The sequence below is a fragment of the Equus asinus genome, chromosome 15 (assembly GCF_041296235.1).
Source record: "Equus asinus isolate D_3611 breed Donkey chromosome 15, EquAss-T2T_v2, whole genome shotgun sequence".
Taxonomy (NCBI): domain Eukaryota; kingdom Metazoa; phylum Chordata; class Mammalia; order Perissodactyla; family Equidae; genus Equus; species Equus asinus.
The window spans coordinates 20,549,851-20,674,541 of NC_091804.1; the positions used below are offsets into that span (position 1 = coordinate 20,549,851).

General features: G+C 46.4%; 2 protein-coding genes across 9 annotated transcripts; one reads left to right on the forward strand and one right to left on the reverse strand.

Moving 5' to 3' along the window:
- The first annotated feature begins 1,446 nt into the window (after positions 1 to 1,446).
- SNRPB (small nuclear ribonucleoprotein polypeptides B and B1) lies at positions 1,447 to 36,650 on the forward strand. Of its 6 annotated transcripts, none has more exons than XM_070485671.1 (9): positions 1,447 to 1,523; positions 10,050 to 10,314; positions 15,644 to 15,769; positions 30,567 to 30,718; positions 32,511 to 32,622; positions 34,332 to 34,484; positions 35,015 to 35,153; positions 35,472 to 35,597; positions 36,344 to 36,650. In XM_070485671.1, exons 4-9 carry the CDS (start codon positions 30,588 to 30,590, stop codon positions 36,352 to 36,354), a joined length of 672 nt encoding a protein of 223 aa, XP_070341772.1. In that variant the 5' UTR covers positions 1,447 to 1,523; positions 10,050 to 10,314; positions 15,644 to 15,769; positions 30,567 to 30,587; the 3' UTR covers positions 36,355 to 36,650. The 6 variants fall into 6 exon arrangements, with proteins under 6 accessions (XP_070341772.1, XP_070341771.1, XP_070341770.1 ...); XM_070485670.1 differs by lacking the exon at positions 1,447 to 1,523 and adding an exon at positions 1,761 to 1,958; XM_070485669.1 differs by lacking the exon at positions 1,447 to 1,523 and adding an exon at positions 1,952 to 2,251.
- A 6,805-nt stretch (positions 36,651 to 43,455) lies between these two features.
- Positions 43,456 to 90,516, reverse strand: TGM6 (transglutaminase 6). Of its 3 annotated transcripts, XR_011494597.1 has the most exons (14): positions 89,671 to 90,515; positions 74,470 to 74,643; positions 73,660 to 73,908; positions 72,752 to 72,870; positions 71,343 to 71,471; positions 69,745 to 69,922; positions 69,459 to 69,597; positions 66,976 to 67,079; positions 66,657 to 66,899; positions 59,843 to 60,184; positions 52,743 to 52,897; positions 52,325 to 52,458; positions 47,021 to 51,163; positions 43,456 to 46,899 (listed from the first exon to the last, which is right to left on the reverse strand). XR_011494597.1 is itself a non-coding variant. In XM_070485672.1 (13 exons), exons 1-13 carry the CDS (start codon positions 89,675 to 89,677, stop codon positions 51,010 to 51,012), a joined length of 2,127 nt encoding a protein of 708 aa, XP_070341773.1. In that variant the 5' UTR covers positions 89,678 to 90,515; the 3' UTR covers positions 43,457 to 51,009. The 3 variants fall into 3 exon arrangements, 2 of the variants coding, with proteins under 2 accessions (XP_070341774.1, XP_070341773.1); XM_070485672.1 differs by having other exon boundaries at positions 43,457 to 51,163; XM_070485673.1 differs by lacking the exon at positions 71,343 to 71,471 and having other exon boundaries at positions 43,456 to 51,163; positions 89,671 to 90,516.
- Positions 90,517 to 124,691: the final 34,175 nt, after the last annotated feature.

Here is a 124,691-nt window from a genome sequence, read left to right on the forward strand (position 1 = left end):
TAAACCAGACTGTGAAACACGTCACAGGCAATCTGCTAATGAGATTGCAAAGACAGAAAGAAATTCCACTTTTATATAGTCAAGCAGATACAACCCATTAGAAACAAGTTCTCAAGATTAAAGGTAATTTGTCCTCTTATAAGAGGATTTGACAACATGGTTTGCTGTAGATTTTTTTCACAGTTCATCCTAAATTTACCTGGTAATTGAGGTAGCCACCTCTTCTAGTTAATTGCCTTTATTTGAAAGAAAAAGAAAACATCTCCTATCTCTGAGGGAAGCAGGTGGTTATGGTTTGGAAGTAGGCACCTAAGCTAAACTCTCACAGTGACAGGGCACTATCTCCCTTAACGTTTACATTTAAAAGAGATGGCTCCCAAGCCTTTAAGAAAAATATTCCTAGGTTATAAAGCAGGCAGATACTTTTCAGCCTTTAAAAAGATTTACATACATATCAAAGGGGTACATTTACAAATGGGTTTCTCAAGGAAATACTGCGAGAAAAGGGAGGGAGGAAACGGTCTATTTCCGTTTTGGAAACAGTGAAAACTAAATTTAATTTTCATTTACCATTACAATGTAAATGCTCTTCCTATGAACTGAAATAGGTCTGCTTTGCAAATCCCCAATTGGCGTGTTTCCAACCGAAGGTGAAAACCAGTAGAGGGAACCTCAACTAAAATTGAAGTCAGGATGGCCTGTAGAGGGAGCTCTCACACCCGACCACTCCTTGTCAATTACCCCAACAGGAAAGACTCCCTCGCATCTCCAACTAGAAGGGTTCTCTGCTTTACAGGAGGAAGGAACATTTTCTACTCGTTGCGCAACAAGCTCAGCCACTGGAAACTGCAGCAGCTCCGCCAATGAGGAGCCACTGCCGCCCTGAACTCTCACTCTCCTCCGATGATCTTTCACTTAGGACAACCCCTCTGAACTTCCCTTTTTCTCTACAAAGGCAAGCTGGGGCCCCACTTTTGTTCCCTGGATTTGCCTATGGTCCGTCATAACTTGCATTTCCTGAGTTGCAATTCCTCTGGCTATGCCCGAATAAACTGAGGGAGTTGGTGTTAAGATGGCAGCATAGGCGGACTCTGAACTCACCTCCTCCCGCGGACACAACCAATTTACAACTTCTCTTGGAACAATTACCCCCGAGAGAGAACCCAATAAACTAATTTTGCTGTTAAGATAACTGGCAATTTTTTAAAAAGTTGACAGTACCGGTGTAACCGTTAACCCGGGTCCTAGATAAAAGGCCCGAGAGCCAGGCTCCAGCCTGAGTGAGCCTTCCATCCTCTAGGAACTGGATGAGAGTTTGTCACTAACTTCGGCCACTTGGACGAGAGGAAGATGACTACACGGCATCCAAAGGAGAGCGCTGGAGTTGAGGATAACTGGCTTAACTGAGACTTCGGGAGACCGCTTTGCCTTCCTAGACTGTTTCTCCCGCAAGTAAAATGGCGATGACCACAGGGGTGCGCGGGCAGCAGGAAGCCAAACTTAGATGGCGCTCACGGATGGTGGTGTGTATGTTGCTGAGCCTAAGCCCAGGAAATTTAGCTCCGTCGGGGAAGGAAATAGAAAAGCTAAAAGGCAAGCCTGGCACGCCAACCGGAAAGGCCTTCGCCGCTTGGACCCGGCGCGCAGAGGGGCGGGACCTGGAAGCCACCCGCGGAAGCAGTTGCAGGGGCTTCTGGGGAATGTAGTTCTTCCGGCGAATGGGCAGGGGAGACAGAGACTTCGCTCCGGAACCACATCTTGTTTTATGCATAGGTGTTTTATGAAAAGAGAGGGTAGCCGTCATTGAAATAGCCATTGCGTTGGTAAATTAACCGCGCGGCCAGGAAGTGGCTCTCAGGGCGACCACTGGAAGGCGGGGGTCTGCGGGGATTGTGGGAACTGTAGTTCTGGCGTCGTTGAGCGGCGGAGGGCTGGACTGCCCTGTACCGCTGCTGCTGGTGAGCGAGGCCTGCACCGCTGCTTCCCCCAGCGGGAAGGAGGGTCTGGAAAGGCGTGGTCTAGGGCTGGGGCCCGGGGTGCGGTGCAGCTGGTGGGGGAGTGCGGCGGCTCAGGCCGGGGGTTCGGAAGGCTTCATTTCTGGAGGAGGGGGCGCGGCTGGAGGCGTGCACTCGGGGCGGGTACATGGGGTGAGACTCAGCCAGCATGGATGCCTGAGGTGATGGGCGCTGCGCGGACCTTCCTTTCTCGGCTGGGGCGAGTGACCTGGAACTCTAATTTCTTTTTTGAGGAGGTGGGTATATTCTGGGCCAAACAGTTTCCAAATAGGGGGGCCGCTCCAGCGTGCATCCCTGGGGTTTCTTTGGGCTGTGGGGCTGGGTTCAGCCAGGGCCAGATAGACAAACGTCCCCTGTGGTGGGGGTGGGGGCGCGGCTCGGGCCATATATCCCCGGGTGTTTTTAGCAAGTGAGCACTTGCTTGGGTCCTGCATCTCCGAATGGTGGTGGGAACGCAGGGCTGATCGTAAATGTCATTTTGTTTTGGTGGGGCTGGACCGGGGCGGTCTGGCGGGGAGAGCATCTCGGGTCCTGCCGTGCCTTGGTTTGTTGGGGGTGGGTGGAGGTGAGCTAGACGTGGGCAAAATATCTCCAGGGGGTCGTGAGGAGTATCTTGGGTCTGGAGTCCCAGGAGTTTTTAGGGGGTGGGGGAGATTTTGGCCTGGGACTGACATGCTCCAGTGGCGTGGACTGCACCGTCAGAGCCTGAGTCTAGGCAGTTTTTTGAGTGGGGGCGGGTCTGCTTCTCTGGGACATTTTTCTCAGGGTTTGTCGTGGTGCAGGGGTGCACTCTGTGGCAAAGATCCCAGATTTGGTTGAAATGGGCGTGACTAGATTGGCTGATTCCCCCTTTTCTTGTCTGCTTTTCCCTTATGTGTTGGGCTCAAACCTCTGGTTTGGGACTTAGAGGGGTTAGGTAGGGGGGTGTCTCTGAGAACACTAGGGCGACTATTCAAATTACTTCTGGCATCTGATGGGGCCCAAATATCAGGACTTTAATTTAATTATTATTATTTTTATGTTTTGCTGAGGAAGATTAGCCTTGAGCCAATATCTGTTGCCAATCTTCCTCTTTTTTTGTTCGAGGAAGATTAGTCCTGAGCTAACATCTGTGCCAGTCTTCCTCTATTTTATATGTGGGTTGCCTCCAGAGCATGGCCAGCAAGTGGTGTAGGTCCGTGGCTGGGATCTGAACCCTCATACCTGGGCTGCCAAAGCAGAGCACACCGAACTTAACCAGCAGGCCCCAGGGCTGGACCCCTGGAAATGTTTGTTAAATGTAATTTTCCAATTGTTTCTGACTAGTATTTAAAAATAGAATTGTTTGTATATTAACCCCTCATATCCTGCCACCTTGCTAAATTTAAATTTACTTATTAGTTCTAGTTCTTATTTTGATTTTTTGGATTGTAGAACACAATTATGTCCATGCAAATAAAGACAAATTTATTTCTCATAGATAATCAGTTTTGTTAATTTCCTATGTATCTTCCCAGTATTTTTTTTTATGAAAAGACAGTCAAAGATTAAACACACACATATTTATGCCCCCCCCCCCCCCCGCTTTCTTAAAATTGTCTTTGGTTTAAAGTTTTTAATTAATACATAGTAAAATTTATCTCCCTCTTCCTTAATGGCTTCTGGATTTTATGTTTTTTCTTTTTAAAGTAGGTCTGCCCTTCCCTAGCTTCCTATGTATATTCTCCTGTGTGTTTCTAAATGTTGATATTTTAGATTCTAATGTTTAGCTCTTTCTCTGCTTGGAATTTATTTTTATGTAAGGTGTGAGCTAGGAATCTGACTTCCAATTGGATAGCAGCTTGCCGCAACCCTTTGTGATGAGGCCATGCTTTCCTGACTGTTGAAATGCTGTATTTACCATTGTCTGTACCTACACTCTCTCTTCTGTTCCATTTACTGTCTACTGCTGCACTAACACCACAGTTTTATTTTCTTTGCTGTTATGTATTTTCTTTTTTATTATAAAATAAAACTCAGGAAATAAACCACACAAAAGAGATGTATAATGTAGAATTAGTGTAAGGTGAACACTTAGGTCGAGAAATAGAACTGTGCTGGTTTCCCCCAGATGTCCCTCCATTTGTTCCATCCCAATCACCACTTTTTTTTCTTCTTTTCCAAAAGTAACCTTTCCCTTGAGTTTCTTTAAGGTCAATCAGCCAAGTATGCATCCCCAAACACTATAGTTTAGCTTTAAAAAAAAAAAAGCCTAATGATTTTTTAAAAAGTCTCTTTTAATCTACAGGTTTTTCCTTCCTCCTTTTCCTTACGGTTTGTCTGTTGAAGAACCCAGGCCATTTGACATGTAGAGCTTCCTGCAGGCTGGGTTTTGCTGATTACATCCTCTTAGTGAAGATTAAAGCCTTCTTTTGTATTTCCCCTAAATTGGCAGTTTGGCGTAGAGCTTCATCAGACTCAGGTTCCATCGCTTTGAAAGGATTCTAAGTGATGTTGTGTTCTTTTATCAGGATGCAAAGAATGTCTGATTTTTGCTCTTTTTTGATGTTAGCTCTTCTTAATACTTAATGCCTAGATCTGTTAATTCTCTGGGGAGTGTAAAATGGTGATATGCTAATTCTGTCGTTTTGCTGTATTAGCTGGAATAATATTATAAAGAGACACTTCACCTCATCTGCTGTTTGATTACCCAGTGGCACAGTCATATAGGGAAGGAGCTTAAATGCTTGAAGCTTTTATTTATCTAGATTTCAAAATACTAATGGATTGGTTACTTGTCATTAGAAGTTGACCTTTAAAAAGAATTTATTACGAACTCATGAATTTAAACACGTCTGATGGGTTTCAATCTATTGCAAATCTTGTTCTTATTAAAACTAACATTGTCCAATCTGTGGCCCCTGGGAGCCTTATCTAGCTAGCTCCTAAGTCATTTTGATAGGAATCTAAGGCATCTTTGTAAACATCTTGGCCTTCTGCTATGTCAAGATATTCTAGGCTCATCTTGTACATTTCCTGCACCAGATTTGGCATCAGCCATTTTTCCTGCAAGTGTGTGTTTCTTAAATGGTCATTCAGGACCACAATCTGGGCAATACAGACAGTCCCTGCAACTGAATTGATCATTGTTCCTAGACTTTTGCAGTGGACATGGCTAAGAAATCCCTCGTGACTTCATACTGATATTTCCAATCCAATTTTAGGATTACTGGGTTTTTACCTCACCTTTTCAGTATCACGTCAATATCTGCTTTCTTCTACTTCAAAACCCCTGTTTCTCTAGTTCACAGGGGTTGATAGAATGGGAATGTCCCGTAAGTACTCATTTGTTTTAGAAGGAGACTTGCTTCAGGTAGCTTTGCTAATCTCTGTTGTTTCTGCGTGTTTTATTCCTGTGGCTGCCTCTGTACTGGGTCACCGCAGCTCATTGTGTACCTCTGCTGAAAGCCAGAACTTCTGTCAAGCAACCCTCCCTCCACGATTCTAGCTCCTGAGTCTGGTAACTGCTCCCCCCACCTTTAGACCTGGGGTTGGTAAAGACCCTCTGGTCTTGTGAGTGTCCATGCTGCCACAGCATCCTTTTGTTTTCCCTGACGCGCCCCACACCTTTTCAAAGAGTACTTTACTAAACTCTCCTCAGTTACCGAGTTTGAATTGCCATCTTTAACCTACCAATACAGGGACGATGCACTTTAAAATGCCTTTGTTACTGGCAGTGGGACAAATAAGTAATGTAAGAGCTGGAGAGGTCTGGAGAGAAAATTCTGACCAAGAATTTAGAGGTAGTTGGAATGTTCTTGTGTTATATCACGTGGTTAGCTGGAAATGAGATCCCTTTAGCCTGACTTTTCTGTAATGCCATAGAAGCCTAAAGAAGATTATGTATTTCAAATACTTGTATTTTTGTGAGGGAATAGATTTGTCACAATGGACTTGGCAAACGAAAAGAGAAAGTGAAATTCATCTGGATGTACTGTATAAATTATATCATTTGCCATCTCTGGGACACCTCTTACAATCAGATGGCACTAATGGAAAATCCTATCCCTGAGGTGTTGTTGAGACATAGAATTTTATGATGCAGGTTGGACTTACAATATTTATTTTCTACAGATTTCATATTATACTATTTTTATGGCCATAGATAGCTTTTCATCTCTGAAGTCGCTTATAATGTAGTGAGAGAGATAATTATTTACCTTTGGAATGAAAATGAGACAGTTAAATTCATTTCTCTGGGAAATAGCAATAAGCAGTTGATTTTTTACACTTATTGTATATTTTGTAAATATTTAAGTCTTTTTGGATCCAGTTTTTCCCCAACATTTTCGTGTGACGTTTTTCATGCAAACGGAAAAGCTTAAAGGTTTGCTGCGCTAAATGTCTGCATACCCACCTAAATGAATGCATAGATGTGATGAAGCAAATAGGGCAAAATGTTAACACCTGGCTCATATTTCAACAAGAAGGTTTTCTCAGGTAAAAGTATTCTGATTTATCAGTTTACTAAAAGAAGACTAAAGATCCCCCCCGCCCATTGTAGGGTTTCTGGTGGTAAACTGTCCTTTCATTCTTTTTTTTTTCTCCCTCCTTTGAGGAAGATTAGCCCTGAGCTAACATCCACCGCCAATCCTCCTGTTTTTGCTGAGAAAGATTGGCCCTGAGCTAACATCTGTGCCCATCGTCCTCCATTTTGTATGTGGGATGCAACCTGGCATCTGAACCGGGGAACCCCAGGCCACCAAAGTGGAGTGCGAACTTAACTGCTGCGCCACCGGGTGGGCCCCTGTCTTTTCATTCTTGGGGTAAAGTCTGCTTGGTCGTGATATATTATTACTTCTTTAAGGTACAGCTGGATTCTGTTTGCACGTGTTTTATTTAGGATTTTTGTATCTGTTTTTTATAAGTGGAATTGACCTCTAGTTTTCTGTTTCTGTTGTGTTCTTGCTTGCTTTTGGTGTCCTTGATGAATGAGTTAGGAAGCTTTTTTTTTTTTAATGTGTTTGGGCACTTAATATTTATTACAGGAATGACCTATTCCTCAAAGTTTTACAAAAAGTGACCAATAAAATTGCCTGAGGCTGCTGCCTTTGGAAGAGATCTTTGACTGTCTTTTCATTTTCTTTTTTGGTTAATAATTTGTTCAGCTTTTTCCTTTAGCTTCATTTTGGGCAGTTTATATTCACCCAGGAAATTACCCATTTCTCTTGGTACCCCTCCCCCCCGCCCCCCGCCATTTGATCTTTGATCAGACTGACCCCTCTGCCTGGAGTGTGCTTCTTGGCCGGATGGGCAGACTTCATCTCATGCTCTAAAGAGCAGCATCCTTTTCATTTCTGTGGATCTTCCCTGATAGAGTCCTCTTCCTTCTGTGCTGAGTTAGGATTTTCCTGGTCAGTATCCTTGCTTGTTCTCTGATAGTATGGTAAGTGTAGAGACGGTGTCTTTTATTTTTGTGTCCTGGGCACAGCCACAGATCCTAGCACACTTATGTCCTAATCCATAATGAGGACTGGGCCTGGGTGAGAATTGGTTTATGGGCTTGGGACTTTGTAGTAGAGTGTCATTGTTTATCAGACATCCTCCACTCCCCCCGCCCTGCCTGTATGGCCTCTCCTATTGAACTCAAGAGTGACCATGTGACATGGTTTGCTTATGTGCTATGGTCAGAAGTGTCACTTTGTTTTTTGTTTTGTTTTTGAGGAAGATTAGCCCTGAGCTAACATCTGCTGCCAATCCTCCTCTTTTTGCTGAGGAAGACTGGCCCTGAGCTAACATCTGTGCCCATCTTCCTCTACTTTATATGTGGGATGCCTGCCACAGCACGGCTTGCCAGGTGGTGCCATGTCCACACCCAGAATCCGAACCAGTGAACCCCGGGCCACTGAAGCGGAACGTGCGAACTTAACTGCTGCACCACTGGGCTGGCCCCAGAAGTGTCACTTTGGGTAGAGTTTTTAAGAGGCTGAGTATGGCGCTCCGTCTTTCATTTCCCTCTGCCGCTCCTGCTAGCCATGTTCTGAACAGAGGCTGCACTGTTAGCCTTGGTCCTGAGTGAAGATGACTTTGAGCACAATTACAGTTCACACATGATGGACGTGGAGCTGGAGTGAGAAATAAACTTTCATTACTTTTAAGTCGCTGAGATTTTGTGGGGGAGTACTTGTCACTACAGAATAACTGGGCCCGTCCTGATTGATACAGACCCCTTTCTCCACTTCACTCTGAGGCTCCTGTCTTCTTCAGGGTGAACTTTGAACCCTGTGGACATTTGCTTACTCTTTGCCTTTTCATTTAGGCATTTGTTCACTGGGCACTATTTTAGGCAATGGGGAATAAAAAGGGCTTTGGAGTGAGAATTTTGGGTTCTAGACTTGGCTCTGTCACTTGGTAGCTGTGTGATCTTTTTTTTTTAAGATTTTATTTTTTTCCTTTTTCTCCCCAAAGCCCCCCGGTACATAGTTGTATATTCTTCATTGTGGGTTCTTCTAGTTGTGGTATGTGGGATGCTGCCTCAGCGTGGTTTAATGAGCAGTGCCATGTCCGCGCCCAGGATTCGAACCAACGAAACACTGGGCCGCCTGCAGCGGAGCGCGCGAACTTAACCACTCGGCCACGGGGCCAGCCACGGTAGCTGTGTGATCTTAAGGACAGATAAACCGAGCTCTTAGTCCTTGGTTTCCTCTTCTGTGAGATGGAAAGAATAGCAGTGTCTTCCTCTTGGCTGTGTTGTGAAGATTTCGTGGAACTCTGCACTTAGTACAGTGCCTGTTTTATGAATGTTGGCTACACATACTAGTATTAGTGGGAGGGAGAGGGCTGTATTTTCCAGCTTAGGTTAAGTTGCACGGCAGTAGCACGGCCCCCAATCTCAGTGGCTCACACGGGAATCTAACCTTCAGCCCAGTCTTAGTCCTCCTCCATGTGGGTCAGCTTTAACTCTGCACCGTGACATTTTACAGTAGAACCAAGACCCCTTTTGGGAACATGCTGCTTTGAGAACATGGCAGATGGTGGAATCAGGCAAGGCTTAGAAGTGACTTTCACTCACATTTCATTGTCCAAGGCAAGTCTCAAGGTCAAACCTGATGTCAGGGACAGGGAAGTACAATCTTATTACAGAGAAACCAGTAATTGGGAAAAGTAATAAAATCTACCACAAAGGCTTATTTTAGTCTAGTCACTAGGATTAGCAAAACGACTGAGGAGTATTTCTTCTTACAAGAAGCTTACATTCTGGTAGAGATAGTCATATGAATAGAAAAATTGTGATGTGTTGTGATTACGGTGAGATGCCCAGGTTGCACAGGAGAGAGGGTGGCCATGTCTGCCTTTGGTGTTGGGATGAATCACAAGCGCATCTTAAGGGAGCCCTAGCCAGCCTCAGAAGGGAACTTATGAAATAGTAGGTCTGCAGCCATTTGGGCTGAGATGCTGGACAGGGTGTCTGAGTTGCTTCTGCTTTGTGATCACGTGAGTGGAGGACTTCAGCCAGGGCCCATCGGGAGACACAGTGCGTATCTCTGATAAAGCATGTGGTGCACACACAACAGGAAGGTGAGGGGTTGTTTCACAGAGTCATTGTGAGACCTGGAGCTCTACCTAACCTGAGAAGGATTCAGGTTAGGCCTCCCAAACTCCTCAGAGCACAGGGACATAGGGGGGCGAACACAGCTGGAACCTTTGGCCGGGCAGTCAGAGCTGAGGTCTGCATGCCCCAATCGGTCTGGAATGAGACCTTCTGAGGCTCTGTCTCCAAAGACATTTTGCTGTGTCTTCTCTCTGACTCAGGCTTCAAGTAGCAGAGACTGATACAGGACATGGAGTTTGAATCTGAGGAGGGAATAGTAAATTTTGACAGATAAGGGAGAGTGGCGGGGGACAGACTTGAGGGAAAGGAGTGAGGTAAAAAAATCCAAGGAACCCGCATAGACTGAGACTCCACATTCGTTGGATGAGGACGGTGGGAGAGGACAGGATCCCTGCTGAGCAGGCAGAGGCTGAGGGCCTGCCATAACGGTCCTAGCTACGTCAAATTGTTTCTCCATTCCACAGGTCCTGACTTCTTGGAAACAGGATGGGCGTTTACAAGTCAGGTTCGGAAAAGTCACCCCAGGCAGCAGAAATCCATCTTGAGATGAAATACCTTCTACCTGGCCCTCTGGCAGAATTTCAAGGCAAACGCTGGGCTGGCTCTGGGGCCATGACATTGCCTGATCTTCTGCCTGGGGAGAGCAGGACCGGGAGGAGATTTTGCCTTTGGAGAACAGGGAAGATATGGAAAGCATGAAGAAATTGACTCAGAATCCTAAGGCCAAAGGTGAGAGTTGCTGAGGATCTGGAGGGGTGGAGAGGGGAGCAGGGCTCCAGGTTCCGCTGAGAGTGCTTTAGGACCACAGCTTGGTAAAGGGGCTGCCTCCTCCACGGCAAGGCTTAGGGGAGCTCCTCTGGGCGCAGAATGGGGGGTCTGGGTCTCCCAGCTGTGTTTTCTTCAACTGCGTTTGCCTCCTAACGATACTGACTGGCTGCAAGAAAAGGAGGGAAAGCCCCCAATACTGGTGAGTTGGGGTTATGCTTTTTTTCCTGAGATGCTGGGTTGTTTCCCCAAGAACAGGCATGTATTCTCTTTCTTGGGAAGGGAAAGGCAATCAGCATTTCGGCAGGTCATGCTTGGGCCAGGTACTGTGTCAATCACTTTATAATCGTTCCTGCATTTGTGCGTTTTATTTTCTTTGTTGAAAAATATACCCAAGATTAATATTAAGAGTCCAGGAAACTTTTAAACATAAGGAATATTTTTGAAAAACTGAGACAATTAAAATTTTTAAATGTACTATTAAATTTCACTTCCCATCCACACTATCTAATGATATTGCTCACTGGGCTTTTTTTACTTTTTCATTGAAATTTTTGAACATATATCGAAATAGAGAGCATAGCAATAATGGGTCTCAGGTAGCATCATCTAGCTTCAGTAGTCATGTATAACGGCCAATGTTATTTTATTTATACCCCTCACACTTCCCTCATTGTATTTAAACAGATCTCAGACGTCATAAATTTCTCCACAAATTTTTCTTTTTTTATGAAGAAGATTCGCCCTGAGCTAACATCCGTTGCCAATCTTCCCTTTTTTTCGCTTGAGGAAGATTGTCCCTGAGCTAACATCTGTGCCAGTCTCCCTTTATTTGGTATGTGGGATGCCTCCACAGAATGGCTGATGAGTGGAGTAGGTCCGTGCCTGGGATCCACACCCACCAACCTGGGCTGCTGAAGTGGAGCGCACGGAATTGTAACCACTCGGCCATGGGGCCAGCCCCTCTCCATACTTCTTAACAATAGCTATGAGAAGGTAGTGGTGGTGGTAATAGTACTTATTTCAGAAGGAGAAAGTCTGGCTCAAGGGGGTGCGTGATTTGTGTCTGGCCACACTCATCTAGTACATGGAGGAGCCAGGATTTAAGCTCAGTTTTCTCTGACTTGTAAGCTCCTGCATCTTCTAAAGTATTGTATAACCTTCTTGCTGCCACGTAAATCCCCTTCGAAAAATGTGGGAGCATATTTTCCAACCCTCAGGAAGGGGCCTATATTATTTGATGACTGACTCAGAGAGAATGCTCTCTCTAGATACAGTGCTTCACCCCCAATCCAATCCCCCCTCAATCTTCTCTCCTCTACCAGAAATTTGATGTATTCTTTCATTTGAATGGGTTGTGTGAGATTCTGTAAGCCAAACCAATAGATTTATAAATACACTATCCTTATCCTCAAGCCTACAGGTTCTTTGGAAAAATAATGTATAAAAACAAAAGATGATGACAGTAATAGTGATTTTTATTATAATGGTTGAAATGGTTACATAATGGTGCAGTGAAAGTCACTGCAAAGTCCTAGCCTAAAGCTTTGAAACCAAAGTCCAGCCACTCACAGTGGACTGACAGTCAAACTCAGAGGACCCGGGAGAAGCACTTCTGGAATGGTGGTGTGAGGAGCTCCACAGACTCTGGCCAGTGAAATAACCCAAATGATAAAAACAAACCTCTGCCCAGGGACCTGCTCTTAGAGCAGAAGGGTCTCTCTTGAGAAGTGGCTTCTGGTCCTGCCGCCAGCTCCTGAGCAGCGGTGCAGAGGTCCTGCCCAGGGGGAGAGGCAGGCTGTAAGAACAGAGACCAGTACAGTGCTGCCTAAGGGGACTGGCTTTATTTGGAACAGAGCATAGGGAAGTCGAAGCCTAAGGGTGCTGTTAAAAACAACAGAGATTTGGTGGCGAGCAGTAAAGAGGAAGCTGGCCAGGTGCATGATGACAACAAGCAAAATGGCAGATCAGCTAGAAGTTTAACAGAGAGAACCAGGGAGAGAGAGAGCTGAGAAGAGCCTTGCTGGGGTCAGAGCAAGTCTCACATACTGGCCTCAAAACTTCCCCTGCAAAAGGGCCTGACTTTAATTGGATCAGCCCTTTATAGCGAGGGACATGGTTGAAACTAATAGAGCAACCAGCCAGCGATTCGTGGAGGCTAACAGCTGGGTGTGATACCAATAGAGGCAGACCAGCCAGAAGCTTAACAGGGGCATCAAGGAGAGACACAAAGAGAGCGCAACTAAAAGGACTGTCATTTCTGGAGGGGGAGGGTCAGAGTGACTGTGCATGTCCAAGGCTGCACCGTCTGAGCAGTCACATCTTCAGAGGAAATAGCCTTTATTGAACCAGTCCAGACAAGTCACAAAACAAATGAACAAGCGACCACAGCAACAGCCTGGGGAGGAGGCAGGGTTGGTATCCAGAGTTACTACAATATTTTACCTAAAATGTCCAATATTCAACAAAGAATTATATAGGTAGATAGACGGAGAGAGAGAGGGAGAGAGAGAAAGAGAAAGAATATATGAATATGAGAATGAGAGAAAGCCTAAATAAATTTTCCTGGTAAGTAAAATGAAAACAACTTTTCAATTCTATGTGTTAGATTACAACCTCATTGGATTAAAAATTCATCCTCCCCGTATTGGTTATGGGTTGTTCATCAGGTTATACACTGTGGACACAAAGTTATAGTCCCAGAGAATGTCAGATGGGCTTCGGAGGAGGAAGCCAAGCAAGCTGCATGCCCTGCTTTCCTTCCAGGAAGCTGATTGAAGTATGCTCTAGTAACCTGTAATATTTTTTCCAGATTTTAGAAAAAATGTTTTCTCCAAAGTCTATAAAATATAAATGTCCTAAGTATTTATAAGATGAAGACACTTTTGTAGGCTAGAGTAAGCCGCGAGGTCGTCTTCTTTTTTTGTGTGGGTGGGGAAAGATTGCCCTGAGCTAACATCTGTTGCCAGTCTTCCTCTTTTTTGTTCCCTCCCCAAAGCCCCAGTGCATGGTAGTATATCCTGGTTGTAAGTTGCTCTAGTCCTTCTATCTGAGCTGCTGCCGCAGCATGGCAACTGACAGATGGGTGGTGTGGTTCTGTGACCAGGAAGTGAACCTGGGCCGCTGAAGCAGTGAACGCCAAACTTTAACCATTAGGCCCTCGGGGATGGCTTTGGGAGATCTTGAAAGTAGTGAGATTTGAGTTGATCCTGAAGGATAAGTGGATTTTTACATAGTAGGAAGAAATAGGAATGATGTATTCAGATAGAAAGCCATCATGCCTAAAACTAAGAGGTGGAGCAAACAGGACATCTGCAGGGAACTGTGAGGACCCAGACCTGGCTGGAGCAGGGAGACCTGATTACAGGAAAGAGAGAGGTAGGTTTTGCTAATTGGGAGAAGCCGAGTGCAGGCAGGCGTTGAATGTCAATCTGAAGCATATGGAGGCCATCTACAGTGTTTGGGCAAAGTGGATCAATGAATGGAAAAAGCTAGGGTGTGGATGAGAGAGAAGAGTCAAGGTCACTTCAAGGTGTCTTTGGCACGGGAACCCGGCAAAATAAGAGCAATGCAGATCATTGAGTCTTTGGGCTGTTGGAGAACAAGGCTCATGTTGTCTAAATGGTCTTTCAAATATGGAATTATTTTCAAGATGAGTTACACTGAACTTACCCTAAAGATTTTGGTTATAATTTTCTCTTTCTTAGGAAAGTAAAATACCCAAGATAAAGGCAGTTGCCCTACCACTGACAGTTAAAATGCACTTGAAGTTGAGGAAGCCCATGCAAATGTGTGATTACACAGGTTCCACTCCTTACGTCATAAGAAGTAACTGTATAGGAATCAGAGAATGAAAATTATAGTCTTTGTACTATTATTAGTTTCAGGAAGGATACTCAGGGCAAAACCTTTTATTCCTCTTGTGTTTAGTTCCATCTGTAATACTGAGTTCTAAGTACTGACATGCTGTGTGTAGCCCTCAGATGTTACCATCATGATCAGGTCCTCAGTCATGAGCATTCAGTGTGGAAACTACTAGTCACCGTGTCTCCAATATTTTCAAGTTAAATACCTACTGAATGTCCTTTTAGAGAAACCAAATCCTGGACACTTAGCTCACAGGGAATTGAAGTATGTGGATCGCATCCTTTCTGCCCCCCATGCACTTTAATCGGTTACCACTGCACTCAAGATTGGGCACGTAAAGCTGAAAAGTGCCCTCATCTCATACCATTGCCTATGGGCAAACATTGTACATCGTAAGCAATCTTCTGGGAAAGAAGCACTTTTAAGTATTAGGAAAGAATGATCTCCCACCCAACCAGGTTTTGCTTGTTTTTAAATTTTGTTGAGGTGTAATATACATATAACAAAGTGCATAGTTAAAAAAAAGTACTCAGTAAACTTTCAGAAAGTGACCACCACCACGTAACAGCCCCTTGGTCAAGATATGGAACACTGCCACTGTGAACCTTCCACGCTTGTAAACCTTCTAGTCATTTCTGCCCCAAGGATAGCTCTGTGCTGACTTCTGACATCATAATTTTTCTAATTTTTTTAAAATTAATGTAACACATAATTTGCACTCGTTTGTGTTTGGCTTCTTTTGTTCAACATTATGAGTTATCTGTAAATGCCCCTTTTCTTGAAGATTACTGCCATTCCCCTGACAGCTGTTTCGCATAAATGGCATACTGCTCTACGTGATGAGAGAAGCATTAGGAGCTTTATTTTTAAAAGGTTATTAAAATACTAGGCAAAGACAGAGATTTTTACAGATCTCACTTAATAGGCCTGAACTCTTCAAAAATGCTTGTTTCAGATCCCAGCTGTTGGCTCCCACTTTTCTGTGTGGTTGGAGTGTTCTTCTGTTTTCTCCTCTAAACCTTCTCCATCCCCTAAGGCCCAGCACGAGACCCATGTCCATGAAGCTCTTTTTCTTCTGCAGCCCATACTCTGTCTTCCATCACAGAATTCCTCCATAACGGATCCTCAAGGTCACTTTCCTGAGCACTGCTTGTGGTTTTTCCAGATTGATCCACAAATCACTTCTCCAATGAAATCCTAAGTGTCCGACGGCCAGGAATGTGCTTTCTGCATCAGTTATGCTCCTCTTGGATTATAACACAAAGCCATAGTAATGCCCAGAAGAACTTAATATGGTGAACTGTGTGCTCTGAAAAAAATGAGACTGACTTCTTGTGTATCCAGACTCCAGGGCCACTAGATAGATTCCTTGCGCTAGGAAAATTGGTGGTGACTTGCTGTCCATTAATTTATTGCTTGTTTATAGATACCAGTTACATTAAGGAATGTGGCAGTAGTCTTCATGGAGGCAAATGGAAGAGACTGAGCTCTGAGCAGAGGAACCTATACAAAGAAGTGATGCTGGAGAATTACCGGAATTTGCTCTTGTCGGGTGAGTCTGTGTACCTTCCTTCATTAATTCAGTAGAGATTTATTGACCACCTACTATGTGCCAGAAAATGTTCTAGACACTTAGAACACATTAGTAAATGAAATTGTAATCCCTGCCCATGGGGCTTACTTTTGAGTGTATGGAGACAGACAACAAACAAAAAGCTTCATATCCAGGGATATTATAATATGGTATGTTAGAAGGTGATAAGTGCTCCATAGTTTAAAGTAATTATAAAATAGAGCAGGTTAAAAGAGAATCGAATGTGAGAGGGTGGCTAGCTGAATTTTAAAATTGGGGATTTGAAGTCAATGAGGAGGTAACGTTTGACCAAAGACATAATGTGGTGAGGGAGTTAGAACTCTGGCTATGTAGGGTAAGAGCATTTCGGGTGGAGGGAACCATTGGTGCTAAGACTTTAAGGAAAGGATGTGCCTGCCTAGCATAAAGAACTGCAAGAAAGCCAGTGAGACTGGAGGCACAGTTTGCGAGGAGGAGAATGGTAAGAGAAGCCTTCTGTGACAGAAGTTAAAATTAAATGTCCAATTTTGTATGGCTTTTGGGTTTCATAAACCATATTCTTTTATTTTTCCTTTGTTTAGAAGCTTACACTGATTCCTTAAATCTAGGTTGATAAATATTTTCGATTGAGACATTACTCTGGATCCGAGGTTGGCCAACTTTTTCTGTAAAGGACTAGATAGTAACTATTTTAGGTTTTTGGGCAATATCATCTCTGTAAACACTCTCAACTCTGCCCTTGTAGTGCTAAATAGCCATCGACACTACGTAAAAAAATGAGCGAGGCTGTGTTCCAATAAAACTTTATTTGTGTATACTGAATTTTGAATTTCACATAATTTTTATGTATCGTGAAACTTTATTATTCCTTTGACTTTTTTCCAACCATTGAAAAATTTAAAAACCATTCTTAGTTTGTAGGCTATACCGAAACAGGCAGAGGCCTGGATTTAGCTTGTGGGCTGTAGTTTCCCCACCCCTTGTTCCAGATCACTGCTGTTCAATAGAAATAAAATGGGAGACATGTGGGTAAATTTAAATTTCCTAGTAACCACATTAAAAAAGTAGACGTAATGGGTGAAATTAGTTTTAATAATGTACTTTATTTAACCTAACATCAAAATATCGTTTAACATGTAATCAATATAAAAGTTAATTTGATATTTTACTCTTTTTTTTGTATTGTCTTCAAAATTTATGTGTTTTACAGCTAGAGCACATTTCAGTTCAGACTGGCCACGTTGCGAGTGCTCAGTCAGCGTGGCTAGTGGCTCCCATGTCAGATAGTGCAGTTCTAGCCATTCCTGTATTTCTAGAGAAAGCCTGTAGAAAAGAACCACAGTTTTAGAGACACAAACCAGCTTCAGGCAGGAGTCTCCTTAAACGGCATGGCTGTTTCCCTGATGGGAATCAGTCAGGGAAACTTTGTTCTATTTTCGTCGTCTTTGATGTGTTTTGATTTGGTTCCATCCGGTTTGAGCTCCGTGTAATTAAGTGTGGCTTCATCCATTTCAGTCTGGTTATGTGTGTTTTGGTTTTTGGCCTTAGCTAGCCATTCTAACTCGATTTTGTGTTCATTTTTCTCTGGTCATATTAGTCCCTTTTTCTATGTTAATACATTTAATGGTTTCAGAGGAAAATGTTAAAATGCCCTGGTTTGGATTAGTCTTGATGTTGAAAGCCTGGATCCCAATTGCACTTCTTGACATTGTTTCCTCTGTCTTTCTCAACACCACAATATTCTGCAGTCCTCCAGCCTCTTATGTCTCTCTTTTGGGCTTTTCTCTTCTTTCTCTTTTCTTTGGACTAGGGATCCACAGGACTGGTGTCACATATGCTTTTTTTCTGTGTCTATATTTACACCCTTAAACAATTTTGTGAACTTTAACAATTTTCCCTGTCCCATATTACAATGAACTTATTTTCTCTGTCACTGTCTCACCTGTGCTTTGTCCTCTTATTTCTATTTGGTTACAAGACAGCACAAGTTTATTCTCAAACTTATCAAAAATTGAGACCTTACCATTTTTCCTCCTAAACCAATCTCTTTCTCTAATTCTTCACATATTCCTACTGTGATGTCTCTTCTTCAAGGATACTGTTGGAAATAAATGGGCCAATTTCTCCTGAAATAATCTTTAAAGCTTTCACAGGGGAGATATTTCAGTGAGCCTAGGCTAGGTAACACTGTGATAACAAACAACCCCAAACTTTGGTGGCTTATAATAGCAAATGTTCATCTCTTACTTATATTACCTATTGCCTACAGTTCAGGCGTGGTTCAGCTCTATTGGTTCTGGAATCCAGGCAAAAAGAACAGCAAAAGACCTCTATCTGGGTCATGGGGTTCTTAAGGAAAGAGGGCAAAAGAGCAATGATAGAACCACATTGTGCCTCTTAAAGCTTGTTTGAAAGAGGCACTAACTTTTCACTAACCTTCGTTGGCCAAAGCAAACCCCACAGCCAAGTCTCATGTCGTTGTGATGGATTGGTTTGGGCACAAGGTGCTAGAATCCTGAAATCATGGACCATGTCTTTCTTGTCCACTGCTGAATCCACACTACTTGGTAGAGAACCTCACACTTAGAAAATTCTAATAAGTATTTGTTTGCAGATGGGCAACGTGAAATTCAGGTTTCTTTCATATATAGTCTGTTCAACCACTGTTTCTTATACTGACTCCTATGTTTGGAAGCCCTTCAGATTGAGTGACTTTTTATGTGTATCACTCCCTTTTTTGTAATAAGAAAAGTGATGAAGAAGATTTCCACATAGGTCACAGAGACTGTTACCTCCAGTTGTGGACAGTATATGTCAGTGTGAGTGTTGATGGCTTAGACGCTTTAGTAGGAAGAAAAGGCTAAGGATAATTGAAGCTGCTTACAGAGCAGATTGCTTCCTTGAAAGGTTGCTAGTCTGGCTGACCTGTAGAAGATGTTTTTGGCATGGATTTTCTGGATCACTATAGAAAATGGAATGTGTAGAAATGGAATGTAAAGGAATTATTGGCAAGAAACAAATCAGGTTGTACACATATTATCAGTTACACGTGTGGCAGGAAGACACCCTCTGTCCTAAGACAAGGCGGAGCAGCCCAGGAGACCCCTTAGCACTTCTCTAACTGGAAACTCTCTCTCCAGCAGAACCAAAGCCAGAAATCTACCCCTGTTCCTGCTGGCATTCTCTTGTCAGCAATTCCTCAGCCAGCATGTGCTTCAGATCTTCCCTGGCTCATGTGTGGAAAATCACTTCCATCCAGAGGATTCTGGCCCGGAGCCTCAGGAGCAGCATTATTCTGCTCAGAGTTGCTGGAGTGAATACACGGAAGGGCAAGAGAGGGAAGGTGGCTCCAAAGCCTTGTGTGCGGGGACAGAGGAGAGAAAGACCTCAAGCTCATTCTCTGGCCCCCCCCAAGGACCGTCCGCAAGTCCTAGAGAAGTCACCACAGTGGTAGAAATAGAGTCCAGTTCAGCCCAAAGAGTAAACCCTGTGCAACCAGACAAAGAATTGAAGGAATCAGAAATCTTGAGATCTGGAGCAGCCAACTGTAGAGAGCATGAACGAGACTGTAGCCCGAAATCAAACTTCGTTACCGACCAGATGACCCCCTTCAAGGAGAAACCCTGTTTGCAGGGAGCGTGGGTGAGGCTGTAAAGATAAGGCAGCCCTCATCAGATACCACTGGACACAGTTGGTGGAGAAGCCCTATGTGTGCAGTGACTGTGGCCAAGGCTTCAGCCTGATGTCAGTCCTTATTAACCCCCAGGGGACACACTCAGGGGAGAAGCCATATGTGTGCAAGGAGTGTGAGCAAAGCCTTAGTCAGAAGTCCAACCTCAACACATGAGAAAAACAGATTCAGAAAAGTCTTATTTGTGCAAGGAGTGTGGGCGAGGCTTTAGCCAGAAGTCAGACCTTATCAAACACGAGAGGATACACTCAGACTAGAAGCCCTATATTTGCAGGGAGTGTGGGAGAGGCTCTTGTGATCTTGAGATTCTTGTGAGAAGGCGAGTCAGCCTTCTTCACATGCCACAGGGAGAATCCTTCTGTGGGATACTGTGGAACTCTGCCCAGTTAACCTTATCAGGGCCAGCGCCCACGCCGCTCCAGATAACTGCTGCTGATGGCTGCAGAGCTGACTTCCTCACTAGGACTCGTTCTCAGCCACGGGGAACTGCACCTTCCCAAGGGCTGGCTGGCTCCTTGCCAATGAATGAGTGATACGGTTAGACAAAACTCCCCTTGACTCAGTTGGGACAACTCCCAAGGTTCATCCCAGATCCAGAGGTGCCTGTTGGACTGAAGGATCTCTCATTTGCAAATACATTGCAGGTCAGCTTCTTCCTCTGCCCAGCCCTGCCCTCATTCCCCAATAAACCACTCAATTCTTCATCTCACTGTCTCTCCAGGGAATCCAACCTAAGACATCTTAAGTTGACAGGGAGTGTGGACAAGGCTTTGGCTATAAGTCACCCCTCAACAAACCCCAGAGTACACAGCATAGAAGCTCTGTGTGTGTGTGTGTGGAGAACGGGCAAGGCCTTAGGAAAAGCACACCTCAGTATACATCAGAGAACAGGTTTTTTGGGAGGAAGGGTGGGAGACTGTGAGATGCGTTAGTCATGCCTCATCTTGCACCAGAGGACATACTCAGGTGAGTAGACCCGTGGGGCAAGGTGTGTGGGTGGAGCTTTATCCTGATGGCCCCCTCAACAGATGAAGAGGACAGAGTCTTGCCACCACAAACCACTACCTCATGCACCTCTGAGGGGGTTTCAGAAGTCTTGACCACCCCCATACTCTGTATGAGTGTGAAAATGGCACTAATGACTAAATAGACATGCTTTTCACTTTTTGTAATCAGATGGAATAAAAAAGTAGAAAGCTTTATTTAAGTAATCTAAGAGTGATCAACTTGTTTTATTTTCATACACCAGTTCTTTCCCATGTTTTCTTGTCCTTTGTTCTAGTAAAATCTTTACTGAGCTAAGGCTTTGTATCTTAGTCTCTCATTTGTCTGGAAAGGAATTCACATTCACAACCCAGATTTCCTCCATTAATTCAACTTTTAAGAAAAAATAAGTCTCAAATCAATCTAACAGGTTTGCTGGGCATCGGAGCCTTTGCATGAGGAGGATGATTTAAGTTCTGGAGACAGGCCAGCTGAAGGGAGGGAACTTCCCAGGTCTCCAGGGGCTGGGTTGCCTCTTCTCCTACCTGATCCCTCCCTTTGACTTCTGTGCAAGCTCCCTTCCCTGGGTTTTCTCCTTCATTCTTATCTCTTTCAGATCTCTGCTGAATCCTCGACCCCATCAAGCATTGCTGTTCCTCAGTGGTCTGTTCACGTCCTCCAGCTCCAGGGACCCTTTAAGCATGCTCCCTCTGCAGCCTTCCAGATTCCAGGGTCAGGTCCTTTAGCCAGGCCCAAACTGTTATCCATCATGAATCATGGCTCTGGGCCCCTTAGCTACTCCCCACGTCAGGTCATAGGTCTAAAGATCCCTGAACACAGCTCCAATGCTGTGCCCCCTCAGCCCGCCAACCCGAGGGTCCAGTCCTGCTAATGACACCTCCCATCATCCCTCTACTAACTGGTCCGAGACAGCCCAGCCGTACTGCGGCCATTGTTTCTGAGCCCAAGGACCTGGCCCTTTAGCCACACCCATACCTAGTCCTGCTCCCTCAGAGCCCAATTTGCCCAGATTTTAGACAGCTCCGCAGGCCCAGGCTCTGACTTCTACGTCCTGGGCCAGTAACTGTTTACTGGAGAGGGTCTGCCTAGGCTCTAGCAAATTGGTTTGCCAATTGGCCAGATTCATGAAATGGACATCAGGCTTTGAAAATCAGAAAAAGTGCGAAGTGGTTTTGACACCCCAGCAGAGGAGGGGGCAGTAGAAGAGGGTCTGAAGGCGTCACTGACTCCAAGGTCTCTACTCACTCCCTCAGCCGTGAAGTCAGCTTTCCAGTGGGTCCTGAGTCAGCTCTGGCGAGGGCAGGTGTGAGCCCCAAGTGTGGGCCCCGCCCTTGCTCCCGTCTCCCCTCGTGCTCCTTCGCCAGAGCTACCCCTGTGACACCAACGCTTTGCTTCTGGTCTGAACTGGAAGCCAGAGAGGGACAGGTGTATGTGGGTAGGCCCTCTACATTCCGGATGACCCCAAGGCCTTGCCCATGCCTGCCATTGGGAGAGAAAATGCAAACAAGAAAACCAGCACCTTCCTTTGGAAAAACGGGTATACCCTATTCATCAGTTTTAGTCTAGAAGTCCTTTTGGAGAATAGCCAAACACTCAGCTGCCCTTTAATTAAAGAGAAATTTGGGCCAGCTTGAAACATGATGTTCTAGAATCCTAAAATGAGAAAAGGTTCTTAGAGTTCCATCCACCGGTGTTGTAAACAGGATGAAAGCATTCCATGTCTGTCTGAGTTGGGGGGCAACAGCTGAGGATTGGAAAATCTCACCAAGCCAGGGACACACAGGCTCAGGTATCGCCCTCAGCTGCTGCTGAGGTGGCCCCCTAGGGCGGGTCCCAGCCTACCTGGCTTACCAGGCTCCACAGAACACTCGCTGCTGCTGGTCATCCGTTCCCCTTTTCCTGCTCCCCACTTCCTCTGGGAACTAGAAAGCTATTTTTTGGCTGGGAGGAAGAGAGCCTAATTTTATGAATGTTAATACTGCTTACAGTAGTTTTTGTCTGAGCTGCCTCTCTTCTAATTCCCTTGGGTAAAAGCAGCAGGTCCCGCACCTTCCGCTTAGTCTGTAAACACTGCCACCAAAAGAGGTTTACTTGTCTTTTGAGAGGGGGGCCCAACCCGTCAAAATTGTAGCATAAATAAATTGTGCAATATTGGAGGTGTGTCTGACTAATAGAATTGTGAAAACCTTTCCGATCAGATTTTCTGCTGAATATATTGGCACGGAAATTATCTGGCGGTTGAAGATCTGGAAGAGACAGTGCAGGGAATCTGAGAAAACGTAAGAGAAAGAGATGGTGTGATGGCCAGCACTGAGACTGGGATAAATTTGGGAAGCAGGAAGTGTTGCAATTGCCCGGGCAAAATTTACAGCACAACTATGGCAAGAGTGTGGACTGAAAGAGAAGATGGACTCTGTAGGGTTTGTCTTCAAAGCACTTGGTGGTTGCCTGGATGCAGAAGATAAGGGAGAATTTAAAAGGACTCCCACAAACACAGCTTTCTAACAGTAGAAACATTTGCAAAGGAGAAAAAGTTCTCATCACTCCAAGAATCCAAGTGGAAAGCCAACATCATCCTATCTGTGTTTACCATAAGAATATTTCCTTCTCTAGAGGTAGGTTGAGCTGGCTATCCTCTTTCCGCATCTGAGTCTTGCATGTGCTGACCCGTGTGGTAGAATATATTTGTGTGTATGTGGGATGGTGCCACTTATCAGCATATTGTCTCAGCTCCAAATTCACCTTTTGTTGCCTATTTGTGAAAATGGACCTGGGCCCTTTAAATATTTGCCCGGTGGTGTGAGATTCATCAGTAGCGAGCTCTGGAGCCACGTGACAGGAGGAAGGGGTCCTCTTTCCTGGTTCAGGTGGCTCTTTCACTAGGCTCCTCAGCCAGCGCAGTTTTCTCCCATGCTAAATGCCTGCAGGACACAGCTTTCTCCACTGATTGGCACCCTATATTTTCTCCAGCTGTCCACCCGGGCACTGGTGGCTTAGTCGGGAGCGCAAACAGTACAAGCCTGTGCCCCAGCCCAGCTCACTGCTCCTGCACCCTCTCTTCAGCCCCACGGGCATACACCCTGGGGCCCCACTGGACTGGCTCTCTGGCAAGCAGATCACCTGGCCTTCATCCCCGGCAGAGGCTCAGAGCCTCCCAGCCTGGTTGCTTTCTCCTTGGCTCTCTGTGCATGCACACCAGGGCCCCAGCAGCCACTCTGAGCTGCCCCAGTCCAGGCCGTGCACAGAAGTACACTAGGTTCTTGCAGCTTCTCAGCCTCCTTTCCAGCAGCGCCTCCAGCAGTGCCTTGACCTCCTCTGCTCACTTGCCCTTCAGTCTCAGCTCGCTTGTCCCCCCAGAGGTTTATTTGCTGCGGCCCTCCAGACACAGGCACTGTGTGGTCCAGGCTTTGTGTCAGCATCAACACCCTGGCCCTCTGTGCCCATCCAGCTCCCTCTGTGCACCTGGCTACCAGCTTTGGTTGCCTGCACTCCAGAGGGTTATTCCTGCTTGCTGGTGATGGTAGACCTGCTCTGGCCCGTGCAAATCCCCCTTACCCTGACTTTTCCACCATCCAGTGGGCTGTAGCAACTTCTCCAGTGAGGGCTGAACCCCAGCCTTGGGGAGGGAACCTTCCAGCTTTATACTTCCTTAGCACTCTCCCTCAGCTGAGGGTTTCATTCGATATTTACAGTTGCTCCCCTATCATTGCATAATAATTCTTTATGTTAAATTTCCCATTTAAATTACTGTCTGGTTTCTGTCTCCTCATTGGACCCAGATTGACAGAGATGTGAATGTGCATGTGTGCAGTTTTTATTTGAAGGCAAAGAGGTGAATTTTTGACTGCATCTATTCAGTGAACACAGCAATAAGCCAAAAGAAACAATGCAAGTCAAAGTTATTATCAGCACCAGCTGGGGCTATGGCCCTGAACCCAGACCCAGAAATATGATGGTCTACATCTGGGAATGGCAAACTACAGATCTGTCCTGCCACCTCTTTTTGTATGGCCTGTGAACTAAGTATAGTTTTTACATTTTAAATGGTTGAAAAGAATGAAAAGAATAATATTTTGTGATACATTTGTGTTCATAAATAAAGTTATATTTGTAACACAGCCACACATTTGTTAGTATTGCCTATAGTTGCTTTCATCCTACTTACAGGGATTGAGTTAAGTAATTGTGATGGAGACCATATGGCTCACAAACCCAAAATACTATCTGACCTTGAGCAGAAAAAGTTTGCCAATCCCCAATCTAGACTGAACCTTGAGAACACTTTAGCAAACAAAAGGCCAAATGAACAGCCGATTTAACTCCCAGCTCTGGCATTCATGACCCCCCCTTTTTTTGTTTTTAGAAATTGACAAGCTGATTCTGAAATTTATGCGGAATTGCAAGGGATTCAGAGCAGCCAAAACAATCTTGAAAAAGAAAAACAAAGTTGGAGGACTCATTTTTTTGTTATTTCAAAACTTAGTACAAAGCAATGGTACTGACTTAAAGATAGACATAGAGATCAATGGAATAGAATTGAGAGGTCAGAAATAAAACCATGTGTCTACGGTCAACTGATTTTCCATTGAAGACCATTCAATCGGGGGAAGAATAGTCTTTTCAACAAATGGTGCTGGGACTATTGTATATCTACCTACAAAAGAATAAAGCTTGACCCCTACCTTATGCCATGTACAAAAATTAGCTAAAAATGTATTAAAGATCTAAATGTAAGTACTAAAACTATTAGAAGAAAACATAGGGCCAAATCTTCATGATCTTGGATTTGCCAAAGGATTTTTAGATATGGCAACAAAAGCATGAGCAACAAAAGAAAAAAAAAAGATAAATTAGACTTCATCAAAATTAAAAACTCTTGTGCAGGACACTATCAAGAAAGTGAAAAGACAACCCACAGAATGAGAGGAAATGTTTATAAATCTTATATCTGATAAGGGGCTTGTATCTAGAATACATAAAGAGCTCTTATAACTTAGTAATAAAAGACAAATAACCCAAGGATGATATACAAATGGCCAGTAAGTAAATGAAAAGATGCTCAACATCGTTAGTCACCAGGGAAATGCAAATCAAAACAACAATGCGATAGATACCACTTTACACACAGTAGGATGGCTGAATCCAAAAGTCACATAATAACAAGTGTTGGGGAAGATGTGGAGAAATCAGAACACTCCTTACACTGCTGGTAGGAATGTAAAATGGTGCAGCCACTTTGGAAAACAGTCTGGCAGTTCCTCAAACAGTTAAACAGAGTTACCATATGACCCAGCAATTTCACTTCTAGGTATATACCCAAGAGAAATGAAAGCATGTGTCCACATGAAAACTTGCACACAAATGTTTACAGTAGCATTAATCATGATAGCCAAGAGGTGGAAACAACCCAAATATCCATCAACTGATGACAGGATAAACAAAAATGGTCTAACCATACAATGAAATATGATTCAGCCATAAAAAGAAATGAAGTACTGATACATGCCACAATATGGGTGAACCTTGAAAACATTATGCTAGTGAAAGAAGGCAGTCTCAAAAGACCACGTAAGATATGATTCCCTTTGTAAGACATGTCCAGAATTGAGCCAGCCCTGATGGTCTAGTGGTTAAAGTTCGGTGCGTTGTGTTTTGGCAGCCTGGGTTTGGTTCCCGGGTGCAGAATCAGACCACTCATCTGTCAGCTGTGCTGTGGTGGCGGCTCACGTAGAAGAACTGGAAGGACACACAGCTAGAATATACAGCTATGCACTGGGGCTTTGGGGAGGAAAAAAAAAAGAAAGAGAGGAAGATTGGCAACAGATATTAGGGCGAATCTCTCCCAGGAAAAAAAAAAAAAGAAATGTCCAGAATGTCTTTCACTTCATTGAGGTCTTTGCTCACATGCCGCTCCTCAAAGAGGCTTTCTCTGATCATTCTAGCCAAAATTGCAACCCATCACTTTCAGTCCTTCTAGTCTACTTTGTTTTTTTTTCATATCCCTTCCACGGTACTTTGTATACTTATTCTTTTGGTTTATTGTCTTTCTTTCTCACTAGAACATAAGCTCCTTCAGGGAAGGGACATTGTATCCCAGTAACAGTATTAGTAGGTGCTAAATAAATATTTTTAAAATGAATGCATGAATGATATGTTATGAGGTGGCTTGGTGGCAAAGGGACAGCTGAGGAGCCAGATGGAACTATATTCCTGTTCTGCCTCTACCACCTTGGGCAAGATAATTCATCTCTGAGCCTCCATCTCTTCATCTGACAGCACATACATCTTAGGGATGGTGTGAGGATTACAAAGCCCTGAGGTGGAAGCTTTTCTTGCTGGGTCTGAGGAATAGCAAAGAGATTAGTGTGACTGCAGGATGGTGAATGAGGGGAACAGTGAAGGAGATGAGGTTAGAGAGGGATGCAGGGCTGGATTTTATTCCACATGTGCTGGGAAGTTATTGGGAAGTGGAGAGCAGGGCAATGACATCATCTGGTATAATTCTAGTACATTATAGAAGGAGCCGTCTGGCTGCTGTGAGAGCAAGAGACCAGGTAGGGGCTCGTTAAATGATCCAAGATAGAAATGATGGTGGCTAGGACTAGCGTGGTAGCAGTGGAGCAGGGGACAACACTCAGATTCAAGACATTTTGAAGGTAAGGTCTGTAGGATTCGCTGACAGATTGATTATGGGATGGGAGAGAAAGAAATCAAGCATGTTTCCAAGTTTGTCCTTTTCCTTTTTGTTTTTTAACTTGAGAAACTTCTGAGATGGGGAACACTGGTAAGAAGTGGTTTTGGGAAGACGAGTGAATAGAATCAAGGATTCAGTTTTCAACATGTTAAATTTAGTATACCTATTAGACATCCATGCCAAGCACGTGGCTGGATATAAAAGGCCAAGAGTTAAATGAAGAGACCAGGTTTAGAGGAATAAATATGAAATTCCTGAGCATTTCAGTATTATTCAAAAGTCATAGGACTGGACAGGATGGATTGACTCATTCATTCATTCAAATATTAATTGAGCCTTTGGTTTGTGCTAAGCAGTGTTCTAGACACTATAGCAATGAAGGATACACAAACGAAAATCCATAGTCTGGGAACTTCCATTCTAATGGGGAGGGATTATAAACTAATGAGCAAAAATCTGTAGTACGTTAGGGATCGATGTTAAGGAGAAAAAGCAGAGATTGGTGGGAAGGTTGCAGTTTTAAACAGGATGGCCAGGGAAGTCCTCAGGGTGAAAATGTTATTTGCGCTCCGGTCTTGAAGGTGAGGGCATGAGCCGTGCACATACCTGGACGACTAGCATTCCAGGCAGAGGCAAGCAAATGCAAAGGCACTGAGGCAGGAGCACGCGAGCAAGTTCACGGAAAGGCAGGGGAGTGGCTGTAGAGGAGAGAGCCCGGGGAGAGTGGGAGATGAGAGGACCGAGAGTAGTGGGCCGGGGCGCGGGGGACGAGGGTGAGGAAGAGCAGCTCGTGTAAGGACTGAAACTAGGAAGGCGTCCGAGCCTCTCGGAGTTCAGTTAGACGTTAGCGTCGTCCCAAGCCCCGCCCCGCTTTGGGCTCCAGCTCCGCGTTTTGGCCGGAACTCAAGAGCGGGGAGCCGGGACCGGAAGCAGCTTTCCACCCGACCAGGTTTTACCGGCAGCCGCGTTTCCGGTAGCGGCGGCGGGAAGCTGCTACTGGCAGGCAGTTAGGCCTCTGTGGAGGCGAATCCGGCGGGAATCGGAGCCATCAGAACCGCCACCATGGTAAGGAGGCGCAGGCGCGCGGGAGCTTCCGAGTCTTTTGTGGAGTGGGGACCGCGACTGGTCGGGGAGCAGGCCGTGGGTTGGCCGCTCATGGCGGTGAAGGCCCGGGCCGCGGCCGCTCGGTCCCGGTTGGGAAGAGCCGGACCTTGGCCGTTCGGCGGGGTGGGGGAGGGGAAGGCAGGAACTGAGGGGCCGCGGCCGGGGTCGCTAGGTGGGGGCGAGGGTGGAAGCGCGGCTCCTCGCCGCTGGAGCCGCAGTGCTTGCAGTCCTGGAGGCACTGAGAAAACTTTTGCAGAGTCGATGTGTGTCCGCGGTTTGGGAGCAGGCGCTGGAGCGCGGGAGACTGGGGAGGACCCGGCGAGAGGCTGAGACTGGTGCAGGGGGAGGGCCGAGGAGGAGGTGCGGAAGGAGTTGGAAGGGCTTGTGGCCCCGACTCAGCGTCTTCTTGGGTTTAGTAGATGGGGAGGAGGAACGGGGGGTGAATGAGAAAGTTTGGAGGAAGAGTTCGGCTCGTTTGTTCACAGCGATGTGTGTTGGAGTGTGTCTGACTTTAGGCCCTAGAGCTACGCAGTGAAATGTTCCTGCCTTCACTGAGTTCACTTTCGAGTTGGGGACACGGATGATGTAATTCGGAGTAGTAGTTCAGCATTAAGTCGAAGTAACGGCGGGGCGGGGTGAGAATGCCTTCTAGAGTAGAGGATTCCTGAGCAGTCACAAAAGATCGTCCGGCGTTTTCCCGGTGGGAGTGGGAGGGAATAGTAGAGATCCGCAGGAGTGCAGGGGCGAAGCAGGAAGGGGAGCGCTGTTGGAAGCTCCCGGAGCGGGCAGGGGAGGAAGAGGTGGAAGAGGAGATGGGAGGAATTGGCAGGAGCCTGGTTCCTAAAGGCTTTAAATGCTATTTGAGACTGTTGGTGATGGGGCATGCCGTCGAAGGATGTTAACCAGCAACGTGACATGAACTAAGTTGTGTTTGGGAAGATCACCCTGTTCTGGGTCTGTTAGGTACTGGGTCAGCTGTAGGCAGGGAAACCTGGTAGGATATTGTTGGGGAATCAGTGGAAGAAGAGTAGGCTCTGGATTCAGGCTGGCTAGATTACAACGCAGCTTCCTGGCTGTGAGGCAGGGCAAACTGCTCAACTCCCAGCCTCAGTGGCCTGTCTGTAAAATAGGAATAATAATGGATCTGATTTTGAGGAATAAATGAGATGTATAACGCTTATCACAGTGCCTGACACAGTGAGCACCTAGTGAGAGTTAGCTGTCACAAGGGAGATGGACCAATAAATGTTGCCATAAAGGTTTAGATCTGTGTGGTTAGAAGCTGTGATTACAAGCCGGTTAAAGTGGTCATCTAAGGGAGGCTGAGCCACATAACCTGGGTCTCCAGGATGGCAGCAGTCAAGGTTCTGATCCTCACATTTGTGGGTCCAGAAAACCTGTTCTTGTCCAAGCTCACAGAGATGAACAGCAGGCACAGTGCCTGGTACATGGAAGGCACTTGGATGAGTTATGACTGGCCCACAGCAGTCAGACTGGTGGGAGGCTGATACACAGGTCAAATGCTGGGTCATTTATTTCTAGAGAGGACTATAACTGTCCAGGGCTCTTGACAGCTCGCGTTGTGATGTCTGTATCGTCTCTCTACTTCAGCAAAGCAAAGCTACACTGGAAGCCAGGCTGTAAAGCAGAAAAGGTTGGGTTAATTAAGAAGTATGAGAAGTTTTATGTTCTTAAAGACCATTATGTGTTCAAACTGATTAGCACCCTGACCACCAGAAAGTTTTCCTCTCCCAAAGGTAGTCTTGAAGGCGTACTAACAGATTCTTGGTTTGGGGATTCCATTCTCACTTCCAAGCTGGCTGGCTCCTTTCTGCTAACAGCTTCTCACTGATTGGATTTTTAGTGCCGGTCCTGTTCCAGCTCTTTTACTCGGTCTTTTTAATAGGTTGTGGGTGTTCCACAGCACCGGAGTCACACCCAGCATCTGCACAACGGCAGGTGGCTAATCTCTGATACGAGTGGGTTTGACTAGTTTGGAGACACCCTGCCTTCTCACCCCTGAAACTGTCACAACACAGACAAAGGCAATTGTAATATGAGAAAGATGACTTTAAGGGAAGGGGGAATAACAGAGGTCAGGACCGAAAACAGGGTGACATGGGAGAATTGCCCAGGAAAGGGCTGTGGCTGGAAGACAGAGATGAGAATCTATTGGGAAAGACAGATGTAGAAAAGAAGTTCACAGCAGACGTTATTAGGAAGGACCAGGGGTGTGTGGGCCGAAAGAGCTGAGTCTCATTCCTTCTGATTTCTCCTTGCAGACTGTGGGCAAGAGCAGCAAGATGCTGCAGCACATCGACTACAGGATGAGGTGCATCCTGCAAGACGGCCGCATCTTCATTGGCACCTTCAAGGCTTTTGACAAACATATGAATTTGATCCTCTGTGACTGTGATGAATTCAGGAAGATCAAGTGAGGAGTGGGCTGTGGGGGGTGGACATAGGTTGCGGGAGTGGATTGGGTGGGTGGATTGAGTGACAGGTGGTGATGTAGCTAGCTGGGTCCTCTCGGCTTGCTCTCCTGTTTTAGAGGGCAGATTTAAATGGGGACATTGGCCACTGTGAAGTCTTGCTTAGCTCAGGCAGCGTTGCTCTCTAGCCCTGTTGGAGTACAGGTTGTCCGGAGGGCTGCTAGGCTTTTTGTTTCTCTGACTTTGTGCCCCTGGGTACTGGGGTAAAGGGCTCTCCTGTTCTCCCCACAGGTGTGTAAGGGGGGAGAGCTTGATTTTCTGGCCTCATTGCCTATTTGTAAAGCTGTAGCCTAAAGGGCTCTCCCAATGCAGCCTGGTCTGAAACTGCTTTAAGAAGCCTCTGACCCTCTTCAGGGTAAGTGCTCAGCTCCCCTTGTGGGTTTGGGGCCATTGATTTTTGTTGGCATTTATACAAATAATTGGAGATATTTTCTACTTTCTTACAATCCCATAAGTTATTGGATAACTCCCTTAGGACTCACAGATCTTAAGCTTCTAACCCATTAAAAGATGTGGTCTAGCTTTTCATCCTATTTTACATTCAAGGCATCTTGAGGCCTAAAGAGGATATGTGACTTCCATGATCATCCAACTCTCTTGCCACATGCAGTTTCTTTATTATGTAGTCAGTGGCTGTGAATCCCTTTGAGGCTATTGTTTTCTTTGTTGCACGAGGTGAGGAAGTACAGGACAGAAAATGTGGGTAGGGATGGCTGAGTGCCAGGTACACATTGGAGAGGGTCCAACGGATCAGTGGAGAACTATTCCAAGTGGTTCTCTTCTGTTCTTTTAAATGAAACTAACTATTCTAATTAAAGAATGTTTATTAGAAAAATTTAAAAAAATAGATAACAGTATATGAGAAAAAATTAAAATACCCAGAAGGTTTTTTTTTAATCATGAAAGGGCAGTACATGCTTTTATTAAAAAGTAGGAAAATATAGATAAGCGAAAAAAAGGAAAAATGTCCACCCATAGAAAACTACTGTTGATTTAACATAAAATATCATTAAAATGAAACCTGTAAGTTATTTTTTTAAATCAGGGTACTTTGTTTCTCCTTTATTTTTAGGGTATTGGCTTTGGCTTTCTCTTCCTTTCCCCTGTTTTGTTGCAGTTATTTTTTCCAGTTTATGTTTGTATTTTGTTCATCCCTTTCTGGTTGTTGCTGTTTGGAGGTTTCTGTTTTTGTGCTTTGAGGACAGAGGTGTAATTTCAGTGGAGTTAACTCTTTTTTCTTTATGGCTTCTATTTTTGATGTGAGGTAGGGATGGGATCCTAGGCCTGTGGGGTGAATTGGTACTAGATGGCTACCACCTGTCAGTGGGGTGAGTGGAGTTCATTTCACTCGAGGAATTGTTTAGCTGCCTCCTAACACTGGCGAGGCCTTAAGCTGAAGGGAGGGAACAGGGTAATGGCAAAGAAGAGTTGACTGAGGAAAGGCCTTCATGATGGCTACAGAATAACGTGTGAGCCAGGGCTGGGCTTTCTTGACTCTTGTCCTGTCTCTTGGTCGGTGCATTGTCGTCCTCTTGGCATGGGAGACCACCACCTAAAGGATTACGAATTCAGCCTGTGAAGACTGTGCAGAGGAGCTGTCTTAGGGAAAGTTGATGTACCATTTGTCAGGACATACAGTGTGAAACAAATCTTGGAGGGCCCCTAGGCAGGTGAACATGAACTTTACCCATTTTCTAATGCTTGCTTTTTTGTTTCTTCTAAACCTATCTTTAGGCCAAAGAACTCAAAACAAGCAGAAAGAGAAGAGAAGCGAGTCCTTGGTCTGGTGCTACTTCGAGGGGAGAACCTGGTTTCAATGACAGTAGAGGGACCTCCTCCCAAAGACGTAAGTCAGAGCAGAGTGCCACTGCTAGGCCAGAAAACCTTGTGGAAGGGGGGCCCTGCCATGAGCCAGGCTCTGTGTTAGGTTCTCTGCATTCCATTGCAGTACTCACAGCGACCCTCTGATTTTTGTCCCCCTTTTGCAGATAATAAACAGAATCTTAAAGAGGTTACCCTGCAAGTAAGAAGTGGAGATAGAGAACTAGAATTTGGAGGTTCCGAACTTTAAAGCCCTCCCCTTTCCTTAGTTGATGTGCATAGTAAGTCGGGAGAAGAGGTAGCTAAGGCCATTTGGATCAGTTCCTACTATGATGACAATCAAGCTGGACCATAAAAAGTTGTAACTCCAAACAAAAATCTCTATTTTATACAGTTATAGAATAATAGTTAACATTTATTGAGCATCTTCTGTGTGCCAAGCATTTCAGTATTTTTTAAAGGTATGCTTTTCGGTGAGGAAGATTGGTTCTCAGCTAACATCTGTTGCCAATCTTCCTCTTTTTTTTTTCTGCCCAAAGCCCCAGTGCGTACTTGTATATCCTAGTTATAAGACATCCTAGTTCTTCTATGTGGGATGCTGCCACAGCATGGCTTGATGAGCAATGTGTAGGTCTGTGCCCAGGATCTGAACTGGTGAACCCCAGGCTGCTGAAGTGGAGTGTGTGAACTTAACCAGTTGGCCACAGGGCTGGCCCCTGTAACAATCTTTTGCAATAAATTATTGCCACTTTATAGATAAAACAAACTGGTGTCTAGTAACTTGGCCAAGGTATCATACTAGGAAGTGATGAAACTGGCAGTTGATCCCAGATGTTCCTTCCATAAACACCAACCTACATTTAGAAATCAAAGAGACTCTAGAGAACCTAACCAAATTTTTCTCTTTTTCATTTTAAGACATGGTTCATCAAAGGACTAATCCTCTTACCTTGTTTTTATTTTTATCCACATATATGTCTGTTATTTGGTACTTAACACATATTTTGTTCTGCCTTTTCACTTAACGTTGTAAACATTTTTCCAGTTGCTGTATACTTTTTAAGGCATGTTAATGACTTAAAGATATTCTCCAGTGAGTACAGAATGGTTTATCCTAGTCATTTCCCTTTTGTGGACTCTTACGTTGAAGTTTTTTCCATTTATAAAATGTCTGCACGGGATCTTACCATATTTTTGGGGTCAAAGCATGTGTACATATTCATAACTCTTAGTATCTATTTCCAGTAGAATTTGCTACTCTGATGTAGCCCATTGTAAACCTTCATGACCACAGTCAGTTTTGTCATAACTCCATCATCTGCAGGTGAGGAAACAGTCCTAGTCATGGGATTACTTGCCCATTGTCACCCACCAGGTGAGAATCAGCTAGGACTGGACCTCGTGTCTCTAATGCCAGGTCAAGGGCTCTTGTTTACTGCCCCTTTCTGAATGGAGCCCTAGCCCTTTGTTGGCTTAATTTTCACAGGAGTGCATACAGGTTGAGTTGTGGTGTGATTCTCTTGACTTACTCTTTTTCTATCCTGCTGTAGAGGTGACAGCTAGGCACATAATCTTGGATGATGGAGGATTGGTGTTAACACATATGGGTGGGTAGTGTTTATAAGCTATTTTCATGCATTGTAAATCTGAAGGGCACTCTTGGCAATGGTATTCCAAAGTGTACTTTTGATCCTATAGGCCACAAACATTTGAGCATGTTTCTTTATTTTTCAGACTGGCATTGCCCGAGTGCCACTTGCTGGAGCTGCTGGGGGCCCAGGGATCGGCAGAGCTGCTGGCAGAGGAATCCCAGCTGGTGTTCCCATGCCCCAGGCTCCTGCAGGACTTGCTGGGCCAGTCCGTGGGGTTGGTGGGCCATCCCAACAGGTGAGGAGTTGGAGAAAGGCACCACCTTCTGGTGGTTAAAATAAAGGATAGCATGAGGGTCCTCAGTTTGGGAAGAGCCCAGAATGACCAACCTATGACTGTCAGGCTATCAGTTTTCACTGTGCTTTGTATGTGGTCTCAGAATCAAGCGAAAAGGAAAACTTCCCATTGTAAATTATGTTGATGCTGTTAACGAGATGCATAAAAGGTATTTTAGCCAACTGTATTGGAGCAAAATATTTCCATGACAACATTTGAAATGTACTCTCTCCCAGCCTGTTATCAGTCATGTTTGAAAATGCAGGTACCTTCTCTAACTTGAATTGGGCATCCTTAACTCAGGCCTAGAAGGTGGGAATTGGGCATTCGAGCTTGATGTTCTCTGACAGATGGTTTTAGACAGGAAATCTGATGCCTTGAGTTGTAGCTTAGGGGATTTGGTATCTACTATTTCTTAAGCAAGTTGGGCAGGAGAGTGGGATACTGCATTGTACTGTATTCTGTCTAACTCCTTTCCTGTGTACTCTTAGGTGATGACCCCACAAGGAAGAGGCACTGTTGCAGCCGCTGCAGCTGCTGCCACAGCCAGTATTGCAGGGGCCCCAACCCAGTATCCACCCGGCCGTGGGGGTCCTCCCCCACCTATGGGCCGAGGGGCACCCCCTCCAGGTGAGGAGCCCCTGAGGAGACCATTGCTAATTGATAGAAGATGCCTGAGCTGGATTTGTGATGAGACATAACCTTGACTGAAACTGATGATGAGTTTGTGTAATTAAGCAGGATTACTCTGAGATCCGGCCTGGCTGACTGACCAGGGAACTAGCTGGACAAGAGCCATTGGGAGCTCCACCTCTTTGGCTCAAGTCCCAGTTTTCCAGGAAAGACTGGGAGGGTGGCATGGTCCATCTGTCTCAGAACTTGATATGTTTCCTGCTTCCTTTTCAAGATAGATGCTTGAGCTCTATTCTTGGGACTTTTCTCTTGCAGGCATGATGGGCCCACCTCCTGGTATGAGGCCCCCTATGGGTCCCCCAATGGGGATCCCCCCTGGGCGAGGAACTCCAATGGGCATGCCCCCTCCGGGGATGCGGCCCCCTCCCCCTGGGATGCGAGGTAAGTGGCTGCAGCAGTGGTTTTGACTTCGTTAGAGCCATCTTGGGATGGGAGATGGAGGGAAAATTGGATTTTGACCATAGTCTCTGGGCTTTCAGGCCTTAAGCCTATGGAAATAAACTATTAGAGGACAGCTTTGTCCAGACAGGAAAGAGGGAACAAGCATTTCTTAAATTGACCTTACTTCCCTCTTAGAGCAGTTAGAACAGCCCCGTACCGAGGGTATTCTCAGCGTCCAAGGCATTGTTCTCAGGGCACTGCGAAGTGATGCATTCTGAGGGTCCCCAGCAGAGGTCATGGATTGTCTGTGGCCCTTTGGTTTGATAGTATCTAGTGATTAAGAGGGGCATCTGGTCTTTGCTATGCTATTTATTATGAATATCTATTTAACTCCAGTTTGAGGAATGCTGACATAGATTAGCCCTTTTATTTTATAGTTAAGGAAACAGGCCCAGAGAGAGCTCAGTGTCCTGACTTCCACACCAGTGTTCTTCCCACCAAGCCCTAGCGGCTTCTAAGATAACCCACAGCCACACTGGGTGACCCCTGTGTCTCTAGTTCAGGTTTTCTGTTATGGGTTTAAAAGCATAGGAACCCACTTGGCCCCCAGAGAAGTCCCCACTTAGCACATATGCCCTGTATATCCCTCTGATCGTTTGGTGACTGCGGGGTGTGGGAGGCTGGGGCGGGGCTGGGGATTTGAGTTGCAGATCAGGCACTGACTAAACTTCTTACTCTTACTTCAGGCCTTCTTTGACCCTTGGCCACAGAGTTATGGAAGTAGCTCCACAGAGGCGTGGGCCCGATACCCCAGGGCCACGTTACCACAGACCTGTTTGTTTGTTATGCCGTTGTTCGCCGAGTCTCACGGGATTATCTGGTTTCCCTTACAGGCCCCCCTCCCCCGGGAATGCGCCCACCAAGGCCCTAGACTCATCTTGGCCCTCCTCAGCTCCCTGCCTGTTTCCCGTAAGGCTGTACATAGTCCTTTTATTTCCTTGTGGCCTGTGAAACTAGTTTATAATAAACTCTTAAGAGAATATTATAAATGTACCTGGTGTGTCTGTTTATTTTTGGAAGTCTTTGATAAATTGGATGCTTAACAGAATTGAAAAAGGTTGCCTTGAAAAAATTAGCCCTGATCTTAGCTGCTTCCCTTACAAAATATTTTAGCACACATTTGCAGAGATGCATAACCTTATATACCAAGAGAATTACAAAACTGAACTATAATGGGACATTTTCACCTATCAAACTGGCAAACATCGGTTTGTGAAATAAACACACTTTTGGGTGGGGGTTGTGAATTGGTGTATCCTCTTTGGAAAGCACACGTCTAGATAGCTTCTTAAATGAACTTTAGATTATCATGTTCATTTTTGTACAATACAGTATGAAACAAATACTAAAAATGAGAACCAATCCCACTGGGAGAGGGACAATTTTGGTGTGACTTTCTCCCAGTGTCACACACATACATATAAGCTAATTGAACTTTTGAGCTGTGGGATTGTCATGACTGTCCACCCAGAGTCTGTGCTGTCACTGAGCAGTGCTCTAGTACTTAGCACATCAAGTTTCAAGGGTGCAGAAATAAGAGGCGGACGCTGTTCTTAAGTTACTACCTGAGGGGAAGACAATTTTAAATGCAAAGGAAGCTTTAATGAAATTAGACTAGTAGTGTGCTATGAGGGTGTTCTCCAGGACTGTAAAGCTGGCTCAGCGTAAGAGCAATGGAATATACCACGTTAATAGAACAGAAGAAAAAAGCCACATGATCATCTCAATAGATAGAGGAAAAGCATTTGACAAAATGCCAACACCCTTTCATGATAAAAATATTCAGCAAATTAGGAGTAGAAGGGAACTTTCTGAACATGATAAAGGGATTTATGAAAAATCCACAGCTAACATTCTCAATAGTGAAAGGCTAAAAACTGTCCTTAAGATGGGGAACAAGACAAGGGTACCACTTTGACCACTACTGTGCAACATTGTACTGGAAATTCTACCCAGAGCAATTAGGCGAGAAAAGGTAAAAGGCATCTAAATCGGGAAGAAGTCAAACTTCACAAATATGGTCCTATGTATAGCAAATCCTGAATAATCCATAGGAGCTACTAGAGCTGAGAAATGAATTCAGCAAAGTTGCAGGGTAGAAGATCACACACTAATCAGTTGTATTTCTATACACCAGCAACAAACGAGGAAATTTTAAAACCTCCATAGCATCCAAAAGAATAAAATACCCAGGAATCAGTTTAACCAAGTAGGTGAAAGATTTAAACACTGAAAACTACAAACATCCTAGATAAATGGAAAGACGTCTCATGTTGATAGATTGGGAGATCTACTATTAAGATGATAATGTTCCCCAAAGTGATCTGTAGATTGAATGCAATCTCTATCAAAATGCCAATTGTTTTTGTTTTTGTTTTTTTGGCAGAAATGGAGAAACTGATCTTCAAGTTCACATGAAGGGGCTCCGAATAGCAAAAACAATCTTGACAAAACAAAGTTGGCTGCGTCACACTTTCTGATTTCAGAACTTAGTGCAAAGCTTCAGTAACCAAAAGTGGCATAAAGGTAGACAAGTAGAATAGAATTGAGAATCCGGAAATAAGCCCTTGCATATATGGCCAATTGAGTTTTGACAAGAGTGTGAAGACCATTTACTGGGAAAAAAATAGTCTCTTCAACAAATGGTGTTGGGACAACTGGATAACAACATGCAGAAGAATGAAGTTGGACCCCCTGCATCACTCCATGCATCCCTCATTAAGTCAAAATAGATCGACACTCTAAACGTAAGAGCTAAAACTGTAAAACTGCTAGAAGATAACAGGTAAATCTTCATGACATTGGATTTGGTGACAGATTCCTAGATTTGACACCAAAAGCACAAGCAACAAAAGAAAAAATAAATTGGAGCTCACCAAAATAAAAAACGTGCATCGGGGCTGGCCCAGTGGTGCAGCGGTTAAGTGCGCATGTTCCCCTTTGGCGGCCCAGGGTCCGCATGGCATGCCATGGTGTGGTAGGTGTCTCACATAGAAAGTAGAGGAAGATGGGTAGGGATGTTAGCTCAGGGCCAGTCTTCCTCAGCGAAAAGAGGATTGGCAGCAGTTAGCTTAGGGCTAATCTTCCTAAAAAAAAAAACCCAAAAGCGTGTGCATCAAAGGATATTGTCAAAAATGTGAAAAGGCAGCCTACAGAATGGGAGAAAATATTTGCAAATCATATATCTGATTTGGGTTTAACTTCCACATTATGTAAAGAACTTTCACAACTCAACAGTAAGAAGATAAGCAGCCCAATTAAAAGGAAAGGAACAGACGTTTCTTCAAAGAAGATACGTAAATGGACAACAAGCACATGAAAAGCTGTTCAATATCATTGGTTATTTAAAAAATGCAAATTAAAGTCACAATGAGATACCATTTCATACCCCCTAGGATGACTAATGGGGCAACAAAAAAGAAACTAACAACCGTTGGTTAGGATGTGGAGAAGTAACCCCCACGCATTGCTGGTGAGAATGTAAAATGGTGCAGCCGCTATGGTAAACAGTTTAGCAGTTCCTCAAACGTTAAACATAGAATTACCATGTGATCCAGCAATTCCACTCCTGGATAACATACCTAAGAGAAGTGAAAATACTTGTCTATACCGACACTTGCACACGAATGTTTGTAGCAGCATTATTCATCATAGCCAAAAGGTGGAAACAACCCAGTCTCCATCAGTGGATGAATGGATAAACAAACTGTGGGATGTACAGCCAATGGAATATGATTTAGCCATAAAAGGAAAGAAGTATTGATACATGCTACCACTTGGATGAACCTCAAAAATACTGTGCTAAGTGAAAGAAGCCAGAAACAAATGGTCACATATTATATGAAATATCCAGAGTAGGTAAACCCATAGAGACAAGATGCAGATTAGAGGTTACCAGGAGCTGGGGATGGGGATGCGGGAGATGGAGAGTGATTCCTTAATGGGACAGGGAGCTTTTATGTGGTGATGAAAACGTTTTGACACTGGAGACAGCTAGTAGTTGCACAACATTGTGAATACACTAAATGCTAATGAGTTCTAACAGTCAAGTTAAATTGTATGGTTTGTGAATTTGACCTCAATTTAAAAAGAAAGTTTCTTCACTGAAAGAGTTTACCAAGGCTTTTCTTTGTGAGCAGCATAGTCCCAGCGGAGGAAAAGGCTGAGGAGTTAGGACATCAGCAGGGAGATGAGCTTGGCAGCAGCTTTCGGCAGAAGAGCCAATGGTTGACTCAGACAGTGTCACAGGAACCTATGCTCTGAGTAGCACCAACTGCAAAGCAGGGCTGAGGCAACCCTCTGGCTAGCCTCCCATCTACCTGCCGAGTGTGACCGCAAAGGGTTTTGTACTCCTAGCCTGAGCTGAAAGGCAGGGACTCTTATCACAGACAACAAGCATACTGAGTGAAGGAAAAACTGGTCACGCCTTACCTAGTGGTTAGCAAAGTAAAAATCCTGGATGCTCAAAAGTATTCTTAAAAAAATTTTTTTTTGTTTTATTGAGGTCATAATGGTTTATAACACTGAAATTTCAGGTGTACATTATTATGTATCACCTTCTGTATAGACTGCATTGTACTCACCACCAATAGTCTAAATTTTATCGGTCACCGTATATATGTGCCCTTTTACCCCTTTTGCCCACCTCCCAACTCCATTCCCCTCTGGTACCCACAAATCTGTTCTCTTTGTCCATGTGTTTGTTTATTTTCCACATATGAGTGAAATCATGGGGTGTTTGTCTTTCTCTGCATCTTATTGAGATGATCATGAGATTTTTATTCTTCGTTTTGTTATGTGGTGTATCACATTGATCGATTTGCGGATGTTGGACCATTCCTGTGTCCCTGGTATAAATCCCACTTGATCATGGTGTATAATCTTTTTAATGTATTGCTGTATTTGGTTTGCCAAAATTTTGTTGACAATTTTTGCATCTACGTTCATCAGCGATATTGGCTTGTAATTTTTCTTCTTTGTGCTGTTCTTGTCTGGTTTTGGTATCAGGGTGATGTTGTCTTTATAGAATGAGTTAGGAGAGCATTCTGTTGTCTCCAGTTTTTTGGAATAGTGTGAGAAGGAGACGTATTAAATATTTTTTGAATGTTTGCTAGAATTCTTCAGAGAAGCCATCTGGTCTTGGACTTTTAGTTTTTGGAGGTTTTTGATTACTGTTTCAGTTTCTTTACTTGTGATTTGTCTATTCAGATTCTCTATTTTTTCCTGATTCAGTTTTGGGAGGTTGTATAGTCTAAGCATTTATCCATTTCTTCTAGATTGTCTAATTTTTTGGCGTATAGTTTTTCATCATTTTCTCTTAGAATCCTTTGTATTTCTGTGGTATTCATTGTAATTTCTCCTCATTTCTAACTTTATTTATTTGAGTCTCCTCTCTTTTTTTCTTAGTGAGTCTGGCTAGGGGTTTGTCAATTTTCTTTATCTTCTCAAAGAACCAGCTCTTTGTTTCATTGATCCTTTCTACTGGTTTTTGTTGTTGTTGTTGTTGTTGTTTCTATTTCATTTATTTCTGCTATAATTTTTATTATTTTCCTCCTTCTGCTGCCTTTGGGCTTTGTTTGTTCTTCTTTTTCTAGTTCTATTAGGTGTAGTTTAAGATTACTTATTTGGGATTTTTCTTGGTTGTTGAGGTGGGCCTGTATTGCTATGAATTTCCCTCTTAGGACCCCTGTTGCTGTATCCCACAAGAGTTGGTATGATGTGCTTTCATTTTTATTTGTCTCCAGATTTTTTTAATTTTTCCTTTGATTTCTTCACTATCTGTTTGTTGTTCAGTAGCATTTTGTTTAGTCTCCACGTATTTGTGACTTTCCCAGCTTTTTTCTTGTAGTTGATTTCTAGTCATAGCATTATGGTCAGAAAAGGTGCTTGATATAATTTCAAACTTATTAAATTTATTGAGGCTTGCCTTGTTTCCCAATATGTGGTCTATCTTTGAGACTGTTCTATGTGCACTTGAGAAGAATGTGTATTCTCCTGTTTTTAGATGGAGTGTTCTGTATATATCTATTAAGTCCATCTGGTCTAGTTTTTTCATTTAATTCCACTATTTCCTTCTTGGCTTTCTGTCTGGATGATCTATCCATTGATGTAAGTGGGGTGTTGAGGTCCCCTACTATTATTGTGTTGCTGTTAATTTCTCCCTTTAGATCTGTTAATAGTTCCTTTATGTACTTTGGTGCTCCTGTGTTAGGAGCATATATATTCATAAGTGTCATGTCCTCTTGGTGCAGTGTCCCTTTTATCATTGTATACTGCTCCTCTTTGTCTCTTATTGCCTTTTTAATCTTGAAATCTGCTTTGTCTGATATACGTGTGGCAACGCTTGCTTTCTTTTGTTTGCCATTGGCTTGGAGTATCGTCTTCCATCCCCTCACTCTGAACCTGGGTGTGTCTTTAGAGCTGAGATGTGTTTCCTGGAGGCAGCATATTGTTGGGTCTTGTTTTTTAATCCATCCAGCTACTCTGTATCTTTTGATTGGAAAATTCAGTCCATTTATATTTAGAGAGATTATTGAGATATGAGAGCTTAATACTGCCATTTTACCTCTTGTCTTCCAGTTGTTCTATATTTCCCTAGTTTCTTGTCCCATGTATTTCTGACTGCCATTCCAGTTTGGTGATTTTCTATAATGGTTTTCTTTTTATTTATCATTGTGTCTGACGTTTTGTTTAGTGGTTACCATGAGGTTTGTATAAAAGACCTTGTAGATGTGACAGTCCATTTTCTGATAGCGTCTTATCTCCTTAGCCTAAACAGGTTCCATCCCTTTCCTCTTCCCCCTCTAAGCTATTGTTGTCACAACTTATTCCATTTTGTTTTGTGAATTTGTGTTAAAAATGAAGTGTTTATAGTTATTTTTGATGCTTTTCTTCCCTTTACCTTTAATGTTGTAATTGTTTCCTAAACTGTTTTAATAGAGAGTTGCAATTTTCTGAATTTGCCTGTCTATTTATCTCCTTGCTCAAGTCTTTGTAAACCTTTTCTTTTTTTTTTTTTTTTCAAGTATGAGGGCCTTCTTGCTCATTTCTTCTGGGGGGAGGGGGTCTTGTAGTGATGAACTCTCTCAGCTTTTGTTTATCTGGGAAAGTTATTATTTCTCCACTGTATCTGAAGGATAATTTTGCTGAGTAGAGTATTCTTGGCTGAAGTTTTTTCTTTCAGTATTTTGAATATATCATTCCACTCTCTCCTAGCTTTGAGGTTTCTGCTGAGAACTCCACTGAAAACCTGATAGGGGTTCCTTTGTAGGTTATTTTCTTCTGCTTGCTGCCCTTAATATGTTTTCTATGTCATTGACTTTTGCCAGTTTTACTAATATTTGCCTTGAAGGTCTTTTTGCATTGATGTAACTAGGAGTTCTATTGGCTTCATTTACTTGTAGTTCCAGCTCCTTCCCCAGGTTTGGGGAGGTCTCAACTGGTATTTCTTTGAGCAAGCTCTCTGCTCCTTTCTCCCCATCCTCTCCCACTGCAATACCTATAATTCTCTGTAGTGGGTCATTTAGATTAGTTTTTTCACTAATAAATAGTGTGATGATCATATTTTTGGATAAATATTATTCTATGTTTAGATAATTTAAAAAGAATTTCTGAGTCAGAGTCACCCCCTGTCTGTCAGTTGCCATGCTGTGGTGGCGACTCACATGGAAGAACTAGAACAACACAACTAGCATATACTACTATGTCCTGGGGCTTTGGAGAGGGGAAAAAAGAGGAAGAACTGGCAATAGATGTTAGCTCAGGGTGAATCTTTCCCTGCAAAAAACAAAACAAAACAAAACAAAACAAAAACAAAAACCCCAAACTTTTGTTATAGACATTTTACCAGGTTATTATGCAAGTCTTCATAATGATGACTGGATGTATATATAGTGAGTGGTCATTCTTACCATTTGGGGAATTCCTGTTATCTCTGATTTTTCATGAGTACCAATCGGGCAGCAATGAATATTTTGTGTAGAAATATTTTATTTTGGATTTTCTAAGTTTTTAGGAGCAATATTGATGATTCAAAGGCAGGGGCTAGAAGGAAGGAAACTCCCATTTACCGAATTCAGGCGTCTGCATAAAATATCCCTGGAAGGCTGCACACGAGGAATTGGCCAGTTTGGTTGCTTGTGGGGAGAGGAACCGAGTTCAAGGGGAACAGGAATGGAAGGCAGAGTGTCCACTGTGTGCCGTTTAGAACTTGTAAAATATCGAACCACGTGAGTGCATTACCTAGTTAAAATAATTAGGTACATTAAAAAACTTAAAAATAGTGAAATAATAAATATGCTTAAAAAAAGACAAATCCACTAGGAGGCAGCATTGCTCTTTCAGGAGGACGGTGGCAGTGAGTGTGGGCTCGGTCTGGTGCACGAAGGCTGGGACTGTGGGGCAGAGTTTTTCTTCCTCATTTTCTGTATTGTTCTAATAATCTACAAAGACCTATACAGAAATAAAATATACTTAATTTAAAGAAAGAAGGAAGTGTCAAGCCCTGTCCCTCTTTAGCTGTGGGGCCATAACTCTGTGTATGTGTATAAATTCCTAAAAGTAGGGTTACTGAGGAGGAGGAGGTTATGCTGAAAATATTGCTAGATATTCCAAATAGCCCTCTGGTTGTGTTATCCTGCACCATTAACAAGGGTACATGCAGGTTCTGTTTCTAACATCCTTGACAACACGGCGTAGCGTTACATTGTTAGATCTTGTTCAATCTGATGAATTAAAATATCTCCTTAATTAGTATATATTTAGCTATGAGGGACGCTCGTTGTGTTTTCATATATTTAAAAGAAATTTCTATTTATTTTTCTGTGAACTACTTCCCCCACGCTAACGAGGCCAGGGGATTCCTCCATGTTATTTCTCACTGCTCTGTGCACTTGACACCTGTTGTTAAATGAATGAATGATAAAGAACTTTTCTGAGTTCTAGTTTCCTCATTTCTAAATGGGGATGTGTCTTGTTGCTGCCTCATGGAGGGGCGGGATGGAGCCCTCCTCCAAATTTGGTTTGGACATCTGAGACTGATGGTGTATACACGCAACAAGAGGGTAGGAAAGTATTTATTATTGACATAATGAGGCTTTCCGGGGAGAGCAGGGCAGGCTCCCAGGCAGGTCTGAAAATGGCTTGAGAGAGCAGGGAGGGGCAACTGGCCCATTTCACTGGGGGTAGGGCCGTGGTGAGGGTCCCACGAGAGGGTTAGGGCTTGTGTGGTTTGAACTTCCCGCAGGTGCCCAGGGAGGGAGCCCTGGGGCTTTCTTATGGGCTCGCCCAGATGTGGGCCAGTGGGGAACAGGGAGGAGAGGGCCTGACAGCTGTCAGCAGTCAAAGAAGTCAGCCTTCGTATTACAGGGTGACCGACCCTCATCTCACTGAAGATTAAGTGAGGCAGTATACATAGCAAGGTCAGCACAGAGCCAGTGGCCAACAAGTGATTGGCGTTAGGGTTGTTATTCTTGAGGCTTTCAATTCTAACTTTGTAAAGACAGAGTTGTTTCTTCTGCACATGACCTTAGAATATTTTCTTCGGGAGTGGGATCCATCGTTACGGGGTGTGGCCACTCTTACCTGTGCTGTGGCTGATTTGTCTCTGTTTCTTGCCACTGGACCAGGTCCAGCGTTTCCCAAGGAGTCAAAGAAAGAACATGTCCACCTCCAGAAGGCACAATGCTGGGTGCTTCATGTCAGCGGATGCTAACTGACATGAATGAAGGAGAATATCCCTGGGGTGTGGAGTGGGGAGGTTGGCTGGTGAAGTTGAACATACGCATATCATCCAGCGATTCCACTGCTAGATATACAGCCAAGAGGCATGCTGACACATGTTCACAAGAAGGCATGTACAAGAATGTGTATAGCAACTCTATTCCTGATGGGCCCAAACTGGAAACTACCCAAATATCCATCAACAGTAAAGTGGATAGATTGGAGTATATCCACACACTGGAATGTTGCACATCAAAGAGTATGAAAGATCCACAATAACACTCAGCAATATGGATGAACCTTCTACATAGAATGTCAAGTGACAGAATCCAGAGACCAAACACAAAATACATACAGTGTAATTCCATTCAAATAAAGCACAAAAACTAACCTTTGCTTCTACAACCGAAGAGAATGGTTACCCTGGGAGGGGGCACAAAAGATGCTTCTAGAGTCCTGGTAATGTTCTATTTCTTGATCTGGGTGCTGGTTACCTGGGTGGGTTCATTTTGTGAAAATTCAGCAAGGTGCACAATTTTGATATGAATATATTTCTCTCTGTGTGTTAAGGCCCTATTTAAAAAAAAACAACCAACAACGTCACTGGGGAAAAATCTAAAAGGAAGCTTACCACCATGTTAACTGGGGTCGTGACAAGGTAATGAGACTCTGCCTGGAGTTTCCCTTGTCTCCCTGTACGCTCCTAATTTGCTACAATTCATTCATTCAATACGTATTTATGGAATTTCTACTGTGTCCGAGGCACTGTTCATTCAGCTCTGCTGGGTACACAAGAGCAAACAAGACGGACGAATGCTCTGCACTTGCTAAGCTTACATTCTAGAAGAGGGGGCGAACAATAAATAACAAACATGTAAATAAATGATGTCAAACGGTAACAATCGCTGTGGAGAAAGGAAATCAGGAAGAGGGAGATGGAAAGTGCTGCGAGTGTGGTGCTATTTCATCATAAAGATAAAGAGCAGTTTGAGTAGAAACCTGTTGGAAGTAAGGGAGCAAGCCATGCAGATATGGCTGGGGAAGGAGAGAAAGGACTCCAGGGAGAGGGTACAGCAACTGCAAAGGCACCGAGGTGGGAGCACCCTTTATTTCTCAGAGAAGATCAAGAGGGTCACAGTGCCAGTTATCAATTTATTCTGTCTCAGCTCCAAATCCACCCTTGGTGCCTGCTCTGTGGCTAGATAAAAATATTTTTTGTCAGCGGGCACGATGTTAAGGTCTGCCAGTAGAGGGCGCCAGAGAGACGCTGCAGGAGAGAGGGCTTCCTGCGCTGGTTCTGGCGCTCTCTGCGCGGCACTGCTTCCAGGGCCCGCCAACGCCCTGGTGGTCTCAGCCCTGGGGGCTTCTGCAGGGAAGATGGCTTCTTCGGCACCGGCTCCGGCAATGCACGGTGGCCATTAGCACCCAGCAGCCAGCAGCTTCCCCTGGCGCCGGTCTTGGGCAGTTTGTAACAGAGTGCCTCTGGGGAGTCACCTCACCATGAATGGCTTTCTCTGGCATCCTAGAGGGCAGATATTTTCTTTTAGGCACTTATCACTAACTTTAATTACTTATTCATGAATTTGTTTACTTTTATTTCTCATTTTACTTTTCACACCTTTTAAAATGTTGTGATTGAATACCTGTGTCCACCAGCTGGAAGGTTAGCCCGGTGAGTGTAGGGAACTTGTAATGTCCCTGCTCTGTCCTGGCTTGAACGGGCTGCGGGGCGGTGGACGTGAAGGTACACCATCCAGACCTTCCTTCAACGGACGGCTTGTCGCCCCGTCTGCTGGAAGTGCTGCCGGCAAATGACCCTCAGCTGTCAGCTGCTTCACGGATGGCCCCAGCAGTAGTTATCTCACCCAAAGTCACGCCCCTTCTGGGGCGAATCAGTGACAGACGCAGGCATAGAAAGTCCCAGCCATCTTGGCCCAACCCGAGATGACTCGGATGGACCATTCTGGCTCTAGAACTGCCTGTGCAGTGGGCCCAGACTGTCACTGGGCCTGCATCGTGGTTCGATTCCTCCCTCTGGCCCCCGCCTTTCTCGACTTCCATCCTGCACCCTAAACTCCATCTCAGAGTCAGCTTCCTGGGGGACAGCCTGTGGCAGCTGGCATTTGCTGGAAGAATGAGCCGTGTGGGGCGGCCACAAGAGGAGACCAACTCGGATGACATATGGAGCCCCCCTGCTGAAAGGAGTGTCCCTGGTACTAAGAGTGGCAGATCGCCTACTGTTCTGGTGGCAGGCGCTCAGCAGAGCTCCTTTCACTCTTGGCAAGCACATGAGAAGGGAAGTGAGAGCACCTGAGTGGAGGACAGGGCCCTGGTCGGATGCCAGGCTCTTATACTCGTTCCTGGAGAACTGGGCCACGAAGGCAGACTCTCAAAGCGTGACAGAGCTGGGAGGATCCAGGGGTCCACCAGGCTCCTCAAATATTTCTGCCCAAGTACCTCAAAAGAAAAGGAAGGTGAACTCAGACCCTGGTCCAGGAAGGCAGGTCGTGTTTACCCAGTGACATCAATGGGCCAGATGGGTGTGTGGCCCCCACTGGAGAAGCTCAGATCTAGAAGAGAAGTTCAAAGTCAAGGCCTGGAGCCCCAACTGGGGTCTGACTGAGGTCAGGACTCGGAATGAGGCTGGATCAGGGCTCAGTGTGGGGTCAGAGCTCAGTCCACGGTCAGGGTTCTGTTTGGGATCAGGGCTCAGTCTGGGTCCAGGGCTCAATGAGAGATCAGGATTGGAGCTCAGTCTGAGGTCAGGACTGTCTGGGGCTGCATCAGGGCTCAGCATGGAGTCAGGGCTCAGCAGATGGCCAGAGTCGAGTCATGATTTAGCTGTGGTAGGAGCCAGGACTTACTGTGAGGCCAAGGTTTAGGGCTCTTTCTAGCATCAGGGTCATGACCTGGTCTGGCCAATCGCGGCTCTGAGTAATGACTCTATCTGGACTCATGAGCACAAGCTGGAAACTCATCTGCGTTTCTGTGTGGGGCCTGCTCGGGCTTGGCCTCAGCCCAGCTTTGGGCTTGATCCTAGGCTGGGAGGCAGCCTGGCATCAGAGCTCAGCCCTGGAGCAAGCAGCTGCGTCAGCACGTGGTTCTACAGCAGGGTCAGCAAACCGCAGCCTGTGGGCCAAACCTGGCCAGCTGCCTGTTTTTATAAATAAAGTTTTATTGCAACACCACGCTCATTTGTTTACCCATCATCAGCTTTCATGCCATAAAAGCTGAGTTGAGTAGTTGGAACAGAGACTGTACAGCCTGCAAACCTGAAATATTTACTATGTGGTCCTCGACAGTAAAAGCTTGCCAATCCTTCTTCTAAAGGCTCAGAGGCCCCTCTGGCACGTGAAAGCCCAGATCGCTGAGGTAACTCCATGTCAAAAGCCTCTGTGAAGGTCACAGTGGTGTTTAAGAGACCAAGGGGACCCAAAGGAAGCAGGGTGAGGCCTGAGTCTGGGGGAGGGCCCTGTTGCCGGCATCCTTCTGGGTCCCCACAGCCAGCCAATTCTAAGGCTCTGCTCACTCCAGAACTACTGTTCTGCCCTTCCTCTGGGGACAGCATCGTTAGTGTGTTGCCAGACCCACTGAAAGGTAATTCTACTTGCACATTTTTCTTTGCAGCTTCCAAAGCTGCATTTCCATCCACCCTCTGCTTTGGGCTGTCTTCTCTCAGTGTCCCCGCTTCTCCCACCCCCAGTCAGGGTGCTCTCATTGGCTGTGGGGTGGCCTTTGCTCTCAGCATGGGCTGGAAGAAGCTTCGGGGTGAGTTTTGTCCCAGGGAAGCGCTGCCTCAGCTCAGCTGAGAGGCGCCAAGAGCGAGGGGGTTGAAGTGGAGACAGAGCTATGTGGCAGGTGGCCCTCATCACCTGCAGCTACGGTCCCTTCCTCAAACACACACACACTCTGGCAGACCATTCTGGCTCTGGAGCTGCCCACAGGGTGGGCCCAGGCTGCCACTGGACTTGTATCACGGTTCGATATCTCCCTCTTCCCCCTCCTGCTTCCTCCCCCTCCCTTCCATGGGTGTTGGTCCCCAGGTCATTCCTTCATAAGTGTCCTGTACCCGAAACCCCAGCTCAGAGTCAGTTCCTGGGGAGCTCAGCCTGAGACAGCTGAGCTGGAGGAAGACAGGCAGTTGGCATTTGCTGGAAGAATGAGGTGTCTGGGGCCACTGCAAGGGGAGACTGTGCTGTCTCCCTGCTGAAAGAAGCATCTTATTAAGAGGGGAGATGGCCTCCTGTTGTCTTCAGCCCCCAGGGCCCCCTCCAGGCTTGAAGTTGCTTGTCAACTCCGAGGAAATGGCTGCCTGCTCTGAACCTCCAGCTGCCCCCCTTATACGGGATCAGCATCCAAAACCTAGGTTTGGACAGGGGGTCCTGAAGGGCCTGACTCATTAAATGCATGCAGTCACCTGGGTTCTCCAGGCCGTCCCCACGCTGTGTAGAATCACCAGAGAAGTGCCTTCGCTGAGGCCTTGGTCACAAGGATCACCCATCAAACACTTGCTCACAAAGGCCCACTATATCAACTGTTCCCACTCCAGTCCGTACCCAGGAGGCGGCTCACAGCAGATGAGCCTGGTCTGTTCTTGTCCAGATGGCTCAAGTTATATGACTAGTCATAATGCCTGGGGCTCTCCAGAACGCTTCTGAGCTGATTTCCACGTCTGCTGCAGTTATCTTCATGGCCTGGTGGTCTCCACTCTGGTCTTCGTCCCAGAGGTCTCTGTCCTGTTTGATGCTGAGAACATGACTGCGTGTAGTGTAGCTGCAGGGGATGTTTTGCAAAGTCAACACTGTTCTGGTTGCAAAGAAGTCAATCAACACTGGGCTGGTCGTATAAGGTCCCTGATGACCATAACTAGACCAGATTTGGGACTGCATCCCCGAATGCAATCCAGTCTTGATGGCTCCTCCTCCATCTTCAGCTTCTTTCAGGCAGCAGGAGCCCCGCGGATGCTGAGGCTGTGTCTTCATTGAGGGAAGATCGCCCATTGCTTCAAATCTAATGATTTTCCGGAACATGACTTTGGATAAAACTCAGACGGTGTAAACGGCAGGCACACGGGCCCCAGCTCTTCCTCCAGCTCGCCCACTGGCCTCGGGCAAGGCTCTTCCCTCTGTGTATGGGAGTGCTGAGGGAGGCTTAGGTATCAGCTCTAATACTTTGGGGTTCTCTCTCAGAGCCCGGGAGAAGGTTCCTGGGTCTGGATGTGGTCAGAGCATTGAAGAGCTGAGAGAGAAGCAAGGAGAGCCCAGGGGTCAGCCCGGGTGATGGTGAACTGGCGGGGCAGGAGGTGGCCGAGCCAGGTGGGCCAGGGTTAGTGTGATGGTCGGTCTGCCCGCCTCCCAGCAGTGAGGGTGACAGATGAAGGTGGTAGAGGCTCCCTACCTCATCCATCATTGTCCAAAGGTTTAAGGATTACTGAGTCTAACATCTCATTTTACAGATGGGGAAACTGAGGCCCAGGAAGGGAAGAGATGAGACCTGCCCAAGTTCACAAAGTGGGGCAGAAGCTGAAGCAGGACTAGAACCCAGGCCTTCTGGTTCCCACATGGGAGTGGCAAAGGGGTGGACAGGAGGGGAATGGGGGCCGTCTCCTCCCCTCTCAGCCCATCATGGCCTATCACTTGGCCTTGGCCACGTGGATGATCACAAAGCCCTTGATGTCTGGGAAATGGGGGCTGACGAGGTCCACCTGCAGCTGCCTTGGGCCACTCTTGGAGGGGGTGATGTTGAATCGGACCGAGGCCCTTTCCTGGGGCTCCAGGCTTGGCACACTGGTGAAAGGGGATGGAAGAAAGGCAGACCATTAGCCCTGGCTCCTTCCTGAGCCTGGCCTTCCAGTCCATGGCTCTCCAGAGCCCTTGGGATCAAGGTCACACCTTGAGGCTTGACATTCAAGCCTTGTCAATATGCTTCTAGCTTAATCTTCCTTCCACCACTACCCATTCTTTCCAACCAGCCAGGCTCATCTCCTCCCTGTTTCTTGAACACACCTCACACTTCCTCTCTCTGAGCTTTTGTCTGCACTGTTCCTCCCACCTGGGATGCCCTTCCCATTCCAATCACACCCAAAGCCCAGATCAAGTTTCTCTTCTTCCAGGATACCTTCCCTGACTACCAGCCATAGAGACCTCTGCCTGGGAAGACTTCCATTCTTCTTTATATCTGAAAAGCTTCTCGATTCATCATGTAAGGCCCAGATCAAATATCTACTCCACTGGGGTTTCTCCCTGGCCATACTCCACTCCCACTCAAGGGCTGCCTCTGATCCCCTGGACCTCATGGATCCATCCCTCTGTTTGCGCAAGTCACACTGTCCTCATTGGAAGGGCCATCTGTCTGTGAGAACCCTTCTGTTCATCTCGGTGTTCCTAACAGTTGACGTGTGGCTCAGAGCACAGGTCAGTGTGATCAAGGAACATATGAGGGAGGGAGTGAGTGAATGAATGAAAGGATGAATGAGTGAGTGAACAACTGAGAATGAGTAAGTAAATGAATGAGTGTGAATGAATGGAACATGTATGAATGAGTGAGTGGATGCATGAATGAATGAATAGCAAAATGAGTGAGCAAATGAAAGAGTGAGTGAATGAGTCAAAACTGAGTTGACTAAGTGAATGAATGAATGAAAACATGAATAGTGAGTGAATGAACGAGTGAAAGAGCAAATGAATAAGAGAGTGAGTAAATCAATAAGTAAATGGGATCAATGAGTCAAAATATAAGTGAATGATATGAGTGGATGAATTATATGACTAAGTTAATGATTAAATAAACGAAGGAATGAAAAAAAGAATGAAGGCCGATATGTCTAGGCAGTGGGCTAGTTCCTGGGGGTCCAGAATCTCTCCCACACTCCCATGCCAACAGCTTCTCTATGGCCCATCTTATAAGGAAGGCAGCATCCCACCCCACCCAACCAGGCTGGCACTTACTCAATGCTCAGCTGTCCCCGGAGAAGGCCACTTCCTTCCACCATCAGCACACAGTCCTCCACTCTCTCCAAGAGAGGATTGACCACCATCACTTCTACCACCACTGCCATCCCAACCACGGCCGGGCCCAGAACCTGGAGGGGCAATACCCATAAGTCATCCCTCCTCCTCTCCATTCCCCAAGGAAACCCATGGTCTTGGCTGGGTCAGAGGATAGGGCACCAATCATGTCTACTTCCTCCTTCGACATACCTCGTTACTCACCTTCCTCATCATACCCCTTCATCCACTCCACTCCTCCCCACCCTAGACAGCTGAAGCTGGAGGTAAAAGTACAAAATCCCCAGCTTCTGATGCCCTCCCCGAGCTCTGGAGGGGGCCTTCTAGGCACAGGGTGGTGGATGCAAACAGGAGTCACCTTGATGGTGATGAAATCCTCTAGAGTAATGTCCTTCTCCACCAGGAGCTTCTCTCCTTTGGTGACCAGGCACATAGCAGCCAACAGGATCTTCTTGTCCTCTGTCAGGTCTTCCTTATATTGAGAATAAGATATTGTGATTGGGATCTTTCTCTCTGGAAGGGAAAGCAGAGATGGGAATTGGGGGTTCTGATGGTTTTTTTCATCAATACCCAGAAGGAGCAAAGGAAGACTCAATTCATAATTATACCCTCTCTGGCCCTTGCAACCAACCTGAGACAGGCATCATTATCATCAGTTCACAGATGAAGAAACCTAAGGATCAGAGAAGGTAATTTCTTTCCTAATGTCACATAGCAAGTAAATCAAGGAGCCAAGATGAGGTGGGATTCAAATTAAGGCCAGTCAGGTACCATGACACCAGCTTGTATCTCCAAGAGCTCCTGGAGATGTGTTTAAACTTTCTCTAGTCATTCCAGATGGAAATCTCTCAGTCCATCAACCATTCATCCCATCAGGAATTCACTCACTGTTTATTGGGCACCTACTATGTACTAGGTGCAGAGAATAGAGAGGCCAAAGGTTTGCCTCAAGCTCCCAATCCTGTGAAGATATCAACTTCCTTGCAGCTTCTCCAAATCCTCCCTCCCTATTAAGGCCCAGTCCTAGTCAGCCCCATCAGCTGTGAAAAACCTTCACCAATACCCCTACCCAGTGAACTTGTGCCCTCTGCCTTCTGAGCTCCTGTGGTCCTGGCCATCTCTGTCTCTCTCTCTCACCAGCCACAAACACCCTACCTACGTGTTCTCTGCTTGTGAGCATGAGTCACCACAGGGAATATGTGACTGTCAGTCGTATATATATATTTTTTCTTTTAGGTACAAGACGTCCTTTCCAGTTTATCCAAGGGCCCACCATCTGTCACTGCTCTATTGCCCCTGCTTCTTTTATTTCTGTTTCGTTCCTTTCCCTGAAGGTGTCTGAGTTTTCAACCTGTGGAAAAGGTCCTTAAAGGGCTTGAACTTGGCTCACACTCGCTGTTCCCCAGAGCTTGCACACAGTAGATGCTTCTTGAATACTTGTAGGCTGATCCTTGTGCCGAAGTTCTACATTGTTTTATGGGTTCCCTTAGTCCGGTAGGTCATTCCTGGGAGAAGACTTTCTACAATAATAGCAATAATTAATAATTATAAAAGCTAACTTTTACTGAGGAATTAAAACGTTATGGGTGCTTGGAAGCACATTCATCGGTTAACTCATTCAATCCTCACAACAATTGCATGAACAAGTATTATTATCCCCAACTTAGAGTAACATCAATAATACTGACAATCACTACCATAAATTAAATGTTCATCGAGTAGTAGGATTTACGCTGAATACTTTATGTATTTTTTATCATTTACTCCTTGCATGGTGTTGGACCAGTGGTTGGGAAAGTGTGGTCCTTGGACCAGCAGCATCCGTATCACCTGGAAACTTGTTAGAAATGCAAATTCTCAGGCTCAAGCATGAAGAACCATCAGATGCTGCCAATAATGCATGTGGCAGAGCTTTGGACATTAGACGATGGGAGAAGGGAGGAGAAGGACTGTCTCTTACAATGTTCGGACCAAAGCATCTTGAAGTCCTCTGGGTCATGGACTCTACTGATAGCTAATGAAAGCTGAGTCCCTTTCCCTAAACAGTGTTCTGAACAGCATCATCGAGCACTGGATGTAACTGATAACTGTACAATACTTTATCCAACAACAGCATCATACACATTCTTCTCAAGCTGACATGGGACGTTCACCAAGCTAGACCACATTCTGGGCCATGAATAACACATTACCAAATTTAAAAGAAATCACACAGTGTATGCTCTCAAAGCACAGTGGAATTAAACTAGATATCAGTAACAGAAAGATAGTTGAAAAATCTTAAAATATGTGGAGATGAAACCACACACTTCTACATAACACATGAGCCAAAGAAGATATCTCAAAAGACATTTAAAAATATTTTGAACTAAATGAAAATACAACTTTTAAAAACTTGTGGGATGCAGTGAAAGCAGTGCATAGAGGGAAATTGATAGCACTGAATGCACATATTAAAAAAGAAGAAAGATCTAAAATCAATAGTCTAAGCTTCCAGTTTAGGAAGCTAGAAAAAGCAGTGCAATTAAATCCGAAGTAAGCAAAAGAAGAGAAATTAAAAAAAAATTAGAGCAAAATCAATGAGACTGAAAACAAGAGATCAAAAGAGAAAATTAATGAAACCAAAACTAGTTCTTTGAAAAGGTCAATGAAATTGATAAGCCTCTAGCCAGGCTAAACAAGAAAAAAGGAGCGAACACACAAATTACTAATATGACAAATGAAAGAGAAGACATCACTACAGATCCTATAAAAACTGGAAGGATAATAATGAAATACTGTGAACAAATCTATGCCCACAAATTTGATAGCATAGATGAAATAGACTGATTCCTCAAAATACACAATCTGCCAAAAGTCACAGAAGAAATAGACAATCTGAATAAGTCTATATCTATTAAATAAATTGAATCAATAATCCAATATACTGAATCCAATATAGAAAGTACCTGGCCCAGAGGAGTTCACTGGTGAATTCCACCAAACATTTAAGAAAGAAATGATAACAATTCTCTACAATCTCTTCCAGAAGAAGGAAGCAGAGAGAATACTTCCCAACTCATTCTATGAGGCCAGCATTAACTTAATACCAAAACTAGACAAAGATTTTACAGGAAAGGAAAACTACAGGCCAATATCTCTCATGACCATAGACATAAAAATCCTCAACAAAATATTAGCAAATTGAACCCAACAATGTACAAAAAGGATTATATATCATGATCAAGTGGGATTTATTCTAGGTATGTACGGTTGGTTCAACATTCAAAACTCAACTAATGTAACCCATTCCATCAATAGGCTAAAGAAGAAAAATCACATGATCATATCAATAGATGCAAAAAAAGCACCTGAGAAAATCCAACATTTATTCATGATAAAAATATCTCAGAAAACTAGGAATAGAGGGGAACTTCCTCAACTTGATAAAGAGCATCTACAAAAAATGTACAGCTAACAACATACTTCATGGTGAGAAACTCAAAGCTTTCCCACTAAGATCAGGAACAAGGCAAGGATGGCTTCTCTTACCACTCCTTTTCAATATTGTACTGGAAGACCTGGCTAAGGCAATAAGACAAGAAAAGGAAATAAAAGGTATACAGAATGGGAAGGAATAAATAAAACAGTCTTTGTTCACATATGATGTGATCATTTATATAGAAAATCTGAAAGAATCAACAACAAAAAATCCTGGAACTAATAAGTGATTACAGCAAGGTCACAGTATAAAAGATTAATATACAAAAGTCAATCACTTTCCTACATACCAGCAATGAACAAATGGAATTTGGAATTAAAAACACAATGCCATTTCTATTAGCACCCCCAAAATGAAATACTTAGGCATTAATCTAACAAAAGATGTACACGATCTATATGAGAAAAACTACAATACTCTGAGGAAAGAAATCAAAGAAGAACTAAATAAATGGAGAGATATTCCATGTTCATGGATAGGAAGACTCAAGATTATCAAGATGTCAGTTCTTCTTAACTTGACCTATATTCAAGACGATCTCATCAAAGTCCCAGAAAGTTATTTCATGGATACCGATGAATTGATTCTAAAGTTATGTAGAGATGTAAAAGACCGAGAACAGCCACCACAACATTGAAAGAGAAGAACAACATGAGAGGACTGAGGCTACATGACTTCAAGACTGACTATAAAGCTAAAGTAATCAAAACAGTGTGGTATTGGCGAAAGAATAGGTAAATACATCAACAGAACAGAATAGAGAGCCCAGAAATACACCCACACAAACATAGTCATCTGATCTTTGACAAAGGAGCAAAGGAAATAAAATGAAGAAAAGATAGTCTTTTCAATAAATGGTGCTGGAATAACTGGACATCCAAATGCAAGTAAATAAAAAAAAACCCAAATAAATGAATACAGACACAAAAATGAACTCAAAATAGATTATAAGCCTAAACGTAAAATGCAAAACTATAAAACTCCTATAAGATAAAATAGGAGAAAATCTAGATGATCTTAGGTATGGTGATGACTTTTTAGATACAACATCAAAGGCACAATCCATGAAAAAATTGACAAGTTGGACTTCATTAAAATTAAAAACTTCTGCTCTGTGAAAGACACTATCAAGAGATTGAGAAGACAAGCCACAGACTGGGAGAAAATATTTGCAAAAGACCTATTTGATAAAGGACTTTATCTAAAATATACAAAGAACTCTTAAAACTCAACAATAAGAAAATGAATAACATGACTGAAAAAATGGGCAAAAGATCTGAACAGACACCTCACCAAAAGGATACACAGATGCATATAAAAAGATGCTCAGCATCATACATCACTAAGGAACTGCAAATTAAAACAATGAGATACTACTATATACCTTTTAGAATAGCAAAAATCCAAAATACTGACAACACCAAGTGTTGGAGAGGATGTGGAGCGACAGGAACTCTCATTTGCTGCTGGTGGGAATGCCAAATGGTACGGCCACTTTGGAAGACAGTTTGGCAGTTTCCTAGAAAACTAAACATACTCTTATACCATCTAGTAATCGCACTCCTTGGTATTTACCCAAATGAGTTGAAAACTGTCCACATGAGAACCTGCACACAGAGCTTTATTGCAACTCTATCCATAATTGCCAAAACTTGGAAGCAGCCAAGATGTCCCTCAGTAGGTGAACAGATAGATAAGCTGTGGTACATCCATACTCTGGAGTATTATTCAGCACTACAAAGAAATGAGCTATCAAGCCACAAAAAAACCATGGAGGAATCTGCAGTACATAGTTCTAAGTGAAAGAAGCCAATTTGAAAGGCTACATACTATGTGATTCCCAGTATAAGACATTCTCAAAAAGGCAAAACTATGGAGACAATAAAAAGATCTGTGGTTGCCAGGGGTTCGAGGGGAGGGAGAGAGCAGCAAACAGATGAAAATCAGGAGGTTTTAGGGCAATGAAATTATTCTGTATGATACTCCAACGGTGGATACACGCCATACATTTGTTAAAACCCATACAATGCACAACAGAGTGAACCCTAATGTAAACTATGGACTTTAGTTAAAAATGATGTATCAATATTAGCTTGTCATTGGTAACAAAGGTACCACACTAACCCAGCATGCTAATAGTAGGGGAAGACGGCAAGGGTGAGGGGGTGCATGGGAACTCTGTCCTTTTCACTGAATTTTTCTGTAAACCTAAAACGGCTCAAAAAAAAGTCAATTAAAAATGATAAATTTTAATAAATTATATATTTTAATAGTCATACCATTTGGCTCAGTAATTCCACTTTCGTGAATCTATTCTAACAAAACAGTCCAAAATCCAGACAAAGAAAGATCTTTTGCACCAAGATGTTTACTTTAGGTTTTTTAAAAAATAGCAATAAGCTGATAACTACCCCAAAGAAGGAAAAAGATATAAATCATCATATATTTATTTAAAGATTACGCGTCTATTAAAACGATGTTACTGAAGAGTTTATAAAAATGTTTAACTTACAACGTAAAATGAAAAGATCAGGGCACTACTGAGTATTTGCAATATAATTAGAACCATGTTTTTTCAAAAAGCAAACAAGCATTCAAAATTTGGAAGAAAAATGTTAGTTTGAGGAAGGGTGGCAGGATCAAAGGTGACGGTTCTCTTTTGCTCTCTAAATCTTTAATGAATATGTATTACTTTCAATATGAAAATAATTGCTAAAAGCCAGGAGAAAGTGTTATGTTAATTAATATTTCATTAGGAAGTGTTATTTTGTGATTTCGATTTTGTGAAAACTAAATGCCATCTCCTTCACGTGTTTTCACCCCTGTCAAGATGCACAAGCTTCACTTGCCAGAAACCGGCCCAGAGGAACAGTTTCTTTGTTTAACTGAATCCTTAGAGTTCAGAAGGGAGGTATGTGAAGAGAGAGCCAGCCAGACAGAGAGGAGCTGGAGGGGAGGGGATAGAGAGAGAGAAAGAGAGAGAGACAGAGAGGGAGGGAGACGGAGAACAGGAAAAGGAGGAAGAACGATTTAATGGGTACATTTAGTAAATCATATACGAAGTGCTACATGTTTAAGGATCATGAAAAACGTCCTTGACACTTTTTTAAAAAAGCAGTTGGAATAAAGTCACTTAAAATTATACAAAAACCTTCAAAAGGACTGAAGCCATCCTATTTTGGTGCAAAATCCTAAGGGTGCATTTCAGGCACCATTAGGCACGTGAAGCAGAATTGCTGTGTGCTGACCCCACAGACCACTCGAAGGCCTGCAATCACGCAACTGAACCCGCTGAGTCAGTGTGCCTGGGGTGGACCATTCCTAGCTTTGAGCCCTGGCTCTGCCCCTCCCCGCCATGGCCCTTGGTCAGGAGTGTCTCTACGGCCAGACTGGTTTGAATCCTGCCAGCACACACGCTGACCGTGTGACTGTTTCCTTCTCTGAGAAACTGAGCTGGTGTTCCCCAAAAGGTGGCTGCGGGGATGGTGGCCGATGTGTGTGGAATCCTCAGGTCAGGGCCTGGCACGTGTAAGTACTGAGTAGACATCTCTTACTGGTCCACCCCTCCAGACAGAAAATCTGGAGCCAGATGGACTCCAGAATATTTTGGATTTTAGACAGGTAACACCAGGCATACGCCATACATTAGGAAAAGGTCCCAGCAGGTGTTTATTTGGCATGGAAACATTCATACTAATTGGGATAAATAGAGCTATGAATCACCTCACCATGAGGTCAGCTTGCCACCAGATGATTGTGGACTTTTACTACTATTCTCCTTATTTAGCCCCTCTGAGCCTCATTTTTCTCATCTGTAAAGTGGGCACAGGAGGCAAGACAGTGAACAAATGCTCAGAAATACCCCCTTCTTTCCTGGGAATGAATGTAGGATTCCTGGCAGTCTGGCCCTGCCCTGCCCCAACCCTCCTGGAAAGGGGGATGGGCTGGCCAGGTCCCACCAAACCTTGCGTTCTTACCTTCTTCCGGCCCCAGCCGCACCTTGTGGGATTCGTGCAGGATCTCTGCCACTGGCCTGCGGGTGTAGAGGATGGTGGCACCACTCAGGTTGACTTGGACCTGCTGGGCCTGGGAGGTGAGGTTGGCCAGGCACAGGGCCAGCCTCAGGTCGTGGCCCAACTTGGGGGGCTCCAGCACCTTGAACTTGCCGGTGATGCTGGGCTTGGCAGCGGGCTGCAGGAGGTCATCACGCCAGAGACCTCGGCTGCTGGCCCTGCGGACTCGGGCCCTCCTCCCAGAGGCTTCCACGCTGAAAAGCTTCTTCACGGCCCTCTTGTACACCTGTCTCTCCTTCCGGGACCCTGCAGGGCATGGCACACCGTGAAGCAGACACCCTCTTCCTCCTCCACCTGTCCCGGGGCCCATCTCTTCTCATGTCCCCTCTTCTCTGGGCAAAATCACCACTCCTTTGCTGCTGTAATTTACCACGGCTCTCGGGGGTCTCCAGTTGGCAGCCCAAAAGCCACATGCAGACCTCAGCCATGTGCACTGTCTTTGGTTCTGGGACTATTCAAATAAATTTTCAATCAGTTGCCAACAACCTCACATCAGGAGATTTCACATAACAATACAGATTTGCAGCTTCTCTGACAACTGGGTCTGAAGTCATGTGATAATAATGGCTGATACTTTGGTAGACTTACTATGTGCCAGGCACCTTAGTTCCAGGTGCTGTACTTTTCCCTCTACGAGGTAGGTACCATTTTATAGATAAGGCACCTAAGGCACAGACAAGTAAAGCAGCTTGTGAGGGAACAGGAATTTGAACCCACGCAGTTCAAAACTCCATGCTCTTAATCACACGCCCTTCCCACTCTCTTCCCACATGGCGGTAAGGTCTAGAGCTGAGCAAGGGCTGCTCTCTCTGGAAGGAATGCACTGTCTGGTTCTGCACAGTCTCCACCCTGTAATTGCCACTGGCCTGCTGCACTCAGGTGGGGCCACCTGCAAGCCTCCTGCAGAGGTGTGAGTTTAGGACCCCTGATCTCCCACTTGCCCTGTTGTAGCTCAGACTTCTCTTTTGACCTCCAGACCAATACATGCAATTGGACAGCTCCCTCACCCCACCTGATGTCCCACAGCTGCCTCAAATCCAACCAAACACGCCATCTTCTGCCCAGCAGCGTCCCCCATCTCAGCAAACGGCTCCACTACCATTCACCCAATGTCCAAGCCAGAAACTGGGAGCGTCCTTGACTCTTCCCAAACCCTCACCAGCCATAACTGATCTGTCAGCAAGTCCTGCCGAGCATCCTCATTGATCTCTACAACCTGCCCTCTTCTCCATTCTCTCTTCTCCCATCAGACCACCGCTGAAATCGCCTCACCATCAGGTCCGTTTGCCACCAGGTATTGTGGAGTTTATTACTATTATCATTACTTAGCTGCCCCCACGAGCCTCAGTTTTTCCATCTGTAAAGTGGGGACAAGAGGCTCCCAGGTAAGGCACTGAGCACAATGCTCAAGAATGTCCTCTCCCTTCCTGGGAATGCAGGTGCCATCTCCACTCCAGTCCTTTTTCCACCCTGATATCTCCAAACCCAACTTTGATGGTTCCACTTCCCCACTTGAAACCTGTGGTGTGCGGTCTCCCACACTGCTCCTTCCCAAACATTTTCCTCGAAGTACTTCAATTCTGTGTGACCGTGGCTTGAAGGGGCCCATGTGGACCTAAAGATTCTTTAACATCCCATGTGTGTGGTCTTTTGTGACTGGCTTTTTTCACTTAACATATGTTTTCAAGATTTACCCGTGTTGTAACATAAATCAGCACTTGATTCCTTTTTATTGCTGAATAATATTCCTTTGTATGGATACACCACATTTTATTTATCCATTGATGGACATTTGGGTTGTTTCCATTCTTTAGCTATTTTGAGTAATGTTGCTATGAATGTTCATGTACAAGTTTTTATGTGGATGTTTGCTGTCCCTTCTCTTGGGTATAAACCTAGAGTGCATCTGCTGAGTTATAGGTAACTCTGTGTTTAGCCTTTTGAGGAACCGTCAAACTGTTTTTGAAGGTGGCTGCACCATTATATATTTCCACCAGCAATGTCTGAGTCTTCCAGTTTCTCCACAGCCTCACCAACACTTATTGTCTGTTTTTTGATTATAGCAGTCCTAGTGGGTGTGAAGAGGTATGTCCTTGTGGTTTTGATTTGCATTTCCCTAATGACTAATGCTGTTAAAGCATCTTTTCATGTATTTATTTGCCACTTATTCCTAAGTATTTTATTCTTTTTGATGCTATTGTAAATGGATTTGTTTTCTTAATTTCGTTTTCAGATTACACATTGTTAGTGTCCAGAAATACAATTCATTTTTATAAATCGATTTTGTGTTCTACCATCTTGTTGAACTGGTTTATTGGTTCTAATAGCTTTTTAGTGGATTCCTTAGGATTTTATATATACGTGTCATATGCAAATAGAGATGGTTTTACTTCTAATCTTTTCCAATTTGGAAATTCCTCTATTTCTTTCCCTTCTTTCCTTCCATTCCTTTCCTTTCCTTCTTTTAATTTTCTTAAATTTTGGCAAAATATACATAACATAAAATTTACTGTCTTAACCATTTTTAAGTGTATACTTCAGTGGCATTAAGTACATTTCTATCGCTGTGCAGCCATCACCAGCATCTGTCTCTAGAACTCCTTTCATCTTGCAAAACTGAAACTGTACCCACTAAACAGTAACTCCCCGTTGCCTCCTCCGCCCAGCCCCTGGTAACTACCATTCCACTTTCTGTCTCTATGAATTTGACTACTCGAGGTGCCTCATGTAAGAGGAATCAGACTGCATTCGTCTTTTTGTGACTGGCTTATTTCACTTAGGATCATGTCTTCAAAGTTCATCCATGTTGTAGCATGTGTCAGAACTTCCTTCCTTTTTAAGGCTGAATAATATTCCATTGTATGTGTATACCTCCATTGTATGTATATACCACATTTTGTTTATCTATTCATCCATCAATAGACATTACGGTTGCTTCCACCTTTTGCATGCTGTGAATAATGTTGCTATGAACACGGGTGTAAGATCTCTTTGAGTTGCTGCTTTCAATTCTTTTGGGTATATATCCAAAGTTGGAATTGCTGGATTAAAAGATAATTTTATTTTTAATATTATGAAGAACTTCCATCCTGTTTTCCACAGTGCCTGTACCATTTTAAATTCCTATCAACAGTGCACAGGTGGTCCTAATTTCCCCACATCCTCACTAACACTTATTCTTTTCCTTTCTTTCTTTCTTCTTCTTCTTCTTCTTTTTTTTTGCTGAGGAAGATTCACCCTGAGTTAACATCTGTTGCCAATCTTCCTCTATTTTGTATGTGAGCTGCCACCATAGCATGACCACTGATAGACAAGTGGTGTAGGTCCACGCCTGGGAACTAAATCCAGGCCACCAAAGTGGAACACGCTGAACTTAACCACCAGGCCACTGGTACTGGCCCCTCTTTTTTTTTAATTTCTGATAGTAGCTATCCTAATGGATATGAGGTGGTATCTCATTGTGGTTTTGATCTTCATTTCCCTAATAATCAGTGATGTGAGCATCTTTTCATGTGCTTTTTGGCCATTTGTGTACCTTCTCTGAAGAAACGTCTATTCAAGTCCTCTGCCCATTGTTTTCAGGTTGTTCGTTTTTTTGCTGTTGAGTGTCTGGAGTTCTCTATATAGTCTGGATATTAACCTCTTATCAGATATGTGATTTGAAAATATTTCCTCCTATTCTATGGGTCGCCTTTTTACCTTGTTGGCAGTGTCACAAAAGTTTTAAATTTTGATGAAGTCCAATTTGTCTGTTTTTTCTTTTTTGCCTGTGCCTTTGCTGTCATAGCCAAGAAATCATTGCCAAGTCCAATGTCATGAAGCTTTTTTCCTACTTTTACTTTTGAGAATTTTATCGTGTTAGGTCTTACAGTTAGGCCTTTGACCCATTTTGAGTTAATTTTTGAATATGGTATAAGGTAAGGGTCCACCTTCATCCTTTCACATGTGGATATCCCGTTTTCCCAGCACCATTGGTTGAAAACATCTCTATTTCTTTTTTTTGCCTAATTTCCTTGGCCGGTACTTCCATGGCAACGTTGAGTCAAAGCAGCAGGAGTGGACAGCCTTGGCTTGTTTCTGATCTGAGGGGGAAAGCGCGCAATCTTTCACCATTAAACATGGTGTGAGCTGTGGGTTTTTCACAGATGACTTTTATCAGGCCGAAGAAGTTCACCTCTGTTCTTAATTTGTTGAGTTGGACATTGCCTACCACCATGCTAACAAATTTTAGATGCTATTACTAGTATTATCACTATAAGCTGGATGTGAAATCACGTGACCCACAACAAGCAGCCAACCAGCAGTAATAATATTATAACTAGATAGTGGCAGCAAAGGACAGAATGAAGAGCGTGGGCTCTGGAGCCAGACTCGCCACTCTCTAGCTCTGTCCCTCGACTGAATCGGCTTCCCTGGCTGCACCTCCGTTCTCTCCTCTGTAGAATGAATGCTACACCAGTGTCTGCCTTTGTTAGCATTTGTTAAACAAAAGAACTAAATGATGTGTGAAACTGGCCAGCCCACAGTAGATGCCCAGTGATGGTGACTGCTATGATCATCATGTAACAGGATGTTTCTCTTGCCACCATGACAAAAAACCCCAAAGACCCCATGTTCTAAGTTTCAGAAGCTCCCTGCAGGTGGGACCAGGCATCAACCTATAGGACTTGTGAGAGAGACGCCAGCTCAGAAGAGGCCTTAACACTTACCATCCCATCCACTGCCCTCTGTAAGAAGAGGCCTGAAGGGGAGGAGGTCATCAACAATCAGGGAAGCGCCATGTTCCTAGAGAAGGAACTGAGGGAGTGTTGATGAAGGGTGTGTGTGTGTTTACAATAATCACTGTTAAAGTTTGGGAGTGTCTGCAATGAGGAAGAGCTGTCTGGTAAAGACTGGGGCTGCCTACAGGAAGCGGAAGTTGGCTGTGGGAGGTCCGCTAGCCTGTCTTGCTTACTGAGCCATGTATTACCTGAGCAGGGAGAAGAGAACTGACGGGAGATGGCAGGTGGAAGACAGCCCATCAAGACTGCTCTCCCCCCAGCCTTTGAACTGGGGCACTGAGTATAGATGAGTGTGGGAGCCACAGCCTTGTCAAACCCCTGCAGAACCTGGGGCCAAAAACTGCCACGCACCAGAGGGAAGCTGTCTGACTGCCAGTGAAAGAATGGGGCAAATGTCTCAAGAAACCAGCAGTGCCTGGAGGAGCAGCACAGGAGAGGGTCCTGAGGGCAGCAGGCTGTATTGGAGCCACCATCTGTCCTTGCGGAGCATGAGAGTAAACTAGGGCAGCAGCACTGCCTGCCCGAGGGCACGGAATCCTCGCTCAGTGAAGTCAAATCATTGGCTCTCTTTCCTCCTCCTCCTCCTCGGCCTAACACACCAGAAGACTTAGACCCGCCTTCTCAACATCGGCTGCACGTTGGAATTGCCTGGGAAGCTTTTAAAAGTCCTGATGCCCAGGTCACTCTCTCTAGGGAGTTAGGGGGCAGTCTGGGCTGCTAGGGTAGATTAACAATGGCCATAATACTCTCTTTACGACTTCTCCCATCAAGAGGTGGAGTCTACTTCTTGCTCCTTGAATCTGAGGTGGCCTCAGAAGTTGCTTTGACGGATATAATGTGGCAGAAGTGACATGGTGTGAATTCTGAGCGAGGCCTCCAGTGACCTTGCAGCTTCAACTCTCAGCCTCTCAGAATGCTGCTGCCACGTGGACAAGCCAGGGCTGGAACATGAGAGGCCAAGTGGGGAGAGGGGCCCAGCCAGCCCAGCAGCCCCATGGGAGGCCCCAGACATATTCCAGATCCCAGCCGACACCACGAGCAGCAGAGGAACCATCCCAGCTGATCACAGCCCGAATTGCTGACCCACAGGATCCCGAGCAAATAAATAATTGTTACTTAATCTATGTAACTAAAAGAGCACCCCAGGCGATTCCAGTGTGCAACCTGGCTGCAAAGCACTGTGCCATAAAGCAGACGACAGACAGATGGGGGCATCCAGAGCAGACTGTGCCCCTCTTTACAGCAAACTTCCGAGGTCGCGGGCTTGTGCTCAGGTGAGGGGAGGAGACAAGCTCTGATTCATGTTTGAACTTGAAGTCCTCATGACTCAAATAGCAGTGTTTTAACAAGCAGATGTGGCTGAACACATATGGATCAGGTCATGGCATTGCCAAGGGACCAGTTATTCCTCGGGGAAGGGCGACTTTTAAAGTCTCTAGCTGGAGGTAACTACTAGAAAAAACACACCTGTTTTGTTTTTGTACCCAAACAAGTACAAGCTCTTCAACAAACCAGTGACCATCAATTAGTGACCACGGCATAGTCAGCACTGACAGGTGACAAACAGGAGCTGCCATTATTATTGTTTTGAACTGTGCCTAGCGGTATGTATTCTAGATGTTCAGTAAATGATACTGCTACTATCATCACTATTATTAGTGGTAGCTATTATTATCATCTGTGAACACACCTAGCACAGTGCCTGGCACATGGTAAGCGTTAAGGAAATGTAGCTATTATTATGGGGAAATCTTCTCAGCAAACAGGGGAAGCCATTCACATAAGCCAAAGGCACTTGGCGCAAGCAGAGACAGCGCTGAAGGAAGCTGTCATCATCACGACCCGTGGGAGAGGGCCTGGCTCTGGTGGCCGCCGCTGCCCCTCTGCAGCTGACTGGTCCCGTGGGGAGGGTGGCAGAGGCCGCAGATGGCCCTTACCTTCCGGATACTTGTAGAGGCCCGTGATGTCCACGCGGGAGTCGCTCCCCACCGCCTTGGTGGAGATGCACCTCCCGATCTTCTTCGTGTCCGAGTACACGCGCTCCCGGCTCTCATCCTCATTCCAGAGCCAGGTGATGTAGTCCGCGTTGACCTCCGAAAACACAAAGGGGCCGTCGTGGGCCAGGTGCACGTCGCCCTCGCGGATGGCGGCGACCGAGGCGGGGCCGCAGCGGAACACGCCTGGGCGGGGAGGGTGGGCGTGAGCAGCGAGGGCGAGGAGAAGCGGGGGCCTGGGCCACCCCCGGCCGGCCCGTACCTTCGCTCTCCTCCTGCGGGGTGGCGTCCAGAACCTGCCAGCCGCTGTAAAAGGGGCCCAGGTCCTGCCGGGCAAACCAGCTCTCGTTCCAGACATGGAAATTCCTGCCACAGAGAGAGGATGGGGCAGGTGGCCCATGGTGAGCACACAGGCCCACGGGAGGGGAAGTTCCTGCCATGAGCCAGGCCCTGGCGGTGCTCCGGGGCCGAATCTTGTGAACCGTTCATTCAACGCTATCGATGAGCAGATGTTGTTCACATATGTGTGTGTGTATATATATCAAGAACCCACTGTTCAAGGCACCAGAAATACAGCTGCACATAAGACGGGAGAGCCTTGCCCTCATGCAGCTGACATTCTAACAAAGGCGACAGATGGGAAGACAGGCAAATTTAAGTAAGGAGATAAAAAAAAAAATGCAATATAAGTGCTGTGAAGAAAGAGAGGGTCTTGAGACAGAGAAAAGCTGCTGGAGACCTACTCTAGGTAAATGACATCTAAGATGAGACTTAAAGGAGAAAGAATTAGCCATAGGAAGAGTGAAGGGAACAGTGTTCCAGGCAGAAGGAACAGCATGCACAAAGGCTCTTGAGACAAGAAAAAGCTTAGTGTGTTGGAGGAACAGAAAGTCTGTAAGTATCTCTGGGCTACAGCAAACATAGAGAGTTGCTAGGGTTCAGAGTTTGCAGAATTTTGCAGGCCTTGGTAAGAAGTTTGGGCTTCATTTGAAGTTTCCTATGTTAAAGATGAGAATATGAGATTAGGAAAAGTGACATCATTTGCACAAGGCCACACAGTAAGGAAGCAGCAGAGGAACCCTGGTTTGCCTGACGTGGCATCTTTTCAGCCAGCCTCAGAACTCCTCCTAGGCAGGTCATGGTCTTTGGGAAAATATCTTGATAAGCATCTGGGGGTTAAAGGGAGGACACTGATAACCTGCATGGTGACGGAGGTCCCAGTGTCAGAAAGAAGTGTCTGTCCATTCTGCTGGAGGAAGGAGAAGGATGTGATATTTTTGGTGCTCCTGCAGGGAGGGGGAGTGAAGAGAACCAAAAAGCAGAGAAGGAAAAGGGAGAAGAGAGAAGAGAGGCAGAGCCATGGTCTGAGGCTGGAGACCAGCTGGGGGGAAGGGCTGCTGGTTATCCTCCCCTGGGGGTGGCTGAGGACATTCTCAGGACAGGGATGCTGAGGCTGTGTTTCTGTAGTGCATGCTCTTCAGAAAGCTGGCTTTGCGTGACAACTTGCCATGTATGAACAGACACTCGGATGAGGTTATTCCCTGAAACCTTGCTTGTAAAGATAAATGTCTGGTCCATCCATGTGAGATGGTTAGATCAACGATGGTTTTCCCATGCAATTGAAAGGCAGACCACTCACTAGCTGTATGGCCTTAGACGAGTTACCTAACCTCTCTGTGCCTCAATTTCCTCATCGGCAAAATAGAGATAATAATACTAACTTGCTCACAAGGTTTCTTTCATATAAGTTAATATACGTACAGCACTTAGAGCTGGGCCTGGCACAGACTAGGTACTCAGTATTCTTATTTCTTTAAACACTAAAAAATAAAGAAACCTTGTACTGATGTACTGATATGAAGTTGTTAAACGTATGAGCAAGATGAACAGGATTACATTATGCTGCCAAGAGTCAGTGGGTACAAAGTAGGGGTGCGAGGGGATGATGTATGTGCATGTTCTTGTATCTGCAGAGTCTCTCTGACAGGAGGTGTAAGGAACTAGGCCTTCTGTTGCCCCTGGGAGGAGGACGAGGCTGGAATGGGGTGCGAGGGAGACTAACCACTGTAACTCATTTTGTACCTTTTGAATATTACTGCACATGAGTGTATTTCCTATTTTAAAAAATTAAAATTAATTAATTTTTTTTTTTTTTTTTGCTGAGGAAGATTTGCTCTGAGCTAACATCTGTGCTAGTCTCCCTCTATTTTGTATGTGGGTCTCTGCCACAGCATGGCCACTGATGAGTGATGTAGGTCTGTGCTGAGGAACCAAACCTGGGCTGCCAAAGTGGAGCGTGCTGAACTGAACCACTAGGCTATGGGGCTGGCCCCCTAAAATGAATTTTTTAAGGCTTTGCATGAAGAGTTTTGTTTGAGCTGAGAAAGGAGGTTGTTTCCCACTTGGACACACAGCAGGGTGCACAGATGGCTGATAGATAAGCAGGAGCATGATACAGAGGTAGCTATGTGGGGTGGTCTTGGTGCCCCTCCCAGTCATGGGAATCTTGGGGAGGGCTCAGAGTCCCCCAGAGGGGAGAACTGGGGGTTCACGGCACTCAAATCTTGAGTCCCCCTCATGACCTCTGAGTCACGTGCCCAAAGACGCATCATCTCAGAAGAGGAGTCACCCTGCCCGGGGCCAAACCGCTCTGCAGGGCGCCTCTCACTCCTTCCAGAACTGACTCAGACTCTGGAGAGCATGGCTCCAGGTCTGGGTCTGCTTTGGGGAGCCCCTAGGACCCACCACATGCTGTCCTCTGTCAGGTCCTCCAGGGTCCGCCCAAAGGAGTCCACGTATTTGTCCACACTCAGGCTTCCGTCCGTGTCATGGGCCGAGTTAAAGTTGGACACAACCCGTGTTGCGATCCCCAAGCACCTAAGGACTGAAGAGCAGGAGGCTCCTGAGGCTCTCGGAGCAGGCAGGGACCCTGGGCTGGGGGGTGATGCTATGTAAATATATGCAAATAGATGCAAATGAGGGGACCCTGGGGTTGGGCGGGGTCGGGTTGGGGTCTTCTTTTCCTGGGTACCTGTGCACATGACTCCAGCGAAGACCCAGCACTGGCCGTATTTGACTGGCTTGAACCTGCCCTTGAACCACTGGTGCAGAATGGCCACGCTGCCGCGCCAGTGCAGGGGGCTGGTGCCGCCGCCGTACTTGCGCTGCCACTGGCCCTGGACCACGCCGCGGTCGTTATTGCTGTTCACCTGGCGGAGAAGGCCGCGGTCCACCACCAGGCGGGGCTTCCCTCGTCAGGAACCCACCCAGTCCCTGAGGGCTAGCTTTTGCTTTTAAATGGTCTGAAAATTGGGGCCATCTGCCCTCTTCAAATACCTACTTTTTGGTACCATTTCAAATTACCTTCCCTGGGGATAGTCAACTGTTGAAAATCATCTGTGGTTTCAGAGCATTTCCGGTTTTAAATGACCTGTTTTGGGGACCGTTGGTGGTATAACAGCTATAGAGACAGTGAACATTTCTTAAATGCTTCTGGTGCCAGGCACTGTTCTAAGGGCTTTGTGTGCACTACATTAACCCGTTTAAAGTGGGTTCTATTATTTTCCTTTTTTTCTCAGATAAGAAAATGAGATTCAGTTTTGCCCAAATCGCAGACCAAGTCAGCAAAAGGTGTGGGCGACCCCCAAGTTCAGAACTTTGACTTGGGCGCCTGTACGGCTGTCCCCCAGGCTGTATCACTCTACAGTTTGGAAACGGTCACCACTTTGGATTCTCTTTACTCCAGCATCTCTCTGAGGTCTTAAGGAATGGAGAGTATCAAATACAAGAAAAGCACTTGTGTCCATTTTGGGAATCACAGATAGCCACCCACTAATCTTGACACCTTCTTGCTCTAGCGAGAGCTCATAGACCCTCTGGCTACCTTTTGAGGCGGAAGCCCCAAGGCATATAATAGATTAAAGCTGGCTCTCCCCCCCACGGAGAGGTGGGTCTGTGTACCCTCTCCCTGAATCTGGGCTGGCTGGTGACTGCTTTGACCAATGACTATGGTGGAAATGGTGCTGAGCCGGTTTCCAGGCCCAGGCTGTATGAGACTGGCAGCTTCCATTTGCTCTTTCTGGATTGATTGCTTGGGGAAGAGCCAGCTGCCATCTCTGATGACCCTGACACTGCCATGCTGTGAGGAAGCCCAAGCTAGCCATGTGGAAAGGCGCATGGAGAGACAGAGTGATGACCGGCCAGCCCCAGCTGTTCCAACCATCCCAGCCAAGGGGCCAGACATGAGAATGAGCACACCATCTTGACATTCCAGCTCCAGCAGCCATGGCGTGGGAGAGAACCAAGGAGGCATTGACTACCAGGACCAAGGCCCCAGATAGATGGTCCCGTCAAACCATCCCAGACATCTGCAGCCACTCAGACACCCCCAGCTGAAGCATTTTGGAGCAGAGACAAGGCATCCTCACGGTGCCCTGCCCAGGTCCTTGATCTGCAAAATTGTAAGCGTAATAAATGGCTGTTTCACACCTCTGAGTTTTGGGATGTTTGTTATGCAGAAATAGAGAATTGAAACAACAGGGAACTAGGAAAAAATCGGAGGGCATGGCCCTGGGGTTGGCCTGGGGATGCGTGAGGGTGTGTGTATGCAGGAATGGTGGGGCTCCTCACCATGGCGCTGATGGCCCTGGTCACATAGATGGGGTCGTGGCGGTGGGACACGTCCGTGGCTGGGTCATTTTGGTGACTGGGGCTTCGGTCAAGGATGGAGAGGCAGATGTTCAGGATGTCCTCCTCGAACTGTCCCAGAGAGGCTGTGCTTAAGGGCCAGAGTCTCACCCATATTCCAGGCACTCCCACGACCCCTACCCGGTCAGTCACTTGTGTCATGCAAGGGGAGTTTGCCTGCACCTGTCCCCCTGTCAGGGACGCCACAGATGACCCCCAAGTCTCAGAAACCCTTCCCCAAAGAGTCACCCGGGAAACAGAAACGTCCCTCCTCTGTTCAGTAGCCCCCCATGGCTCCCCACTTACCAGTAAAGATCGTGGAAAACGGGTGGCTCTGGAGCCACACCTACCCCACTGTACACTTGTTGGGATTATATGATTTTTTAAAAATACATTTGAATCAATTGACAACATTTAAAAACTGGGGGATTTTTACATACAAGTGAAGATTTCTGGTATCCACAAATTTGAAAGGTCTGGGAACCACATGGCAGCAAGAGGTGGGTGCTGAGGAGTGGTTCCCCCTTGGATGGACCCTACACTCTCTGGTATGTCATCCCTGCCCTGCCCCGGAGCCCCAAATGCTTTCCACCCCCAGCTCCCCAGCCTGACAGTCCAGGTCCTTAACTTGCCCGGCTACCCTTCTTCTGTTGGGGACTCGGAACCCAGGCAGACAGAAGTCTTCCAGCAGAACCTCGGCTACTCCCTGACTCCTCACCTCCGCACTGCTCTGTCTACTCTTCCCTCTGACTGTCCAGATCCCGACCGGCTTTGGACACCCAGCCTCGGTATCACGAAGGTTTCCTCAATCCCCAAGATGGAGTTTTCATTCACCCTTTTCTGAACTCCCTTTGCTGCCATCTCTACCACTCTGACTTTCCTGCTCCCATTACACCTTGTGTTGTAACTATTTATCTAAGCCGATGGCTCTCACACTGTGGTCTGTGGACCAGCAGCATCAGCATCACCTGGGAGCTTGTTAGAAGTGCAGATTCTCAGGTGCCACCCCAGACCCGCTGAATCAGCAACTCTGGGGGTGGGGTCCAGCCATTGGCGTTTTTACGAGCTTTCCACGTGATTCCTGTTCACATCCAAGACTGAGAACCCCTGATGGAAGGGATTTATCCTTTCACAACAGAACCAACCTGTTCTGTTTCCCATCTAAAGCGCCTCCCTCCCGAGGACCCAGCGAGGCCCTGGCACGGCTAACAGGAGGTGAGTGAATGAAGGGATTTGCTCTAAGAGTCAGCCCAGCTGGTCCCTCCTGGCAAGAAGTGAGCAGGTGGAAGGGCTCCTGGCTGACTTTCCCCCTGCCATGCCGTGGCCCCCTTCCGGCCCGTGCCCCTGGAGACCTGCCCGAAGTTCCAGCCTTGGGCTCGGATGTGCTTCTCCACGCCTCGGAAGATGATCCCGCTGTCGTTGAGCACATACTCCTGTCTCTCCTCCTCTGAGGCCAGAAACACGTCGTCCTCTGAAAAGTAGTGATCAGGCCCGGCATGGGCAGGAGCTCTGGCCTTGCCGGCCTGGGGAAGGGGCTGCATCAGGGACCAGCTGCAGGACGGTGCCTGGAGGCTGACCGGGGCAGGAGAGGGCAAGAGGGGCTTGCGGGCTCTCAGGCTGTCCCCCAGCCAAGCCCTGTGCCACCTGGCTGGGCTTTCCCCAGGCAGGGACCAATCCCAACCCAGTCCGAGACTGAGGGATTTTAAAAGTCCTGATACCTTGGGGTGACTACTTGATGCCAACAGCAGCCTCATATTTCTTAATTATGAATAAGAATACCAATCCAGGATCCTGCTTACTTACTTAGCCCTTAATAAGAATAATGACCGCAGTGCCCCTTATGATGCGTCTTGTACATTACAAACACAAGTGCTGTGCATTCTCGCTATAACCCTAAGAGGTAGGCACCGTCATCCCCACGTGACAGATGAGGGAACAGACTCATAGAGGGAAGCAACTTAGCAGAGCTGAGACTAAGCCAAGGCTGTCTGATGGCTAGAGCCCAGCTCTTCCCCACTCCTGGGCCTCTCCTGCCATCAGGCCCCATCCCTGTCCACTGGCCTCCACACACCAGAACCAACTGACTCCGGCCTCTCTGGCACAGGCTCCTGTGTAGCACCTGCTACCAGGTTCCTCTGCCCCATGCCTGGCTCTCGCTAAGCTCTTGGCATTCACCTCCCTGTCCCTTAACCTGCCTCTCGGGACCCTCCTGTAGGACAGCCTCCAGGAAAGCCTCTGCCTTGGGCTTGGCAGCTCCTACCTGGGCACCATGGGTTGAACAGGAGAACGAACTCGCCCAGCTTCCGGTCACTGTGTTTGCGACGAGAGGAAACCCTGGCGCTCAGTAGGTAGCGGCCAATGACGGCGTTGGGAGGGCTGGCGAGGCTAACGGTCACTGTGTCCTCTGCCTGAGCCTCCTTCACTGCTGTCCAGGCATCGCCCACCTGCAGCTCCGATGTCGACGTCTGGAACACAGCTTTGGTGCAGAGGCCCTCAGAAGCCTGGGGTCCTGTCGGAAAGGAGAGGGAATCGGAGACCTAGCTGCCCCGAGGAAACCCAGCTCTAGAGAAGTGGAAAAGCTGCAGGCCTGGAAGAGCAACCCCTCACCCCCTGAACTGCTGGGACTCAGCTGCAGAGGGGGACCTGACGAGTGCACAAGAGGGCCAGTGCCAGAATGGGGTAGACCAGCTGTCCTGACTCCCACCCACTTCCTAGGTCAAGGAGAAGTGACAGGACCCTTTGAAATGAAAGTCTGCCTTATGTATGGCCAGGAAAGAAAGCCTGGACTCCAAAAGTGGCTGATGAATTTCCATACCCTTCCAGAGCCCTAGATTGCTCAGTATGCTTAGGATTCCAGAGTTGTCATCTCATCTTTCCCACTGCCTGCTGGCAGCACCTTCCGACCATCCCCAGAAAGCTGTCACCAAAAGCCTCCAGGGTTCGGGGATCAGCCCACCTACAGGGTCCTGCTTCCCCTAAGTCTGGGCTGATGACCACAGGGCCTCAGGTCACTGGTCACAAGACATCTTTCTGCCTGCAGACCAGCGGAGGGCGCTGGCGAGCCAGTTACCTGTCTCCACAGTGAAGATGAAGGTCTCCTCGCTGTCCAGGGATCTGTTTAGCTCCAGTGTGATGGTGAATATCTGGCCCCTGCGAACCACCAGCTCAGGGCCGGGGTACTCCTGGGTGTGGTGGGCAGCGCCATTCCTCAGCTGCTGCCAGTCCACCTCGGTGACTCTGATCCCTGAGCAGAGAGAGGACAGGGAGATGAGGCCAAGCCCTTGGCACGTTTCTCCTCCACGCCTGGCTGCCCTCCCAGCTGCTTCAACGTGCCAGTCATTTGCTCACGCAGCCACTCTTCACCATGTAGAGTAGATTCTGGTTCTTCATGGTACTTACCTTCTATAAAGTCTCCGTGAATACTGAATTAGTGAGTGCTGAACCAGCGTTTCCAGGGGAAATACAGGGCCAGGTTCCCACGAGCCTCTGGTCACAGCATTTTCATCAACTGATCAATACATAGCCTTGTTTTAAGTGTGTTTCTGTTTAAAGACACCTAATTTAATATATTGATTCATTTACACTGAACTCATGGACAACAGCACTGCCACTCATGCCTGAACGAAGCTCGTCTGACACGTGTGTTTTCTCCGTAAGGCACATCATGGCCTTCCTGTGCTTGGGAACAGTAGACAGCACTTCAGCCCTGTGCGTGGGGCCATTTAAACAGCAAAATAACTAACAAAAAGGGCAGAAATGCAAAAAATGTGGCATTAAATAGACCGGGAAAGGATACTTGCTTATGGTCTGAGAGCAGGAACAAGATGGCAGAGTGTCACTGGCTCGACTTCACTTGGGGGCATGTGTGTTAGGAGATTCCACTTTTCACCCCTCTGCGTGTGACTGGAATGACCACGAAATTGCCAAGAGTATTGATTTGGAGTTTAAAATAAATTTTAGCGAGTAAACCAATGTGCAAACACGGAATCTGTGAATATTGGGATTGACTGTGTGTTCTCTGTGCTAGGCTAGTGTCTGGCACTGGGATATATAGGTAAACAAGACAGATGTGGGCTCGCCCTGGAGAGATACACCGGGAGGCTGGGTGGTTCAATGGTTCTGAGCACAGCCTCTTGGGTCAGCAGATGTGGGTTCAAATCCTGACGTGGTCATCTACTGGCTGTACCTCAGTTTCCCCTTCTATAGAGGGGGAATAATAGTCCCTCATGGACAGTAGCCTGGCATTTAGAGCCTTTAGAACATGAGAGCCCAAGAGTGTCTGTTATTACATTCCAGACGAGCAAGGGTGACACCTAAATAGGTGAGTCCACAAATAACTAATTATCACCTGGATACACACTGTCAAAGAAAAGTACATGGAGCTGAAGGAGCATGTAACAGAGGGGCCTGGCCTGGCCTGAAGGGTGACCAGCAACCTCAGACCAGAAGGTGGCATTGAGGCTGAATCTTGGAGGGGGTGTCGCCAGGGTACAGGTGGGGGGCATATCCAGCCCCAGCCCAAGCATACTCTCTCTCTCCATCTATTTGGGGTTCATTCATTCAGGTGTCAGGCATTGTGCTGGGTGCTGCAGACCCAAAGTCCGTGAGATTTACACTGGCCCTGATGCCAGGCAGTTGACAGTCTGGTGGTCGGCATTAAGCAGATATATCTCAAACGTGTAAGAGCAAGCTTTGGGAAGTTCCCTACGGAGAGGCGCAGGGAGCCCCAGAGGCACAGAACGCAGGGCTTGTGCAGCCTGGCCCCTCGCAGGACCTATAGCTGTGCAGAGGCGGGAGGCAGCCCAGTGACGTCTAAAAATATTTAGGAGAAAGCCAACGCGTTCTTGAACGCCAGGGGCTACGTTTCATTCTTAATTTTATTTCTTTTTTAAAAATTGATTTTTCTGCCCATTTGATTCATGGCCCACTATGAGTGCCTTTTGCTATTTGGCAAACAGCACGCCCTGTCATAGTTGCCTTCTACACCCCGGGCTCCCTCTACCGACCCGTTTCCAACCCGGCTGCACACTGGAATCACCTGGGAAACTGGAAGATCCTGATGCCCAGGCCCTTTCCCCAGAGATCCTGCTTTAATTAGCTCAGGGAGTTGCTTGGGCTTTGAGAATTGTAAAAGCTCCCCAGGTGTGTCTAGGTGCAGTCTTGGTCGAGGGCTGCTGGCCTAAAGTCCAGTCTCCTAGACTGCCTGCATTTCTTCTCCACCAGCGTGGGGTCTGACACGGAGCAGCGCCAGCACAGGCAACGTCTGCTGCAGAAAGGTGCACTCGAAGCAGCTTGATGTAATCCTCCTTGTAAACAGCCGTTTCTAGCGGGGATGGTTCGGGGTGGCACTGCCCGCAGGAGCTTTTTGGATGTCTGGGTCAACAATGTTGGATTCCTTTAATGATGACCTCCGGTGGAGAGATGCCAGATATCCTGAAATTCGATAGACTAGTTGTCCCAAGTCCCATGCGTCATTCAACTGTCCCCCCGGACATTCGTGTGGGGAAAATCCTATTTATTACAATCTGAAACCCGCATCCAACTCTGTTTTACATGGATATATTAAGTTTTGCAATGTTTTAAAATTTACTGAATTTGTAAGAGTGCAACTATTCTGTCAATGCAAGATTGTACTTATCTTGTTTGGACTTTCCCAGGTTCCCCATTCTGATTTGGGAAAGTCCTGTCACACATGACAACACTGCATGAGTTGAGTCCCTGACACAGCCCACAGGGTCGAGTCTGCACCTGTAGCTGTTGCGTTCATGGTGCTTCTACTAACAGGACGGTGGCATCTGACCACTTCATCATGTCTTCTGATAAAGTGTCAGCAAACATTTACATATTTAACTAGAAATTGATTTCCTTTTATATTGCAGTTAGAATATAATTTTTTTTTGGTGAGGAAGATTGGCCCTGAGCTAACATCTGTGCCAATCTTCCTCTATTTTATGTGGGATGTTGCCACAGCATGGCTTGATGAGCAGTGTGTAGGTCTGCCCCCGGGATCCGAACCTGCGAACCCCAGGCCACAGAAGTGGAGCCCATGAACTTAACCACTATGCTATTGGGCCAGCCCCAGGGTACAATTTTTTTTAAAAAAGCAGTATGTTAAAAAAGAGGGTATTAGGGACAAGGGAGTTGGTGTTTTAGATATCTATTGTTGCTTAACAAATCAGCTCAGAGCTCAGTAGCTCAGAAAAACAATAATCCTGTGTTGTCTCTCATGGTTTCCGTCGGTCAGGAATTTGGGAAGGGCTCAGCTGTCCAGTTCTTACTCGGAGGCCCTTATGTAGTTGCAATCACATGTCAGCCAAGAAGGCACCCATCTGAAGGCTTGACTAGGGCTGCAGGATCCACTTCCAAGGTGGCTCCCTCACATGGCTGGAAATTGGTGCTGGCTGGGGGCTGGGGACCTCAGTTCCTGTCCATACAGATCTCTCCACGGGACTGTTGAGGGTCCTCACAGCATGGCACTTGGTTCCCCCCTGAGCAAGTGATCCAAGAGACCACGGTGGAAGCTGCACTGCCTTTTATGACCCAGCCTCAGAAGATACACACTGTCACTTTCACTGTAGGCTATTGGTCAGGGCAGCTACAGGGGTCTGCCCAGTTCAGGGGGAGGGAACACACTCTACCTCTTGATAAAAATGGGTCAGTGTCACATTGTAAGAATATGTGAGATGAGATGTGTATTGATATGACCATCCTGTGAAATGGTCTGTCACAGCTGAGAGCCACTGGAGTAATATCAAGTACTTCCTGCCCAAGGGCACCTGCCGTGGGGCTCTTGGCTCTGCTTTACTTGGTGCCCAGCATACAGGAAGTGCTCAGTAATTGTTGGCTGGTCTATTGGATAGGTTTTATTTAATAAAACTTCCTATAAACCAAGTGCTTTTCTAAATATTTTATAAATATTAGCTCATTGAATCTTCATAAACCACATGAGGGGGCTACTATTATCCTGACGTCACAGATGAGGACACTGATGCTCACACAGCCTGTAGGTGATGGAGCTGGGAGTCTGGCTCCCGATTCTGTGCTTGTATGGAACCTCTAGGCTATGCCGCCTTACCTTTGACCCCACAGGAGTCAGAAACACAGAGCTCTTAGACCCTAAAACACAACATGGGCTTGGACCATGCACATAAGAGCAGTGGCTCGTCTGAGCCAAGGTCTAGAGAGAACTGCCCAAAATGTTTGGCTTTTTAAAGACTCTAGAACCTTCGTACAACCTTTTGGTTAAGGGAGTGGCAGATTGTATTGTCCAAAGACATTGCAAGAATATCTCCTATGCCACATGCTCTTCTTATAACACGACGTTGGTACTCCTCTCATGGAAAAGTAGGATACGCGTTCCCTCCTGAATCTGGGAGGACTGGTGGGTAAAACAGAGTGATACTTTGTGACTTTCAAGGCTGGATCACAAAAGTTGGTACAGCTTCTACCTGGTTCCCTTGAGTTGCTTGATCTTGGAATCCAGCTGCCTTGCTGTGAAGAAGCCTGAATGGCCTGTGGAGAAGCCCACGTGGAGAGGAACCAAGGCCCCCCACCCACAGCCCACTGAACTCTCAGCTGACAGCCAGCACCAGCTTGGCAACCATGGGAATGAGCCATGTGGCAAGTGAATCCTGCAGCCCCCAGGCACGCTGCCCCAGCTGATACCAAATGGAGCAGAAACAAGCTGCCCCTGTTTCTGCTGTGCCCAACTGCAGGTCTGTGAATGAGAGAATGCCTGCTGTTGTCTTAAGCCACTAAGCGTTGGGATGGTTTGTTACACAGCAATAGATAACTGAAACATGGAGGGAGCCCCAGTAATAACTGGGATGGAATTTTCTGACAAGCCCAGTGGGCTCAGGACTCAAAGAGATTTAATTTAAGTAGTATCAGTAAATGTGACATATCTTCTGCATCCAGTTTGGGTTGTCAATTCAAAGCTGCTAACTTTTCAACATGAAATTCTGGTGTCTGGATAAGTCTTTAGGATCCTTCTTCAGTAATGAATAACGTTCAGCCATTCCTTCCAACATGCAAACCCTAACTGAGAGGCTGGGTAAGGTTGTCCCAGGTGATGTGCAAGCCACCATGCCCCCAACTATGATAATAAGAACACTAAGACAAATAGCTAATATGTAGTACTTAACATGAGTCTGACACTGTCCTCTGTGCTTCCTATTTTACAGATGAGGAAACTGAGGCACAGAGAGGTTAAGTAACCTGGCGAAGGTCACACAACTAGTAATGGCGGTACCAAGGTGATATGTTCTCCTGGCTCTCTGATTATCAAGGGCTGAAACTACAAATCTTGAGTAGTCGTGCATGGAATGGAGAAAACAGAGGTTTTGGGGCCAGAAGATCCTGGACCCTAGCCCAAGTTGTGCCATCTTGGACCCAGTGTGCCCTTGGACAAGTCATCTCACCTCTCCGATCTCAGTGTCCTAATCTGAAAAATGGATATAATGATAGCACCTTTCTCACAGGATTCTTGAGAGGATTCAACTAAAAAGATTGCCCCTGTGTGAAATCCAGTCATGTGGCATTTGGTAGAGAGCAGGCACTCAGCAAATGTCCCTTTCTTTCATCTACCTGGGGAGGTGGGACCCACAATCTGATACCATATGCTCCTGCCCCTTTTCTTGCTTACCTCTGCCTCCTCCCACGGCCAAGGCCGCATCCTCTGTGCAGCCTGGGAGCCCCGAGGAAGGCCCCATAACTCATTCTTCCCATCCTTCCACCATAGCTGGAATGGAATTGGCCCCAGGATTATTCTTCACCAGAGTCTGATGATTACGGACCAGCCACAGTCTGTTAACTGTGGTGATGGAGCCACTCGAACCCTGGGGAAGACGGTTGGCTTCCATGACTGCTGGGGGAATTTCTCCCTACTGAGGAAAAGTCTCAGCTCCTCAGCCTGGTTCTTGAGACCACCACTGGGAGACTTGCCCCACCTTCCAATCTGTTATTCACCCACTTTCCCTCTCATTTTCCCATCCCTGGATCCTAGAGTAGCACATCTTGGAGTCACTCACACCTGGGTCAGAATCCCAGATATGCCAATCACTTACCATGTCCCTCAGCATGACTTAACCTCTCTCATCCATAAAATGGGTAGGACAATGGCTTTCTCTCAGTGTTGGTAATCAGATTGAATAAGATAATGTGTGAAAAGCACCTGGAACATAGCAGGTGCTCATTAAATGTCCATTCTTCTTCTTCTCTTGTTACATGGTATGACGGTTAATTTTGTGTATCAACTTGGCTGGGCCACAGTGCCCAGATATTTGGTCAAATATTATTCTTGATGTTTCTGTGAAGGTGATTTTTGGGTGAGATTAACATGTAAAGAGGTTGACTTTAAATAAAGCACATTGCCCTCCATAATGTAGGTGGGCCTTATCCAATCAGTTGAAGACCTTGATAGAACAAAGCCTGACTTGCCACGAGCAGGAGGAAATTCTGCCAGCAGACTGCCTTTGGATTTGAATGCAACTCTGCCCTGGGTCTCCAACCTGCCAGTCCACCCTGCAGATTTTGGATTTGCCAGCCTCCATAATTACATGAGCCAATTCCTTAAAACAAATCTCTCTCTCTCTCTCTCTCTCTCTGTCTACAGATATATACACACACAATATATATATATATTTGCAGGTTCATTTTCCACAGTTTCAGTTACCTGTGGTCAACTGCAGTCTAAAAATATTAAATGGAAAATTCCAGAAGTAAACAAGTCATAAGTTTTTAAATTGCAGCCATTCTGAGAAACGTGGTGAAATCTCATGCCATCCCACTCTGTCTCACCTGGGACGTGACTCAGCCCTTTCCGCAGCGTATCCACGGTCAATATGCTGCCCACTCGTTAGCCACTTCATAGCCGTATGGGTTATCAGATTGACTGTCATGGTATCACAGTGCTTGTGTTCAAGTAAAGTTCAACTTACTTTACTTAATAACGGCCCCGAAGCACAATGCTGGTATTCAGATATGCCAAAGAGAAGCTGAAAGTGCTTCTTTTAAGTGAAAAGGTGAAAGTTCTCTAAAAATAGAACTACCATATGACCCAGCTATCCCACAACTGGGTATCTACCCAAAAAACTTGAAACCAACAATCCAAAGTAACATATGCACCTCTAGGTTCATTGCAGCACTATTCACAATAGCCAAGACACGGAAACAATCCAAGTGCCCATCGACCGATGACTGGATAAAGAAGGTGTGGTATATACATACAATGGAATACTATTCAGCCATGAAAAAAGACAAAATCATCCCACTTGCAACACCACGAATGGACCTGGAGGGAATTATGTTAAGTGAAATAAGCCAGACTGAGAAAGACAAACACCAGGCGATTTCACTCATGTGGAAGATAAACAAACACGTGGACAAAGAAAACAGTTCAGAGGTTACGAGGGGAAGGGGGTGGGGGGGTGGGCACAGGGGGTGAAGGGGAGCACCTACGTGGTGACAGAAAAGAAATAACGTACAACTGAGGTTTCACAATGATGTAAACTATTATGAACTCAACAAAAGAAAAAAGTTGAAAGTTCTCGACTTAATAAGGAAAGAAAAAAAATCATATGCTGAGATTGCTAAGATCTCTGGTAACTTTTATTACAGTACATTGTTATAATCGTTCTTTTTTTTTTTAAAGATTGGCACCTGAGCTAACAATTGTTGCCAATCTTCTTTTTTTTTTTTCCTGCTTTATCTTCCCAACCCCCCCGTACACAGTTGTATATCTTAGTTGCAGGTCCTTCTAGTTGTGGGATGTGGGACGCCACCTCAACGTGGCCTGACGAGCGGTGCCATGTCCGCGCCCAGGATCCGAACCCTGGGCCGCCACAGCAGAGCACACGAACTTAACTACTCGGCCACGGAGCCGGCCCCTATAATCGTTCTGTTTTATTCTAAGTTGTTGTTAATCTCTTACTGTGCCTACTTTATAAATTAAATTTTGTCATAGGTATATATGTACAGGAAAAAAGATAGGGCTTGGTCCTATCTGCAGTTTCAGGCATCCGCTGGGGGTCTTGGAGCCTATCCACTGGCAGATACAGGGGGACCACTGCACATTCGTATATTTATATACGCACATATCCTGCCGGTTCTGTTCCTCTGGGAACCCTGACTGATAGGCAAGATGAATGTGGACATTGTATTTTTCAAAGATGGCTTCACTAATTTATAAGATGATAGATGGATGGATTGCATCCTACATGCTTTCCTAAAAATGTGATTGGAACCCCTCCCACCGAGGGGTGGGGTCTATGTAATATCTCCTTGATTCTGGGCAGGAGCTTGGGACTCTTCTGACCAATACACGTGGCAGGATGTGAAGGCCGTGTGCCTTCTGACACTAAGATATAAACAGGATACAGCTTCTGCCTTGCTATTTCTCTCTCAGGACAAGCATTTTTCGAGCCCTGAGCTCCATCTATCTATCTTTCTGATAAAGTGCGACAACATGGAGACCACCATGCTGGAGAGGCCATGAGGAAAGACCGAGATGGAGCTGTCTGAGGAGCCCGAACACCAGACAGGGTTGAGAAGAAGCCTTTGCAATGGGTCTGCCCCAGCCATGGTCGGACTGCAGTGGGGGGGGAGACCCCGGGCAGGAGCTGCCTGGCTGAGCCAACTTCAGCGTCAGAACTGTGAGTGATGGGAACAACAAATGACTGATGTTTTAAGCCAGTGTCTCGGGTAATTTTTATGCAGCCACAGTGGGGTAGAATTTGAGAAATTATACCAGCTTCTACTTCAAGAGGTAGAGAGAGAAAGTCAGCTTAGAACAGATTTTATTTGGAAAAAAATCCCTAGAGTGGCCTCCTTTGCTTACATACATCTATGGGCACCAGGCCCAATCTCTGGGGTCAGGGGTAACAGGACCTTTGTGGCCTGGCCCAGGTGGCTCCTCCAAGTCTTGCTTGATATATGAACTGGGAAAGAGGTGGGTACGTTTATGTAAGGAGCACCTCAGGTGGAAAAGAATGGGGCCCTTAAACTGTTGCCTTTTGAGGTTCAAAATTACTGGAAGTTTTTTGATAAGATGAAGCGTGCTTGGCAGGGGTCTGCTGCTGATGTCACTCACGTTTCTATCTCCCCTCTCAATTCTTCTTTGAAATCCAAACAATATATTCAAACATCTACTTGACGTCTCCATTTGGTGGTCTTCTAGGCACAGCCAACCCAACACGCCCAAAGCAGAGCTCTTGATTTCTTCCCCACTCCACCCCAAATCCCTGCTCTCCCCCAGCTCAGTAGATGACATCCCATCTACCCTGGTGCTCAGTAGACGATGTCCCATCTACCCTGGTGCTCAGTAGACGACGTCCCATCTACCCTGGTGCTCCGTAGACGACGTCCCCTCTACCCTGGTGCTCAGGCCCAAACCAAGGAATCTCCTTTGATTCCCCTTTGCTCTCACATCCCTTACAATCCATCATTGGGTCCAAATGGCACCACCTCCAAAACCTGCCCCAAATCCATCACACGTCTTTGTCTTCACTGCTACCCTAGGCCAAGCTACTGACATCTCTCTTGTCTAGACTGCAACAACCTTCCAACTGGTCTCTACTCATAAAGGGCTGGGCTGGTGCCCTGGTCTCAATACCCAGGCCTTAGATCCATGGAAAGGACTAGTTTTGGCTTGGCCTCGGCTGGAAGCCCTAGCCTGGCATCATGACTTGGGGATAACAACTGAACATGTGATGGGAGCTTGCACAGCTCACACATGTGTCCCAAGCTTGGGAGCTCCTCCAGCCATTGCTGTGCAGGACTGGCGTTCAACAGCCACCCTGTGTGGTGGGAGCGGGAACAACAGTGCCAGGGGGAGGCCCCCATTGGCTGGTCAGTTCTCATGTTTGAAAGCAGAACTGAAGTCTTCACACTGAGTTCATCCCGTGGTTCTTGGTCAGGAACAGACTTCTCAAGTCCCAGAACTTTGGGCTCAGGTAGCCTCCGTGTAGTCTGAAAACACAGGCTGGAAGCCCATTTCCCTTGTCTGTAAGATTGTCTTATCTCATAGCAGCGGAGCTGGAAGGGCTGCTAGGAGGCCGGTCTCCATTTTACTAACAGAAACTGAGACCCAGAGAGGGGAAGACAGGGACTTCTTGCCCGAGGGCGCGTTGGATGGGCAGCCCAGGCAGTCAAGCCTATGCGGGACAGGCCAGAACAGGAGGCAAGGCTTTCTTTTAGGGATGAGTCAGGAGAGGGCATGAGGTGATGGGGTGGTCATTATCTCAGCCCTAGCATGTTCCAAGGGGGGTATAGGAGGTCATGAGGCTTCTTGGACCCTGGGTCATGAGTTCAACCCTGAGGATTCTGCCTCAGCTTCTCTTTTCCCTGTCACAGCCTGAACCAGCTCCCACTACCCTCTGGGCATCTGTAGCCTCACCACAGCGGGGCAAGAGAGGGTGGGATGAGTCAGAACTGTCCTCATCATCATTATCCCCAAATCTCAGAGAGCATCTCTCTCACAACTTCCTGCCCGGGTCAGATTCCCCTGGCCACCTTCTTGGTGGGTGGTACTTGATCACAGTGGCAGCCTGCAGACCTGTGAGAGGCAGCTCTACCACCGCCTGGAGATTAAACGTCTTCCTTCTCCTGAACCGGGGCTTTTTTTCTTGCAGCTTCTCCCCATTTGCCCCCACTCTGCCTGTGGCCCTATGGAACACAGCTGTCCCCTTTGCCCCGTGATCGTTTCGCAGAGCTCTTCTGGAGAAATCCTGACCTGCCGCCCCCACGAAGTCTACATCTGCCCTAACGCAGGAGGTCACTGCTCTGGGCCCTGTGGGGTCTTCCCTGGAGCTGCTCCTTTGGTGACCTGTCATCTGTACTCCTCAGCACCACATCCCCCGTGACCTGGCATTTGTGGGCTGATGGTCAGGGCTGGAGGCCAGGATCCTGCAGAGGAAAGCAACTTTTCTGGTATTACAGCCCGATTCTCTGTGTCCTAGCTGACGTCCTGCCCAGCCCTCCTGGGGACTGATGGCACAGGGAAGGGCAGCCTAGGTACAGGGGAGCCCCATGTGCATGTGGGATGGGTCCCAGACTCCCTACCAAGATAAACCCAAGATCACCTCCTCCAGGTGCTCAGCTCCAATTCTGCTCCCTGAGCCTGAGCCTCCTGTCCCCAATCAGACATCAAGGAGGCCGGCTTCTAGTCGTTTGCTTCCATGTCTCTCTCCTCCACTAGACTGTGAGTTTCTCTGGGTTGTTAGAGCCTGGCCCAGGGCCCAGGGTATAGTAGATGCTCAGTGAACCATTGTTTGGATGAATGAATAAGTGTCCCTTCCTGTCCTTTGGCTGGGATGAGGGTGTGGAAAGATGCTCGCCAGCTTCCTGGAGCGCCCTGGAGGATCAGCATCCACACCCCAGCCTCCCCACCCACCCATAATCCCTCTCTCTCAAGCTGTCACATTCCGACACCTGCCCTTCCTTCCTGACATCCTTCCTTCCTTCCACAGTCAGGGGCCTGGGAGAGGGGTGGAATGTGTGGTCTGTGATCCAGGCGGGCTGACCTGCCCCTGGGGCCCTGTGAGACTCAAGCTAAGTTAGTTCCCCTCTCTGGGCCTCAGTTTTCTTATCTGTGGAATGACCCAGAATTAGGGTTTGGATAGTCTGTGCTTAGCCAAAACAAGTGCCTCTGATACTCCGAGGACTCCTCTGGGCCCCGTCCCACAGCACTTGCCCCCCACCCTCCAGAGTGTGCTGACGTGAGGGTTGTTACACGGCACTTGGTGGGCACCAGGGAAGGGATGGGAGAGGCAATGTCCCATCTGGGACCCCTCTGGTCGACAGCACACCCGAGACCCTGGGGACAGAATGGATGGCACGTCGTCAACCCCGGGCCCCCACCCTGGGGATATGTGGGATGAGCTCCCGGCCCTGAGCACAAGGCCCACGGACTCTGGGCCTGAAGCTGTGCCCACCAGATACAAGGAACGAAGGATGCAGTAAGGGCATTCTCTCCACCTACTCTATCACCCCAAAGCCCCACAGCCCCTCCAGTTTTGCTGCCCTCCTTCCCGTCTCCCTCCCGCCTTCCACCCTGCACAGCAATTAGGAGCCTGATTTCAGAGGCACACACTTGAGTCCAAATGCAGACTTGCTGGTTTTTGGCTGTGTGACCTGAGACAAGTGACTGAGCCTCTCTGAACTGCACTCTCCTGGTGAAAATGGTGGTGATGACAGTAGCCACCTCCTTGAGTTTTGAGAATTAAATGAAATATTTCACCTAGAGTACTTAGAACAGTACCTGGCACATATTAGGTACTCAGTAAATGTGCATGTTATTAGTCGCATTAGTATCGTCAGTATTTGCACCCGAACTCCTGGCTGCCATTCCAGTGTTCTGCCGATTAACGCTGTGCTGAATCTTCCACTTATTGACTGTGTGGCACTGGGTAAGTTAGTGGCCCTCTCTGAGGCTCAGATTTCCTTCCTGAAAAGTGGCAATAATAATAATACCTTCCTCACAGAGTTTTGGGGAGGGAGCGGTAACAATCATAAACAGGGTGATGAGAAAATGCATCACCTCCGTCTGGAAATTCAGAGGGTGACAGGAGAAGACAGAATAAACACCCCAGGACAACAAGCTTCAGGCAGCGAGTGGTCTCCCCACTTAGAAGGTACTTAGCACGGCACTGGGTCCACAGCTATGAGCTCGACAGGTGGGGTTCATACAGTCACTCCCACCTCTCCCCAAATCTCCCCCACCACTCCAGTCCTCCCCCGGCAAGTCCTACACATGTGGTTTTTCTTTCTGCTCTCCCCTCTTCACCCCTTCCTTAAGTTGCTGCGTGGCCCCGACAGGCTCGGGACGTTTTTCAGCTCATCCTGTTCAGTGCATCCTGTTCCTATGGAGAGCGAGGTTCAGCGAGGGTAGGAGCCTTTCCTGATTGCACGAGGGTCAGCGTGTCACTTCCTCTGTTCAAGAACCAACAAATCCACAGCATTATGCTGGCATTCAAGGTCCCTCACAAACCGGCCCTGCCTACCACCCCCCTCCCTGCCAACCCCATCTTCTTCCCTGCTCACTTGCTCACCAGCTGGCCCCAGAAATCAGCTTAAGAAAGAGTCCTTGGAGGGAAGGTCTGTGCGCAGAGTGCCTCCCACCCACCCAGCTCTTCACCAGCATCACCACCCCCGCCCTGGCTCACCCCAGCTATTTCTCCTCCTGCCCTCGGGTGACACCAAAGAGCTGATGCCGCTCTCCTCCCGAGATCTCTGTCCCCACCCCAGGGGTGGCCCCCAGAGGGGCCGAGCCCAAGAAGCTCTGCTGAAGCCAGCAACATCTTCCGGACTCTGGACTCAGTGTAATTGGTTTTTAATGGGTCCCATTATGACTCCATCCTTAGTGTGGATCATGGGCACCTGACCTTCATAGCTAAATGATTAACTGGGGAGTTGCCTGGGGCCACTGCCTAATCTCCCTTTCCTTCCTGGTCCTGTTGGAAGCTGCTGGCCTCTCTCTCACCAGTAGGCAGTGGTCCATCAACTTCAGCCCAATGTCCCCACTAGAGCCAACCACACACAAAGTATTCTCCTCGATTCTTAGAATTTCTGAGCTGAAAGATGATTATAATTCAACAATGGCAAAAGGGTCTCACTTCATTTGCTAACAGTGATCAATGGTAGGGGCTATTTGAAGAACTGTGTTGAGGAGAATGACGGGGCTACATCCAGGCTCTGTAGGGAAGAGCTCTGGGGCCCATTAGTGATGTCTGCCAAGGGCCGTGTGAGGGAGGGGGAGCATAGGAACAGTACCCAGGCCACACACTTTCCATCCAGGAGCTGATGTCTCAGTTGTTCACCCTCAGATTGCATAGCAGGCGTGTTCTACTGCTCTGAGGAGCAGGTCCCCAAGAAGCCAGGAAGACCCAGAAGATTGGTAAATTGAATTCAACCTAACTAATAGTTTATATGCTAAGCATGCTGGATCCAACCCTGATATTTTGTAGATAGAGACACTGAGGTCCAGAGAGAGGAACAGTCATTCAGCGAGTCAGTAACAGACCTGACACTGGAACCCCCTTGTCACTGACTTTGCTTCTAGAAGGGTCCTTTCTCAGCAATTAAACTTGGTCAAGTTTAAGACTGATAGTACATCAGATACTTAGGGGAGAGGCGCCTCTAGGTGAGCTCTGAAAAGCAGATGTGAAGGAAGCAAGACCCGTCCCCTCGAACCCAGGGCTAACAGGGAGGACAAGCCCAGCTCTCGAAACAGTCGGGAAGTAAGCTGGCGTGGCAAGGAGTGGTCCTCATGGACCAGACCCACCAGAAGGGCCCAGGGTACCCGGTGATGTTAGCAACTGCCAGGGGGAGTAAGACGAGGAAGTTCAAAGATGGCAACGAAATTAAAATGCCTGCCTTTGAAAGTCAAAAAATAAACAAGAGTTGACTCATATAATTGTCACACGATGCTGGGCAATTGACAATAGCAGGTATGGAATTAGGAACATCCCTTAAAGACCTGTGAGAGTAGGACCCCTGCTTCTGCTGACTTGCTCATCCCTGGACCCCAGCTCCCAGCACAGAGCTGGTGTGAAATACGGAACTGTTAACTAATGGAGAGTTTCCCGGGGTGGGAGGGGACTTGCCCCTCACTGTATTGGGGCCACAGGGGGAGGCACATTTTCTGAGTCTACTATTTACAAGGCCCCACAGGAGATACTGAGGGTGGTACGGTACACTGGGTCTCATCAATTCCTCACATCAGGCCTGGAGATGGTTTGCATTATAATCCCCATTTGAAGACGAGAAAATGGAGGCACCGAGGGCAATATCTCTTGCTCAAGGTCACCTAGCTCTTTTCGCTTCAGACAGAACTGTTCTCGCCCTTGAGTTGTTGGGATGGGAATTAGAAGAGGATGCAGCCCATGGGGCCTCTCCTTGCCCCCTTTCCCCCACCCCCAATCCCCGACTCTGCCCAGAAAAGTTTCTGGATCCATGTAATGTACGTGGGATAAGAGAAGATTCCAGTTCTTCTCTTCTTCCCTGTCTACTCCCCCTCCTCCAGGCCATCCAGGCAAGCGGGGAAGGCTTGGCCTCGCCCAGGAAGGCTCTGCCACAGACTTGCTGGGTGCTCTGGGGCCAGCTCTTTCCATCTCTGGGCCTCCATGTTCTCATGAACATGACGGAACAACTCATGGACTGAGCAGCCCTAAAATCCTAAGGATTGATGATCAAAGCTTCATTCCACAGACACCCCCTTCCTGAAGCTCCTCTCAGGAGCCATTGTGTCCAACGTCCCCAGTCCCTGCCCACTCACCTGCCATGCCAGGGCCGGCCGGCTCCTCGCTTCCTCTGCACGGTGGTGCGGGACTTTCAGGACGGCGTGTCGGAGCAGCCAGCCAGACCAGCACTAACAAGGCAAACCTCGGGACACTCCTAGGCAGGACAGTCAGAAGCAAGAGGAGGCGTGGCCTCCTCACCCCAGCAGGACACCTGTCAGACACCTAATCACCCAGTAATTGCCCCAGTTTGCAGAAGAAGGTGTCTAGCGTGGGAGGGGCTCCAGCCAAGAAGCCTTCTAAAAGCAAGAGTTGAGAGCTGGGCTGTGGGAGAAACCGAGGCCCAGAAAGAGTACAAGCAGTGCAAGAAGAGGAGGAGAAAGGAGGGAACCGGGTTTGTGGTCAGGCGTTGACAGCCCTCGCAGCAGCCTGCAGATGAGAAGACAGAGGCTCAGACAGGAGACCCTAAAGGTGCATGCTTATAAGCTGCAGGGCCGGGGCTAGGACCCAGGTCTCACTCACGGCATCCAGTCTGGGGCTGTCTTCTCCCCTCCTGGGTGAGAGGAGAAGGTTCCAAGGACCACAGTTCTCTCTTCTGTGTGGGCTCCAGAGGCATCTACAGAAGCAAAGGCCCATGGTCCTCTCCCGGGGCCGAGACCCTGCTGTGCCCCACCCTCCCCTGCGCTCCTGCACACATCCACCCTCAGGTTCATCCTCCACGAGGGGCCCTGAGTTTCAGAGGAACACACTTTAGACTTGCACAGGCCTGGGTTTGAAGGCCAGCTCCTGCCCCTGGCCACCCTGTGGCCCCAGCTAGGTCTGTGGTCCTCCCTGAGCCTTGGTGAAATGCAGATAGTGACCTCTCTTTACGGGGCCACTGAGGAGGTGATTGAGATTACTCATGGAGGGAGCCTGGCAGCCCAGGGAGCCTGACTCACCTGGCCCTTCCCTCTTGCGATCACTCAGACCTTGGAAATTGGGAGGAGACCCTCAGCCTGATTTCTCGCGAGGTCTTCTGTCCTTTGAGCTTCTTGCAGGGCCTCCCTGTGACAACCTAATTGCCAGGAGTGATGCTAACTTAGGCCCTTGGGAGGGAGGTGATCAGAAAAAGGGGGGAGCGGCTCTCTGGTTCAAAGACTTTGTGAGTCCCTGACTTTGTGAACTGGCTCCAGCCTGAGGCTTAGAGACCTGGCAGCCATGGTGCCCATGACCTTGGGCAAGACCTCTCCCCTCTCAGAACCCTCGCTTCTCCACCTGTGAACTAAAGGGACTGGGTTAAAATATTCTTAAGGGCCGTTCTAATTCAAAGTCTAAGATTCCAGGGCTCAAGGACTCTGGACTTCAAAGCTTCTGAATAGAGGGAATTTAATTTTCATGGATGCTGGGAGGGAAGTTTGTCTCTGTTGGGGAATTCCTTGAGGGGGTGACGTGGGGCCATCAGACGCTGGGTGCGGCTGGACCAGCGAGGAAAGGGCAGTGGGAGGGGGTGGACTCCCTCAGATGGGGGCAAGGAGGGGCGGGCGGTCACGTGTGCTGTGTGCCATTGCTCCCTGGAATCAGGCAAGCATTCAGGAAAATGTATGAAAACCCCAAAGTGTTTGATGTGATTGAACTTCTTATAGAAAATGGCAAAGGGTTGAGTTCTGCTTGCCGGTTTGACACAGGGCAAACATCTTTAATGGGCTATTTGCAGGCCTGCATTGCCTGTAATTACGAACACCTGGCACGGGCCCAGGGCGCTCCTTGCCTCTTGCTCTGCAGCCGGCTGCCCCTGTGGCTGGGCAGACCCGGGCCCTACTGAAGCTGCTTTTCTGCCTGTGCAGGGTGAGGCTCCTCCCCACTAATGACAGTCTCATTCAAGGCCCTTTTATCTTTCATCTTGGATTTGCCTGGACTTGGGCTCCCAGAAGCCGGGGCTTTCAAAGGCACTACCCCAGCAACTCCAAACAGCAATTCATACTCAGAATTAGGGGAGAGCAGTGCAGCCTGGCAGTAGAGCCCTGGGATGAGAGCCGGGAGACTGGACTAAGTTATCTTTGGGCGAAACTGGCTGTGTGACCTTCAGCAAGTTACCTGCCTTCTCTGGGCCTTGGTGTCTAACAAGCTTGCGGGCTAGGTCTTACTGGCCCCAACATTTTCTGATTCTAAATGATCAGGCTAGAGATGGCAGATGGGAGCCAAAGACTGGAGCAACTCAGGATACCCCAACGTCAGCACCTGGTCCAGTGCCTGGCAAACAGTGGGGGGGCCTCGCAAATTAAAATCTGAGCCTGTGGAAGAACAGATGTTTTAAAAATAGTTTAATGGTTTTTCTGACTTCAAGATAATACCCACTTATGTAGAAATTCCAAGCGTCATAGAGAAAGAAGAAAGCACACATGCATATCACAGCAAACGAATGTAAATAAATTTACATAAATCTAATCGTCTGGAGAAGCGAGTTTGTAACCTGCCCTTTACGCTTAACTACATATTGTGACATATTGTGCTCCCTTTTCAAATCACAGAATATAGATACGCGCTGTCACCACTAGCAGCATCTCTTGTGTGAATTTACATAATTTAGCTCACCCTTCCCAAACCTATGGGAATTTAGGCTGTTTCATTACTTTAAGCAGTAAATTATTATTATTATTCACATGTTTATTCACGTGTTTAAGACCAGCAAAATGTGGGCACCAAAAATGATTTTAAAAGATAATTTAAAATTTAAAAAATCAAAGTGATCCCTTTGGGAAAAAATAAGAATTTTATTGGGTTTACATAATTTCAAATTTACTCTTGCTTTAATTATAGGGATTGGGAGGGCAGCACGACTTTTTCAGGACTCAGGGCATCTCTCCGGCCCTCAGAGAGCGTCAGAGTCAGATCTGTGAAGTTTGAGTGTGTGGTCCTCCGGCCAGCAGCATCAGCACCACCTGGGAGCTGGGTAGAAATGCAGACTCCTGGGCCTGCCCCAGACCCCTGAGCCAGCATCTGCATTTTAACAGTTGCTCGGTGATTCGCATGCAGAGTGAAGTTTGAGAAGAATAGCAGTTCTCGAAGGGAGCTCCACGGTCCCCAAGACTCTTTTAGAGAAATTGTGAGGTCAAAACTATTTTCTTAGGGGCCAGCCTGGTGGTGCAGCGGTTAAGTTTGCACGTTCCGCTTCTCAACGGTCCGGGGTTCACCGGTTGGGATCCCGGGTGCGGACATGGCACCGCTTGGCAAAAGCCATGCTGTGGTAGGCATCCCACATATAAAGTAGAGGAAGATGGGCACGGATGTTAGCTGAGGGACAGTCTTCCTCAGCAAAAAGAGGAGGATTGGGAGCAGTTAGCTCAGGGCTAAGCTCCCTCAAGAAAAAAAAAAAACCCACCTATTTTCTTAATACTATTAATGCGTTTTTTCTTTTTTGGGTCTATTTCACTTTCATTTCCTCATGAGTGTACAGTGGACTTTTCCAGAGGCTACATGATATGTGATATTTCCAAAAGTTGAATGCAAAAGCAGATATGAGAAGGGGCTGGCCCCGTGGCCGAGTGGTTAAGTTCGCGCGCTCCGCTGCAGGCGGCCCAGTGTTTTGTTGGTTCGAATCCTGGGCGTGGACATGGCACTGCTCATCAAACCACGCTGAGGCGGCGTCCCACATGCCACAACTAGAAGGACCCACAACGAAGAATATACAACTATGTACCGGGGGGCTTTGGGGAGAAAAAGGAAAAAAATAAAATCTTAAAAAAAAAAAAAAAAGCAGATATGAGAATACAGCTGGTTTTCTATTATCTACTATTCAAGTAAAGGGATTTGCAAAAAAAAAAAAAGGTAAAACAATGCCACTCTTGCTAATATTATTTTTTGTTTTGGAAAATGTAGTTATTTTTCATGAATATTTGTTATTTATGTTAAGATGCAATGAGTTAGTTTTTAAATGAGTTAATTAGCTTTTAAATCAGTTAATGAATAAACATTTTGTAAATTTCTAGGATTAATCTCCAGATCAGTAACTTTCCATAAATACAACCCCCGTGAGCAAGCGCTTTTTGGGATACTCAATAATTTTTGAGTGTGAAGAGGTCCTCATACTCAAGTGTTTAGAATGGTCTAGAATGTGCTTCCTCTCTAGGATTCCAATTGTGTCCCCACAAGAGAAAACCGCAGGCTGACCCAGATCACAGGGTACGGGGCCCAAGGCAAATAAAGACGAGGCCATGTGCCAGAAAAATGCAGGGGCAGCTGTGCTCTGCAGTGGGCAGCCACAGAGCCCTCTGGTGCTGGGAAGCATCATTTCCCGGGCCCCGTGCTCCAGCATATCCAGGCAGACCTGGTGCTGCCCGTGGGCGAATTCCAAAGGCTGAGCAGCCAGCTGGACTTATGATCCCTGTGTGTTTGGACTGGAGTCACCTGCATTGTCTTGGGAATTCATCCTCATAAGACAATGAATCAGAAGGACCCACCAAAGCTAGACCTGGGCTGGTCTGGCGGCAGGCCATCCCTTCCCCTCTCTGGGCCTCTGTTAACCTGGGCTGTAAAATGGAAGATGATACGGCCTCCCTCCCACCCCTAGGCAAAGTTATTGGGAAACTAATAAAAGACCGTGAAGCTCTAACTCATCTCTACATCACCTCGACCTGAGAGTAACAACCACGGTGACATAGGTGGCCAGCGTTCAAACTCTGGGAGGGAGGGAGCTGCTTGCCCAGCCAGAAGGCAAGTCGCTCTTCTACCATCGTCAGCAGATCTTGTTAATGTCCCCTGTGAGTGGGCCAGAAGCTGTGGGGCAAACTGGGAGGTTAGAGGCGGCCTCATCCTCACCCCCAGCGTCCAGATGTTGCCCAGTCCTCCCACCTGCCCATCTATCAAACATCACCAGGACCTAGAAGCTGCTATGAAGCTACGAAGCACTCAGAGCTGACTGTGTTCTTGCTTTGAGCGCTCATGATCCTCTCATGCACTTGTCCATTCATTCTTCATCCATTCACTCCTTCTAAAATTCACTTAACAGGGCCAGAGATCTCTAGACATAGCATTTAAGGGAGGTCCTTTCTTCCAGGAAGTGAAGGAAGCCTGCCTCTGCTGATGGTGGGAAGGAGAAGGGAGATCAAAGGAGGAGAAGCAGGCAGGTTTCTCCACCTGACCTCACCTCTCTGGACCAAATTTCCTGAGAGGCAGGAGGGCAGATGGCGAAGTGTTGGTAGTTACGTAGTTTGAGGGAACAGTCAAAATTAAAAAGGTTTTTGTAGACTAACCTATGCTGGGAAAAGATCAGAACGGTGGTTGCCTTTGGGAGTGAGCTGTGGACAGAGATTGACTGGGAAGAGGCACGAAGGAATTTTCTGGGGTGACAGTTTGATTGGGACAGTTGAGTGGGATGTTGGTTGCACAGGCATTTGTCAAACTTCAACAAACGTATGCTTAAGATTTGTGTGTTTCGTTGTATATGAATTTAACATTCAAGAGAAAAAAAGCTGTAAGCAAATTTCAAACTCTAATTAATGATAGGCATGCTCAAGTATTTGGGGGGAGTGTACTGATGTCTGTAGCTTACTTTGAAATGCACCAAAGATGAGGTGGATGGATGGATAGATGTATGATAAGACAAGTATAATAAAATGTTAATGGTAGAATCTGTGTGGTGGGTAAATGGTTCTCTATAAAACTCTTTTAACTTTACTATATGTTTGAAAATTCTCATAAAAAAATGAAGAAAAGTTTCTGCTCCATGTGGTGTCATTTTATCTAGCTGCTGGGCCCCTTTTGAATGCCTTTCTTGTGTTTTGTGAATCTCCAGCCTTAAGAATCCCAGTATCCAGAGGTAGAACACGGAAAACTGAAAGTCCAGCCTCCTTTGCCGCTAGGATGCAGGCCTGCAGTCTCACTCATCAAATCACACCCAGACTCTAGCTCAGAAGTGTGCAATCCAATGACACCCTCTCCTTGCACAACTATGTTTGCAGGCATGGTGGCAGAGACCAGCTTCTGTGGTGATTTGCTTTTCCAGGCATTGCAAGGATGAGTTCCTGCCCCAGAGATGGCATTGGCAGGGCGGGGGCAGGAGCATCAGCAGCAGCTGTTCTTTCCTCTTCAGGCCGGTTGTGAGGTTCCAGGTATTGTTTCTGGGAGCTGAGTGCTCCTGATGATTCTGTGGGTCCTCCTTATCCTTTCCATAAACTCATTTTCTGCTGAAAACTGCAGTTGCAGGAAGAGGGGGCCGAGAGGTGGGCCTGAAACAGCCCTGTTTTATGTAACATGTGGGGATCTAGGTGTCCCCATGTGCCCCAGGGAAGTGGAGAGCGTGAAGGGCCAGTGGAGGAGGCCTTCGGGTTCAAGGTTTGGCATGGAAGGAGCTCGGAAGGCCTCATGCTGTGCTAAGAAGACGTGAACAACTGAGCCAACAACTCTTCTTAGGTCTGTCAGAGAAGAGAGATCACAAGGCAAACTGCCGCCCCCCAGTTTGAGGAGACAAGCAGATACAGAGTATGACAATTTACTGGAGCAGAAATCTCCACGGGAACCAGTCAGGGACGGGAAAACCTAAACTGTGATTGACAAATTGCTGGAGGCTCAGTACAGATAAGACTGAGATTAAAAACTCCAGGGGGCCCAGGCATGGAGGGGCCCACACACTTCTGAGATGGAAAACACCAGGAGTCCTACCAGGTTCTCACAGCGAATGTGAGAGAAAAATCCCCTCGTGCTTCAGGCAGGGGGAGGGGAAAAGGAACCATTTTGAAATATACCAGAGCTTTCTGCTCTCCTTAACAAGGGCTGCCCTTGAGAGAAACTATTTTACAAGACCCTAATCTCCTGGGGTTTTATCAGAGCCTAACTGATCTGTGGCAAGGGAAATACCCAACTCCAGCCCACTCTAGCCATCCTCACCCACCAAAGAGATGGGGGTGGTGGTGGTACTGAGAAGCACTTGTGAAGGTCACAGCCCAGAGACACGGGCTCACTAAAAGACTGAGACCTAATCACAAGGCCATAGAAACCTTCCCCTCCCTCTACATCTCACCACCACATCACTAAAGGCCTATTTACTGGAGTTGGTTTTGCCCAGTCTGGCTTCCAATGAAAAATTACAAGGCATACTAAAAGGCAAAAACACAGTATGAAGAGACAGAGCAAGTATTGTAACCAGACTCAGATATGGTAGAGATGTTGGAATTATCAGACTGGGAATTTAAAATGACTATGATTATTATGCTAAGAGCTCTAATGGAAAAAGCAGACGGTATGCATGAACAGATGGGCAATATAAGCAGAGGGATGGAAATCCTAAGAAAGAATCCTGAGAAAAGAAATGTTGGGAACACTGTAACCCAAATGAAGAATGTCTTGATGAGCTCATTAGTAGACTGGACATGGCTGAGGAAAGAATCAGTGAGCTTGAGGTTACGTTGATAGACACTTCCAAAATGGAAAAGCGAAGAGAAAAGAGAATGAGAAAAGAGCAGAGCAGAATATCCAAGAATTGTGGGACAACTACAAAAGATATAATATATACATAATGGGAACACCAGAATACAAGAAAGAGAAAGGAATAGAAGAAATATTTGAAGCAATAATGAATGAGAATTTCCCCAAATTATTATCAGACAGCAAACCACAGATCTCAGTAGCTCAGGAAGCGCCAAGTAGGATAAGTGAAAGGGCCGATTGACCTGCAGTGGCCTAGGATTGAGCCAGAAGCTATTGAGAGCAAAAGCTTCTCAACTGAAGGCACATGGCTGGGACCACAACCTCCAGCCCTGGAGCCAGCCCCATTCCCTGAAGGCCAGATGGGATCAGGCACACAGTCACTGTCACCAGGCAAGGAGCGGACCAGATGAGCCTCTCTATAAACAGAGGACTCCCTCATATAAGCTCCCAGCCAGGGGCCACCAGATGCAGTACTGGAGAGGGACAGGAAGAGGAGAAAGAGATCTGAGAGGCTGAGCGTTCATCCAGTAGGAGCTGGGTCATCTCTATAGACCACGTGGACTGGAAGGATCTAAGGTACAATTGACTCAAGTTTAAAATGTGTTGCTCCTGGAACCAAGCAGGACCAGGGCTCACAAAGATTAGATCCTTGATAGAAAATTTAAAAGCCATGTTTTCTTTACCCTTTTTAGCAATTATAATAGCTACCATTTACTGCATGCTTATGTTCTGCTGATCTAATCTGCTTCTTTTTTCATTTTTGGTTTTTTTGAGGAAGATTAGCCCTGAGTTAACGTCTGCCACCAATCCTCCTCTTTTTTGCTGAGGAAGACTGGCCCTGAGCTAACATCTGTGCCCGTCTTCCGCTACTTTATATGTGGGATGCCTACCACAGCATGGCTTGCCAAGTGGTGCATAGCTCTGCACCTGATATCTGAACTGGTGAACCCCGGGCCACCGAAGCGGAATGTGTGAACTTAACCGCTGCGCCACTGGGCCCGCCCCTAGTCTGCTTCTTATGTATCATTAGGCTCCACTGTTGTCCCCACTTTTCAGAGGAGGAAACGGAGGCTCAAAAGGATGCATATATTTCTCCAGGTTATATTTCACAAAGTTAAATGCTGATGGAGTCAAAATTTGAACCTGTGCAGCTTGAGTTTAGAGCCTATATTCTTAACCATGGTGTTCTGCAGTGAATTAACTTCCCAGCCTCACTGCAATTCTTTTGTTTCTTCATTTCTTCAGCAAATATCTAGTGCTATTATTGGGCAAGGATAGGCACAGCAAGAATACAGCAGGAATGCAAGGAAGTTGCCACGCTCTTGGCTCTCTGGTCCAGTTATCACTGTTCAAGATTTCCCACTTCATCTTACCAGCTGCCAAACATATACGTTAGTGCCCACCTTGGGTAAGGCTCTGTGGAAGGTTAGGGAGTTAGATGCACAGATGTTATCTTGTTCAGAATCCCTCAATTCATTCTTTCATTTACTCAATCATTTATAAAATGTTTATTAACACCTGCTCCTGGCAAAGTGATAATGGGGGAAAGGGGCAGGGAAGAGAGAAAAATGAGTAAGACAGAGTCTCTAGCCTTAAGGCAACTCAATGTTTGTAAGAGAGAGAACACAAATGCACAAGATAATTATAACGCATGGTAGAAATGGATGATTCCTTAGAAATGCATAAATAGAGAATGTGTTAGCTCAGAGCTGGGAGAGGCCATTTCCAGCAAAAGTTTCCTAGGAAACAATAAAAATAATTTAATTCTGTTGGGAGAATGATGTTCCTCTGTGAATCTTGAGCACTTTATTAAATCTCAAATGGAACCCACTGGAAAAATACTCTCATAATCTAATTCCAAATCTTTCCTGCCCCAAAGCATTCTTCACACTCTCAAGGGGATGAAAAAGGAAGATGAACGATTAGGAGTGAGAGTCTTCTGGCTTCGACTGTGCCAAGGCCAGCACACCCTGGATGGTCCTCAGGCTGGCCCGGAAAGCCAGACATGAATGCTCCCCCCAAATCCTTACTGGGAGCTTGATGGAACAGGGCGGGGCGAGGGGAGGGCGTTCAGGAAAAGATGTTGGCATGAACACATGCACTTATTTCCTGAAACCTCACCAAAATGGCAGGAAGGAGCTTCTATGCAAAAAAGCATAAGTACGCAAGGATGGGGGAACTAGGGAGAAGGTTCGAACAACAGCAAAATTCTGCAATCTGGAAAGCAGAGGGAAGAATGGCAAAAAACTAGCAGACCTGACAAACATTATTCCTAACCTGGCAGTGGAGAAAGCCAGGCAGTGGGGAAAACCAACCCAAAGTCCTTGCAGAGTCCCCCAAAGGCTCCAGAGCTGACAGGACAAGACACTTCTATAAATGGAGGCTGGGGTGCAAGGGTTTATGGTGATAAAATAAGAATTGTTTGAAAGTCTGTTAGTGAAGGAGTCAGTCCTGGGTCCCCTCTCCGACTCTGTGAGCTGAATGACTCCCCCTTCCCCTACCCTGTAAATTCTGAAGCTTTGTTCTTTGGGGAAAATACAACAGAGACTGATGCTCAGTCACACAGTTGAGCACTGGGGTACCTCACTGAAAATGGGGGTCCTGAAGGGTTCTTTACACACTGGATGCTGAGACGCTGGTCCACAACCTCCACCTTCTTCTCACACTTTCTCCCCATGATGCTGGCAGCCAGGAGGAAACACCTCTCAGGAATGTGACCAGCTCAGAACCAAAGATCTAAAGATGCTGACTTGGAGTTTCCCCAGCTACACAGCCCCAGCAGCCACCCCACCATGAGGCTCTGGGTCCACCAGCCTCCCCCAGGCTCTCAGACTTGGATCAGAGCTTTAGTCCTCACCCTTAAATATACACAGACAGGAATTGCCAGGCAGGCATCTGAAGAAAACTTCCAACATGAAAGAGAGAGGAAAAAATAAACACAGAAACAAGAACCCTGGAGAAAATAGCCTATTTGGGGAGAAAAATTTCAGAAAAATACACTATTTGTGATATCTTTAACACTACCTTGCAACCGTGAAATAAAAACAAAGCATGACAAAAAAAAAGAAACATTCAAAACAAAGAAAAAGCTCCAGGAAGCTCCAAATATGATGGCAGAAATGAAGAATTTGAATATGAGTCTTGGGAAATAAAGCTGAAGATACTGCTCAACAAGGACAAAGTGTAAAAAGACAAATAAGGGCATATGCGAGAGAAAGTAAAGAGAAGAAAAAATTCGACGGCCAGTCCATAAGGTCCCATATCTGAGCAATAGGAGTTTCAGAAAAACAGAGAGAGAGAGAGAGAAATTATCAATGAAATATTTTAAGAAAATTTCTCAGAACCAAAACATTTGACTTTCCAGGCTGAAAAGACTCACTGAATGCCGAGTAGAATGGATACCAGATGAATACGGACACTCACCAGCCTCGTGAAATTACAGAATGCTAGAGACAAAGAGACTATCCCACATGCTTCCAGAGGAAAGCAATAGACCACATCCAAAGAACTGGGAGGGGAAATGGCTTCAATTTTCTCAACAGTAACACTAGAACGCAACATTCCGAACTTTGGCAAACATCTCAAAGTCTTTGTTTTCGAATTGAGGTAAAATTCACATAACATAAAATTCATCATTTTAACCATTTTAGAGAGTACAATTCAGTGGCATTTAGTACATTCACAATGTTGTGCAGTCATAACCACTATCTAGTTCCAGAACATTTTTGTTATGCTGTAGCATGTGTCAGTACTTGATTCCTTTTTGTGGCTGAATAATATTTCGTTGTGTGGCTACGCCATATTTGTTTATCCGTTCATCATTTGACCAGCATTGGGTTGTTTCCACTTTTTGGCTACTGTAGATATTGCTGATCTGAACATTCATGTACATGTTTTTGTTTGAACCAAAGTCTTAAAATATGGTTATTCTGTACTAAAAACAGATAAATAAATGCATGACACTGGAATGCAGAAAATCCTGAGGGGGAATAATTTCCAATTTAGAATTCTCTACCCAGCCAAACTACAAGCCAAGTGTGAGGGTAAAATAAAGACGTTTGGAGACAGGCAAGTTCTCAAAAGATTTACCTCTTGGGACCCTTTCTTGGGAAATTACTGGAGAATATCCTGCAATCTAAAAGAGAGAGTAAGCTGGCTAGGAAGAAAATAATACGTGATACAGGAAACTAGAGCTCCAATGCAGAAGAGAACAAATCCGAGGGCGATCCAGAAGGGAAACCCCAGGGCTCCAGCTGGGCACTGGGCACAAGGAGCAGCCAGTGATGGGCCAGCAGGTCAGAGGCTCTGAGAGAGGCATCTGCGGCATGTAAGATGGGCAGGCTACCTGGGGCGTCTCAAAATCTTGGGAGGCTACCTCGATACTTGGCAAACTGTTTGGTGTTTGAAACAGCAATAAGTGTATAGAAAACGAGGCAAATGCAAAGTTCAGACTTTAAATCATTAACTCCAGAGAAAAGAAAATCTGTGCAGGAAAGGGAAAGTAAGCGTGGTTTAACCACGTGGACACCACAACAACGGAAGCGCCACATAATGATCTAACCCAAATTATAATGTAACCTGGGAGGAGGAGGAGGCTGGCGAGGCTGGGATCAGGTGACGGTGGTGGGGGTAAGAGGACTGAGTCCTCGTTTTCCATGGTGGGACAGTTGTCACTATATTTCTGAAAAATAAAGATCCAGTGATCAAATGACCCAGAGCATGTTATTTGGAGACATGAATGTAAATTTTTTTAAAAATCAGGTAAAAGAAATGGGTATTTATTTTGTAATTCTGCATAATAAATTACCACAAACAGTGGCTTAAAACAACATTCGAAGCAGTTTGGTGGCTCCTCAGAGTTGAACACAGAATTACTATATGACCCTGCAATTCTGCGCCTAGGGCCATGTTCAAAAGAATTGAAAACAGGTCCTCAAATGGGTGAGTGTGCACCCACGGTCATGGCAGCATGATTCACAATGGCCGAAAGGAGGAAACAACCCATTTGTGCAACAACGGATGGATGGATAAACAAATTGTGGGATGCAATGGAATAATACTCAGCCATAAAAGGGAATGAAGTATTGACACATGCTACGACGTGGATGAGCCTTGAAGACATTATGCTAAGGGAAAGACGTAGACACGAAATGTCCCATACTGTATAGTTCCTTTCATATGAAACATCCAGAATGGGTAAAGCCAGAGAGACAGAAAGAGGATTGATGGTTGCCAAGGGCTGAGCGGAGGGGGACCGCTCCATGGGTGTGTGGTTCCTGTTTTGGGTGGAGAAAATGTGTCAGCGCTGTGTAGAGGTGATGGTTGCACAATATTGTAGACATACTGAATGCCACTGAATTGTTAAATTAAAGTGGTTAATTTTATGTTTACGTGAATTTCACCTGACTTGAAACACCCCTATACAATCTAACTGTACAGTATAGTTCTGGGTTCATGTGTGCAGTGGCCCGCTAAGCTGGTGAAGAGAACCTACCATGAGGAAGAGCTGTAACTGAATTTTTGGATGGCAACCCGACTTGTGGTGAACACGACATAGTCTATACGGAAGTTGAAATATAATGATGTACACCTGAAATTGATATAATGTTATAAACCAATGTTACCTCACTAAAAAATTAATTAAAAAAATAACCTTACTTTATTTCTTCTTTTTCTTTTTCTTTTGGCTGTTCCATTCTTTTTTTCTGTTTAATTCCATTCCAAAAAGTTGGAGTAGTGCACTTGACTTTAAAGAGTGGAGGAAAGGGTGTGTTTACTAGTGTCCTTTGAAAATGTTCTGGGCCCCTTTAAGGTGAGTAGTAACCAAATACAACATGTCTATATTCTCCAGCATGGGGAGGAATACCCAGAAATTATGACCTTGTATATGTGAAATAAAACTATTTCTGAAAACAACCGAAAAAACAAAATGGAAAAACCCACCCATCTATTATTTCGGTTTCTGTAAGTCTAGGCTGGTTGAACCAGGTTCTCACAGGGCTAAAGTGAAGCGTCAGCCAGGGCCGCTCTCCCGTCTGAGGATTGGGGTTCTCTTCCAAACTCATTCAACTTCTTGGCAGAATCCCGCAGTTGTAGGACTGTGGTCCTCGTCTTCTTGCTCGCTGTCAGCTAGGGACTGTTCTCAGCTCCTAGAAGCCACCCACAGTTACTTGCCACATGGCCCCACAGGCCAGCCGGAGCAGGTCTTTCTGATTTCCTCTTCTGTGGCCAGGCAGAGAAAACTCTTTGCTTTCAAAGGTCTCACCTGTTTAGGTCAGGCCCACCCAGAATAATCTCCCTTTTGTAACAGAATCATGGGAGTGATACCACACTCAGTTTCTATCCACACTCCAAGGGAAGGGGATTTTATCAGGGCAAGGGTCACTGGTGATTATGTTAAGTCAGGGTTCTCCAGAAAAACAGAATCAATAAAAGATAGATAGATAGATAGATAGATAGATAGATAGAGATTTATTATAAAGAATTGGCTCATGCAATTATGGAGGCTGACAAATCTCAAGGTGTGGGTTGGCAAGTTGGAGACACAGGAGAACTGATGACTGATTTCAGTCTGAAGGCCAGCAGGCTTGAGACCCAAGAAGAGACGAAGTGTCAGTTTGAGGGTCAGCCTTTTGTTCTATGCAGGCCTTCAACTGATTGGATGAGGCCCACCCACATTAGGAAGGGCAATCTGCTTTACTCAGTCTATCAATTTAAATGTTACTCTCACCCAACAACACCCTCACAGAAACACTCAGAATAATGTTTGACCAAATATCTGGGCAGCCTTTGGCCCAGAAGTTGACACATAAAATTAACCATCACAGTGGTCATTTTAGAACTCTGCCTGCCACAAAAAGAGGAGGAAGTTGCCACTGGAGAGGGGGAAATTAGGGGAAAGGGAGTGCTGGACTGATGTTTTTCACACAAATCTCATAAAGATATTTAATTTGTCCTTACACCTGGGCCATGCATCTCGTCCCTCCCCGCAGGGGGAGAACTCTGTGGAGCCAAGAGGCCATGACCACATGGAGCCTGTGACCTCATCTTTAATCTTGACCTTGCTCTGGGAACACTGAATGCCCTGAGCAAACAGCTCCAGGCCTTCATCTAAATCCTGAGCAGGTCTCTTTCCCAGCTTAGTCCTTTTGTTGGCAGACTGGACACTGCTGCGTGCACCCCTAGATCTGAGAAATAACCAGGGCTGGCTGTCGGCAGATGGGTGCAGATGGCACTGGAAGATGTTGGCTGAGATGTCTTTTTTAAATTAAACTTTTAATTTTGATATAATTGTAGAATCAGACACAGTTATAAGACATAACACAGAGAGATCCCAGGTACTCTTTACCCAGTTTCCCCTAATGGTCACATCTTACAAAACTATAGCACAGAATTGCGGGCAAGATACTGACATTGATGCAATGCATGGACCTGATTCAGGTTTCCCATTTTACTCATGTTGATGTGTGTGTGTGTGTGTGTGTGTGTGTATTTAGTTTAAAGCAAATTTGTGTCACCTATGTAGGTTTGCATATCCACCACCATAGCCAAGATACAGAACGTCCCATCGCTATAATGGACTCCTCCCGTTGCTCTTTTATAACCACACCAACCTCCCTCCTGCACCTTCCTCCCCGTCTCTAACCACCACCAGCACTGAGCTGTTTTCCATTTCCGTAATTTTGTCATTTCAAGAACGTTATATAAATAGGATCATAAGTAGGTAATCTCTTGGGACTGGCTTTTTTTCTCTTCCACACATCATAATTGCACAAAATTCTTCTAAGTTGATGTGCGCATCAATGTTTCATTCCAAACGCTGGTGAGGATGTGGAGACCCTGAATCCCGCACACGCCCTGGGGGAAGGTGGATGGGACGGCCACTCTGGAAACGGTTCATAGTTTCTTATAAAATGAAACCTGCAATTCCCAGAGGACCCAGTAACTGCGCTCTTTGGCATTTATCCCAGAGACACGAAAACTTATGTTCACACAAAAACCTGTACACGAACGTCCATAACGGCTTTATTTGTGATCCTCCAAAGAGGAAAGCAAACAGTCCTTCAGCGAGTGAGTTGTTTAACAAACTGTGGTGCGTCCACACCATGGAATTCTACTCAGCAAAAGAGAGGAACGAACTGTTGAGACACACGACAACTTGGAGTCAATATTACTCTGATACAGAAACCAGAATAAAGGTGGGACCAAAAAAAAAAAAATTGAGAAATGTTCTTTTTTTCTGTTTTCTGCAAGAGAATGCACAAAACTCGTGCTAATTATTCTTTAATGTTCGGTGGAATTCTCCAGTGAAACCGTCTGGGTTTGGAGACGTCTTGGCGCTCACTGTGCAGGATCCTGCTTGCCAGCGCCGCCCAGCACCTGGTGTCTCTGGGTGGGGAGGGAAGTCTCAGGCCCTGGGGGAAGGCTAGCGCTTCCCTGGCTGCCTGTTTTCAGTGGGGGTCTGGATTGGTCCCCCTTACCAGTGCTGGGGTCTGCCTGGGGATGATGGAGTGACTCCCCATTGGATCCAGAGGAGGAAGGAGCCCACCTGGCTCACCTTCAGTTACTACGCTGGGGTTGGGTATGGATCGCCTTCTTCTGTTGGGCGGGGAACCTAGGACATCCTGCTGTGGTGTTCTTCCTCTATCCTGGGGTCTCCAGCCGGTTCACCTTCATCTTACCATCTTTCCTCTGGAAGGTTCTCCTTCAGTTGCCTCTTGCGTTACTTCTAGGGTTTACAGTTGTAGCGAGTGGGGACAAACAGAGAGTTGAAGTCTACGTCACTTTGTTTGGACGGGGAGTCCTGCGGGGTCCTTTGCATGCTGAAGGCTGGCTCAGGGCCCCGGTGGGAAGGAAGGTGGAACTGGTTTAGGGCCAGGGGCTGGGGACTTGTTTTCTCTACACCATCATTTGTGGCACAAAATCAGAAGAGTCTAAAATCCACGCCTGATCTTCCAGGTCATTGTTTTTTTGTTATTGTTTATAAATTTGTTTTTCGTGGCAAAATACACACAACATAAAATTTACCGTCTGAACTAATTTCAAGTCTACGGTTCAGTGGTATTAAATACGGTCACAATGTTGTGCGACCATCAACACCATCCAGCTCCATAATTCTTTTCATCTTGTAAAACTGCAGCTCTGTACCCATTGAACACTGACTCCCTATGCCCTCACGCCCCAGCCCTGGCAACCACAATTCTACTTGCCCTTTCTGTAATTTTGACTACTCTCGGTACTTCATACAAGTGGAATCATACGGTATTCGTCTTTTTGTGACTGGCTTATTTCACTTAGCATAATGTCCTCCTTAAAGGTTCATCCGTGTTGTCGCATGTGTCAGAATTTCCTTCCTTTTTAAGGTTACATAATATTTCTAGGTCTTTTTGTTGTTGTTGTTGAGGAAGATGAGCCCTGAGCTAACATCTGCTGCCAATCCTCTTCTTTTTGCGGAGGAAGACTGGCCCTGAGCTAAGATCCGTGCCCATCATCCTCTACTTTATATGTGGGATGCCTGCCACAGCATGGCTTGACAAGTGGTGCCATGTCCACACCTGGGATCCGAACCAGAGAACCCCGGGTGGCCAAAGTGGAACGTGCAAACTCAACTGCAGTGCCACTGGGCTGGCCCCTTTAGGTCATTTTGAAGATGTGTTTGCCAAGCCTGGAGGAGAGAATGCATATTTTTAGCAGCCTATTAACTTGATTTTTGACTTTTAGACATTTACACACACAATTTGTGGGCCTCTATTTCTATTATTGCCCCAGCTGACAAATGCTAGGGGCATGCCTGACGGGCATGTAAATCAAACAGTGATAAAAAATAAAAATACTTTTTAGCATTTTTTTCTAGTCTCACCGTTTAGTGAGTAGATTAGGAAAAACAGACTTTATTTTTATTTTATTTCTCCTCTACATGTTTTTGAGAGAGACATGAGGAAGATGGCGGGGTGTTCCCGGGAGAATGAGGGACGGTGTCAGTTCAGGGTTCATCCAGCTTCCACTGCAGCAAGGTCTTCCATCAAACTCTTAGCTTGCTTAGGACGATGCTAAGAAAAAGGGCACAGCTGTTTAAAGAAAAGTATTAAGTGAACGGTAGAAGCAGTCCTCTCAGGAAAAGGTAAAAATCGGGAAGATGGTTCACAATTGACAGAAATTGGGATTCGTGGATAGGTGGTCTTCAGGCCCATCTTCTCTGAGACTTCATGGAACGTGCTTGGGAGCTGGCCATTTCAGGTGACAACAGTCAGAGTGATAATAACAATTCCTTGGTAGTGTGTTCAGCACATAACAATTGACAAAAAATTTCAATTTTTGTTTTTTTTTGCTCCAAGAGGCTGAAATATGTGTATAATTTTTTCCATTTTACAGATGTGAGGAACTGACGCTCAGAGATGGGGTATTTTGGCCAAGGACCATGCTTGTGTTGGTTGTGGCAGGATGGGGAGATGGGGAGTTGTGTCGACCCCACTCCCACTTTGCCCCGATCTCTTCCATCTCTGTGTTCTGGCCCTGGCTCCCCACCAGGACCACAGGTGAGGCCTTTCCTCCCAGCCTTTGGGAGTTCCTGGTGGCCGGAGCCTTTGGTGGGTTGGCGTCTCGTCCTGAGTTTTATAGGTGGCATTCTTCAGCAGGAGGGCAGGCTGATGCCCAACCAGGGCAACTGCCCTCCGAAACAGCCCAGGCGCACTTGGCAATGCTCAGGGGGTGACTATAGAGAACAAATAAACCCTCTTTGGCTCCCTTGAGCACAGCCAATGGCATGTGACGTCTGGGATGCTGGGCAGGCCTGGTATCCTTAACGTCCAGAGGATGGGATGAGCCTGCCCCCTGGGCTGGGGCACGTGTTGGGAGCTGGCCCCTCCAACAGGCGCTGAGAGGGTGTCAGGAGGAGCAGCCAGCAGGCACAGCATGGGGTCTCCATGACCCTGTCTTTGCTTCTCTTCTCTTACCCTCAACTACTACAGACAAATATGATAAAACAACCAATCAAAAGTGTATTAAAAAAAGTCAGACTCATAGAACAGAGAGAATGGTGGCTGCCTGAGGCCGGGAGGTGGGGGAAAGAGGGAGAGGTTGGTAAGGGGCACACACTTTGAGCTATAGGATGAATAAGGTCCGAGGATCTAATGTAAAACATGGTGACTGTAGTTGATGACGTATTGTATAATGGAGATTTGCTGAGAGGGTAGAACTTAAATGTTCTCACCAACAAAAGAGAGGGAAATATGTGGTGATGAATGTCTTCACTAAGTACATGGGGGGATCGTTTCATGATTTGTATGTGCATCAAATCGCCCCAATGTATGTGTTAAATATCGCACAATTGTATTTGTAATAAAAAGTTGAATTATTCATACTAGTAAAGTACAAAGAAATACAAATACAAAACATAAAAAATAAATACAAATAATATTTGTAATAATAAACCCGAAAAAAGTGTAAAAAACTAAACTAAAAGTCCCTTCATTCCACTACCGCTAAAACCCCACCCTTCAGAAATCACCATGGTTGTTTTATTTTACTTTGTTTGTTTGTTAGAGATTGGCACCTGAGCTAACATCTGTTGCCAATGTTCTTTTTTCTCCCCAAAGCACCCCCAGTACATAGTTGTATATTCTAGTTGTAGGTCCTTCTGGTTGTGGCATGTGGGACGCTGCCTCAGCCTGGCTTGATGAGCGGTGCCAGGTCTGTGCCCAGGATTCAAACCAGCGAAACCTTGGGCCACTGAAGTGGAGCGTGTGAACTTAACCACTTAGCCACAGGGCCGGCCCCACCATGGTTGTTTTAAAAGAGTGATTCTTAAGCTTTTTTCTGCTCTAAACATTCACCTTGAGCGATCTCACCCATTCCCGTGACTTTGAACATCACTTACAGTTTGATGTCTTTCAAATCTCTCTCCTGAATTCCAGAGACCGATAACCAACGTTGACTGGAAACTCCACCAGGATAGCCCTCAGGACCGAAAGCACACGGCCAAAAGCAATCTTTTCGTCTCCTCCAAGTTGTTCTGATGGCGTCACTTCCCCTCCTCTAACCTCAGCCGGAAGTCTGGGGCTCTCTCCCCGCTACTTCTCCCGTCTCTCAACTCCTGTTTCCAGGCACCAAGGCTGTTTATTGTGCTCTTCTACATAAAGAATCTTAAATGTTTTATGAAGTCAATTATATTGATCTTTTCCTTTTAACTACTTTCTCCTGAGTCCAGATGGCATCTTGGAGGCGAAGGGGCAAGGCCACAGTAGTCAAGAAGCCCGGAGTCCAGAGAAGCTTAGGGCAGTGGTTGTCACCACACGGAGGAGCCCTGGCAGGTGTCTGGGGAGGCGTGTTGGGGACAATGATGAGGGCCGTCTTAGTTGGGATTCCCCTGAAAGCAGAACTTGAGGCAAGGCCTTGGGTGCCCACAGATCTGGGCGGTGATCCAAGGAGCCAGACGTGAAGGAGCATTAACAGTGACGTGGAAGGAAGGAACTCAATAAAGTGAGGGTTAATAAGTGCATTACTGCAGTAGACTGAATGTTTGTGTCCCACCCAAAATTCACCACTTGAAATCTGAGCCCCCAATATGATAGCATTAGGAGGTGCCCACTGGGAGGTGATTAGGTCATGAGGGTGGAGCACTTATGAAAGGGATTATTGCCTTTATAAAAAAGACCCAAGAGAGCTTCCTCACTCTGCCATGTGAGGACATGACACGACATGAAGTCAGTAGTCTGCAACCTGGAAGAGAGCCCTTACCAGAACCTGACCATACTGGCACCTTGACCTCAGACTTCCAGCCTCCAGAACTGTGAGAAAAGGATTTCTGTTGTTTCTAAGTCGTTCAGTCTTTGGTACTTGGTTATAGCAACCTGAAGAGACTAAGACAATTACTATGGGCAACTGGGTCTTAACCCTGCTGGGCCCTCTGAAGAACTGTGTGGAACATTCCTTAGAACTCTCTCTCCAAAGGATGGTAGGGCTGATTCCAGTCTCCACTCTGGTGAGTCACTTCCAGAGGTGTTAACTCCCCTACACTTCTGGAACGTGCCTGCGCATGGCTGAGCAGCCTTCTGAAGCTTATCTGGAAGCAGAGCAGAGACATGCCACGGCATGCATTTGCTATGGGACCCTGACACAGGTGCCTGGGGCTCTCTACCCTACTGTGCTGGGAGGAAGGCACAGTCCATCACAAGTGTCTACTACAAGAGAAAGTGGAGTGAACCCTGCCTCTAGCTCCCATTTCCACCAAATCACAGAACTTCCCTGATTACTTTATATATATATTAAAATCTCATTAGTTGTTTGATTTGAAGAAAGAGTTTTGCAGCTGGAATCATTTGAAAGACACGTCTCTTTATAGTCTGATTTCAATTTCAGCTCTAGTGGGAAGATTCACCATGTGCCTCCCTCCCCAATATACATCTGAATGTATCGCCCCAATTCCCTGGCAGGTGCCTGAAATTCCAGCATTCGAATCTTAATCACTCATTCAACTCACACTGGATCTCTGTTAAGGTGCAGGTGCCCCTGAGAGTACCTTCCCTGAGTTGCTGTCATCCATACAACTCTCAAGGTTACTGTGATTGTTGGGCTCTCCTGAAATGGTTTTGATAGGGGGAAAAGTACCTGCAGATCCCAGGCAAGAGGGAAGGGTGAAGGAGGGCCCCCATTAGCACGACTTGGGGTTAAGAATTCAAAGGCAGCATTTCTGCTTCTATTGGTAAGACAAGCTAGTGCTGTGGAGGGGGGTGGTGACTAGGAGCCATACAACTGCTCCTGCCTGAGCCTCCCCGTGTGGCCCTTGGCAAGCCTCTTGCCTTGCTAGGTCTGTTTCACCATCTATGAAGTGAGATTGGACAGTAAGGTGGAGGGAAGCGTTGGCCTGGCCACACTCCAAGTCTCTTCCAAGTGGGAACTATGGAGAACTGGCCAACAGACCCATCTAAAAAGGAAGCTGGCATCAGCTGGAGCCGATGTTTATCAGGCAGAAATGCAGACCCAGGGTGGCCAGACTTTTCCAGAGAAGCAGCAAGTTTGTCATGACACGTCATGTCAGTTTCCTGATTTTTAAATGTCAGCAATGAATTCAAACACTTAAAATGAAGTATGGGTTAAATTAAATGCTCCGAGGGCCGACTACATTCACCAATGGTTCTTAAACATCAGCGTTCTTGAGGCCCTTCTGGAGTGAAGGTAAGCATGTATATTTCTGGGCTTTTTCTAGGGAGATCCTGCCCCAGGAACATGCATTATTTTGTCTCTAGTAAGAATTTTTGTCTTAAAGTCTATTTTGTTTAATATTAGTATAGCCACTCCAGCTCTCTTTTGACTATGTTTGCATGGTGTATATTTTTCCATCCTTTAACTTGCAACATATTTGTGTCTTTGAATCGAAAGTGTCTCTTGTAGATAGTGTATAATTTGGTGTTATTTTTTTCTTTAGTATTCATTCTGCCAACCTCTGCCTTTTAACTGGAGTTTAACCCATTTACATTTAATGTCATTACCATTATGATAGGACTTACACCTGCCACTTTGCTGTTTGTTTTCTGTCTTATGTCTTTGTTCCTCTATTACTGACTTCTCTTGTGTTAAGTGGGTATTTTCTACTATACCATTTTAATTTCCTTGTTTCTTTCACTGTAATTTTTAAGTTATTTTCTTAGTGATTGCCCTAGGGTTACAATTAGCATCTTAACTTAAAACAATCTAGTTTGGATTAATATTAACTTAATGTGAATTGTATACAGAAACTTTAATATAACTCCATTTCTTCCCCAATCCTGTGTGTAATTATTGTCGTACAAATTACATCTTTATACATTATGAACACATCAACATAGTTTTACAGTTATTGTTTCATACTGTTTTTTAAAAAATTATTTATTTTTAAAAATTGTGGTAAAATATACATAACATAAAATTTACCATTTTAACTATTTTTAAGTATACAGCTCAGTGGATGCTGAGCTGGGTCCTTAGCATCTGAAGGAAAGTCATGGGCAGGGGATGAAAGTTACAGTGGAGGTACAAGGGAAAGTACTGTCGGATGCCAGAGTCAGTTCCTGCAGTAGTGACTGGGACAGGTGACAGATGAGGCTAAAGGAATTTGGAGTGTTAGATACACATTTATGTTCCACCTCCCTCTCTGTCCCCCTCCCATGCTGGATTAATACATGCAGTCAGAACACGCTCCCCAGCTGCTCATTTCTCAATCTTGACCACACTTTGAAATCATCTAGTTGCCCAAGCTTGGCGTTTGCTAGTTGCCGTATTCTGGAGGCTGGTTCTGGTCTACGTCTCCCTCTGTGGGTTGTCTTTAAGATTGCAGCAGGCTGTCCCCAGCCCTCAGCATCCTTCGTTCTTTCCTTAACACGCAGGCCACGGCTCTCAGTCTCTGTCCCTGTGATTTCCCAGAGAAGAGGCCTCAGCTCTGCTCCAGGCAGACCCTCAGAGCTCTGAGCTGAGTCTCAGCCTCCGTCTCTCCCCAGCGCCACGGACTCAGCCCTGATTAGACCACTTCTGACCAAAGGGGAAATCAATTCTTGCCTCCTTCAAAAGTCCTCCCAACGACCTCCATGCAGGATGATGGGGTCCTCCCTGGTACTCTCACACCCGGTGCCGTGGGGTGGTGGTGGGGAGCCTCTCTGACTAAGACAGTGCTTTGACCAGTGCTTGACCCTGGCAATAGTAGTTAAAGCTGACCTTTACTGAACACTTACTCTCTGCCAGACACTGTTCTGAGCACTCAACATGGTTAACTCACTGATCATCACAACTCTGTGAGGTGGGTGCCATTGTCTGCATTGTACAAATGAGGAAACTGAGGCACAGAGAGTAGGAATTGGTCCAAAGTCATACAGTTGGTTCAGAGGCAGAGCCAGGATCCCTAGGCAGTCTGGTGCACTAAATAATATTATTTATATTGTTTCTGTGTCCAGGCACTGTTAGCCACTTGACATGCATTATCACATTGAGTTTCGCAGATGAGAAGTGAGACTCAGAGAAGAGGAGTAAGAAAATTGAGCAGACTTGGGTTTGCCTGTTCCCATGCTCCTCTAAACCAGGGCGCCCGTGTTGGCAGAATTGATCAAGTGTGTTCAATGGGCTGCCTCCATCAGGTGCATCTGGATGCCACAAAGATGCTTACGCCTCGTGATATTGAGCCAGCAAGTTTGGGGGATGGGCTGTGGGAATCTGCATTTTAACAAGCACCCCTTGTTGATCCTGATTTGCATAAAAGTTTGAGAAACCTTACTGCCCTCCCCACTCCACCAAGTAGAGCACAGTAGTCGCTTTAGATGAAAATTACTTGAGCATGTGTCTCTTTCCTTTTAGAACGATTAAAAATGCTTTTGCTGCAAGTAATAGAATCTCTGACAATAGTGGCTTAAATTCTTTATTTTTGTTTTAAGATTGGCACCTGAGCCAACAACTGTTGCCAATCTTTTCTTTTCCTGATTTTTCTCCTCAAATCCCCCCAGTACATAGTTGTGTATTTTAGTTGTGGATCCTTCTAGTTGTGGCATGTGGGATGCTGCCTCAACATGGCCTTGTGAGTGGTGCCATGTCCGCGCCCAGGATCCGAACTGGTGAAATCCTGGGCCACCGAAGCAGAGTGCGCGAACTTAACCACTCAGCCACCGGGCCAGCCCCATAAATTCTAAAGAACTTTATTTAATAAAACGCCTAGAATTAGACAGTCTTAAGACTGGTGTAGCAGCTCAGTGGTGCCATCAAGGGCCTAGTTCTTTCAAGTTTTCTGTTCTGCTTTTCTTCTTCATGCTTGTTGCTTTGTAATTGCCAGATGGCTGCTGCAGATCCAGACATCTTGTCCAAAGTTCCCAGACTTTGCTGCAACAAGAGTACAGTCATGTGACTTAGGCTCAGCCAAGCATGTGTTCTCACCTAGAATTTTAAATTGGGAGCCAGTGGGAAGAAGAAATGGGAACAATGAGAACCCCATTCTGGAGGACAATGTTGATGGCCCTAGAGGCCAAAATGGATTGCCATATTATTCTCAGATCAAGCACCAATGTTCTCACTTGAGGGGTTTTGTGATGAAATTTTACTGTGATGCTGGCTGCGTGGCCACCCTTTGCTCCTGCCCACTTTCTAAGCCTGGTCCTCCAAATTTTCTGCTTAGTCTGTGAATTCCTTGATGTCCTTTCAATATTTCCCTCTCCTTGATTCAGCCGGAGTCAGTTTCCATTGTTTGCAGAAGGTCTACCATGCTTGGCTCCTTCAGGTCTCAGCTGAAAGGCAACTCCTCAGGGAGACCTTCTCTGGCCGAGGGGAAGGTAGCCTGTTTTTCCCCAGGACAACGCCTGTGTCTTTCCTTCATCACACTTAGCACAAGCTATCAGTATTTTATTTGTTTACCTGCTTCTGTCTGGCTCCCTATTAGGGTGTAAACTCCATGAGGCCATGGACCATTGTGTTCTCATGTGTGCAGTGCAATGCCTGACACATGGCAGGTGTTCAAGATACTTGTGATTGACTGATGGATGCCCAGATGACTAATGGATGCCCAGATGACTGATGGATGCGTGGAGGGTTAAAGAGGCTTGTTTTGGGATAAGGCTCTGGGAGTCACCAGATGGCCAGAGAAGCCCCTTACCTCAGGTCACATTCCTTCCTCCAGAGTCACCTGGAGTCTCCCAGTTCTCTTCATTCATCATGAGCAGACACATCATTGGCCATGAGAGAGCATGATGATGAGAAAATTCTATTCTCAAACAGAGTCACAAGAGTTGTCCCTGCCCTGTGTGGGGAGGGTACCGGCCTCCCCAACAAACAGGCACCAGCCAAGCCCAGTGGGGAACAACAATAAAATAATATTCAGATAAAAGTCTATGCAATTGGCTTTAATGCCTGTGCATAATGCCTACTTAGACATTGATAACCCTGGAAATAATAGGGAGACATAAATGACGCTGGGAAATTATTCACCAGGCTGACACGTGTTGGACTTTGTTCCAGTTACCATTGATGCATAACAAACTATCCCCAAACTTAGTGGTGTAAAACATCCATTTATTGTTCTTATGAGAGACGATTTCAGACAGGGCATGGTGAGGACGGCTTGCCGCTGTGCCACGACGTCCAGGGCCTCAGCTCGAAGACTTGAGGGCCGAGGATAACTCAACGCCTGGGGCTGAAGCCTCCTGAAGGCTCATTTACTCCCCTGGCTGGCGGTTGATTCTGGCTGGTGGCGGGAATCTCAGCTGGGCTTCCGGCTACACCTACATGAGGCCTCTCCGTGTGGCCTGGGCATCCTCACAAAACAGAGGCTGGGTTCCAAAGGTGAGTGTCCTGAGAGATAGAGCTGGCGGAAGCCATGTGGTCCTTCATGATTTATCAGAAGTCATGTAGCATCGCTTCTGCTGCCTTCTGTTCATCAAGACAGACTCAGAGGACAACCTTTGGGAAAGGAGGACATTAGACTCCACCGTTTGATTGAGTCTGGAAGAGCAGATGGAATCAGAACTATTACTATGGCCATTTTTGGAAAATCTTATCTGCCACAGGGCCCCTCCCCCTGTTCCGCCCCGGTAAACCGAAATTAACTCTGGTCAGTCAGTGTCCGGCTTTCCCCAGTCCTCATCCACCTGCCTCTAAAGCCTCCTGTCTCTCAGGTTTGGCAACACATTGCCCCTCCTCATGTCTCCCTACGCCAGGGTGCGAGGCCCCCTGCCTGAACATGAGGAAGTCCTAACATCCTTCAAGGCCAACTCATCTGAGAAGTCCTCCCTGATTGCCCCGGCCTCCCAGCTGGACCACAAGTCTTCCTTTTCCTCTGAAAACTCCTCCTCCTTGCAGGACTGGTGTGGAGCCCTAAGCACCTGGGACTCGACCAAAGAAGATGCTCCCTGGGCTTAGGTCAGGGTCCCAGCACAGTGGCTAGGGGGTCGGAGTGAGCCTGGAGAGGGAGGTTAAGAGCTCCCCACTTGACATTCCCCCAGGGGTCACCTGGTGCAGGAACAAAAGAGCTGTGCTCTGTGAGATCTGGAATCAGCAGATTGCTCAGGCTGGCGGGTGTTGGCGTCAGTTGCCTGCCTCCTTTCTTCACATCCCACATCCAATCCCTCCAGTCTTCCGGTGGGTTCTGCCTTCTCCCTTCTTCTCACCCCATCCGTTGCTACCACCCTGGTCCGAGCCACTATCACCTCTTACCTGGGTGGGTTCACTAGCCTCCTCGCTGGGCTCCGTGCAACAGCCAAAGGGTTTCTTTTAAAACACAAGTCAGGGGCTGGACCGATGACATAGTGGTTAAGTTTGCGCGCTGTACTCTGGCAGCCTGGGGTTTGTCGGTTTTGATCCCCAGCGTGGACCTAGCATTGCTTGTCAAGCCATGCTGTGGCAGGCATCCCACATATAAAATAGAGGAAGATGGGCACGGATGTTAGCTCAGGGCCAGTCTTCCTCAAAAAAGAAAAAAACACAAGTCAGATCCTGTCGCTTCTTTGCTTGAAACCCTCCGGGGCTCCCCATCGCATTCAGGATAGAAGCTCAAGTCCTTACAGTGGCCTACACGGCCCTAGGGAGTCTGTTCTCCCTCCCCCACCTCTCTATCTTAATTCAATTACTCTCGCCCCACCACTCAGGAGCATCGCTGCCTTTATGTTCTGTGTACACACCTGGCACACTCCTGCCTCGGGCCTTGGCCCCGCTGTTTCTGGAACTCCTTTGGGTCTTCACATGACTCTCCCTCCTCGTTCATGTTAGGGTGCTACCCACAACCCTCTGTCGGAGGGTCTGCCTACCCCTCCCTCCCCAACACAGACCCCCATCCTGAATCTTATTCATCAGTGCACTAATCATTACTTGAATTTATACTTTGTATTTATTTGATTACTCATTTATTATCCATCTTCCCACGTCCACACCCCTACCTCTGCCTCCTCATGACAACAAACTCCCAGAAAGCACAGATCATCTGTGCTGAATCCCTAGAACCTGGTCATAATAGGGGCTCATTAGTCATCTCTGATTCAGCGAAATCTTGGCTGTGCAATTTAATGGCGTGGTGACCCTGGCAAGTCACATCTTCCAGGATCAGGTGAGCTGGATGGCCAATGTCATATATGAAAATACCAAAATCTTTGTGTAGAGTGATGCCCCCAGTCTCCACGGGCATTTCAGGTTTAAATAGAAGGCTGGGTGCACTCTGAAGCACTGGCCGTCACATGATTTTACAAAAGCCTGTAATTCCCACCATGGAACAGCAGGAGGCACCCTACTGTCACTTCTCAAGGGCTTAGGAGCACTGGGAAGGGCACATTCCAAAGTGACAGCTCGTGAGTCCTCTGGGGAGAGCAGTGGAAGAGGAGTGAGGAAGAAGAACTATTTTTTCATTTTCTTGTATGCTTATATGTTTAGGGAATTTTTATACCATGAATATATTTGCATAAAATATCTTAATAAATGTGTCTATATATTTAAAATTTCTTATTTTACAGGAGAGACATCTAATTTACTACAAAGTGGCCATAAAGTTGGAATACATAAGTAATATTATTTTATTTTGTTCCATACTGATGTCCCTTGATTATATCTTCTGAGGCACGCTAAGGGTACCGGTTTATTCAGTGAAAATCAGAGACAGATCATTTGAGGCAGTGTGCAGGATTAATGGAATCGCTGCGTTAACACTCCAATTTCATCGCAGTTTTGCACAGCACAATAAATTATGCTGTGCAATAATTCAGACACGTTGAACTTATCATGTAATGTCACTGAACATGTCATGTATTATAATGTGATACCAATAAATCATTTGTATGTACATTTGCCTATGTTTCTACCCTACAAGTTGTCAACCATTGACAGATAAAGAAATGACTGCAATAAAGTACTGAAGGAGATCACAAAGGTCTGTGAAGACTCGAATGAGAGCAAAGAATGGAGAGAACTTGCTCTAAGCCTTTGTTTCTTCATCGGTACAAGGAGGGTAAATAATGTCTGCCTTCGAAGGTTGCTGGGGGGAGAAATGACATAATGGCAGGAGGAGCCCCTGCTACTGGGCAGGCTCCAGGAGATGCTGACTGAATCCAGGCGTTTGAGGCTACCTTCCCAGGTAGGTGTGACCAAGGTTGGGAGGAGGAGTGGCCTCGAGCTAGAACCAGGGCCAATGGAGAGGCTGCTCTGGAAAGAGGGACTCTTAGGTCCCCTGCTGGTGGCACTCGGTACGGGAATGAGAGAGCCAATAACTAAGCTGTTGCAGGAAAGCAGGCTGGGAGGAGGCATCTGAGAATTCCTCTCCAGGGCTGCGTGCCCTGACAGAGACATGCGTCCTCGAGTTTCTGCATCGTTTACCTCCCTTTCTCTTTGTCAACCTGTGATGGCATTTATCACTGGACACTTGTTTGGAATTTGTGTAGGCAGCACTGTATAACATACAGGCTAGGCCCTGGAGCCAGTCCACCTGGGATCCAGGGCTGCCATTTACTAACTCTCCTGTGACTAATTAACTCTCTAAGCCTCAGTTCCCTCATCTGTGAAATGAAGATCAGATTTGTCCTTTCTAGGGCCAGCCGGGTGGTGTAGTGGTTAAGTCCACACATTCCGCTTCGCAGCCTGGGATGTGCAGGTTCAGATCCTGGGTGCAGACCTGGCTCCACTCATCAAGCCATGCTATGGCGGCATCCCACATCAAATAGACGAATATGGGCACAGATGTTAGCTCAGTGACAATCTTCCTCATATATATATATATCAGTTCTTTCCTCAAAGGATTGTTGGAAGAATTAAATAAACACCTGTAAAGTGCTTAGAACAGACTTCTGGCTTCCTGTCTGGCATGTACGGAGCTTGGGATTCCATCCCAAGAACAAGTAAAAAGTTGAACTGAAAAACCAACAGCTCTTCTTAGATCTGTAAGAGAAGTGAGGTCAGAGTGCAAACTGCTGCCTCCCAAATTGGCGAGACTGACCAGTGAATACAGAGAATCACAGCTTCTGGGAGCAGAAACTCAGTGGGAACCAGCGCTGGGGTAGGGACACCTGGACTGTGATTGATGCACTGCTGGAGGTTCAGGGTGCACAAGTCAGAGTAAAAAACTCCAGGGGGACCCAATCATAGGGAAGCTGCAACGCTTCTGGGAGTTTTACCTCCAGGGGCCCTATCAGGTTCTCCCAGTGAAAATCAAAGAGAAATTCTCTCATGCTTCAGGCAGGAGGAGAGGAAAAACAACTATCTTGAAATAGGCCAGAGCATTCTGCTCTTCTTAACAAGGTTGCCTTCAGGAGAAACTGCTTAACCAGAGCCTAATCTGCTGCGGTTTTGTCAGAGCCTAACTGACCTGGAGGAAGGGAAACACCCAACGTCAGCCTCTCTAGCCTTCCAGGTGGGAGGGAGGACATGCACAACTCCAGCACACTCCAGCCATCCTGTCTCCTGCGGAGGACGAGGAGGCACTGAGACGCACGTGTAAAGTTCAGAGTCAGAGGCAGGGGCTCGCTGAAGACAGACCTAATCGCAGGACTAGAGAATGCTTCCGCTCCCCCTTACCTTACCACCACATTACTAAAGCTTCCTTATGGCAGCTCATTTTACCCAGTGTATCACATCTGGCTATCAAGAAAAAATCACAAGACATACTAAAAGGCAAAAAGACACAGTTTAAAGAGAAAGAACAAGCATCAAAACCAGACTCAGATAAGGCAGGAATGTTGAAATCATCAGACCAGAAATTTAAAACAACTATGATTAATATGCTAAGGGCTCTAATGGATAAAGCACACAGCATGCAAGAGCAGATGGGTAATGTAAGCAGAGACATGGAAATCCTAAGAAAAAACACAAAAGAAATGCAGAAGATCAAAAACACTTTTTTTTTTTCCAGGAAGATTAGCCCTGAGCTAACATCTGATGCCAATCCTCCTCTTTTTGCTGAGGAAGACTGGCCCTGAGCTAACATCCATGCCCATCTTCCTCTACTTTATATGTGGGACGCCTGCCAGAGCATGGCTTGCCAAGCGGTGCCATGTCCGCACCCAGGATCTGAACCAGTGAACCCCGGGCCGCTGAAGAGTAATGTGTGGTGCCCCCAAAACACTTTCAGAGAAACAAAGAATGCCTTTGATGAGCTTATTAGTAGACTGGATATGACTGAGGAGAGAATCTCTGAGCTTGAAATATCTCAATAGAAACCTCCAAAACTGAAAAGCAAAGAGAAAAAAGACTGGGGGAAAAAAAAAGCAGAACAGAATATGCAAGAACTGTGGGGCAACTACAAAAGATATAACATACACATATTATGAGAATACCATAAGGAGAAGAAAAAGAGAAAGGAATAGAAGAAATATTTGAAATAATAATGACTGAGAATTTCCCCAAATTAATGTCAGACCCCAAGCCAGAGGTGCAGGTAAGTCAGAGAACATCAAACAGGATAAACGCCAAAAAAAAAAAAAAAACCCAAAAAACTGTACCTACGCATACCATTTTCAAACTACAGAAAATCAAAGAGAGAGAAAAAATCCTGAAAAATACCAGAGGGAAAAAAAAAGCCTTATCTATAAAGGAGCAATGATAAGAATTACTTCTGATTTCTCCTCAGAAATCACGCAAACAAGAAGAGAGTGGAGGGAAATATTTCAAGGGTTAAGAGAAAAAAACCGTCAAACTAGAATTCTGTACGCTGTGAAATCATCCTTCAAAAGTGAAGGAGAAAAATAGAGACTTTCCCAGGCAAAGAAAAACTGAGGGAATTTGTTGCCAGTAGATCTGCCTTGCAAGAAATTGTTAAAAGTAGTTCAAAGCGGGCAGGGCTTCTCCTCCCTAAGTTTCTTTTTTTTTTATTAGGAAGGAAAATCTTTCCCAAAAGTCTGTCAAAAAACCTCCCTTCCATCCCATCAGTTAGAACTGGGTTACACGTCCCCCTCCAGGGTAATCACTGGCAAAAGGGAAGAAGATTGTTGTGATGGGTTTAGACCAACTGGTTTTGAAGCCTAGATGAAACCAGGATTCAATTAGAAGGAAGAAGAAGAAATGACTGTAGGCCACCAAAAGCGTCTGACGTGTTAGCGGAATGGTTTCGGCTCTGAAGGTGGAGAGAGGTCCAGAGGACAGTGGTCTCCAGTTCCTCCACTTCATGGCTCTGCGATCTTGCATGAATGAGCAATATCTGTAAGCCTTAGCGCCCTCAGTGGTGACGTGGGGGATGTTAGTGTCTATCCCATAGGTTTGTTGGGAGCATTAAATCAGATACTGCAAATAAGTGCTTGGCTCGGGGAAGGACAGGTAGTGAGCATTCTCAAGAGGCAGGGATTAACTGTAAACTGAATTGCATTATCTCCTCAAACGTGTCGGGGTGGGACTCCGTAAGACTGACAATTAAAACAAGTAAGAGAAGGGGTTCCTAGGAATCAGATTGTTTCTTTCACAGGAGTCACAGGCACACTTGAACACACACACTCATTCATCCATCAGATCGTCCGTGTGCCCTGGGTAAGGACCCTTTGCCTGGATAAAGAATGCAGAAGTGAAGCAGGTCTGGTCTCTGTCCTCGAGGAGTCCACCAACCAGTCAGAACTGCCTCCAGCGTCGGTGTGTCAGCCGTGGCGGTGTGCTGCTCAGCGCTCCCTTCGATAAGGAACTTGCTGATCAGCTGCACACAGAGCGCAGCGCCTCCGGGGTCTGCCCTCGCTTTCTAGCTGAGGCTGTGATCTTCCGCGGAAGCCTTGGCCATGATTGAGCACGGCCATGTCTGCCGTCTGCCCCAGGGCGACTCCTATATGGGAAACCTTTGCACTGCAGCTCCCGGTCTTCTCAGAGCTGCAACACAGCTCTTCCTACTCAACCCTCCTTCCTTCTGCCTCTTCTTTCGCAGATGGCAGACCTGCGTCACGGTCTGAAGGCTTACCTTGTACTCCTGTCCCACTTTTGTTTTCATAGCCATCACCCTCCAATGAATCTCTCGGACTTTTAACTCCAACTTGACATTCCTAAGGACTTAACAGATACATTCTATTTTTTGCCCCAAATGATTCTCATTTTGAGCCTCTCCCAGGTAACTTCTGCCTGGTTCCAAACACTAAATCCAGTTTCAAAGGGCAGAGTTCCGCCCAGTGAGGATATTTTCAGAAGAGCATGCTTCGGGCTCCAGAGGTCATCCTGCAGCCAGGTCTAGAAATGGAAGGAGCAAAGAGCAAATTAAGGCTGCAGAGATCTGTTCTGGGAAAAGGCCTTTCCCACTTTGGATTCCTTGTTTTTTTTTTCTTTTTTGGGGGAAGATTGGCCCTGAGCTAACATCTGTGCCCATCTTCCTCTACTTTATATGTGGGACGCCTGCCATAGCATGGTTTGATGAGTGGTGCATAGGTGCATCCGAACTGGCGAACCCCAGGCTGCCGAAGTGGACCGCACGAACTCAACTGCTGTGCCACCGGGCCGGCCCTGACTTTGGGTTTCTACATTGAGCAATTTTCCTCTGGGCACGTCCCCAGATCTCTCTGCCCTTGGGCAGGTGGTGCGGCTGACCTGATGGATTAATTTGGGAAGAATAATTGGTACGGGTGACTTAGCTCCTCTGCTCCTCTTGGCTCAAGGGTCCTCTAGGCTCCTTTGGGTTTTCTGCCCCAAGGAAGAGAACACCACCGTAGTCCAGTGTGGCCCATGTCTTGAAGAATCAGGAGACTGCTGGTTCCCTCAATATCTATTCCCTTTCTCTCTTTAGTAGTAGAAATCCTGACTATTGGCTGGGTCTATGCCCCCTCAGTTAGTGACCACACTTCCCAAACTCTGTTGTAGATGCGGCCCTTAGTGGCCACGTCACTAAGTTCTGGCCAACGGGATATGAGCAGAAGTGAGAGCTACAATTTCAACTTTCAACTGTTGGATTGTTCCCTTAGTGGGAAAGAGGTGCCCATCTATCTCCCTCCTGGATGGACTGTGGGCATTTTGCCTTAAACTGGAACAGCCACTGGGTGGAAGCGACACGTGGAGGATGACAGAGTCATAAGACAAAGGAGTCTGAGTCCCTGAACTGCCTCCCTTGGCTCTTACACAAGAGGGAAATAAAGGCCCATTTTGTTTCGGACCCTGGCATTTTGGATTTCCTGCTACGGCAGCTGAGCATGTGCACCAACCAACACAGCAAAGCTGCCTCACTCTGGGGTTTAACTCTACAACCTCCAGCTTCAGTCCTACCAGCAATAAACGTGGTGTTGTGGCCTCTGCCTGCTGTTCTTTCACTTTTTTGCTAAAATTCTTTAGAACCCAAGTGGGCTGGAATGCTGTTGTTAGATACAGCTCTCATGGGACGCAGGTGCCTGGGGGTGGTTAGAAATTCCACAGGGATTTTCAATGTCGCATCTTAGGAGTCTCCCTCGAGGGTGGAAATCCAAAGGCAAGGATCATGCTGTTGTTGGTTTTTAACCTCTCTGGACCCTGCGCTCAGCACAGCACAAAGCCTGGCACATAGTAGGAATGCAAGAAATGCTTGCTTGCCGAGGCTGATGCTGGAGGGAGTTAAGGTCCAGGGCAGGCCTCACGTGGATGGGAGGAAATGGAAATCTCCAAATTTCTTTATTTCTATAGAAACCAGAGCAGCAGTCTATTTCACCCTAACCCTCTTCGCTGGGGACTGGTGCAGAGTCTCTGAGGAGGAATGGAATACCCCGTCTCCAGGCTGGGTCAAGGGGCAAGGCCCCAAGAAGACTTGGAGAGAGTGGCAAAGCTCGCAGGGGGAGAGACAAGCTTCTCACTCCACGGCTGCAGGCCTGCTGTCCTGCAGAGACTGGGTGGCCCTGCTCGTTCAGACACCAGAGCCGGGCCTGGTGAGAGTTCCTTGACATGGGGAGTCCGTGTGGACACAGGTCTGGTGCTGGCTGCCCCAGGGGAATTCTGGAGGTAGGAAGCTGAGGCTGGAGCAGCTTGAGATGCAGGAGGAGGAGAGAGGCCAGCTAGGAGCAGCCTGCTTTCCTGTTGTTTGCTGGAGCAAGGAGGTGTGAGCTTCCCATGGGCCAGCGGACCCCACGAAAGGGAACTGGGCTCAAGTCATCATGAAAGGACCACTACTTCCAGCACAGTTAGAAGGAGTCGGGTGAACCTCCTGTGGTCAAAACCGAAGGGCATGTTGCCCACATCAAGGAAGATGGAGTGCAGAATGCGTGCATTTACACACCAGCCACACAGAGGGCTTCTGTGGCCGTGCTCCTTCAGCACCAGTGAAATAGACCTTTGTCGTTTTCCTCCTAACTCCCTCTCTCCCTGCTGCAACCCTGAGGGTCAAGTCACAGGTGGCAGGAGAGGAAGGGAGACAAGGAGAGTTAGGACCCAAGCTGAGCACAGCAGAGAAGCTTTGAGCCGGCGGTTGAAGCTTCTGTTTTGACTGGATTGGTCCCTTACGTTTTGACAGTGAGGCATGATTACCAAAATGGGATTCATCAGCACAGCTGATAGGAGAGCTATGGGATCTGCTTGGGGTTATTTTAAGGGGCAAAGACGAAGGAGCCATCAGAGCATGTGAAGGCAGAGAAGGTTCCCGTTAATGGGTACTGCTGTGGCTACTGGAAGCGGCACGTTCTCTCCTGGCTGCAAGAGGAGAGCGTGGCACAAGGAGGGAAGAGCCCAGCGTAAGCAAAGGCCGGCTGCCACCGGCACCTGCTCTGCAAACGGGCTCCATGAAGACTTGGAAGTCCCCTCTCACTCCTACGCCTGTAGAAAAGCCCAA

Excerpts from the sequence above, each read along its gene's own strand:
- SNRPB (XM_014828559.3), top strand. Across the intron at positions 30,719-32,510 it reads GATGAATTCAGGAAGATCAA|GCCAAAGAACTCAAAACAAG; the intron begins GTGAGGAGTGGG and ends ACCTATCTTTAG. Across the intron at positions 35,598-36,490 it reads CCCTCCCCCTGGGATGCGAG|GCCCCCCTCCCCCGGGAATG; the intron begins GTAAGTGGCTGC and ends TTTCCCTTACAG.
- TGM6 (XM_070485672.1), bottom strand. Across the intron at positions 72,871-73,659 it reads GTTCAACCCATGGTGCCCAG|AGGACGACGTGTTTCTGGCC; the intron begins GTAGGAGCTGCC and ends ACTACTTTTCAG. Across the intron at positions 52,459-52,742 it reads AGGATTTCATCACCATCAAG|GTTCTGGGCCCGGCCGTGGT; the intron begins GTGACTCCTGTT and ends TTGCCCCTCCAG.